The sequence below is a fragment of the Odontesthes bonariensis genome, chromosome 3 (genome assembly GCF_027942865.1).
Source record: "Odontesthes bonariensis isolate fOdoBon6 chromosome 3, fOdoBon6.hap1, whole genome shotgun sequence".
NCBI classification, from domain to species: domain Eukaryota; kingdom Metazoa; phylum Chordata; class Actinopteri; order Atheriniformes; family Atherinopsidae; genus Odontesthes; species Odontesthes bonariensis.
This window is the reverse complement of record NC_134508.1, coordinates 24,378,594-24,489,313: the sequence shown is the minus strand read 5'-3', so window position 1 is coordinate 24,489,313 and position 110,720 is coordinate 24,378,594. Positions and strand designations below refer to the sequence as shown.

At 39.3% G+C, this 110,720-nt stretch overlaps 3 protein-coding genes and 1 long non-coding RNA gene across 5 annotated transcripts; 1 reads left to right on the top strand and 3 right to left on the bottom strand.

Moving 5' to 3' along the window:
* Positions 1-14,755: 14,755 nt before the first annotated feature.
* LOC142377844 (sodium- and chloride-dependent GABA transporter 3-like) lies at positions 14,756-20,751 on the bottom strand. The gene is made up of 10 exons (XM_075462168.1): positions 20,635-20,751; positions 19,150-19,368; positions 18,928-19,060; positions 18,691-18,825; positions 17,819-17,922; positions 17,588-17,712; positions 17,383-17,495; positions 17,150-17,287; positions 14,932-15,032; positions 14,756-14,829 (listed from the first exon to the last, which is right to left on the bottom strand). The coding sequence occupies exons 2-9, from the start codon at positions 19,284-19,286 to the stop codon at positions 15,006-15,008; spliced, it is 912 nt and encodes a 303-aa protein (XP_075318283.1). The 5' UTR covers positions 19,287-19,368; positions 20,635-20,751; the 3' UTR covers positions 14,756-14,829; positions 14,932-15,005.
* Positions 20,752-27,102: 6,351 nt separating this feature from the next.
* On the bottom strand, positions 27,103-37,918 carry LOC142377261 (calcium-dependent secretion activator 1-like). Of its 2 annotated transcripts, XM_075461186.1 has the most exons (6): positions 37,576-37,918; positions 35,981-36,136; positions 35,739-35,886; positions 35,564-35,638; positions 35,383-35,466; positions 27,103-34,964 (listed from the first exon to the last, which is right to left on the bottom strand). In XM_075461186.1, exons 1-6 carry the CDS (start codon positions 37,806-37,808, stop codon positions 34,941-34,943), a joined length of 720 nt encoding a protein of 239 aa, XP_075317301.1. In that variant the 5' UTR covers positions 37,809-37,918; the 3' UTR covers positions 27,103-34,940. The 2 variants fall into 2 exon arrangements, with proteins under 2 accessions (XP_075317301.1, XP_075317300.1); XM_075461185.1 differs by lacking the exon at positions 27,103-34,964 and having other exon boundaries at positions 35,118-35,466.
* On the top strand, positions 31,926-38,097 carry LOC142377262 (uncharacterized). Its single transcript, XR_012769501.1, has 3 exons — positions 31,926-32,147; positions 35,352-35,893; positions 35,993-38,097. It is a non-coding gene; the product is annotated as an uncharacterized LOC142377262 (long non-coding RNA).
* A 1,239-nt stretch (positions 38,098-39,336) lies between these two features.
* LOC142377260 (calcium-dependent secretion activator 1-like) lies at positions 39,337-91,585 on the bottom strand. Its single transcript, XM_075461184.1, has 8 exons — positions 91,010-91,585; positions 64,906-65,019; positions 62,094-62,426; positions 48,225-48,305; positions 47,871-48,104; positions 44,948-45,069; positions 39,813-39,969; positions 39,337-39,715 (listed from the first exon to the last, which is right to left on the bottom strand). Exons 1-7 carry the CDS (start codon positions 91,340-91,342, stop codon positions 39,945-39,947), a joined length of 1,242 nt encoding a protein of 413 aa, XP_075317299.1. The 5' UTR covers positions 91,343-91,585; the 3' UTR covers positions 39,337-39,715; positions 39,813-39,944.
* Positions 91,586-110,720: the final 19,135 nt, after the last annotated feature.

Below are 110,720 nucleotides of genomic sequence, written 5' to 3'. Positions count from 1 at the left end.
ACATTTGAAATATGTACCATGCTGACACTGTACTCCTTAGAATGAGACATGGAGTCTTCAAGTATGTATGCATTCTGTCAGGCATAATGAAAGTATTAGGTTAAGCCCATTTATTGAAGATGTAACTGAGTAACTAATGAAGTTACTAAGTTACTGACTGTGATAAAAGTGCATTACAATATATTTATACAGGATACAACATCTCACAATCTTGTTCAGGCAATTCCTTAGAATTCCTTAGGAGCGACGTTGCATTAGACACAACCCTGGCCATAACTCTATTCTAGTCTTGGTGACCATTCAAGGCACTTTACAAAGCAAGTGAACATTCGCCCCATCCACACTGGCCGAGGCTACCGTATATCAGAATATCCATTCACCCACACTCACACACTGATGGCTATGCCATGGGAGCAATTGGGTTTGGAATTGGGCAACTGGTTCAGTATTTGTATTTGTAGTTTGACTTCCTTGTGGAATACTTGACGATCAGACTTTGCTGTTGCTGATCAAACTGGAGTTTAAGTTGATGAAATGTTTATATTTTGTTGGTTCTGTTCCCCTAACCCAATCACCAACAGTCAAGTAAACTTCAGATAACATACACACCATCCAGAGCAAGGTTGCCACTGCACCAACACCTCGACACAGCCCTTAACAAGACAAAAAGACAAAAGGTAAAATTAGTTACATCTTCTTTCAAAAAGTGAACAATAAATACAACCTGAAGTCCAAGTGATATCAAATAATAAAGTGCAATATGGCTAAAGGCTGCCATCCTCTTTTTAAAGAAAGCACCTAGACTTATTTCTGTTGGGACAATTACAGAGCGTGGTTCCAAAGAGTTATCAGTAGCGCATCAATAATTTCTTATGCTTCTTGAAACAAACCTCCCTGACTCTTTGCCTCAGTATTTTTTTGTAAGGGAAACTGCTTGACCCTTGATGAATGGGGCATTCTGAAAGGAATGAAAAGATGGTAATCATTTGTTAACAGACATTTTCTCATTGTTGCCATGAGGAAAAAGTTCAAAATGATGCTAACACTTCTGATAACAAAAATGACTGGTAACTTTTAACAACTGAACAGGACCATGACTGGATCTTGCCAGATTAAACCACATTGAGGCAGGTCCTGTTCCTTCATCTGAGAAAAGTCTAGAATGAGTCTGATCTAACTAAAAATGATTGGCAAAGTAACTTCAAAGCAGTTTGGATTCACAGATACACACACATACCACTAGTGTCTGCATTCCCTCTTGGTTTTCTTTTCCGTGAGGTGGACACTGGTGGGGCAGTGGGTGTGGCTACTGCAGGGGCAAGAGAGGTGGACACTGGTGGGACAGTGGGTGTGGCTACTGCAGGGGCAAGAGAGGTGGACACTGGTCGGGCAGTGGGTGTGGCTACTGCAGGAGCAAGACAGGTGGACACTGGTGGGGCAGTGGGTGTGGCTACTGCAGGAGCAAGACAGGTGGACACTGGTGGGGCAGTGGGTGTGGCTACTGCAGGAGCAAGACAGGTGGACACTGGTGGGGCAGTGGTGGTGGGCACTGCAGGAGCAAGACAGGTGGACACTGGTGGGGCAGTGGTGGTGGGCACTGCAGGAGCAAGACAGGTGGACACTGGTGGGGCAGTGGGTGTGGGCACTGCAGGAGCAAGACAGGTGGACACTGGTGGGGCAGTGGGTGTGGGCACTGCAGGAGCAAGACAGGTGGACACTGGTGGGGCAGTGGGTGTGGGCACTGAAGGAGCAAGGGAGGTGGACACTGGTGGGGCAGTGGTGGTGGGCACTGCAGGAGCAAGACAGGTGGACACTGGTGGGGCAGTGGTGGTGGGCACTGCAGGAGCAAGACAGGTGGACACTGGTGGGGCAGTGGGTGTGGGCACTGCAGGAGCAAGACAGGTGGACACTGGTGGGGCAGTGGGTGTGGGCACTGAAGGAGCAAGGGAGGTGGACACTGGTGGGGCAGTGGTGGTGGGCACTGCAGGAGCAAGACAGGTGGACACTGGTGGGGCAGTGGTGGTGGGCACTGCAGGAGCAAGACAGGTGGACACTGGTGGGGCAGTGGGTGTGGGCACTGCAGGAGCAAGACAGGTGGACACTGGTGGGGCAGTGGGTGTGGGCACTGAAGGAGCAAGGGAGGTGGACACTGGTGGGGCAGTGGGTGTGGGCCCTGAAGGAGCAAGGGAGGTGGACACTGGAACAGAACAGGGGGTGGACAGTGGAGGAGCAGAGGAGCTGGTGGTAGCAGGATCCTCACTCATCTGTGCTGGAGTCTCCTTTGTCCTGGTTGGTGTTTCTGCCACAGTCACTTTTGGGAAGAAGAAAATGTGTTGTGAATATTGGCATAAGGGTTATTGAGTTATAGAGTTATTGAAAACTTATTGTTTTATTTTTAATCATACTCTTACTAACATCCTAATGAGAACTGTCTGCAAAACTCCGCTAGAGCTATTAAGGAAAATGTTTCACAAGAACAAGCAATGATTTAGACGTAGATCATAAAAATATATTATCCAATAAAAATCTCTTTACATGAATTTATGAGAATGATTCAGAGTGATGGAGACATTGTGTCCTGAGAGATGATGCTTGTGGATGACCTTAAGTATACTGGAGTTTTGTGTAATTTATTCATTGTATTCAGATGTTCATGTTTATTTTACGTTTGTGACATGACCAGGACCTTTATTTTGAAGGGATGTCACCAGAACGGAAAAGGCCAAAAATAATTAGAGGAGTAAAATTAAAGGAAAACCTTTTTTTAGAGTTTTTGCTGATATTAAAAATGAGCATAACGCACATGTTAGCTAGCCCGAGGCTAAGTGTTAGCGCTTGTTGATCGGGCGATCGAGCATTTCTTTAGATTGCTAAGCAATTCTGATTTCTGATGTTAATTATTATGGTTAATGTTGTGTAATAGCATAGACTGTATAAAACTTTAATAGCAGTGCTTTGTTTAGTTAGGGCTATACATGTGTTTGTTTTGTCTGATTTCATATAAGCCTACAAATAGTTATTCAGGTAAAGTCTTAAAACAGGATAAAAAGGAGACATTCGTGATTGGAATGGTTAAAAATTATTTTAGTCATTCATAAATTGGTTAAAATGGTTTAAGATTTATAATGCAAGGAATTTGTGAAAAAGTCATGTTTTTATGTTTCTTGTCCCTTGTAGCTATTATGGTGGAAAAGGTGGAAAGGAAATGTTAACGTATCAAAATTTAAACTCATGTGATCCATCAGTATGAGAGCCCGATTCGCATGGGACTTGTATTACCTATGGACCCCCCGTAATTCGGAATAATTGCGGAGAAGATCTGAGTTCTTAGTCCTGTGCAAATGCGCCATGTCCGTGATTTGTGGGGTAATAATTACGCCGCGAATTACCGTGTAAAGTTAAGTTAAAGACTTAAATAACAGACGTCCTGTGGTAATTTAAGTCCTGTGTGAACGCACACGTGTGTGTTTGTCCTGGAGTAAATATCTGCTCATGATGTCTGTGATTTGAGTAAATTACAGACTTTTGCTTGTCCCGTCCGAATGCGCCACAAAAAAATACAGAGGTGTGGGGGTAGTTGCGAATTACCAGCGATCCATAGGTAATATTTATCCCGTGCGAATCAGGCTTTAGACCATCATTTAACCGGGGATGCTACAATGCTCTTGGTAAAAGTAAAGTAAAGTAAATATTCAATCAATCTGTGAGGACACAGTTAAAGAGTAAAGATTAACTTTACTTGGCTATATAAATGTCTGTCATTTCTTCTTTTTAAATTGATCCTGGATTCACTATGGATTGGGTAGAAATATGACATGAATATTTGTGTACATTACCATTGACGACACTTTCATATATGCTCTTTATTGTCAGAAGGGCATCCTTAGCATCCCCTGTGTCCATTTGCCATGGACAGATGTAGTCCGCCACAAAGCCACCTGTGGTTCTCTTGGCTAGGAGTAGGACTGGATACCGCTCTAAAAGTTCCCATTTGTGGAGCTGAAATCAAGTTGACACAAAATCATAAAACTGAAAATAAGAAACATATCAAGTCAGACTAATGAAGAAAATGTGTGTTTTATGCTTTGGTAGAAAGCTATACATTGAGAGTCAGAGTGAAGTAACTATAGTAGCAATGTCAATAATGTCTTCCTGTAAGCGAAAACAAAACACACACTTAAATGATATTCAAATTCAGTGAGGGACAAGAGAAAGATGCTTGAGTATATCTGTACATGTGAAACTACTACAAACTACAAGATACCAGAAACGGTCAGATGCGGACATGGAAGTGGTTCGACCAAATGGACAGCATTTACGGTCACTGCCCGGCGAACCGGGGCAAGGAGAGTGGGGAAAAAGAGGCCTTTTTACTCAGAGATCACGTAAAAACACTACAACTAAGCCACCTCTTTACACCCCCTGTATTTATTTGCACTGAACTAGGTCAGATCGACATAATGCCACCTCATTTTGTGATTTTAGATGGTGGTGGAATCAAAACAGGTGATGCCGGGCTCAGATAGACAGGAGGCAGGGTGTGAGCAGCGCTACTACTGACCACTCATAGGTGCATTTCTGTGCACCACTTAACAAGTGATTCTGCTCCTCTGCTTTTTTCTAATTCATTGCTCCAAATGACTTAGAATTAACAGCATGCCAGCTAGAGTTCTCAACGGGTCGGGTCGGCCCGAAAAACCCGACGGGACCCGCGGTTCGGGTCGAAAATATAAGCAGATGACTCGGGTCGGGTCGGTCCTGGGGCTTAATCTTTTCCGCCCAGTGAAAGTATCTATCTATCTATCTATCTATCTATCTATCTATCTATCTATCTATCTTAACGAAAGTCTGCATGGAGCGGGGACAGACATGACACCGCTGCGTGCACGCCTTTAGCGGAGAAGAAGATGAATTCACCGTCGCTACAGGAGTGGGAAAATCAGAAGTCTGGAAAGTGTTTGGAGTGGTGCTGGATTCTGATGGAAATTCCACAGGTTATGTGCAATGCTCAAAATGCAAGGTGCTGTTAAAATATGACAGCAAAAAAACAGGGACGTCCAGCCTGAGCCGCCAGCTGTGGGCATTCGCCACTGCACATAAGTGCCGTAACGACCCACAGCCCGTCAGTCTCCACAGGATAACATGAGAAAACTCGACCCCCGGCGTCGGGCCGCGGGCCGGGTTTGGATCGATAGTTCATATTGATGTGTCCGGTTGCATCGGGCTCGGGCTTTGAAAGCCACGGGCCGGGTCGGGTTGGGTTGTAATTTTCAGGCCCATTGAGAACTCTAATCCCAGCTCCATCTTTTACACTGAAGTGACATTCAGAGCGTACTTGTTCGGTTGGTTCTGGTGCCGGCACAGAGGAGGAACTACATTGACCCCATTTAGCGATTGTACCGTTTACACAGAATAATGGTGCAATAGTTTCGCTTTTAACACGCTGTGGAAAAGGGGATTGTGATCAGGGATTCTTTACTTAGTATTCTATGACAACGATCTGAAAGAAAAAAAATCTTACCAATAGATGTGTTGAATCAAAAACTTTGTTCATGCTGCAGTTTTTCTTCTGCCGCTCTTTCCAGTCCTGGGCTATCTTCTCTTTATTTCTCTCCAGCCTGTTTTTGTAAGGCTGCTTGCCACCACAGTGCTGGCAGGTCTTGCTGGCCACCCCAATCTTCTCTTTACAGACCACACATTCTTTTTGTGTAGGCATCTGGGGAAAGAAACATGAATAATAATAAGAACAGCGCAGCCTGTGTATCAGGGTATAAGGAATTAACAATCTCACTCATACTTTGTTGACAGGAGTCAAGGTCGTTTAACTTGTAAAATCTTGTCAAAACAGTACCAAACATGTTATCGTACTGCTATAGTATAATATTGATCTGGATCAAATGAGTTAGTTTTAATTAAATAAGTTTTATCGAGGAAGAGGGCTCTAGAAGAAGTCTGAAATCAAGAATCAACGTCTGTGATCAATCATATTTTAGCTTTATTGCTTTTGGAAAGGTTTTCTTTATCCCTACTGAAGTTTGTCAGGTTTTACATGGGATGATAGATATTGACAGACATTGTCAGAGACACAGTCACACTTAAATGGTCTAATGATCACTCTGACCTGTCACCTCAAATTCTCAGCATGCCTGATTTCTGGCAAAGGGATGTTTTAAATTAATATATTACTTAACTATACACTATCAATACTTATCCATACAAGCTTTGGTCCTGACGTCTTCTAAAAGTAACACTTACATAGCAGTTATAAAAACAACTTCTGGCTAGCTAAATTAACTTTAGCTCTTATATCGTAAACATTATCACCAGTAGTAATTCTAAATACTATACTAGACGGTGAAACAACATTAAAACACGCTGACAACATGTACTTTTGCTAAAATGTTTAATAAACACTATTTACTTTACTTACCTTTATTACTCCGATGAACTCTGTAAGGAGAGAGATATGAAAGGAAGGAGAAAGGAAAGGAATGACGTAGAAGTAGAAAGGCAAAGAGAGAAAGTGAGAAACAAAATCAGACAAAGCAAAAGCTGTGAGAGAAAGGAAATGAGTAAAAGGAGGAATAAGAAAATGGTTCTTAAAAGAGCCGTTGGTTTTTTATAGTGATCGACGAATAAATGCTGGATGTTCAAAAGTTCTGAAAAACAATAACAACAACAAAACAGATAACTAGGATTAGTTTTGCAACCATGTCTTCTATTTGATGCCACTGAAATAAACATTTAGCTTGAACCTGATTCTGTGCAACTGATTGGAGAATCTAGCCAGTGCTGCACCTGCAATTTTCTTTTATATTTTAATTTTTTTTTCTCCTTTTAGCGATGGGTTCACAGAATTTAAGTCAGTCAAAAAACTGTAAAAAATACTGTAGGATAACTCTGTTTCCTGTGGACAGAAATGCCTTCACAGCTGACAGAATTTACTTTAACCCCACTGGCTAAAAGTAATTTCTCTTTGCCATTCATTTAATCTACAGTTAAACAGTCACGTTAGTGTTTTATAGAACAAACAAATTCTGTTTTAAGCAAGGCACCTTCAATTTAGCATGTACAGTTATTTCAGATGAAGGGTCATTAAGTGATTATATGTATAGATGTAAGCTAACTAGCTAGGACATTTGCATGTGAGCTAACGTTATCTTCTTACTGGTAAAATCACATGCCTTTAATATAATTCACTGACCTGATCTGTAGCTAAAACGTCAAACTAAACAAACTTAGCTACATATGAATTGCTGCAATAATCAATTACTATAAAACATAAGCAAATTAACTAAAATATACAAACTTGTTGGACTTACCAATGCTACGACGTTCAATGAAGAAGTGCTCTGAATGAAATTCCTCCCGCGAAAATTAATATACGGTGACGGGTCACGTGAGCCACCGCGGTGTCGATATTTACTCAACCGCTAGAGGTGCTTTGAAACGTACCAGGCAGTCGTAATACGCTGCTTGTACAAACGACCAATGTGGTCGTTTGAGTTGGAGGGCTTGTTGGGTTTTTGTGTATTGATTTTCTGTCCATTGGGTTCTTTGGCTTTGATCTGGTTGAATTATTTTTAGTGCCTTGGTTTACCCTTTGTTCTGTGCTCTTGGCATTTTGATTGAGGTTTATCCTTTATATTCTGTGTTTAGACTTTTGTTTCTTGTCATTACTCCTAGATGTTGGACCTAAAGACCTCGGTTGGTCTTTTCACACCTGTCTCTTGTCAATCGGTCACAGCTGCAGTCACTTTCTCATTAGTTCCATCCACCCATCCATTTTCTATACCCTTAATCCAACTCAGGGTCCCGGGGTGGCTGGAGCCTATCCCAGCTGTGATTGGTTGAGAGGCAGAGTACACCCTGAACAGGTTGCCAGCCCATCACAGGGCCACACAGAGTCAAAAGAGACTAACCATCCACACTCGCTCCAAGGGACAATTTAGAGTTGCCAATTAACCTGACATGCATGTTTTTGTGCAGTGGGAGGAAGTCCCTAGAGAGCACCCACTCATACATAGGGAGAACATGCATCCTCATTAGTTCCCCACAGTATAAATGCTCCTTTGTTAATCTCAGTCTTCGGTCAGTGTCTTGCCGTTACTTTCACCATTGATCTTATCTGTAGATCTGTTCCACTCTTGTCTGGTTATGTCCCTGTCTAGTTGTTCTATTACCTCGTCTTTTGTTTTTCAAAATTAGTTTATGGTTTCCCGGCTTAGCTGCGCTTTTTGGTTTCTTTTAAATAAAGACTTCAGTCAATTATCCAGCTTCCAGACTGCTGTTTCCTGGATTTTTCACTTTCCACCATTGACACTGTAACATTGTTGGGCTTAAAAAAACTAGCAAATCTGAAACTGACTATTAAAGAAATGTTTTATGTCAAAGCTGCAAAATAATAAGATAATTGCTTTTGCCTTTTGATGTTCATCTTTTTTCTAGAGATAGAAAAGGACACCCTCTCCGCACTGGGATTGTCTGTGTGGGAACCTCCGAGGCTCCATGTTGACTGGGATTGAGGGAACTGTTGAAATGTTTGCCACAGCAGCTGAATCGCCCTCTGGTGTTTAGAATATTAATCTGCTCACCACAACTAACTCCTCACTTGAGGTGGAAAACAGGAATATAATATTAAAAAGCATTTTATGATGATCGCTTTTCAGGATGATTGTTTCAGGATCACTTGAGCCACCCCTAACTATAAGCTTTATCAAAAATCAAAATGTTAAGCCTGATCTTAAAGGTGGAGAGGGTGTCTGACATATACAGGCAACTGCAGCAAGAAGCAGGAGTCCTCACAGCAGGGGCTAAAACTCACACTTTCAACGTTGACCTCTACCGCCACTCAGAGGTCAAAACATGGCACTGCATGTGATGCATGTTTCTTTCACTGCTCATGAACAGTAAAACTGTTTGGAAGCAGAACAGCTGGGAGCGTGGAGGTATCTCTGTTATAAGGTAGTGTTGATTGTTGTATGAAGAATAACTATTTAACTAAATGTTCGAAATACTGTGAGATGACACAATTGTAAGCAAAAGAAACAAGTTAGGCCCAATGAATTGTATTTTCAGATATAGAGATCCATGGGTACCAGAGAACAGAACAAGAAGCAAAGGTAAATCATTTTCTCAAGGGAACATAGACATGGTTTATGTTTATCTTAAACGGCCTGTGTAACCTATATGTTTCATAGAATTATAGTTTATTCACAGCCCTGAGAAGAAAAAAAAACATTTACAATTTGCATTATGATAACCAAACATAAATCATTTTGAAAAACATTTCTGTCAAATATACTGTACATATAAACAGATTTACTTCTGGAGTCATTTTGCATAGACAATAATGGACAAAAAAATTTAATTACAAAGCCATTTGATAAAGGTAAGTTTTCAGAAGCTCTGAGGAAATATTTAATTTGTATAAGTCTTAAATCAACAGGAGGATCATTGCTCGGGAGCTGTGATGCCAAAAGATTAGTCTAGCCTATTTCCATCCTGACCACAAAGAAATATAAACCTTTGAGTTTCTTCACATATTAAAGAACAAACAGAAAAAATATTACATTTAATGATTTTGTTAGGTTTTTTGTGCTCATCTCAATAATCTTGAACCTCTTTTTGCTCAGAGACTTTTTACTCTGTATCGTAAACCTTTGAAACATTCTAAAACCTTTGAAAATAAAGTGATAGATTTCATGTTAAATTCTCTCATTTGAATGATTGCATTTCAGTAAAGAGCATGGAAAACAATACGTAGCTGTAAATAGTTATGGTTTAGACTATATTACCTGTGGCCTGGTCTATGTATAGCCCAAATAATAATCATTGTAGAACTGGTTTTATTCATTGGCAGCCAGTTCAGCATGTTTTTCATTTTTGTCGTTTTGGTGTATGTACTAATATCAAAGTTTTTCAAGTTTAGCTGACAAATGAATGTGTCAGATAGGATTTTCGGTGGTATTTCATCAGGGTAACACCACAAGAAACTCCTTCTGAAACAAGAATACTGAAACAGTATCCCCAGTCATTTAATGGTGGATATTCTGCCTTAATGACAGTGTTTAATCCAGGATTTATTTTTACCCGTAAGCCTTACTGAAAACAGAAAACTCAAATGAAACCAAAGCAAAAATACATATGAAAATAATTCTTACAATATACTATGGTTCTAACTTGCGTACTTGCTTAATTATACTTGTATGCGATTTAATTAATTGTGGCAGTACCCTAGCCTGGCTGACGCGTCCACAATCTCGATGAGATGGTGGTCTGGGAACTAGGTGTGCATTTTCTCGTATTTGAGGCGTGGTTTACGAATGCCTAGAGCCGTTTATTGGGCGCTACGAATGTCTATCAAATGACGTCAGGTATTTCCCATGCTGCTTTGCGCGCGATTCATAGCCAATTGTATCACTTATACCAGATGACGACAGAAATTCGACGAGGAAGAAGAAAAAAATGGAAAATAAAAGTAAACTTGCGCTCTAAGCTACTTAAACTGACAACAAAGTAGGCCTATATGCTATATTCTACATGAATTTTTATGTTGTAGAGTTGTGAATTTATTTTAATAATGGAGAAATTGAGCAGCCTTGCTTTGTTGTCTACAGTAGTAGCTCAACCCTCATCTTACTTTGAAGCTCCCAGCTCCCAGAAGTGACGTCGACGTAGCTTTAGCAGCAGAAAAGCTATCAGGCTTGTGTTGATGATAATAATAAACTCCTGGACTATGTACAAACTTCCAAATGCATCGTTTTGTGAGTACAGACCATATTTGTACTACTGTAGAAGTTTGGTGTCATGACATGTGATTCTAGTGTGGTAATTTTGGAGATACTGCCAGGGTCCGTTAGCGCTTGTACTAAGCTATTCGGGATAACTCAGTAACTCAGCTGATGTTCAGCCAATATCGGAAAAACTTCGGGTGGGCTACTTGGCTGGATGTCACGGTTCAAATGACCCTAGGGTGAATCTACTCCGAAACACTTTCTAAGGCTGCATTGAACGGTAACGTTGTGTCCGCTGTCATGTTGAATTAACACTCTACAAGCTTCGGTGTAGCGCATAGACGTCGTCATCGTCTTGCTGCCGCCCCCCCCCCGTTCTGTGATTGGTTCCCAAACTCTGGCAAAAATAAGGGCGGTGGTTTCCAGGCTGACTTTGCAGTGAGAATGAAATCGAGCGCAAAGCAGCATGGGAATTCCCAGGCTAGCAGTACCCTGTAGTTTCAGTCAAACGTGTGATCTTAGGCAATAGTCTAAACTAAAGGGCACTAACTTAAACTGTACCAAAGGTTAAAAATAGCTGAACACTGACGTTTTACATTACACTGTAATCAGTCTGTCACATAGTTGTGAGCATGCATTGTGTAAAATGCTACGGCAGCCTGTGAACCCAGTTTTCCCACAGTTTCAGGTGTTAAAGGTGTGTCAGTGTGGTCTGTTTTACTTCGAACAAACACTACTGTGTTGAAAAGGGCCTCAGAATTCCTCATCTCTTCTGCCTGTTCACATTTCTGTCATCGATTACCCTGTGTTTGAAGGAAGTATTACACTACCTTACACTCATTAATCACCCACAGCAGTGGGTCTGAGATAAAGGAACACTCTGTCATCATTTTAAAATCTGTGTTACCTAATCCTTCCTTCCTCTTGAACACCTCTTCACATTACTGGGCACTGTGATTCATGAAAAACTCAAAGATACCCAAAGACCTCACAAACAACACATGTAATTCTGATTTGAGATGAAGGCAAAGGAGCAACTGATCATATGTTAGATTGTGAGGACACTCTCACAAAGGTTGTAAGGACTATTGAAAGTTATTGTGTACTTTGTTTAAAAATGCCAAATTCTGAGCTGTGATTAGCATGGCCTGCCTGTCAAAAATCCTTCCTGATTCTCCAAACTGCCCTTAAATGAGTCACACAACTCCATAAAAAAAAGTCCACCACTTGTCTGCCTGTTTGCACACAAAACATTTGGAGCGATTTAAATGTAGGACACTTGTGTTTCTGCTCGTGCTGCTGCTGATCTTTTAGCTTTGCCCCGCTGCATGAGAGATAGAAAATGCAGTGAAGTGAAACAAAGGGCTAAAAAAAAAATTAAGACTGCCAAGTGTAGCCATAAACTTAGTATTTGTATGTTCTGTGTTTTACACTTCTTGCCCTTTGTTGTTAACTCTGCAGTCTAGTTTACCTTACTTCCAACCAAATTAGCATATGAAATATGCATTGGATCACCACAGACTTGCCAGTTTTTTTGAGGAATCTTGCATTTAATGGATAGATGCTAAAGAGGGGACAAAAAGATAACCGGTCCTAAATATGTCTTTAACAAACTGATTCAAGTCTTCATGTTGAATACGCTGAGGTTGTGGAGACCAGAGTATTAACTCCTTTTCTCTGCGTAGGACACATCCATCTATCATACCAGTTTCATCCTGTGCAGGTTACCTGTCCATCACGGGGCTAACACACAGAGCCACTCTCAACAGTCCATTGAGAATGACCAATGTACATGGGTTTGAAATTGAGGGGGGGAACCACAGCACCCCAAGGAAATCGTTCTAAATCCCTTATATCACAGGCTAACCAGTATTTCACAGGAACACAGTAAGTGTCCACAGCAGTTCCTGTTAAGACCTGTTGGAACAAAGAAGAATGCAGTAGACATGCAAGGGATATGGCTGAGGAGTAGTACTACCCTCTTTTATGTCTTTTCATCATGTATATCTTTATAAACAAACTTCACGAGAGAATGGGCGGAGAGTAAATTCCTCTGTGCCTTTGAGACACTACTCCTTCATGCTCCAATTAGGTTCAAAACACTTGAACATCATTTATTTAACTGTAGAAAAGTTGTGAAAAGAAGCTCAATGAAGATGTGAATCTGGAGGTAGAAAGGTAACAGAAGCAAGATGCTGCTGTAAAGAGAAGTCTGTGAGAAGTCTGTGAGATCTCCTTTGAACTTGCATGGCCTGAAGCAACTTCACCCTCCCACTGTGAGAGCAACAGCTGAATTATTTCTCATGTGACAATTTATTTATTGGTTTAATTATTTAGTGAATGCAAATTCATTACTTGTTCAGTTATTTAAATACTAGGATTGTTTGACATAAGAATGCTGCCCATTGTTCTACACACGATGAACAGGTCGTTAAATACCTGGTAAGCCCAGGAAAGCCTCATAGGTTCTCTCTAGTCTTTCAGAGTACAACCGTCCTCCCTCTTCATCAAATCTTCTTGTTGGGTCCTGTGGGATGTTTGGATGAAACACTCACTACATCAGAGGAAAGATTTAACATTTCGATAAAATCAGAGCTTTTCCCCTTTGGATTTTGGTGTCTGGGTCATATTTAGTGTTTTTACTGAATGCAGTGGAGATGTGTCCTTGCTTTCTGCTTTGTTTGGGTATTCTCACTTTTGTGCTTGTGTTTCCTTTTTTTTCTTTCTTCAGTTGAAGTTTAAATGACAGATTATCTCTGTTCGGTCATTTCCATCACCTGGACTCTGTCTTGCGCAGTGAGTGCAAGTCTGTGAAAGTCTGAAATGCTTCATGATTTGACACTTTCCTTGATGTTGCTGTGGGTAAGTCCTTTGCTGGAGTGCATTGAAGTTTCAGTCTCTGTGTAGTGAAAGAAAAACATAATTTTTACCTAAGCTAGGTATGATTTTAACCTAGGCCTTCATTCATTCAGTCATAGTTCTGCCTCCACATACCATAAAAAGAGTCTTTTCTGCTATTCTACAACTATTAGTAACTACAAAACTTTGACATTTAATTGATCTGAATACTGGAGATCTGTAAACAGATGCCAACCAAATAGTGAATTTATTTTTAGTGCATATGCCAGAAAAATATATTAGAAAGTCCAGTCATTTGTTATATTTCTGTGTGGTAAACTTTAGACCGCTATGTTCATAGTATTTCTACACGTTTCACAGATGATAGGTCCATATTCATGTTTCTTGTACAGAAAGTAGTTTCCAGTTTAACTGATACACAGTACAGTTACAGTTGTTAAGAGTACATTAATTTACCTGAAGTAGTGTTCCTGGAGTGATGCTTACAGCGTATAACATCCAAAGTGGAACCATTACTGTTGAAGAGAGAGTAAAGAATCCTCCAATGGCATATCCCCACCATGGGTATTCATAGGTATTGTTGAATTTAAGAGGCGTATATTTGATCAGGGAGAACAGAAAAGTGCACTAAAAGAAAAAAAAAACATCAGTGAGAGCAGGAGATAAGGCATATACTAAAAATGATCTAGTTTATGTCAAGTCATTTTTCATAAATGCGTTACTAAAAGGAGTTTTATGTCTAAACTCTGACTGGAGACGCAAGGTAATGCATTTCTACTTATCAAAGCAAAGGAAAGTGACGCAAACTCAAGCTTGCATCATCCAGCTTTTAATATTCCTTCATATTCACGTAGGCCTCTATGCTTATGTTTGCCAGATTCTTTTTCTTGTTTGTCTTCAGAAATAAGTTGCCAAGTCTCATGAGGTAAGGGTATAGATGCAAGTCTTTTTTTCCAAAAGTTTGCACACCTCTCAAAAGATATATGCCTGTACGGGGCTAAATTCTTCACTTCCATCTGGCTGAGATATGGACAATTGTTTTAACAGAGGACTCTGGCATCTGTCAGTTACATTGGCTTGTTAGTTAGTAAACAAAGTTTGCAGGGTGATATATTTACATTTCAAATACTCACTATACAGATAGCTGGCGTAAAGTACTTCCAACAGTATTTCATAAAAGGCCAGGGATAGTATCCAATCATGTCCTTTACATTATCATAGTGGCGATCTGCACCTGAAGAAAATAAGTAGTGTTAAATAATTACTTCAACTTTATTGCCTAACATACTGTAACAGTGGCACTGGAAGATTTTACTATGTTAAAATAATTCCGTACCATAGACCCATCCAATACAAACGGACTGAAGAACCGCAAAAAGCAGAAGTGTCATCCCGCTGCAGGCATAGTAGTCAAACAACTGAAAAACATAGACCTCCCTGCAAATACAAAGACAGAATGTATCACTGAAAATCAACAAAACAAAACAATCCACACAAAGAACACAAATGCCTTTGTTCTGTGTGAATGACCCATTAACACAGCAACAAACTGTGAATCGTTTTATTTTAATTTTCCTTTTTTCTTCTGTTTAATGATACATCAATCACCAGTAAATTAAAACCAACAATCTAAAATTTTGTAGATCTGACTCGTAAAAGCTTAACAGCTTTAAAGGGATAGTTCGCCTCTTTTGACATGAAACTGTATGACATCCCATATTAGCAATATCATTTATGAACATTGACTCACCCCCCGCTGCGTCCTGTGAGCCGAATCCCAGCTGAGTTTTGCGTTCCACGAAGGTAGTCCGGCTAGTTGGCTGGGGTCAAAAAAATAAAGCGTTTTGCTTCTCAAAAAAATATCCGTTCAAAAGAGTAATACATTTGCATCACAAAATGTTGTCCAGGAAAAAGTCAGACCTCGCTTCGCTTGGCGCTATTTTTGCCTCCCTTGATATCAATGCGTCCAATGTAAAACTGTGCAGACCGAAGAGCAGACCCAGCAGTCCCCTGCTTCCGAGCAGTAAACACGGTAACAGGTGCGGCTATCGCTAGGTGGCTAGGGAGTGCTCGGTTTGCTCTTCGGTCTGCACTGTTTTACATTGGACGCATTGATATCAAGGGAGGCAAAAATAGCGCCAAGCGAAGCGAGGTCTGACTTTTTCGTGGACAACATTTTGTGATGCAAATGTATTACTCTTTTGAACGGATATTTTTTTGAGAAGCAAAACGCTTTATTTTTTTGACCCTAGCCAACTAGCCGGACTACCTTCGTGGAACGCAAAACTCAGCTGGGATTCGGCTCACAGGACGCAGCGGGGGGTAAGTCAATGTTCACAAATGATATTGCTATATGGGATGTCATACAGCTTCATGTCAAAAAAGGCGAACTATCCCTTTAACCCACTGGAGCATAAGCATAGGACCTCAGGGGGAGCCATGCAATATTTAGCCATTGGCAGAGGATACTTTAGTATTGGTAGTGAATTGAGCTTGTTCCTGTTTACATGTGGATGTTCTGTCAGAGAAGAATTTGAGGGGTTTGTGAGGGATCAAGGGATTTGGCTATATCCTGAGGAGTTTTCATGGTGTAGTGAATGGCTTTGTCCTGCTGCCATCTGATATGCTCTTGTGATGAAGGATGTGCTTGGTCTGAAACTCTTAGGTGTTAGGTGGATGGTGTGTAAAGTAGCATCTACTGTTAATTTCTGCATGAACCAAAGGTTTTGCCATGCATTGTAATGAGAGAATCAGTCTAATTATCAGAGGTTTTATTGTTGTGGATAAGTATCTCTAAATGATTATACTTTTATTCATCACTCTATCTTTTAGCTGGCTTTACATCTAATTTGGGGGCCAATCAATGAAACTGGTAGTGTTGCTTTCTATAATGATCGAGTCAGCATTCTCACTGGGTTGAATTTCATGGTGCATTCATGTACATACGTTTTCAACCATGTCCTCAATTTCAAAACTGGCCTATGGTTCAAAATTTAGATCCTATAATGACAAATTATATATTGGCTATGTCAGAAAGTTTTAGAATTTCTCTGAGTCTCATTTTCTCAATCTCACTCATTTTCTCCAGACTTCATAGAAAAAAGTTATGAGATGATTTATTTTTTCTCAAAAACTATTTGTTCGTCACACCAATTTGAGATCAGTACCAAAGTACCAAACACAAAAAAGAGCTCATTCATTGCAACTGCATATTTATTCATCAAAACCAAACTTGGAACATAAGACACAGAGCATTCTCCTCAATAATTGTTCATATATTTGTCCTGAACAAATATTTCCTGTGTCTGGTCAAACTGTGGGAAGTTTCTAAGGCCTCTGCATTTTGTTACTCCATTCAAAGGGTTAACATATTTTCACAGAAGGCAAATTTCTTCCCATCCTCACCAACAGTGAGGATGGGAAGACCTTTCCTCACAAAAGTATACAAAAGGTTTTTTTAACTTTTCAATGCTTGCATTTTCTAGGGTTGAAAAGCATTAGATTTTAAACTTAATTGATAGGCCTACTGCTCATCAAAATCCCAAACCACTTACCTCAGTTACCATCACAAGTCCAACTAGGAAACCTCCAGCACAAATGACAAGGAGAAGGAGTTTATGGCGACAGGTGTTTTGAAAGAACGAAGGATACATGTCAGAGATGGTTGTGACCAGAGCCTCCTGGTACACAAACTGGTGATGAGAGACATTATTCTGTATTATTATGGAGGTTTTAAGTCATATGTTATAGGTGTAAAGTACTTTATGGACTTGAATCCTTGACCTACCTCACTGTCTAATCCTAAGAAGATGATCATGACAAAGAAGAAAATTGCCCACAGCTGGGGGAGTGGCATTAAAGCCACCGCTCGAGGATAAGCAATAAATGCTAAGCCTGGACCTGTAAAATTTCATCAAGAAAATATAAATGTAGTCACACTCTTAAGCATCACTCTGGGCTTCTGTCAAACATGAACCATCAACCTTCAATACCTGACTCAGCCACCATCGATATATCCACACCTTGCTCCTTTGCCATGAAACCGAGCACTGAGAAGATGGCAAAGCCAGCTACGAAGCTGGTTAAACTGTTCAACAGGCACAAGGAAATACAGTCCCTGTTGGTGAAATATTCAAACGTGAGAAAAAACATGCTAACTAACAAGATTAATCATAAGTAGTTTGTGAGCTGAATGCAGGTAGTGAAACTTTAAAAATACAGACCTATAGCAGTTGTTGCTGTAATTGTTGTAACTTCCTAATGACGTCAGAACCCCTGTGCAAACTCCATATGAGTAGAATATTTGACTGCCAGCATCCATCCATACCTGAGGGATTGTAGTGTGTTCATGTTCAGCGCAAGTTATAAAATTTGCATGTCTCCTAGATATTATATTTGCAGATTACGAATTGCTGCCAGCTGGGAAGGCTTAAGTTTCATGGTGATAATTCAGTATGCAGCATTATATCAACAGGCTAAAAAAGAGCCACTATCAAGATGTTGAAAAACAGCTGAACTAAGACTTTAGATTTAACATACTTCACTAACCCAGTGCACATCTCTGGTAGACTTTGTTGTGTTTCCTTTTAGCTTGCAAACACCATGAATTTGGTGAACATTACAGCTAAACATGCTAGTATTGTATTCTTAGACATGCTAGCATGGCATTTTCATAATTTAGGTCAAAGCACTGTGCAGAGTGTAAAGTGTTGAGGAATGGAAACATGGTTTTGATAAAGTTTAAGTACTTTATCAAAACCATGTTTCCAAAAGTTACTTAAAGCTTGATACAGGAAATATTTTTTGTTTAATTAACATTTAATCAAAACCAAGCATGAAGTAAAGTGCTGTCATGGCCTAAACTCAGCTATGTGTAGCACAGTAGTATTGTCAACATCACAACTGTTTTGTCTCCCAGATGGATCCCTGCCTGCTGTCAAAAAAGTCTTGCATTGTAAAAACTTTGTAAGTTGGGCATCAGTTAAATTTCCTACAACAAACATATTTTTATATGTTTCTACCAGAGAGTAGTACATGAATGTAATTCTTAGGAGACTAATTTCAATGACAATAATAGCACCATCTGAATCTATACCTCTGGGTCACCAAGGCGTGATGGATCTGGGTAGAGGTAGAACATGATGCCCTCTTTGGCTCCCGGTAATGTAAGACCCCGAACCAGCAACACCACCAGCATCACATATGGAAAAGTGGCAGTGAAGTACACCACCTGGTACACAAAAACACCTAAGCATTAGTGAATCTTTGAGATTAGATACTTTAGAGGAGTTAACATTAAATCAGACATTACGGTTGAACGTTTGTGATGTACCTTTCCTGTGGACTTGACTCCGTTCCAGACACAGAAATAACACAATATCCAGGCAAGAAGTAGGCATAGAGCCAGGTCCCAACGAACATTGCCGATGTTATCAATTCCATCAGACAACCCCAAGATTCTCCTCCTGTAATCAAGTTTATTAAGTAACAAGTTTATTAAGTAACAAACGGCAAACCTAATCCCGTATATGATGCTTTGATTTATGATACCTACTCCCAAAATTCTACAACTGAAGATGTAGTATTTCCATACAGGTGCAGGGGGGATGTTTGATTCTGACTGTGCTCAAAACAAGCATCTTCCATGAACGAGGAACAGAGGTTGTTATTAACAAGGGAAATATAAGACATGGCATATGTGTAATAGATTCAGAATGCAGTCTTGGTACCTGTGTTCCAGTAGTTGTTACAGCTCACCCATGGAAGCTCAGCCCTGAGGGATGAAAACAGGTAGAGAAAAGTCCAAGCCAGTATGATGATGTAATACACCCCAGTGTACAAAACAACCACTTGGCTTCCGTAACCTAAGCCTGTAGAGAGATTGTTATGTCACACTATGACACCATCATGTCAAATATTATGTTTATGAATGCAGCCAAAAGTAACATTCATAGTTGCACTGAATTATGATTTAAAGAGCAAGTAAAATATCAGGTTTATCAATTTTCTAAGCTTATACCTCTTGCCAGCCTTTTCATCTTGGGTACTCAAAAGACAGCTATGTGCCCATGTGGACTGCCCCTCAAAATCAATCCTTATTCCAGTGCAAAACTTTGGGAAATCATTGGACAACTCCTCGACCAATTGATCCACAGCCACCAACAGAACTGACATCTAAACTAAAGACTGATCTTGTCAAGTTAATTCTTTAAATGGGTACAAACGTTGAAGTATTAAGTTGGTTGTACACCTTGGCACAATTTACTTTCAGACATTCTTCCTCATGTATTGTAATAGTTAACCAAATTAAACACATCATTCAAACTACAGCACGAGATGGAAAAAAACATCTAAAAAAAACCAAAAACGTCTAAGCTGTGTAATGTATTGGTCATGTATTGCGGTATATTCCAATTACATTTTAAAATATCTTGAATTTTAATTTTGTGAAATGTTTTACTGTCGATACAAATGTGCCTTTTAAAAGCTGTCATGCCGTCCAATCTAAATTGCCTTGCCTCGGACTATGGTCCGATTGAAGTCCTCAGTGCTGAGTACTCATTAAGACCATCTTGTGAAGAGAGAGGTCACATCTATTGGCCTTTTAACAACATCTATTAACAACCACTATATTATCACATGATTAGATAAGTCCTCAGAAATCATGGGTTGGTCCACATTCATGTGGAGAACATACCAGCCATACTGTGCTGTCACTGTTGATATTTATAACACCTACTGGGGTTGATTGCTAGTTAACAGTTTTTGCCCCTGAAAGGTTTACACTTTGATTTGAGTAAGATTTTGCATGAAAAATCTGTTACCTTTTGTAGCAAAGACAAGAACAAGAGTCAAAGAGTTTTCAGAATAAAAACCAACAGGGTTATTTGGTATTATATCTGCAGTAGTTTTTGGTGTAATGGTGAAAACATTTATTTTTATCACACAGTTTAGAATAAGGCTAAGGTTTGGTGTCAGGTTTTGTAATCATTGTGTGTACTTTTTGTACGTTTCATTAAAGCACTGGGTTAACGCCTACCTTCAAAAAGAGGGCAGATTTTTCTCCAACATGTTATACCACCTTGACTGGTGAACTGGCCCAAAGATGTTTCCAGGAAGAAGAGGGGGATGCCACAGGTGAACAAAAACAAAATGTAGGGGATGAAGAAAACCCCTAAAAGCAAACAAATCAGTGTTCATCATGTTTTTCTCAAAAAAAATTGGGTAGTTTTTAATCATATATAACTTTACAACTGTACCAACAGAGTTTAAAGTTTTATACTACTGCCAATAGCCAAATGTTGGTCAACCAGCCTGTTATTAAACGAACGAAATGTTAAGCCTACAACACAGTAATATACACCCAACCATAACAACAAAGATTTACCTCCTCCGTTTTTGAAGCAAAGGTAGGGAAACCTCCAAACATTTCCCAGACCAACTATGTGTCCGGCCACTGCCAGTATGAACTCCATCTTACTGCCCCACTGGTCCCTCTCCTGAGGTTTGGGCTGAATATGCTGTGATCTGTTTCCATTGACCAGATTTATTTTCATGTGGGAGTTTTGTTTTTGGTCCATGTTAACCTTAGGGATGTAAAATCATCAAATCAGTGAATCGGTGCATAATAAAGGACACAATTAATTGTTACCTACAAAAGATTTACACGTTTGAGATACAAATTGGACTAGACAGTAGTAAAAGAAAAAAAAAAAACTGTAAATCAGTATAATTTTTTTTTTTTTTAAGTTTTTCTTTTTGAGTTACCGTTTTGAAAAAAGTTTTGTTTTTGGTGCACTAATTTCATCTCGCCCGATGAACGCTGCGATAGGCTCCAGCCCCCGGATTAAGCGGATAAAGAAAATGAATGGATGGATGGAGTACTAATTTCAATTACAAGAGGTGGTATCAGTTGACTTAGTTGTCCCTTTTTCTCATTTATTAATTTATCTTTTTTTCTTTTAGAACTGAACTCCACATTATGCCCTTTTTCCAAGTGCCAGAGCCTTTTTTTACAACTGTGTCCAATTAATAAAAATGAGTATTAGTAAAGAGAGAATGCAGCTGCCTTTTCTTAGAGCGCTCCACTGTTTTTGGTGTGGCCGCTCTGAGCTCACAGTTTAAACAGTTTATTTCACCTGTGAAGTCATGAGCATGCAAGAGAAAAAAGTTGGTTCATATGTGGAAAATTGATCAACATCTGTCTTCAAAATTTCCTTCTCAGGGATTCCATAATATTCTAAGGCTCAGACAAAACAAAAATCCCATTTGTCACCTTCAAACTTGGATATCAAAACATCATAAATGAAGAGTCTACGACAACACTGAAGGTTAGACGTGTGTAACCCCAGTGGTGCTTTGAGCTGAATGCCATCTTGAATTTGCCAAAGGGAATAACTTGAAATACTGTGAACTAAAAACAGATATATTTTCCATTACAAGCTAACAGTACCAGCATAAACCTACATGTTTTTGCATCTTTTAAATCACTCCATAGCATACTACCGTGTTCATTTTGTATAGACATGTTTCATCCCTGGATTATTCTTAACAATCAATGACACAATCTACAACATACAGTGAGATAAATATTGTTTCATGAAATTAATTTACTTTTCATTGAAGGAATTGGTATGAAGTGTTAATCTCAAATAGATAAATTAATATTGCAATAGTTCAGTTCAGTTCAGTTTTTATTGTCATTGCACAAGTAGTATAAAAAATATACATTAGACAACGAAATTAAGTTACAAACTCTCACCTCAGTGCCAAGGAATAAATAATAAATAAACAAGACATGTAACTTATCAAATAGACAAACACACAAAAAAGGACACTATACTAATTTACACAAAAGTGACCGTAAACAGATACATATGCGTCAGTATGTCAATAACTGCCAGTTAGCAAAAAAATAATCTATATTTTACCTTGAGCACCTTGAGTGTTTTGTCCTTCGAAAGCTGTCCTCTGAGTTAAGATTTTTGCCTGTTTCGTAGACGTGCAATGGCTTTCTATGAGGAGTGGCCAGTGAGACAAACGCTAGGAGACTTGTCTTGAGAGCCAATAGAAACCAGAGGTGCACACACGGGCACAGTTTGGCGTCAGTGTCTGCTTTGTCTGTTTCAGAAGATAAAACTGATAACCACTTGGGGGGCCCTTAAAAGGGGGGTTCAAATTTATCTTGAGCTACACCCTTAAATGAAGCTTGCTTGTTCCGAAAACAGATTTGAAGAAGTTTGGTTTATTTTGAGAATGAGTTTAGTTACTTGTGAGGCATTCAAATAGCTTTTGTTTTTATTTTGGACTGAACTGCTGCAAAATGATTGCTACTCTATGCTGCATTCTGCGTGTCCAGCTGAATTTGAAGGATTGCTGAGAGACATTGCCTTCTGTTCTTTCATGTTGTACCGTATAACAAGAGCAGTTAAAGTACTATATTTCCCAACTTTATTGTTCTCTCAGAAAATCTAAACAAAAGGAACTCAGTTCAATTTGGTATCAGGTTGTCTCGTATTGTGGGATTATTTTTTTTCACAAACAAAAAGAGTGTATTAGTAGACCTAAATGAAGCTTTAAAGCCCTAAAGTTTTGCATTAGTTACACTCTGATTCGTGCCAAAACAAAACATTGTAACATCTCAAATATTTCACACTTACAAAGTTCCCACAAGGAAGCAGGTAATGAATCTCTAAGAAACCAAGCAAAAAAATGTGAACTGAAACTAAACTCATCTGGACGATAATCAGAAGCAATTCTTTTTAACAATGTCACATGTTAACATGTTTTCATTTTATTATAATCAACTTTTTTAATTACTTTCTAAAAGAAAGGGCATTTGTAACACAGCAACAAAAACACATTAATTCTGCCTTTTAGAAAAGACAGTCCTTCACATGACCACTAGAGGTCACTATTTATGTGAAATTCAGCTGGATTGTTATTCCTGTGTCTCTGTAGTTTGTTACTCAGTGTAAATTATTGGCACGCTGTTTCAGTTGCCTTTGTATGTATACTGCAAGTAATTGTCTAACTCTGGGTGAAAACATTACCTGGGCAGCCCAGACCAGTGTAAGCTTAACAGTTAACATGTTCATTATGTCCTGTAAGCTCCTCGTGGTCGTAAAATATTAATTTCTGTTTCACCCGTCCTTTTCAGGAACCATTAAGAGTAACTGACGTCACATCACGAACACTTTCAAATCTGAGAACACGACAAAGAATTAAGTACCAAGCTGTCTGAGTTTGATTAAGATACTCTGGTGAGCTATTCAACACAACATGTGCTGAATTAATCCGTACAGTGTAACACACAGTTGTGTTGTCATGGAGACTGTTGAAACTCTAAGTGCTGTATTGTCTTAATTGCCCAGAGCCAAAATGTTAAATCTTTATTTAGGTAGTACTGAAGTGATTTGCTATAAAGAAAAATTGAAAGCATCATTGCTGTCTTTTGTAAGCTGTTGTACATTCGCCGAACCATCACTCTGAATTTCATTGTGGGAAGAGAAATAACTGATACAACATGTATACAGTGCATCCATTGACACAAGTGTTTAAGACAGAGTTAAGTGAGTTAAGATAGAAATAACACCATATAGGCATGAAGTAGCATTAGAATGTGTGTTACTCAGTTGTTCAGCATATGACTGGCAAAAGAATGGCTCGCTAACTCAGACAAATGTTTCTTTGAACTCAAGTAATCCTGTTGAGCCTCATTTTGAAGGAAATTGTCAAAGATGATTCATTTACAGCTCGTATAATGATTTGTCCAACATGTATCTACTATGCACGTTGCAAACTCTTCAGCTGGACAAACACAGACAGACGTCAGCCTGGAGGAGACAGCAAGTGTTTTCAAATGGAAAAAGCTAAAACAAAGTCAGAGGGAATCCCAGGACATCGAGAGGCTTCAGTCTCTGGGAATGAGTAAGTCCACAAAATTTTCATGCCAGGGAATTAGCTCTAAGTGGTGTTTGTCAAGCCAATCAACAGTGTTTGGCTCACTTAGGCCATTTTCATACATGCACTGAAGCAATAAAATTGTTTTGATGACCCAAATTATCCATAAGAGCAGGTTGTGAGATTGCAAATTTTCAAATCATTCAGACTAGATAACTCCTTTCTTCTAAATGCAGGGAATGTCTGAACCAAAGTTCTAACAGAACAGGTAACTGGTGCAGAATTGATATTAGCATAGAAGCAGTCATCAGTCTATAAACAAAACACTGATTTCTGCAAGATATTTTTTCATCCTTTCTTCACTCCTCTATACGACTCTCCTCTACTCAGGGATCACATTACAGTATTTCCATTCATGAAGACATGTCTCAAAAGGACAATCTCTTGTTGATTTATGCATGTGTGTAAAAGTGACTATGGAAAATGTCCATGGAGACATTGTGCATAGTTCATGTGTGACCATGGTCTGTAATTCATTTGGTTAAATGAAGGTCTAATATGCTAAAGGATTGAAGCTGCCAGTTTAAAACAAAGAAAGCTTACTGAGGCAACTGATTCAGACATCTCTACATCATGAGCTTTTTATTAAAGCATTTCCTCTGCTCAGAGGATATCTGATTATCTGACTGTCATCACTCATGGGAGTTTATAATAGTTTTTACCAACCCTCTGCTTTTGCAGAGTTTTGCTCAAAGACACATGTGCACCGAATTATTTCTTTTGCAAGTAACATTATGTTACCACTCAGATTCTGAGTGTCTACCCAAGCTTTTTATATATTAAAATTCTCCTGTCACTGTGCAGAGAGATTCAGCTTTGGCATTAAGGCAGCAGCCAACAGCTTGAATTGGTACACCTCGTACCACAATGCTCATCCACTGCCCTAAAATCTACATCTGCGTCACTACATTTTGTTGCACTGAGCGGCTCCTGTCTCATATATCCACTCATGTGCATGCAGCTGGCTGTCCAATTTTTTAGCATTTTTCTATAATTATGCCATGAGTGGAGTTGGACAGAGCCGGGGATCAAGTTACACTTTGATTACGTTTTGTTAGTTTCTGCCAGATGCTCTTAAGGCAAACCACCGTGCTCAGTTCTATCGTCTACGCATTCTTAACTATAAATCACTCCAGGGAGATAATAATAATGATTATATTTAAAAAAAAAAAAATGTAAACTGTTAGGAAATGTAATTTACTAATTTGTTTTCTTGGACTCCACATTCTATTTTTTGTTATGTTTCCAAAAATAGTTGCATATTGGATTTTGTATCAAGCATATTTAGAGGCTGTCCATGTAATTGTGGAGTTGTCTTTTTTCAAATTTATTAAATTTCAAGAGCTTTTGTCTCTCTTGTGAAGAATCAGGGAGATACTTTAACACGAAGCTAAGCTAAGAGCTACTAAGAACAGGACCGCAAAGAAGCCAATTTTCACCATCTAAAACAACTCAAAACTCAAAAATGTAATCACGCTTTGAGTGAACATGATATGTGATGAATTTTACACTGCTCCATTTTTGCAACACAGCTATTTACTTCATAACTATTTTCTTAACCCAAGAACACCTGTGTTTCTCACATCATTTCATACACAGAGATTGGTCAGTGTATCCTTCCACTGATCAGTCAAACTTGTTGCATAGTTTAGTGCTGGGCATTACTTTTGCAAAGATTTGAAAGATGTTGAGTGTTTGTGGTCTTCCAGGCTGTTCACTTATTTCTGCTGTGTTTTGGGACTGGGCCTGTAGAATTGTAAGTCACAGCTGGGACAAAATTAAGACAACTGAGAAGCTGAAGGAGACTATATCCCTGCTAAAGCTAGGTACTGATCTGGACAATGATAAGCCAGTGCTTGTAACTGATAGGTCAGCGATAGGAAATAATTCAGCCACCACTGTTACCAAGTAACGCACTGAACACGTAAATATCAGAAGTGACACTATTAAGATTTTAGGGATCCTACAGACATGTTGTGATCCTGTGAATTGTGACCATGTGAATCAACAAATTACACCCAAAACTCAGATATGTGTGACATGTTCTGATTGTGTAGTGTTTTGAAAATTCCTGCTGAAATGAAAATATAATTTATTTATACAGGTACAATTTATAATTTATTGATTCGTCGTTAATGTAAAGAGAGTGTGTTTTTATGAGTGTCAATCTACCTATTCCTTACCAATATTTCTTTCCTGCCAAATGCCTAGAAACGCACACCTTTTTGTTCTTTTCAGTTCCTCAAACTGTACTCGCAAAGCAGAGCAATGACAAATCAAATTGCCAATGAACAACTTTTCCCCCTCGTGATGACTGAGATGTGAGACCGTTACAGTCCGGTACACAGCGTCAGATTCCTGCTCCTACCAGATGAAAGATGAGCAACCTGAAAGAATGATTAAGGCATCTTTGATCATGGATAAAACAGTTGTCCTACATGGACAATATGTATCAAATCAAATCAAATTTATTTGTATAGCACATGTACAAAGCTCATGTACAAAACAATTCAAAGTGCTTTACAGAAAATAAAAGCATTGCAGCAGGGAGTGGAAGAAGCATTAAAAATACATAAAATAATATAAAGAGAAACAAATAAAATTATTTAAATGAATTTAAAAACAAGCAACAGTCCAGATAAATTAAAAGATATCGTATAGATTTCATGCATAGACACATGAGAAAAGAAATGTTTTTAACCTGGATTTAAAAGGGTCTACATTTGGTGAAAGTTTAATCTCCACTGGTAGTTTGTACCACTTGTCCACTTCTCCATGTTTAGTCTGGACTCTGGACTGGACCAGCTGACCTGAGTCCTTGGATCTAAGAGCTCTGCTAGGTTTATATTCTCTGAATATATCACAGATGTATTTTGGGCCTAAACCGTTCTGGGATTTGTAAACCATCAGCAGGCTTTTAAAATCTATTCTGTGACTGACTGGAAGCCAGTGTAAAGATTTTAAAACCTCTGTGATGTGTTCAGATCTTTTTTTCCTGGTTAAAACTCTAGGAGCAGCGTTCTGGATGAGCTGCAGATGTTTAATGCTCTTTTTGGGAAGTCCAGTTAAAAGAGCATTACAGTAATCGAGTCTACTGGAGATGAATGCATGGATGAGTTTCTCCTGGTCTTTTTGGGAGAGGAAACCTTTAATTCTGTTGATGTTTCTGAGATGGTAAAAAGCTGCCTTGGTGACAGCTTTGATGTGGCTGCTGAAAGTCAGATCTGAGTCTATCAACACTCCGAGGTTACGAACTTGGTCAGTGATTGTAAGGTCCCGAGTCTCAAGATATTTACCAACGCTCACCCTCTTCTCTTTGCTACCAAACAGAATGATCTCAGTTTTGTCTTCATTTAATTGTAGAAAATTCTCTCTCATCCAGGTGTTTACTTCCTCCAGACACTGACACAGTACGTCTGCTGGACTGCAGTCGTCTGGTGACAGAGACACATAAAGTTGTGTATCGTCTGCATAACTGTGATAATTGATGTTAAAGTTCTGCAATATCTGACCCAAAGGGAGCATATACGTTAAACAGAAGAGGTCCAAGAATTGACCCCTGGGGGACTCCACAAGTCATGATCACTCGCTCAGATTCATAGCTGCCAATTGTAACAAAACAACTCCGGCCTTCTAAATAGGACCTGAACCAGTTAAGGACCGCTCCAGAAAGTCCAACCCAGTTTTTCAGCCTGTGTAACAGGATTCTGTGATCTACAGTATCAAACGCAGCGCTGAGATCCAACAGAACCAGGACTGAAACATTACCAGAATCAGTATTCAACCTGATGTCGTTTAACACTTTGACCAGAGCTGTTTCAGTGCTGTGATGACGTCTGAAGCCTGATTGAAAGTTATCAAGACTTCCACTTTCATTCAGAAAGTCGTTGAGCTGGTTAAATACAACTTTCTCAATAATCTTAGATATAAAAGAGAGGTTAGAGACAGGTCTGTAGTTGTTCATCATAGAGGCGTCTAGAGTTCTCTTCTTTAGGAGTGGCTTAATGGCAGCCGTCTTTAGACCAAAGACTTGCACCCAGACTTTTCATAAACTTTTTGTAATTTGGTCTGAATGCTGCTTCAACCTTTACTTTCAAACCATTCAATAGGAACGTAGCACGGAGTGATATGTTAAGTCAAAGCTGGAGCCACTGTGCGAGGACAAAAAAAAAAAAAAATTTTTTTTTAATTTTTTAAAATCAAACGAAGAAGCAAATGTGATTGATCTGGAGCAGCAGAAGCCTTGTCTGTGCAATGTGTCCTCCAGCTCAGGCCATGACCACACCAAGAATGATACAGCATGCAAAGAAATAGTGGAGTTATATCTACAGCTAAGAGAGACCCAAACCTGTGAACACAGTAAAACAAACCAAAGTAAAAACAGCAGTAATTTTTCAGTACAGTAGTTCATAAAACCTACTTTACGTCAGCATGACGCTTACAATCCATGTTGCTTTTCACAGTTGATTCAGCAGATATCATCATCACACAGCCTACAAACATCAAACATGATGTTTCAGCCAAGTTCATCAGATTCCTGTCGTAGAGTTGAGTTGAGTCATCATACAGTGTGGCTTAAACTTCTAAGAACACTCTAATCGTACAGTGTAGGTGGCTTTAATCAAGCCTTAGCATAAACAATAAAGATAAAAGATTATGTACAGGAGAATTGGTAATAAGATGGATGCAAAATGCTTGAGAGCCATAGTGCATTATATGCCCGTTAATATTCAATTGAATCTTGTGTTTTCCTTAAAGATATTTCCGGAATAGACAGATATAGTTTCAATTGGGTATATAGTAGAAATGCAGCAGTGCAGAATCCTTCCTTGGCTTTGAGAAGCAGCTTGTGTCTCTACTTGCAACTGGCTCATTGGCATGATCTGGAACACCTGTGGCACTCAGTGTGATTCCAGACAGATTGCATAAGTCTTAGCTGCAGTCCAATCACTCTGCTCCTCTCAAGAGGCACCCTGCTTTATGGTTTAGTTATGTTGCCTCAGTTTATCTCATTTTGTCCTGAACCCTATAAGACACCCAAACACGTCCCCAATAACAATGTAGTTCATCACCATGTAGTTAGGCACTTGTTATTTTTGGCACATCATTTTTATGATTAGTATTATGATTATTATTAATATGATTCTTATTCTTATAATTTGTATTATTACTATTAAGAAGGTGAATGTTCTGATTGTGCGAGTGCAATAAATATTTAATGATAATGTTTGGATATATACTGCAAAATGGCCATTTGTCACACTGAGGTGAGCAGTTTAACAATAGCAGGAAGAACTTCCTTAAGTGCAGAGTGAGTCTGTTAGAGGAAGAAAATCATGCAGATGGATCAGTTTTTCAAAATGAAGCCTGGGTTCATCACAACTGTCAAGCACTGACTGATCAGAGAAAGAATCTCTCTGTTGAGCCCTTGCACTTCAGCAATATACCCTAAAAAAACGACCTTTAGAAATCACTACAGCCTCTCTGTTCATTACATTGACTCATTGTTGAAGCAGATGGTTACTCAGAGACTCTGGTGCAAAAAACTGTGGTGTGACTATTGCACTATTATTCCTCCTGACTGGCCACCCCATGACTTTGAGGACAGAGTGTCACTTTTCTGATCTGGCACCAACAGCGCAAGAATGGACTTCCCTCTGAAGTCTGGTCAGCACGGTCACAGCCCTGCTGGTCAGCTGAAAACAAGGTTGTCAACTGAAAATCCCCTGCAGCTGAAAACCATGTTTTCAAATTACACAAAGTCTTCAACATTATGTAGCAAGAAATGTTGTCCATTAACTTTATAGCAACAAAGTTTCTTATCTTTTCCATGTCATGCACCCTATTATGCTATCAGGTGCCCAGGATGGCCTTGTCTACACATTATTTTTATTGTACTTATTATGAATCCATTTCAAGAGAAGTATGTAGAATATAAAGATGAGCAACATAGTAGAAAAACAATTACTGAAGGTTTATAGGAATATGCTCACATGTTTTTGTTCTTTTATACTTTTGTAACCTGTTGGAAAAAAAAGAGAAATCTGTTAGTTGTGCAATCTGAGACAGAAAAAAAAAAAGAACCTACCTGTTGTTCCATAAGTAAGCAGCGGAGCAGCCGGATTGCGATAGGAGAAAGCCAGCTCGTGCCCGCCTTCTCGGCGCAACTTAGTGGGATGCACAGAGATACGCACGCAGAGCGCGGTGGCATGAAGAGAGCAGAGACACGGATGTCTGGAATGATAAAAAAGTTCGGAAAAAACACATATCCAGCAAGAGGAGCTGTTGGAGCTGGCACCTGAGCGTCCGGTAACCACCACAAGCGACCCTGGGAACCCTACCTTTGTTTATTCCTTTCTTTGCCCGGCTGGGTTTTTTGGACACCCTTGGATTTTGGAGTGAGATTCTCTTCCTGACGAGGGAGAGTGGCGAGCCAACCCGTGAGACCACTTGGATTAAATAGGACATCTCTTTGTCAACCAACGTCCTATCGGTTTGAAAGACACTAAGAACGACTCAAACAATAAAGGAACACTATTTTCTACTCTTGGAAAAGAGACATTTTATTTTATTTTATTTTAAGGGTGCACCCGATTCAGAGACATTTAAAGTGTGATTAAAGGCCGGCCGAAATTGTAACAGTGTTTTATGATGTCTGTTAATACATTCAAATATTGCTAAAACTACCTCTGCGTGTTCCCTCTTGCTTATTTGGTGTCCAGTTCATTACTCTACCATTTCTCCCTCACGTGTCTAGGAAATTCTGGTCCGTGTTACTTACCTTCCAGGTGGATTACACTTTGATCGCCACAACAATTAAACCTGAAATGCTTGCAGGACTACCTGAACTCTTCAGCAGTTGGGTCAGTAATTTGGATTTGATTAGATCTGTAAAGCTGAAAATGCACGGAGAAAGTCTGATTTGAAGGTCACCCAGTGATGGCTTTGCATAGAAAATGCGCCACATCATGACACTCACAGAGGAGAAAAAAAATCAAATAACAGTCTAGTTTGGACGCTCCTACCCATTCATTTGGAATTAGTACGTGTGTCCCAATATTAACTGGCACCGTTTGTCTTGTCTGCTACGTTTTGAAACTTGAGGGATTCACTTCCCTTGATGTTCCCTTTGGTAATCTTGTGGTGATGCTGAGGGGAAAGTCAAATTATCTTTAAAGTCACTGGGATTCATTCAGAGCGGACGCAGAGTGATGAATGTATTCACAATCTACTGTACAGAGGCGCATTTACAGTCACTCAGCAAGCATGACTAATGTGCAGATCCCCTCCTTCTTTACTCTGAGACCATGTGGTCTGGTAGAACAGTCCCGCCTTAAGTTGATCGTTTAGAAAAACCCCACCCCCTCCTCCCTCTGCCCTTGCTCTTTCGTTCTCCCCTCATTGTCACACCGCTCAGCTCTCTCAAACCTCCACTCATGGACTCGTTCGTGATCAGAGCTGGCATTAACACATGTCCTGGTGAGACTAGAGGATCTAGATTTGTATTTCACTCTAAAGGCACCAGATAAATTCACTTGGAATGGATGCGTAAAACAACCAAAGACTACTGTCGTGAGGCATCTCTCTCAGGTACTCTTCCTCTTTCCTTATTGTCATGGAGGGTTTTTTTTTCTATCGATGTGTTCTTTCTATACTTTTCAAGTTGACTCTTCAGTTGTTTAATTTTCTAAAAAAGGAAACAAATCCAGTTAAGAGCTGCACACTGGCTTGGCGCTTGTTGCTGTATAATGTAGGGCAAAGGTTACTGGCTACGCTGCAGTGAGAGCAGCTATTTCCCTTGTTTAGTGTAACACCTCAGGCCACTCTGATTGTGTTTGCAAAAAGCAAACATTCTAAACAAATACATTGCTCTGGTGCAAATATTTGAATAAACTTATTAATAAGTTCATTTACTTTTTTTCTCAATTTGCTTATTTGCAACATTTGCACATACGTGGTCTGAAACTGTTGAAGAAAAAAAAAAATTCAAGATTAGTGAGTCAAGCTTTACTGCAAGTGATGGGCTGAGATTAGACATGTAGACCAGTCCTGCTGCATTTATAAAACTATTATTATAACTATTATAAAATATTATGAGTGGTATTTTAGAAATACGGCCAGTAGTGGTAAGAAGTTAGTCTCATCACCTGCTCCCCAACATCGTTCCTGTATGTTCAACTTGTTACTCGTCACTTGGTCACTGACAGAGCATTAGTCCATCAAAGCTGACTGACTGATATTGTAGTTCTGGTAAAAGGAACCTCTTCTTCACATTACTCTGTCCCTTGTAGGATAGAATAACTCTGTTATGACTTTAAACAACTTTAATTCAACTTTGACCTTAACACTAAGTTTGTCAGAGATTTTGTCGTTGATAAAACAGGACCAAAAAAAATGGACGGATTGATGAGATTAACCCTGTTGCCCTATTCTTACAGCCTTTCCATTTGTAAGAAAAACTCTGCGCCACTCTATTTGCTCAACCTGATCCCCCATCATAAAAGTCTTGTGGCCGTGTATGGGAATATTTCGGAGGAATTTATTCGTTTGATTCCAGGAGAATGTTGCCTCGGGACCTGCTTCAGGATCATGAAAGAGAAACATGTGACTATTAATTTATGATTCATCTCCAATGAATCTACCTTGAAGGAAAAACAAATACAAACCCCATTTTCTGAAAAGTTTAGGAGTTTTCTAAAAAATGCACACATATGTATGTGGTTAACTTTTTTTAACAGACACCAACATTTTTTTAATAGTTTTCAGTGTTTTCATCATTGTATTAAGAAACTATTAACAAATCTAAAATTTTATGTTAGCTGCACACGCACAAAAAGTTGGAGGAGAGGCAAAAAAACAATATACAAGTAACACTTTTCTGGAAGATATTACAATCAGCAGATTCACTGATGACAGGTTAGGGTTTCCAGATTGGGTCAAAAAAGCATCCACTTATGATCTGAGGTCCGTTTCACGTAGCAGGTTTAGTGAAAACTCTGAGTTGGTTAACCCTGAAATGAGGGAAACTGAGTTTTCCGTTTCACAAAGGGAGGTAACTCAACCCCGAGAAAGAGGGGTAACTCTAGCCTGTTTCACAAAGAGAGGTAACTTAACCTCTCGGTCAGTTACCGTAGTAACAGACTCTCTGAACCTAACCTGGTCGGGACCAGGTTTTATTCAAGAAACCTCGAGTTTATCTCTGTCTCCGCCCTCTTTCAGCCACACACGCCATTTGATTTCCTCATTCATTCAGTCAGCAGAGCGAGTTCTTCTACTTCTAGAAGTCCTTTAGGCACAGAAGGAGGTGACTTTTTTCAGTAACATGTCCTTTTGACAACGATCCCGTGGATGAAGGTGCAGCATTACTGCGCAGAGAAATAAATATTCGTCGGAGATGGTTATCAGACCGCACATAGATTTTTGCATTTACAGACAATTATCTTTTTGAGCGGCACCATAAGAATTGTGTTGGGACAAAAGAAAAAAAAGACATAAAAGACAAATAAATATTTGTATGAATAGGCTTAAAAAATACATATAGGCCTATTATATTTTATAAAGACACTTGTCTCTTGGGGGTGGATTCCCTCCGTTAGAGGTGGCGGTGCTGGACCACCACCCGTTTTACGGGCATCTGCCTTCTTTCTGTTGGCTCAGAAGTCTGTGTTAGTTTAAAAGGGCTTAATTATTTAACAGAACATGATATAGATGAGAAGACATAGTTTATGTGTGTGAAAACAGCCTTATGTTGGGAATAAAATAACTGCACAGTCAAATAGCCACTTAATATTTATTTTACAGTGTAAAACATGATCAAAATGAGCCTCCATGCTGAGGTCTCACCTGTTTGAACAATGTTTTTATATTTCATCTTAAACTGCTGCCAAGTGCGCTTCTCCCCCGCGAGATTGCACCTAAATGAAATAAATGAATGGGCTACCATTCAAGCAGTTTCCCTGTAATATTATTGTGATTGCAAAGGACTACATTTAAATGTACACTTTTGCTGCTGCAACGATGTTGCACTTATTTCTAAAAACGTATTGAAACTCGCCGTATGAGCGCATTAAGATTTCCAATTCGAGGTTGGTGAAAAACGTAGCCCCTCCTCTTCCCCGTTGCCATGGTGACTCGTCGAATCGGGGCTCCATTGATGCTGGCTTTTTAAAGTTGTGGTGCACACGCAAAACTCAAGGTGAACCTACTCAGAGTTGATTAAACTCACTCAAATCAGCGTTTCTGGAACCTCAGAGTAGATCAACTCAGAGATCAGGAATAGACTCAGAGTTGGTTGAACCTGCTTTGTGAAACGGACCCCAGCTTTGTGACGCTGAAAATCCAGAGGTGAAGCTGAAGTTATCTCCATAAACCACATATCCTGCTTCATAGTACTGGCCCCTGGACTCCCTTGTGAAAGACAGGGATTGTTTGATCAAATAAAGGCAAAAAATATTTGAAACAGAAATAAAGAAACATGATTCCACAAAACAGAAATTAATTTCAGAAAACACAAATTCATTTTTGGAAGTAGAACCAAAAAACAAACAAAAAACCCCAAAACCTTCAGATTTAGTCATCTTTTTCGAAATGTAATGTTTTTGTGAATTCATTATATTTGAAATGTTTTTTTGTGTTTGATTTTGTTGTGTGTTTGGCTTTAAACCTCAGAGCTGAGAGAATCTCATGTGAACAAGATGGATTTAAAATCTTGTGGGCACGAATCAATGTGCTTATTTTGTCTTGCGAATCAAAATTAGGCTAATCACCAGTTGGAGGTACCCAACTGTTTTTCAGAATATATGTCTGGGGAACTGAAGAATCTCACCGTGAAAGAGAGGAAGGAGGAGAAGAGAGTTCCTTCATCGTATCTGGAAATCTTAGCCAACACTCCCTCCAGAATGACAACAAACTAAGAAATAAGGAAAACAGAGGAAACATCACCCTATGGTTTGTATCAGTTTTGCTTTTGACAGTGTAGTAATGCAACAGCTGAGATACCGTCCCACCTTTGCAATCAGAAGCTGGATCATGTCCTTCACACTCTCCTCAATCAGTTCATCTATTTTGGAGTGGAACTGTTTCTACAAGAAATAAAGCAGACATTTCATCAAAACTATTCATGTGAGCAGATTCTAAACTCCAAGTAACATCATAAAACATTGTCTCAGATGATGCTTTTACCTCTTGTCCCATCTCCATGGCGCACAATTTAGCTGATTGGTCCTTGGCATCGACCATCACATTGAACATGGTGCATAGTGATGGAGAGACACGGAAATCTGTGGACTTACTGCTCTTTGTCAGCTTGGACTCAAATGCCATCCTGGTGCTGAAAGGTCAGAGAAAGAAATTATACACACTAAAATTTAAAATATGCAAGTATAATATTAATTCTGTGTTCTGCTTCACACTTGGCTACATACCGCTTGACACAGTTCTCGATCATGTTGCTTGACATGAGCTGGATGCGACTCTCAAGCTGTTTGGCAAACTCCTCCTCAGGCCAGTGAAGGTCTCTGATGAAAGTCTGAAGGGCGTCCAGCTTCCAGAAGAGGTCCTCTGATGTCCCAAAACCATTACTGCCATCGATCCAAACACATACACACACACAGTTAAAAAAAAAAGGTCAACTTACTGAAGAAGCCTCAAACTCTGAGGGGGGGTGGGGCTTGTTGTGGCAAGTGCAGAGGATAATGCAGTTCCTCTACACCCAAACACAGTAAGATTTTACTCTCACCATACACTGATTGCTCTGTCCAAATGTTTTTTTTCACTTCCTATTTACTCTTATCTGTCTGGACAGTCAGTGTATGGGTGAAAAGGAGCGGGTAGGGTCTACTGTAACAAATCAATAACCATACTGCAGAGCATGATTATTGACTGGTATGTGAAGTGGCCACATGCAGGTAAAGTCACTGCAGAAACAGCAGCAGCTCACACTGTGTCAAGACAAAGGTGAAGGGAATGGAGATGTGAGGGAGGGCATGTAAAAAAAAAGGAAAAAAAGGGCTTCTCTGATCAGTGTCAAAGAGCAAAAACAAAAACTAACTTCATGTATCACAGGCCCTCTCTCAACATCCATGTCCCTAGGCTGGTGGGGCCCCTCAAAGATTTGCCAAAAAAAATCATGCAGACCTTTTCTTTATCATCCTGAGTAGAGCTGATTGGGAAACATGATTGGGAAAGATGAGGAGGCGGGAGGGAGATTTGATAAAACAGAGAAGTTTGAACTCTTTCCTCCAAAGTTCCCCACTTTATCATCTCCAGTGAATGACACTGTCCTCCCTCCCAATCAGACTACTAGCAGGTGGGAAAGGTCAGGGATGAACCTATGGCCAAGTTGCTAAGCATCACTGTTATCCCCTTCTGCATCCCGGACAAGCCCCCATATCTGTTACGACCTGTCTTAACTGGCCCCATCTCTAAAGATGTGGATGAAAAAACATATTGGGTGAGGCTGACAGGGGTTCATGGCTCTTGCTGTTGGGGCTCATCATACTCATTTTTGTGATGTATACCCCTGCCTTTAACCTTTGTAACTTTTTTAAGTCGATAAAAGTCTTAATTTCATGTTGCGGCCCATTAAACAGGTTGTAACAGTAACTAAAGCAAATGTCTGCGGATGTCAACTTTAGAACATAGAATGGAGATCTCGACTTGCAAATCCTTGCTGTATACATAGATGTACACTTTTTTTTTTTTTTTTGTTCCTGTATCTCCAGACCTCAGCTCAACAGCATGCATGTTGAGACAAATGAGAATGTTTCAGCCTCTCATTTTAGAAAGCAGTACTGCATCTACTCTAAAATATCTCAGAGTGACCTTGGCATGAACATGAACATCAGTGTAAAGTATTAACACTAGAGAAAACCCGGTCAAAATCAACTTTATTTGCAATTAAAAGGCCGTACACACTATACTTCTTTAAATTTTTTTTAATCTTTACCCAAAAGCATCTTCATACCAAGTTACTCTCTACTTGCTCAGTAAATCTAAAGTAAACTAGTTGAATACACACTCAGAGTCATAAATAGCAGCCATCCATGACGGGGTAGAAAAGCTAGGCATTTGTGGAAGGTTAACTGATAGTCCTGCTACTGGCACTGGCAGATTTGGTACTTTGGGAATTTGGAGATTCACATTTGGTAGATTCACATTGGGCAGATTACTTGTTAAACTCCTGCAGAAAAGACAGACAAAAAGAAAAAAAAAATAATCCATAACAGTGGTGTGGAAGCTGCAGAAAGCCATGTAACACTCATCATAAAAGTAAAATCTAAAACAGGTGAAGACAGGAATGTACAGTAGCACACATAAACAAGACAGTAATCGTCAAAGACACACATTATTCAATTCAATTCAATTCATTTTTATTTATATAGCGCCAAATACAACAAATGTCATCTCAAGGCACTTAGATACTAAGTCCAATTCAAGCCAATTGGAATTCAATTAATTAATAATAATCATAATTCATAAAATAATCCAATTCGTTCATATAGAGCCAATTCAAAAACAATTTCCTAGCTAAGAAAACCAACAGATTGCACTGAAAACATTTTGTTTTTCGGTCCAATCTCCCGGCCTGAGCGTGCCTGAGGCGACTGTGGAGAGAAACGACTCCCTTTTAACAGGAAGAAACCTCTGGCAGAACCAGACTCAGGAAGGGTGGCCATCCGCCTCGACCAGCTGGGGTTTGAGAAGACAGAAAGGGGGGAGGGGGGGAGGGGGCCGCGGCGGCGGCGGCACTGTAACACCATTCAAAGGATATCTGTTAGAACAGGGAAACACGAGTTAATGACCACAATAATGTCACATATACATAAAGAGAGTAAAGTGAGGAAAGGTGTGACAGATGAGGCCCCCCAACAGTCTAGGCCTATAGCAGCTTAACTATGGGATGTTTCAGGATCACCTGAGCCATCCCTAACTATAAGCTTTATCAAAAAGGAAAGTTTTAAGCCTGGTTTTAAAAGTGGAAAGGGTGTCTGCTTCCTGGAGAAGCAGACACCCTTTACACAACTGGAGAAATATGATCTCTCCTGTTAGTTCTCATCAGAACTCTGGCTGCAGCATTTTGGATCAGCTGGAGGCTTTTCAGAGAATATGTGGGACAGCCCAATAATAAAGAATTACAGTAGTCCAATCTTGAAGTAACAAATGCATGAATTAGTTTTTCTGCATCACTCTGAGACAAGATGTTCCTGATTTTAACAATATTACGAAGGTGAAAGAAGGCAGTCCTAGAAACCTGTTTTATATGCGAGTCAAATGATAAGTTCTGGTCAAAAATAACTCCAAGGTTCCTCACTGTAGAACTAGAAGCCAAGGAAATACCATCTAGAGTAACTATATAGCTAGACAATATCTCCCTGAAACGCTCAGGTCCAAAGATAACGACTTCAGTTTTGTCTGAATTTAGCAGCAGACAGTTCTGAGTCATCCAGGTCTTTATGTCTTTAAGACATGCTTGTAGTCTGACCAACCTATTGGGTTCATCTGGTTTTATAGATAAGTACAGCTGAGTATCATCAGCATAGCAATGGAAATTTATGCCATGCTGTCTAATAATGTTACCTAATGGAAGCATGTATAAAGTAAAAAGAATCGGTCCAAGCACAGAACCCTGGGGAACTCCATGACTTACTCTGGTGTGTGAGGAAGATTCTTCATTTACAAGAACAAACTGAAATCTATCAGATAAATATGACTTAAACCAGCCTAATGCAGTTCCTTTAATCCCAATAACATGTTCAAGTCTGTGTAATAAGATACTGTGATCGACCGTATCAAATGCGGCACTGAGATCCAACAGGACAAGCACAGACACAAGTCCGCTATCAGAGGCTAAGAGGAGATCATTGGTAACTTTCAGCAGTGCAGTTTCTGTTCACTTGGAATGGATGCTGCTCTTCCAGATTTTTCATCCTCCACACACTCCGTTTGTCATCTGAATAGAAAAGCCTTGCAACTCCAAGCATCCTACAGCCTTGCTATAAAGACAGAGATTCCTTACTTTACAGGCTCCCAGGACTCTCTGTCAAAGCCCTTGTGAATTGACTGTGCGATGGAGGACTCCATCAGATCCACATATCTAACAACCAGAGGAGCATACAGATCCTGAAGGTGTTTGTGGAACTTTCCATTGCACAGATGATCTACGGATGAAAAGAGGCATCAAAGCACAAAAATTAGCATAATAGTTTTTGGGTGAAAATATCCAAACATAAACATGGAACAAGCGATCAAGCTTACAGTCTGCCCGGAGGAAATCATTAAGCAGCTGGAAAAGTGGGAAGCTGTCCCAGCTCTCAGGGGACTGGATCTCTAGAGCAGCATCCATGTCGATGGCGTAGAGGGCCAGGAAGTTTTCTGCATGCTCCACCATCAGATCTGTCCACCATGCAAATGCCTATAGACAGCATGAGGGAGAGCAAAAAGGTTAACAAAGCCTCCTGATTGTAGATGACAGGGCATGAGGATGAAAAGACAAGCGAGGAGGGAAGTCGCTTTTTGAATGGAAATACCACAGGATTTCTTTTACATGTGTGTGTGTGTACTGTGAAATTCCATTTGATATTTCAGAAAATGCGCTAGCTGAGACTTGATACCACTTTCATGTCGTCCCTCAAACATGACGCCAGAATCAGCAGCTTGTTAGCTCAGCATAGAAGTTGACGAATCCCAACTTCAACTCTCCCAGTTCATTTAATTTATTTATTACGTTCATGGGACTAAAGCTTTACAAATGCAATGGATTTGATTAGAATTTCTGCTCAATCATCCACTAAAACCAACAGATAATTTGCAATTCAACAATTTTAGCCGAATGTTTATTCATTTATTTTCCCTTTAACCAAGCAGGTAGTGTCATTATTAAATATAAATGTATGCCCAGATGACAGCCACACAAACTAACATATCAGAATCCAAAACATTTAAAATGTCGCCATCTGCATAGATCAAAATATTCTAAATCCACATGTAAAAGAAAATATTTTTGTTCAAATCTCCATTTGTTTTCACTCTCTGACAAACAAACATTGATTTTTTTTTTTTGTGCTAATAACACAATTCTAAACTAAATATAAAATGCCTGTGAAATATTTTTATCTGAATATATCTTCAGTTTTTTAAAGTTTTTGCTGTACATTTTTTTTAAGTAGGATCATTTATGATTAACTTGAAAATATCTCAGGGGCTGTAATACATTACATTCAGAGATTTTATTTTCAGCTTCTGAACTGCAATCAGTCTACTGGCAAACAAGTGGCCTATATTTATCTGGTGTGACCCAAGTGTGTTGCTTTAACCTCGTCCTGAAACTACAAGATGTATTTACTTGTGAGCACTAAAAAAAGCACATTACAAATCAAGTTCGCAATGATTTGATATTTTAAAACTGTACATTTATTTTTCTGCAATGCACATTTCATCTTTTTCCCTGGCATTAAAGGGAGACAAAGTTATTGAAACAATCAGTATTGGTCTAATTACAATCTCTTACAGTGGGATCAGCCCAGAGTTTTACAATGGGTGCAACAATGCTGACAGTGCTCCTAACACACCTCAACAATGAACATTAAGAAGAAAAATCCTCCTCATGCATCATCAACAGAAACTGAAAATGTAGAAGAAGGCAACTTTAGCATTTTGTGAGGTCCCATGAACTTAACAGAAACTGTCAAAACACCATCCATAACGTGAACTAAGAGGTTCAGGTGAGGTGGCAAAAGATGACCCTTAGCATAGAAACTTCAGGGAGTTAAATGTCTTGTATTTACTTTCTTTTCATCCAAAAAAAAATAAAACAAAAAGATAAACTCTCACAAGCTTTCATGTACTGTAACTATTTTAAGGAAGTTATTGGCCTCACCCCTGCCTGAGGCCGATTCTCTTGTTTCCAGTCTTCTATGCTAAGCTAAGCTTTTCTGGCTCCATTCTTATGTTCAGTGTACAGACAAGAGAGGGGTATCAGTTCCCATGGTACATTTCCTACCATTTCTATAGTCCTTCAAGTAACCACAAGGTGTTGTCTGTGGGTTCTGAAATTGTTAGGTTTTTGTATGTGTGTGAGTGTATTTTTTCTTCCCATTACATATAAACTACACATGTTCATTATGCTTTCTATCACCTCGCAGTTTATGGTGGCAACAATGATGCAATATGGCACTTTTTTTTAGTTTTCAAGTAAAGGGAATTTATTTGAACTTTTCTTGACCATTTCGATGGGAAGTCTTTTATTTTATTTACTCCACTGTGTTTTTTGACAACTATATTTGCTTGTCAGATTAAGATTTCCCATGAAAATATATTAGACGCTTATGCAATACAATGCTTTGTATAAGGGAGATCTATTATGTTCTTCGCTATTTTCTATCATATTTGTTACAATGCTGAGGGCTTATATTAAACAGGACAAAGTTTAACATGATAATGAGGTAAATTTGCTGCAGGTAAACCAAGCCCTCAAACACAAACTATAGTCTTCATTAACTTTCATTGGGACTTTCATAGGTTCATTTTATATAAAGCTTGTGATTTCAAAGTTTGAATCTACCATTATGTCACCTTAAGAGGATATTTCATTCATACATTCTCTTGAGACAATTCTTCCTTCTCCGGGGGCTTGAATCTATCACAGCTGCCTAAAATGTATGTTTTTGCACTGTTGGAGAAAACCAGAGTACCCGGTGAAAACCCACACAGCCTTGGGGAGAACATACAAATTCCACGTAAAAAAGGCTGGAGTCATCATTTCTCTGGGTGTTAATGCTGTCCATTCATATTTATATATTCAAGTTTGTTCTAAGTCTCACTTTGAATTAGATTTGAGTTTGAGCATGCATGAATGACTTCGAGGTTGCCCCTGTAATTTCAGAACCTTCACACTGACAAAGACAGGCAAAGGTTTCTTCAAAACCTGGGCCTTAAAGAGACGGGGACGAAAAAGGAATTTAAGAAAGTAGACGAACTGCGTGCCAAGTTACCGTTAACCCCCAACGCTACTTTTGTGATATCTAAGAATAAAATACCGAAGAGCATAATAGGTCCCCTTTAATATCAAACCATTGGTTTTTAACCTGTGTGGCTTGCAAACCCTTGTTATGATTTAGTGATAGAGAGCAATTTATGATATAAACAATCCTCTGCGTCATTTAAATAACTATTTCATCCCAAAATAGGTTAAAAAAAATCAACTGTTTCACGAAAAGCTAACAACCACAAACATGTCCAAGACACGGATATAAATCTGTGACGCAGATCTTTTCTTCATTATTACACCTCGTGACATTAGTGTGTTAGAATTAAGGATCTAATGTTGTAGACTATCATCACAAGGACCAATTTCCTGGTGAATAGAAAAAAGGTTTTGCTTTTCGTCTGTAAAATATATTTTGCAAATATACCTTATTATCTTCTGCTTGAGTGTGATTCCATGCAGGACTACTAATGATGTCTGTCTTCATCGTTGTTTTGCTGTTTCACCTCGACCTAATAGGCCTATGAAACTGTTTATTTTGATTTTGGCAAAAAATAAACTATAATAATAATAACATACAAAATCCATATAACATTATTATTTCTTCTGTTTATCTTCTGACTCTATACTTATCTTGGACTGTACAATAATATTTCAGTGCTATCAATGATTTATGTCATACTCGATCTGAGTCTGACCAGAAAACATGTATTTGTATGCTTGTCCACAGCTCCAAAACCTTCAAGTGTAACAATCCATGGTTAGAAACCATAAGATGGCAACGTGTCCCAAGTCTGTTGTTTTGTTTAGGGCAGCAACCACTTGACATGAAAGGGACTTGGACCCATGAATGTTAAAATGTGTTAACTCTAATCCTGCCTATATTTCTCTCATATATGTTTATATTTCTATTTAATTCAATTCAATTCAGTATTATTTATATAGCGCCAAATTACAACAAATGTCATCTCAAGGCACTTAACCCTTTAGGCGCCAAGATTGTTTTTTGAAAATACTGGATTTTGACATTAATATTTCAAAAGCTGGTGGCTGAAAGGGGGTTAAAGATAGATGCCTACTGTACATTAGAAAAATGTTGCCCATGATCCATAGTTTATGTGGGGTATGAAATTATTGATCTAATTTGCATATTATGACGTCATCAGGTGGCAGCCATTTTGAATCTCATTATGTTCAGGAAATATTGGAATTGAGTGATTATGAACTTGTTTTTTTAAAACTTTTTTTTTCTTTTTGTCTATTTATCATCATCTATAATGATCAGGGAACAGGAAAGCAACAATAAAACAGAATAATGTAGTAAAATATTACTATATCATCATTACCATATAGTAGGAAAACACATGCGAAAAGTTGCCTATATTTTTTCAGGAAATGGTGGATATTGACTTGATGTTTGAACTTATTTTCATTTTTCTGTCTTTTACCATCATTCATAAGGAGGAAACCAACAATAAAACAGGAGAAAGTGGTAAAATACTGTCATCATTAGGCTACCATAGGGTAGGAAAACACATGCAAGAAGTGGAAGACATTGAATTGATTTTTTTTTTTTTTAACCTGTTCAACCTTATTCATAATGATCAGGAATGAGGAATACAATAATAAAACAAGTGGTAAAATGTCAGGATCATTGCGCTGGCGGATAGGCGCGCCGCGGCACCGGGGGCTGGATGGAGAGAGCGCATGCTAAAGATACCAGACTCACTTCTCCCACCCCTGATTCCTCGACCAACACCTCTACGGGCACTGCGACCGCGTTCCCCACTACCACCCACTCCATTGAGGTTGGATAACGGCAGAGAATGAGTTGGAGTGTGTGTGTGTGCTTGGAGAACAGCCTGGTGAACTGCACACACCCAGTTTCTTTAAATTTAGTCATTCACATAAAAAGTGCTTTTGAGAAGAAATGAGGCAAGTGCGAGCAGCCGCTGGAGCACCGGAAGTAACTTCCCAGCAACAGAGAAAACACTAACCGCACAGTTTGGATTTTTTGAAGTAAGCGACGCACCTCCACGTTATCAGTGCTAGTGTACAGTAATTAATAAATTATAAACAGCATAGTTTGTGCCTGTATAACGTTGCCCATAGGAAACCGTTTCATGGCCGAATATCTCAAGAGAGCAGCCAGACGCCTCTCGAATATCTTCGGAACAGCTCCAAATTACCAACAACAAGCAGGGGTGAGTAGAACATCATGTTATAATGTGAAATCAAGGGCCCAATGTCAAAAAAACGGTCTTGTCCTTTAAAGGGCGGCTTGTTTTCAGTCCGACAAACATGTGGAAGCTGTGTTTGATTTAAAATGTGGCAGATCATGACTTTACGAACAACAATGTTTAGAAAGATGTGAAGAAAAAAAAAATGTGCCTGTGTGCACACTTACGTTGGCTTGGATGCCTCTGCTTGGTCGGTCTGGAGTTTCTCGCCTCCCTCCACCTCCATGGTGCAGTAAACAATCCTATTCGGAGCCAGAGATTTCAGCCCCTGCACTTCCATGATCACCACCTGGTAAACACAGAAAGGTTGCCGACGAGTAGTGATTCATCTCTTGAGAGTGGGTTAGAGAGCCAAAGATTCAAAAGCAGATGAGAAAGCAGCAAATCCAGATATACTATCCCAGCTATTCACTATTTACACTTAAGCTGGTGTTTTTACTTTATAATAGATTCTGGCTGATTTTCTACTGCCAGAGTCTGTAAAGATTGAATCCATCCTCCCTGGACACTACAACTCTATCCTTGAAACTGCTTGAAGGCTTAATCTGCCCTATAAAGTCTTATACCCAGTCTTTAACAGCTCAGAGAATATTATGTCGCACTGCTATTGCCCTGGGTAACTGTTAGATTGCAAAAGTGAATTTCAATGGGACAACCTGAGGCAAAAAAAATGCACAGTCTGGATAAGAGTTCATTTTCAATATAAGCTTTTACTCAATCCAGTGTCCTCATGGCGCCAGTATATTTTATTCACTGTCTGTAAACTGTTTATCAGTCCAGTCATCCTATAGTAACATTTGGGATTTGGTCAAATAAATATCCATATAAGGTCAACAAACATGAAAATATGCGCAAGTTTAATGTTTTAAACAGTTTTATGCGCATATGGGCTATTACGCGGGTTACGAGATTTTAAATATTCATCCTTAACATATGTTAAGAACAATTCGTGACAAACGGTTGTGAACTGTTCGAGGAGTATTTCTAAAAGCTCTGGGAATAAATGCAAGTAATAAAATGTGTTAAGATGTTGAACAGCATTAACATTGGCAGGCCTTCATAATGTGAAATTGAAAAAAAAACACAAAAACAAAGTGCGCCACAGACATAATAATTATTAGCAGTCTTTGTTAATGTTGAATTGTTGGACAACAATGACATCCTAAACTTTTCTTGCAGCCATCTCGAAGTCTCTTTCTACTGTCTGCTGGTAGTTTTTTCGCCTCAAACCATGTTTTTTTTTTTTAATTCCTTTGTGATCCTGTGATCACTCTGTTTCCTCTGTCTACAGAACAGTAGCCCTGATAAACTGTTGCTTATCTATCAATATTTTTGTAAACAATAGGTCCTCTGTTATGACACCTTTCTTTCAATGGTGGTGTAGCCCCACGTAGGTGTCCCCCCATGAAGCCTAAACTAATGGAAGTGAGCAGCCCGTGGCACAGGCGGAACCCTCCCCACCACATTGCTGCCGGTCAGCCTGAACCTCATTAAATAACTTGTGTTTTTTTGTGTCCCTCAATTTGCAACACAACCTTTGCATACGTCCGCTAATGACTTGCTTTCTGCAGTGGCTCAAAATTTTAATGAATGTGAAACTTCTTCATAATATTACAAACTGATGAAACAACGATTTCATGACCTTTTGGCAATTGCCTTGCAGTCTTTGGCATTATTATATATTTTGATAATCACATCTGAGACTTCCTTGTCTTAACTACCAAGGGAAAGAAGCTGGTAACAATCAATTCCCATAATCAACTAAAACAATCCTTTAGTGACCAAGGGAGCTTCAGTAAAGGTGAATAATTAGTTTTATTTTGTCTGAGGAATTGCTTTAAATTATCCAGAGAGTGTCAACAATTGCGTCTGTGATACATTTTCACAATGATTGAATAATTTTCTTTTTCCATTTAAAGCTGTTACATCTTCTTTTGTTGTTGAATGGTGTAAAAAATATTAATGAGGTTGTTTAATGGCATGAAATTGGTTTATTTGCTTTTATTTCTGAAGATATTCTAAATTTGGAGCATAACAATGAGATGTGACAATAATTCTGACCTGGACTATAAGACTTAAAAAGATTTCTGTTCAATTTATCACACCAGCATCATCATACTGATATTTCTGGACGGCTTTTACAGGTATAAACTGCTAAGAGGCATCTATATGATTCCAAATGAAGATTTCCCAGTTGTTGCAGAGATAATTCTCAAAAATATCGAATATCCCATTCTTTACTAATAATTGAATTTGAATAAATCAAAAACTGTTTTTTGTTCTAATTCTAAATTTTGCCAGGCATCGAATGAACAAACAGAAAATCAGGGTCACTTTCTTTGTGCATTCTGCACTTCCTGATTCTAAAATAGCACAGCATCACAAGAAGAGGTGTGACTGCTCTCTGTGCTGTGGCGAGAGCTCGTCTCAGACAAGCTGATAACAAGATGAGTCATGTTTCCCGTTAAGGAGCAGGTAAGAGGTTTTTTTTTTCTTGTATGTGTGTATGTGTCAGTCTGTTCTTCACACAGCATCTGCTCAGTGCCCTGAACAGGTTTACTGTCTGTTTCTATTCTTAGTCTGGAGCAGAGAAGTAGTTGAGAAAATTTTGGATTTATAAGTACTGATTCAGAAGTAGTTTTGTACAAGATGTAGATATCATTACAGTATTTTTTAATTTTTTTGCCTTTTGGTTAGATTTAGAAATCTAAAGAAAAATAGACGTTGAAAAGCTAATTGACAGAAAATTCCTGGACCCATGCCCAGATGTTAAGGCTCTAGGAGCCATGATCTCAGTATCGCTTAAGCAGCCTAAGATTTCATGCCGAAGAAACTGAGACAGCTTAAATCCAAAGAGAAGATTTGTCCAGTTCTGCATATTATTTGGCACAACCTTCTATATCATTTGCACTTAGTGTCAGTTTAATTAATCTTAAAAAGTATTCATACCGTCTTTTAACAAAAATTCTTCACTGTACTTTTAGCTCATAAAATGTTTGCACTGCACTGCAAATCAAAACGACCAAACCTTCGTAATGCCGGATCATTTTCACACTCACACATATCCAGCCTCCTAAAGCTTCACAGTACCTCCAAAGTGAAGGACAGGACCACATCCGACTTGGACAGCGTGTTCTCATCCTCCTGACCCATGTCAATGATGGAGGTGTTGTGGCCTCGTTTCAGCTTCTGGAGTTTAAACTCCCCACCCTTGGACACGGGCATGCTCTCCAGATTGGCCATCAGCTGATTCACTGATGACTTGAGCTCTTCGATATACATGGCCTCCATCTCTTTAGACACAAATTTGGGGAACTTACCTCCCTGCTGACAAAAAGAGGGAAGACTCAGCAAAAAAGCGCACTCGGGTTAATATTTAAAAAATGACTGCATAACAAAGCATATTAAAAAAAATCTGAGTCACCCCTGCAGACTCTGACTCACCCTGGCAATCTGGTCTGCCATCTGAAGACGACCATCCAACTCTCGTCTGATCTGTGCAGCCTGCTCATCCAGGTTGTCCAACTATTGATAAATAGAGAGGAGAAGGTCAGTTAGATTACTTTATGGACCATGCAATTCTCAAAAGATACAGAAGTCACCATCCAATATACCAAGTTAGTCAGCTCGCAAAAGACTGGAATTGTATCTGAACAAAATTCAGTCTATTCATTGACATGGAAGCCGACTCAAACATAACTCGATTTCATTCCTTTATCTCTGAGGTCATGAAAGACTCTGTTGTGTAAAATCATTGGATTTCGCCATTAATGCTAACTGTTAAAGGCATCATTGTAGACTTAAGACTTGAGCCTGAAGTTGAAATTTAAAAAAAAAAAAAAAAGGATTTACAAAAAGATTTGCAACTTGAAAAGTTTTCAGACTTGAAGGCAAGAAGCTGAGAAGACGAGTATATCTTAGAAAAAAAAGGCTCTAGTGAACTTAGTTTTGTCTTTGGGAGCTCTGTGAAACTGTTGTAAATAATTAATGATATAACCTTGATGTGGGCAATGTCTCGATAACTTCACGCATGCTTTCAGCTAAAGCTGCCGGCACAAGAGCAAAATGAAGAAACTTCTCAACTCAGACGGGAGAAAGAGGCCTTTCATTACAAAAGCAATTAGTTCATTCGTGAGTAACTCAATAGTTTCTCCCCTCATATTCAACTTATTGCCTATCTTCCTTCTATCAGCATTGTAAATAATTCTGAAGCATAAATCCCGAACATTCATATGTTGGCTAATTATCAAAATTACTTTTTTTTCCCAGTACACATCCAGTATTACTTCATTTACTTGTTGTATTTATTATGGATTTATTTATCATTCTTGAAGACAAATTACCTAAAAACTGTGTGTTTGACTTGTAAACACTGGCAAGACACTGATACAGTTTAGTCTTGATAGTTTATTTGAAAACGGCATGTGACCGTGCATTTATCTAATCACAACAGCATGACAAAGCTTTAGGTTTAAGATTTATGTCCAGAGCTACACAAGCCTTGTGCTCCTTCGTCAGACCAATCCTTGAGATGTTAATAAGAAAAAAACTAAGTCAGTTACTTTCTATTCTGCCTCCTTCTGACACATGACATTAAAAACATGCCTTTGGGTAATTGGTTTAATTAAAGGCTTTCAGCGCCACTACAATCACAGACACAGAGCAGTAAAACATCTAAGGCAACCTCAAAAAAAAAGACTTAACCAAACAAACACTGAATAACATATACTAAAACAAGGCAGTTTTAAGTGAACTGATCAATTACACATTTTGTTTAAATGCTTCGCATCAGGCCAACACTGATCTTTGTTTGGTGTGTAGATTTCAATGTTAAACCGAACCTATAGCAGTTATTTACATAACTAATTCAATCTTTTTCAAACAGACTCCAGTTCTCCTGAATTTGCTCATAAAGCTACGTCCCACTTAAATACCAAAGCAAGGATTCAAACTTGCAACCAAACATTGCCAGCGCTGTATAAAAAAAAAAAAAAAAGTTTAGGTGCTGGTATTTTCAGATAGGAACGTTTGCTTTTTGACCTGGATATTACGCTTATATTACACTTATATATAAGACATATGAGACGACTTTGGACTTAGAATAACAGTCACCAAAGATACTGATAGGTAGCAGTTTGAGGTACATGTGACGTTCAGTCCAAAAGGCGGTCATGCAGATTGGTGGCTACGAGAAATGGTAGAGCAGGGCGTAAAAAGGCTAATCAGAGCTCCAGTTTGTTCTGCCTGGCTGCAATCACGGATGCCTCGAGTGGAAGCACACATGAATAGATGGAAATCAAAAGAAAATTCCTCTTTCTCTCACAGGAAACATGTCGCCATCACCACAGAGATCATGAATGGACCAGCGGGTTCTTTGGAAGTGTAAAGTGTTTGGAATGATCCCTTTTCTTGCTGATTTCAATCAGCAGAATAAAATATTCAGCTTTCTGAAACGGCCAAGCCGAGAGGGCACTAAAAATGCGGCAGATATCAATGTCAATTATTTTTGACTTGAATAAGGCATCAGAAACTGTTTTGGCACCCTGTGACAAAACTAGAGGTTATGTAGCTTCCTAATAATTACAAAATCCTGCCTGTATTTAAGCCGAACATTTGACCCACAGTTATGAAAAGTAGAGATATTTGTGAGTCTCTTACGTCTATAATAAATACGATTTTTATATTAGCTGACACAAGGAAATAGTGGAGAAGCCTGATCTCTTTTTCTTGCTCTCTGCTTATGTTTGCTTCACATTCCTTCTGTTTTTCTCTCCGAAACATCTCATTCTTGTCAAATTGGATGTTGTGACTCACCAGTCAGCTCCTTTAACTCTGTGAGGCCTGCGGCACATTTGCACCTAGCAGCCTGGTCCAAGTTAATTTTGAAAAAAACCCAAACATGGTTCGTTGTTATTTTGCTTTCTACGTGGTTTCTAAAATAGTAGAAAATGGGATGCTTCACTTTTTATTCTGATGGGTGCCAAATTAAAGAAAACAAACTCTGTAGTGAGGATGATGATTATGGTGTTTTATTAGGTGCACATGCTCTGGGTCCATGTGTCCCCTCAGATGGAAAAGTCACGACAAATCAATACAAAGTCCTTTTGAGAAATCACATATCCCATGAGGAAAAATGTGTATCTGAAGGAAAAGAAGGAGTCCCCTAAAGAGGATTACAACGCTTCCTTCTGCCAGGTATGAGGGGGTCACTTAATAGTTTGATGAGACTGGAAATGATCTGATACATGTTATTTCCTCAACAGCCACCATCTCTCAGTCCAGTTAACAGTAATGTTAAAAAAAAAAAAATTGAATCTACATTATAGGGAATAACTACTGGAAAAATGATGTTCCATCCCTCCGATCCCTCCAAATCTTTCCAAATCATCTGATGGAGTTTCATTACCCATCATCAAACTACGGCCTTATCCAACTTTCTCCCTTTGGCCGCTCCCCTGTGACTGGCAGGAACAAAGTGCTGCTATTTGGGGGGTCGGACAAATAGTTTCAAGTGCACAGAAGGGCTACATGATCACTATTCTTCCATCTCCAAAAGAAAAGAGGCTACTTCTTCCAGCAAAATGTAGGGGTAGGGCTGAAAGGGGAGAACTAGAACCTCGTGCCGGCTTTCTCAAGTTTTCCCTTTAATTTGTCGACTGTTTGTGTCAACAAGTCCGAGCTCATCATACTGGATTTCAACTCAATCATACCATTCATTACTGCATGTAGAAATGCATTTGGTATTGTTCTTCGCATGTGATATTCATGGGATCTGTCAACTGACTGTCTGTTAGGAACAACTAGAGATACCCAAAAATATCTGGTGAATGAAGTATGGTGTTTTAGAAAAAGGTAACAGATTTTAAGGAAGTTTGTTTCACTTAAAAGAATATCACTTCTACACAAGTGCATGGTCCCAGCAGCTGAGCACCTAATTCGATTTGTCATAAGGTGTGCCAAACTCCTTTGGTCTCCTGCTGCTGGGATGCATGCCAGAGCTGACCTCTCTGTGCCTTATGGCATTTCAACCACACTTATTACATTAAAAGACCTCATCTCTCAAGCTTTACCATATTGATTCTCTGCCCCTTCCAGCAATCCTTTTTAAGAGAGGATGAGCTGATGTCCCAGTTCAGCCATTAACAGAAGGGGAGGGCCTTAGTAAGTAGCACACAGTGGGGAAACGAGTGACACAGTTACAGTGGCGAGTATAATGAAAATCAGCCCTTTTACAGGAATGAATTTTGCACATACTTGTCATGTAATCAGTAGAAAAGCCATTTCATGATTGGAACGTCTTATCTACCAGTTTTTATTTGATTGTGTTCACTCATGTGTACATTATGAATTGATGTCAGCCAGATGCGTCTTAAATGGAGGACAGTATGCATGAGCTGTTAAGTCTGGTGTGCTACCAGTGTTGGCCACTGAACAGCCACCCTTCTGCATAACCCAGAGTCCCTGTTTAGTAGAGCACAAAATCAGACTTTCCCACCAGCTGCAGCAGAGTGTCTGCATAAGAAGCACAGTTGTACTCAGAGCAGATTTGCCACAGAGTGACTTTTAAACAGTTGAGAGCATCTTGTCATAGAAAAAAAAATCACAATGGTGAGCTTTATGTCCAACAGCAAAAATTCATCCACCATCATTCATAACGGTGACTTATAGTGATTGTTGTGCTTCGGCAGCTCCTTTCCCCCCTGCTGCTGGCAATCTTGTGTCAAAACACTCTGAGTTACGGGCACTACTGGACGGTGGTTCAGGCGACATCTGACACATGCAATCCCATAAGAAATGTCAATGTCATGCCTGGAAATCAATTCAATTCAATTCATTTTTATTTATATAGCGCCAAATACAACAAATGTCATCTCAAGGCACTTAGATAGTAAGTCCAATTCAAGCCAATTGGAATTCAATTAATTAATAATAATCATAATTCATAAAATGATCCAATTCGTTCATATAGAGCCAATTCAAAAACAATTTCCTAGCTAAGAAAACCAACAGATTGCACTGAAAACTTTTTGTTTTTCGGTCCAATCTCCCGGCCTGAGCGGCGTGCCTGAGGCGACTGTGGAGAGAAACGACTCCCTTTTAACAGGAAGAAACCTCTGGCAGAACCAGACTCAGGAAGGGTGGCCATCCGCCTCGACCAGCTGGGGTTTGAGAAGACAGAAAGGGGGGGGGGGGGGGGGGGGGGGGGGGGCAGGGGGCCACCGCGACGGCGGCACTGTAACACCATTCAAAGGATATCTGTTGGAACAGGGAAACACGAGTTAATGACCATAATAATATCACATATACATAAAGAGAGTAAAGTGAGGAAAGGTGTGACAGATGAGGCCCCCCAGCAGTCTAGGCCTATAGCAGCTTAACTATGGGATGTTTCAGGATCACCTGAGCCATCCCTAACTATAAGCTTTATCAAAAAGGAAAGTTTTAAGCCTGGTCTTAAAAGTGGAAAGGGTGTCTGCTTCCCGGACATTTACTGGCAGCTTATTCCACAATAGAGGGGCCTGATAACTGAAGGCTCTGCCTCCCATTCTACTTTTAGAAACTCTGGGAACCTCAAGTAAACCTGCAGTTTGGGAACGAAGTGCTCTGTTAGGAAAATATCTTACAATGAGATCTTTAAGATATGATGGAGCTCGGTCATTAAGAGCTTTATATGTAAGGAGAAGAATCTTAAATTCTATTCTGGATTTAACAGGGAGCCAATGAAGAGAAGCTAAAACTGGAGAAATATGATCTCTCCTGTTAGTTCTCATCAAAACTCTGGCTGCAGCATTTTGGATCAACTGAAGGCTTTTCAGAGAATATGTGGGACAGCCCAATAATAAAGAATTACAGTAGTCCAATCTTGAAGTAACAAATGCATGAATTAGTTTTTCTGCATCACTCTGAGACAAGATGTTCCTGATTTTAACAATATTACGAAGATGAAAGAAGGCAGTCCTAGAAACCTGTTTTATATGCGAGTCAAATGATAAGTTCTGGTCAAAAATAACTCCAAGGTTCCTCACTGTAGAACTAGAAGCCAAGGAAATACCATCTAGAGTAACTATATAGCTAGACAATTTCTCCCTGAAACGCTCAGATCCAAAGATAACGACTTCAGTTTTGTCTGAATTTAGCAGCAGACAGTTCTGAGTCATCCAGGTCTTTATGTCTTTAAGACATGCTTGTAGTCTGACCAACCTATTGGGTTCATCTGGTTTTATAGATAAGTACAGCTGAGTATCATCAGCATAGCAATGGAAATTTATGCCATGCTGTCTAATAATGTTACCTAATGGAAGCATGTATAAAGTAAAAAGAATCGGTCCAAGCACAGAACCCTGGGGAACTCCATGACTTACTCTGGTGTGTGAGGAAGATTCTTCATTTACAAGAACAAACTGAAATCTATCAGATAAATATGACTTAAACCAGCCTAATGCAGTTCCTTTAATCCCAATAACATGTTCAAGTCTGTGTAATAAGATACTGTGATCGACCGTATCAAATGCAGCACTGAGATCCAACAGGACAAGCACAGACACAAGTCCGCTATCAGAGGCTAAGAGGAGATCATTGGTAACTTTCAGCAGTGCAGTTTCTGTGCTATGATGCACTCTGAATCCTGACTGAAACTCTTCAAACAGATTATTTCTGTGTAAGTGATCACAAAGCTGAGCTGCAACTATTTTTTCAAGAACTTTAGACATAAAAGGGAGATTGGATATAGGTCTATAATGAGCCAACACTTCTGAATCAAGAGTAGGTTTTTTAAGTAAAGGTTTAATTACAGCAACCTTAAAAGTCTGAGGTACATATCCTGTCAACAAAGACAGATTGATCAAATCCAATATGGAAGTGTCAATTAATGGGAAAACCTCCTTGAACAGTCTGGTTGGGATTGGGTCTAAAACACAAGTTGATGGTTTAGAAGAGATTATTGCTGTTGTTAGTTCAGAGAGATCAACTGGGCAGAAGCCGTCTAAATACAAATCAGGTTCTAAAGATACTTCTAAAGCTGCTGTACTTGATGATACATCACTAATAATAGTGGGAAGGACTCCATCAATCTTCTCTCTGATAGAAACAATTTTATTAATAAAGAAGCTCATGAAATCATCACTGCTGAGAGTTAAAGGAATAACTGGCTCAGCAGAGCTCGGACTCTTAGTCAGACTGGCTACAGTGCTGAAAGGAAACCTGGGATTATTCTTATTCTCTTCTATCAATGATGAATAATAAGCAGTTCTAGCTTTACGAAGGGCTTTCTTATACATTGTTAAACTATCTTTCCAGACTAACTGAGACTCTTCTAAATTAGAGGAACGCCACTGTCTCTCCAGCTTTCTTGCAGTCTGCTTTAAAGCACGCAGCTGTGAATTATACCAAGGAGCCAACCTCTTCTGACTGATTACCTTCCTTTTCAGAGGGGCAACATTGTCCAGTGCTGTACGCATTGAAACTATAGTGCTGTCAACAAGAGAGTCAAGTGTTGCTGGAGTAAAGTCTAGGTAGTCGTCCTCTGTCATATCTGCACATGGCAGTGAAGAAAAGGATGATGGAATTAATTCTTTAAATCTGGTTACAGCATCCTCTGATAGACACCTTCTATACGTAAATTTCTTCTCAGAAACTGTATAGTCAAGTAATGTAAACTCAAAGGTTATCAGAAAATGGTCAGATAAGACAGGGTTATGAGGGAACACTGTTAACTGTTCACTCTCAATGCCATAAGTCAGCACAAGATCAAGGGTGTGATTAAAGCTGCAGTCTGCAACTCTTTTTCAAGCATAATGCCTGGAACTGTCCGGGGATTCTGAAAGTAGTACATTAAATACCCCAATACAAAAAAAAAATGAGTTCTCTAGGTCCCCTATATGTCCCGCTAGGTCCCTCCAAAGCCAGCAGGTTTGTTTACAAAATTGCAGACCGGACCGGTAAAAGGTAACCAATCAGGTTTACGAGCTGGGCTCTGCTGCCTGTCAATCACCGATTGTGCACGCGCGATACAAGGTAGGCTCGTCCCCACGCTTATTTATCTGGACTATTGAACTTCATTTCGGGCTTGTCTACTTACTGTGTCTTCCATGATCGCAAATGACAGGTGAGTTGATGAATGAGGAGTCGTGTAGGCGCATCTGGCGTGCACGTAGACGTGCACGAGTTCTCATGTGTTTTGAAGGGGCGGGACAGGAAATTGAATAACTTTTTATTTTTCGGTTAAAAAATAAGCATTTCTTGCATTTTGCGACTACGGAGGTCACCGTTTTCAACTTCAAGCGTTCTGATAGATCATGTAAACTCTTAAAATGCCAAAAAGTAGGACTTTACATATGACAACAACAAATCCTGCAGACTGCAGCTTTAAGGCAGTGAGTCGGTCTGTGAACACTCTGAGAAAATCCAATAGAGTCCAATATAGAATTAAAGTTCACTCCTCCTCCTCTGCCTGTGGTTCGAGGAATGTGAACATTTAAACAGTCAGAGGGAGTTGCTTCATTAATGCTAACATGATCCTCCTGCTGCAGCCAGGTTTCTGTAAGACAAAATATATCAATATGATGATCACAAATCAACTCATTCACTAACAGAGACTTCGAAAGGAGAGATCTGATATTCAGCAAACCACATTTAATAGTTTGATGTTTTTGTTTAGTTAAAGTTTTTGTTTTAATAATTTCTTTTTGCACAAGAGGATTTGCTCCTTTTGTGTTAATCGATTGGGTGGGTAGCAGCAGGTGGGAAGCTGCAGAGAAGTGTGTAAGACTACAACTCTGCATCCTGGTCTGAGCCCTGGGTTGTCATGTTTTAGGGTGGCAAATAAATTCATCCATATTTCTAGAAATGAGAGCTGCTCCTTCCAAAGTGGGATGGATGCCGTCTCTCCTCATCAGACCAGGTTTTCTCCAGAAAGATTGCCAATTATCTATGTAGCCCACGTTGTTTGCTGGACACCATCTAGACAACCAGCGATTGTAGGACGACATGCGGCTAAACATGTCATCGCTGGTCAGATTTGGCAGGGGTCCAGAGAAAACTACGGAGTCCGACATTGTTTTGGCAAAATCACACACCGATGCAACATTAATTTTAGTGACCTCCGATTGGCGTAACCGGGTGTCATTAACGCCGACGTGAATAACTATTTTACCATATTTACGTTTATCCTTAGCCAGCAGTTTTAAATAGGATTCTATGTCGCCCGCTCTGTCGCAGCTTGGACAGTCTGTGTCTGAGATTGCATTTTTACCTTCATATGTGTTTGCTTCCCCCCTCCCACAAAAAAACCCCACAGAACTCACAAAACACAAACACAAAAGACGTTAATCCATATGTCCAGAAAAATTTCCACAAACAAACAAAAAAAAATCCTTCCTGTGGAAGGGGAACAAAGATGATGGCGATCTCTGTGAACTAATAGCCACCACCTACTGTGCCGCACAGAGCCCTAACAAACAACTACTAAAAGGTCATTGTTGTCAATGACCCACAGGCACAATACAGGTGGACAAGCAAACACATATGAAATTAAGACTGGAAAAAGGTATATTTCTCACTCTATTATGGAAGCTGACAGCAGAGCTGCTAAATGAAGGCGACACTGCCTTAGCCAAGTTGACAGCAGGTTAAATGGACGGAACAGAGGCGGGTGGGAATTTAACAGCCCAGCTGAAAACAGCTTCCCAGGTGGCTGCTGGGACATTAGCAGCAGACACCAAACACGGTCACAGAGGGGATTCTTGTGAAGAACAAAGAACTGGGCAGCAGGGCTTGCTTGGACCGGGAGGAGTTGCAGCAGCTGGTCTATATTTAGGCTTGTTGATGTTAAAATGTGCAGAGTGAGATCAAGCTTATCCTTTGAGAATGTAGCATCATTTCCTAATTAGGAAATCTTATCAGTACATTTTTAAAGATTCTTCTCAAACTCTAAAGGGGTCTAAAGGGGTCAACTGGGGAATTGTTAACTGCCAAAGTGTAGATAGTCTAAATGTTGGTTAACATGTCAGTGTTTAGCATCAAAAGAGACAGATGTCAAACCAATCCTAAATCAAATGAAAAGGAAAGATTCAGGAAAAATTCAGCACTTTAAACAACCCATCTTAAATGCTCATGTTACTTTGCCTGATGTGAAAACAACAATAAAACATTTTGAAAATAAAATGAGTTTTTCATGTGAGATCTTTTTGCAAAGATGGGTTTTTTTGTCAAGGACAAATTTAATCTTTCATTTTTGTTCCCCTGTAATAAACATTGTCCAGATTCTATGAAGTGGGTGCAGTCATTTCAGCACCACTGCTCTTTCAGCTAAGAGGTGGCTCGGCAGGCATGGCAAATGCTCTCATCCTCTCCCACCCCTTTGTGCAGTGAAGAGGTTCCATTATGCAATTATATCAGCTACAGGCTAAACCAGGAAGAGCTCTTGCCACATTTCCTAACTAACAGTTGCTGACAAGACAAATTAAAGAGGAACAGGAAGAGCCTCCTTCAAAGTCTGTCACAGGCAGAGCTGATCTGAGTATGGTCTGCAGGTCTGGGTTGGGGGGCATACAATGATTTATGGCTCTGTTGGGAGAAAACTCTCCTCCTGATGGGCCCGGGCTTAACTTTGACTCCCAGGCTTCGGTAATTCAATCAGCCACTTGATATTAGGGAATCATTTTATGTGAGTAAGAGTGCAATGGTCTGAATAAATATCTAGTTTAAAAATCCCAGAATAAAAATCTGTAAGGAGCGTCAGCATTAATCTTGCTCAAACAATTTAGTAGTCAACAGAAAATATATCTATAGTCATAACAACCAATGAATTACAAGTAGCTTTTTGATAGGTTGTAAGAATGTTATCTGTACGTCTTTATGTATGGAAGTTACCTGAATATAAACAGGATTTAGGCCAAAAAATGCAGACATTATATGATCAGTTTGAATGTGTTATTCCCATACTTTTATACGTCAACCACAATTATTCATTCATTCATCAAGTAAACAACTGAGGAATTGTTGCAGCATTCAACATAGCTAGCAGCTACCTTTATAATAAAAATGAAAGCTGTCAATGATAATATAACTATCACTTTTACCTTTTTTCAATGTGTACTAATCAATACTTTATATATCAACACACTTTACTCAGTAAAATGTTGACTTATGAGGCAATAAGCACAGAGACTGCACACCAAGTCTGTAGGAAGCATTTTAGCATAATTAGCTTATTGTTTTGGTCTTATTTAGCCAGTTTACCTCGAATTGGGCTGCTGCTCAAAGCAAACGGTAAGCATGGAAAACTAGCTTGGTACCCTTTCCCACTTCACTCAAGAGCCAGATATTAGCTGGTATTTGCAGGTCAAACTGGAGAGAAACAACTTGCTAACATTTGTGACATTTCCTAGCTTCCATCTATGGAAATATTAAAACATTACATTCTGCTGGTCAACCAGCATAATACTCTTCTGTAGGAGGGGGAGACACACTAGCTCAAATGATCAGATTTATGCTTGATGGATCAGAGGACCAGTTTAACAATATCATACCACAGTTGTTAAGTAACTGTATGTACCTTGTGAGCTACACACTGGGATACTTTTGTAAAGAACTGGCTCTGAATTGTTAGCCTGGGTGCCAGCCGAACTTAGCCCCGCCCATAAAAGTTTTGGTCGGGAAGTTCGGTCTGGCTCTGCTCAGTTGGGAAATCATTATGCCCGACCAAGAATTGGTCGGACCAATCAGATTGCCAGGGCGGGCTTTATACGATGATGGACAGATGATCAACAGGGACATTATCGAGTACGTCACTAAAGAGCTGAACATGGCTGCCGCTGGAGAGCTAGGGTGTGTAGATTCTGCCATCGAGTCTGTTCTACAGGATCTCCACATTGCATTCATTTTGAAAGACGAACAGAGGAACGTGATAAAGGCTTTTATCGATAGAAAATATGTTTTTGCCGTCCTTCCTACAACAAGTGTGTGTTGCTTAATCTACGTCACATACTACGTTGCTCTGATTGGTTGTAGGTCTATCCAATTGAGCGAAGAGGCATTTTTTCTCCTGGTTCGGTTGAAACACGCCACATACTCAAATCTCTATTGAGCAGTATCAGACTCACATTCTGACTAGAATCGTGAGTATGACGTAGTCAGGCTACTGAATTGTACCACAGAGGTTCAAAACTGTCTGCAGAGTTTTGCAGACTTAAGATCATTGCTAATTAGTCTTTTTGACTTTGAAACATAATTTCATCTTCTCTGTGATTTTAAAATCTTTATGTTTGGCTGAGTGGTTAATAAGATATTTTTCTGTGATGAGATCAACTCAGAATGCATTTTTATTTCTGCTGTACTCTTAAACTAGAAACGAAGTCTAGAAAATAATGTCAAATCTTTTTTCTTTCCATTTTTGGAAAATGCTACTAAAGGAAGAATTATAAGTGAACATAACACTAAACCAATTTTTTTTTTGCTGTGTTGACACCAAACATTTTTTTACATTAATCTGGTTATGTTTGGTGTCGCCGCAGATTAATAACTGGGCAGCCATCAGGAAGCAGAGCACACTCAAAATCTGGTTTGCACAGCAGCTATATCGGTCCGATCCGTCCGTTAGTCATTTCCAGGGGCTGCTCTTACTTTAGTGTGAGACAGAAATAAACCAGCGCTTTCTTTTGACTATTTGGATGTGGCTGCAAAAAATGGAAATCCCTTGTGATAACAGCTAAAACATGATAGCATTAAAATCCCAGCCAATCCATGAGAAGCTGTCATTAGATGCCAGCAGCCCTACGCCATACTGACTGGATTGCCACATCTCCTTTCCAGAGAATATTCTATCCTTCAGGAAAGGGCAATATATGACGGCTGATAGTTTCCTGAGAGATGCTCAAAGTCACCATGAGTATTATTCATTACTGCAGCAAACATAGATGAAACGATGCCAAGAACAGCTGGAAAAACAGTTAATGCAAAAAGACAAACAGAAATGTACATTTTGTTCTGTTCCCTCATATCAATATGAATTTAAAACTAATCAGAGCTATGATCTGTTTCTATTTCCCATTCCCCATGTGTCATATGACACATCACAGTTCAAATACATCTCTACACCATCTACAAAGTGCTCACGATAGTGCGTTGTTTATGGCTTACCAGGATGTCTCCATTGTTCATAGCAGAGTATTATATTCCGCATGCAGATTTCTGAGCAAACACTAGCATCTCTACTGCCAGCATAAATAAATGAATAAACAAAAGAACGAAATAAAAAACTAGGTTAGCCATCTTCAAAGGATTGGGAGGAGAAATACACACAGGATATGAGGGCTGTGATGATGTATTGCACCTCTGCATTATGAGGTTCACACTAATGAGCGCTCATGCAGAACAGACCTCGTATTGATTTTTTTTCCAGCTGAGACATTCAAACAATACTGAACAATCTAATTTGTTTAACAGTAACTCTTGCCATCTCCTTAGATCTATAGGTTAGCAGTTGCTAAAAGGGGGCTGACACCTGAGCCAAAGAAATTCAGCAATTTAAAAACAAGTTGGCCTCAAAGAGGCATATCCATTAGGTCTAAATAAAATGAAGAGGAACTTTGGACATTAAATGCTAAGCAGATGTATAGGTGTCAGAGGTTTCCTCCAAATCCTGTTGGGGTAAGACTTTTAATCAATCTCCAGTAGAAGGACAACATTAGTGCTGCTTCCAGCAATCCAACCGAGAGCAGTAAAGACGGCAAAGGGAGGAGAGTTATGTCTGACACAAGCACTCCAGAGTCCACTATTATCCACCAGAAATCTCAACATATGTCCCTGACAATGAAGTATCAGGGGATTTATCTCAAGGATATTTTTTTGATTTTATAGTATTTCAATGATTTAACATGTTTAATATCACTGTTAACAATTACATATCTGAGAAAACTGCGTTCCAAGTTAATTAATTAGTTTTTATTTTCATTAATGTAAATGTATGTATAAGCATTCTGGTTGATATGCCATCAATAGATGGCAGGCTCATAGTACAATAAGGTAAAAGGCTTCCAGTGTTTTAAAAAGGAAAAAAAAGGAAATTGTGCGAACGTATATATGGTCACGAAGCCATGCATCTTCAAAACGGAAGATCTAATACTGGAGATTTTTGGACAATAAGACATAACTGTGATAGTGCATAATGCTGGAGAGTCCATGCTCTGAAAGGAGGTTATATGTGAAACTGATGTCTTCAGCAAACCAATCAATTAATACTGAATTTAACCAGCACTGAAGTATTTCAATTTGCAAACCCTAGAAGACTGGTCACAAGCTGGTTTGATAACTCACCTGACAGACCTGATAAAGCAGTTGGTGCTCAAACTTTTTGATGCAGAGGATATTCTGGAACATCTCATACAGCTGGTCCTTGCTGAGGATCAGCTCAGAGGCCGCGCTGGCTGTCATGCGTTGCTGAGCTTTTCGTGGATCCTCATCACCACGGGAGATAGTGTCAAATTTGGCCATCCAGGAGCTGAGCACTGTCTCCTTGCTCAGGCCATCAATCTCCGGAAGGCTTCGCACACGCTTTTCGATGTGCCTCTTGAACACTTCCCTGAAATCACCGGCTGAGAAGCCGCCACTCTGGACCATCTTAGCCACACGGTCACTCTTCAGGAAAACCTATGTTGTGAGAGACCCGTGTCAATAGTTGTAGTAAACAAACCATTTCATTGTCTCATCAGTTTCGAGATCTTAGGCTTTTGTGCTTCCATACCTTCTTCTTTCAGGAAAAAAAATATCCAAGAAAAGTATTTAGCGTTAACTGTTTGGACAATACAATTTAGACATAAGATAGAAAATAGAAGATTGTCCAAATGAAAGTAGTCAACTATGAAATTGTAAAAGAAAAACAAAGCAGTCAACATTTTGTGTTGAATAATCACAGGATTGTATGTGTTGCTGTCATTTTACAAGAGGCAGAATGCCTGTGTTAGCAAGCTAACAGGGACAGAGACAGGCAAGATTTCATTGTCACTGCAGGAAGTGAAGTAACCATCCGAGCTGATGGCTTTGTCACTTTGACGGTCACATTTTGTTCTTAGCATCATGGCGACACAGCAGCAGCCCCTGAAACATCATGTTACTTAGAGTAAGTTTCATTGAGAAACAAGGTCTGCAGGATGAAACTGATGTTTAATCAGTCTTCTTGGATTCCTATAGACCTGAGGAACATTTTTACCACGAAAAAAAATACACACAGCAACCTGTTACAATCTGTAGTCTATTATGCTAATCTTACAATAAAAATGTCACATGAAACATGGACATGATTGGACAACAATTATTGTCTAGCACACTTTTGCTTTAGAAACTTTTATTGTAAAACATATCCTTACAAAGACCATGAAATCTAATAGATTCATAAAGCTGTTTCAACAGATGATGTCTCTTTTTATGGTAAACACGGCCTTTTTACACCAAACCAACACCAAGAACTAGTGGCGACAGCGGAACCCCTGCTGTGTCTCCTAACATTGAACGCTTCAGAAAAAAAATTGCTTTCTAAACACATCACAAAGGCAAAAAACCTGCAGACTGCGACGAACAATATACAGTACCTTCCACACAAAGACACTGTCAGTGAAGAGTGAAGCAGGAGTCAGAAAACTGTTTAAGTAAGGTTAACAAAGCACCATATGGTGTAAAAGGGCCTTTATACACTATGCTGATAAACCCTGTCGAGAAAGTCTGTAGCATCTGTGACCGTCTGTCTCACTTGTCTTTTCTGTAAGTAACGCACCATTGCCTCTGTCAGGCTCCGTCAGGGCTTTTTTTCAGACATTTCTACATGTTGCATCGCTGTCAGGTCAGACAGACGAGAGAGATCCTTGACTGGCTGTTGAACGCAGTAAAGGACCCCTGTAGTACGTTTGTGCGACTTTAACCATGGTATCTTTCAGACCATAAACCTTAAAGTCTTAAAAAGACCTACATGTACAAAACAATCCATATGATGTGTTACTTTCAATCGAAACACATGTTTATACACGTCAGAACAGCTGATACCAGAGCTAGGCCCATGTTGGATGATAAGTAATGAATCAACAGTGACCTGACTTTATACAAACATTTTGTTCATGTTTTTTTACCCGACTGAATCATTTATTGACTCCTGCTCGAGTTCGTCAGAGTTGGAGGTTGTCTTTGCGGTGCTTTCAAGAGCAAAATTTTTTTTCCCTGACACCGCTGACATGAGGAGACACAGCAGGAGGGTCTGCAGTCACCGCTTGCTTTGGATGTCAGTTTGGTGCATAGGAGCCCTAAAACATCTCAGGACCATACTTTACAGAGCATACTTTGTGCACACTTTCTTTTGTGGGGTTTTTTTCAGCATTTTTGCAGATGTAAATTATCTTCAGCAGGAGTCATATCTTATGTTATAATCCTCATTTAAAAATAACATGTTTGTTTTTAAGTCTGATCTGATAGATAGGAAAGCCTATACAGTACGTGAGCAGGCAAAGAGAGGTATCTCATTTCAAACTTCCGATTGTCAATTTAGAAAATTAATACTTTAGATTTCAGTCATTATTTACACAATTCTGAGGAATCAAATCCCATTAAATTAATTTCCTGGTTTTATTGTCTAGTTTGTTTTTCTATCACGCATTCAGTTTTTAACATATCCTCTTTAATGTCTTTTACACTGTATGCATCATAATAATGACTTTTCCCTCCGCAGATTGAATAGTGAGGCTGTATAAGATGGCTGTGTCAACCACATGCTCTGACTCATAATCTGTGCAGGGAAAAGCTTCAGCCACCATTTTACCACTTAGTCTTTTGAATTCAGGCATTTTGACATACAATAACAAACAGCACTATGTCATGTTTTTTTACTTTTCAGACCGAATGCTGGTTTGAAATTTTATAAAGAATCAAAAAGGTTATATAAATATATACAAAAACAAAAACAAATACTATACATTATTTGAATAAAATATGCAGCTGCATTTTTATGTTAAAAATCAGACAGAAAAACATATCTATGAACAAGCTACGCAAGAATAATAGATCAAATGATTTCAAAGCATCAATCTCTCATGTATGCATAAAAAGTGGATGTGACTGTGAATGTGCTGCTATGGTGTGTTATTACCTCGTAGTAACTCTGCACAGCATTGATGAATGCCTCATCAGCTACAATTTGTGTGTCTCCATTGAGGAAAGCCTGGAAGCGATCCTTGGTCTGCTGAAGCTGTTGCTTGGTTATCTTTGGAGGCAAGGACAAACAGTACAGAAAAATTGTCAAAACAAGCACATACAGTTTAAACTACATACTCAACCATTTTCTAACAGCAAACATTCTCTTTCTCAGATATTTTTTTCAGCTCCTCTTGAAGGAAACATAAGCAAACGTTACACACGGGTGTTATTACCCACGGTTTTCTATGAATTGACTTTTGTCATCCAACTTTAGACAGGCATCATCTAGCAGTTGACTAAAAATGTAATAGTATTATAATATTAATAATAAGGTACTCTAAAATCATCTGTTACCTCAAGCTATAATATAAAGTTCCAGAACTTTATTGCAGGGGATTTCAGCTACAAACTCGTTCTTTTAGTAATTTCGGGGCAATTTTGACAGCTTGTGAGAGCATGAATTTAGATTAAACTGGGAGCTTCACTTTACTTTTTACCTACTGAGCAGAATCACTACCTCTAGTCTAGTCCCCCTCTATTGTGTCCAGTTTGACATCTCTTTTTTTTTTTTATCGTCCCTCATGAGTGAAACCCCACTTTGTCTGAAATCTTCCATCTGGATAACCTCCATAGCCTGAGCTGACGAATCCACCATCACATACACATGCACTCACAGACAGCTGAAAACTGCTCTTGTGGGCATTGTAAATCATGGTCCATTGAAGCTGAAAGGACCCACAAATAGAAGAAATTCCACCCCAATATCACCCAACTGAGTACCTCCAGGCTTCACCTGTGCTTTGTCTTCCTGCCCATGAATACTACAAACAACAGCAGCCAACACATACTCAGCAATATCAAAGAAAAAAAGCACAGTGTTACGTTTTCTTTTTGCCATGCCAGCTTCATAACTTATCGTTCTTGGTTACAATTTGAATCACTTCAGCTCAAACTATCAATGAGCAGATATCCTTGAAATTTGGCCAATCTAGGTCATTTTTTCACTTAGTTAACTCTTGACTCATCATGGTCACAATTAGGTCAGGTTTTTGTACAGTTGGTGTCAGTGACTAAAAATCCAAAACATAAAGACCCTCTTGTTAGTCTAAAGGCCTTTTTACATCAGCCTTTTAAACTGGAACTGATGATCCTTTATTACACATTGGTGCTCGGTGTGAAAGTTCTGAGGCACATGGGCAGTTAAAGTCGATCTGTAACTTATGCACCTCTAAACTGGCAAGGGAAGTAGTGACAGAAGCGAAATGCACTATGTGTGTGAGGGCAAGCTGGGACTGTGGAAATTGTCACTCTAACGGACGCCGCTGTCATCAGTCAGTTGATCCTGCAACACCAGCTTTGCTGTGTGTAAGCCCAAACCAATGCGGTGCTGAGCTGCCTCTGCTTGTCCTCCATTACTAAAGAGAAACAGCCAAGGGTCAACAAGTATGTCTTCTTTTTGCACCAATATGGTAGAACTGTCATGTGAAAATGGGCGTCAGTCTATTGTTTTAAAATTGCAGATAATGCTAACATGCTAAGCTAAAGTAGTCAACATGTGATAAAACCTGTTCTAAAGCAACATGTTAAAATAGTTCTTTTAAGAATTTTAAAGGCTAAGTTGAACTTTTTTGCAGCATCGCAGAGCTGCTGTAAACATTTGAGAGCTGGTTTTTCATCATCAGAGATATGTTTTCAGTGCTGTTTGTCTCTCTGCTTGTCATTAAGGCACAATAGGAACGTCATTCAACCAAAAACAATGTTTTGCACGAATCCACATCTTTAATATAATAAAGCTGGATTTATAGTTGACGCGTTGCTCACGGCGCTGGCGGCTCGTGACGTCAAAATGACCTTGAAAAGACGGCGCAGCGCGTTGTCGTGCACCAGCCGAATTTTGTAACTTTGCGCGCGCTGAGAAGGACAAACTGGATGGACCAACTCAAAAATAGGCTCATGGCTGTATCACGTAAAATATTTTTATTTATAAATAAATTATGTCGTTAGGGATTTGCTGTTGTTTCATTCACTGGCAGCGGCGTTGAGTATTAGCACTATATAAAACCGATCTATTTTTATTATTATTATTATTGTTGCATGCTGAAAGGCAACAATAATTCCCAAGTGTGTCCATTGAAGCACACTAACAAACAAACAAACAAACAAAGGGTAACACAATACACTTAATCCTATAGCAATATTCTAAGTACTATATCAGTCTATAATGGTGAGAACACACCTATTGAACTTTCAACTTCTGCAGACTCATCAGCTATTATGTCAGGAATCTTTCTCTTTTGTCGCCTTTTTTACTAAGCAGCAGTATCATTGATGACAGTGACATCGTTTTCTTCTCGACTTTTGTCGTTGTAGAGTAGCAACCTTTACGGAGCAGCGACACCTCTGTGACGGAGAAGATTGCAACTACTGGCGCATCGAATCGAGCCTTAGACAGTGACAACCCAGACTGTTAGGCGACAAAACTGTGACACACCTTGATATATAGTATATTAAAAAAAGAAAAACAAGGGGAAAAAAATTTTTTTAATCAAATTTAGATCTAAGAATAACAAATTCCTTAAAATAGTCAAATTTAAGTTGAATTAGTATAAGTGAAACGAATGCATTTTGCACTGTGGACCTGCATTATACTTTTAAAATTAGGTTTGATGAAAGAGTGAGTAGGCAGAACTGCTCTACTGGAATTTGTTAGAACTACCATTTGCCACATAAAAGGCAGACATGAGGCGTTTATATCCAATCAGACATAATACTTACGATGCGTCAAATTATATACTTTTAGCCTTTAAATTCTTTAGACGTACCAGTTTCACATGTGTGCTGTGTTTCCATCTCTTCATTTGTTTCAGTTTTGAACTTCACATAGGGGTGGATGTCCTCTGATTGATATCATGCGTTGTTACTGAGTCAGTGACTTATAATCTCCCCCTGACAACTGGCTTTATTCTACAAATTGAAGTTGTTGTATGTATCAAAGAAGCACAGAGACCTGCTGTTACTGAGTGTGGCTGTGCATTCAGTACATCGCAAATGACAGGCACTTGCGTAGGAGTGAGATGCAAAAGTACCACATATAATGTGTCTGTGAGGCAATCTCATCACCATCTGTGTGTCTGTCTTACTACCATAACCCCTCTTTGATAATAAGAAAATAAGGACGATATAATGTCAGAATTCACATCTAGTTTCATCTAGTATGTAGGCAGGAGTGAACATTTAAAATATCATAAATAGACTCGAAGAGGTCAGTCATGACATGACCTCTTCATTGTTTGTTGTAAAAGTGTTATTGATCTAAACACAAAGTATCACAAATCATTTCACCAAGACGTCACTCCTTCTTCTACGTTTTCACAGCGTGAATGTGGATGATATACCACTCAATGCCTAAACATAAAAGTCCCACTCACAACATCAAGCAACTCATCAACATCATCAGAGATCAATACTAGTACTTCTGCTTAAAGGTTTTCGGGTTTATTTATCTTCATAAGAGCAGGATGTGAAAGTAGTGTGGACCCTTCCTGCTATGCTTTGATAGATCTTGGTGTTCAAGGAACATCCTGAGGCAACAAATGCAAATATGAACACCAGTATGAAAATCAGCTGGTCCAGGGGGACATGTTTGTCTTTGCTTGCTTGTCCATTATTTGAAAAATGAGGTGGAGGATAAATAAATCATACAGCATGTCTCTCCTTATACTATACTACACAATATAATGAATAGAATAGCATACAGATGAAGTGTATTTTATTTTTCATTAAAAGATTTGTCACAAATATGATCTTTACTAATCCTGTTTCCTCTCTAGAAATAATGGAAAGACAGAGTGTGTTTTAAACGAGCCTGTACTTCCATGCTCAGAGCATGCTAATGATCTAATATATCAATTAACATCTTTTATATATGGGAAACAATAAATACAAATATTCAAATGTTATATAAATAACATGTAGAAAATAGACGAAAATATTGCCAACTATACCAAATGTTGAGCTGTTAGGCTGCCACCAAAGATGTGCCCAATGCGACAATAAACAATTAAAAAAAATAATTATTATTATTATTTGAGCCAAACAAACTTAAAAGTCTGGGGACAAAGCTAAAGTGACACTTCAAGAACTGATTATTAACACCAACTTTAGAATGATCAAAAACACCAAGAAACACTAGTGCACATACACATTGTATACGCCTAACACCTTCAAAGTACACGTTTCAGAAAGCAGTATTAGTGGTGTTTAGACCAAATGGATTTAGGACCATGTTAATTGCATATTAATGAGCTGTGATTAGAACTGAAACAATTCATCAAGAATCAACTGACACAAAATAATTAAAGCAGTTTTTCTCAATAATCAAACAATGCCTTTGGCCATTTTCAGGCAAAATACCAATTTACTGCTTCTGACCTCAATCATAATATAAATAAAATAACTTTTTGTTTTGTTGTGTTTTTTTCCTTATTTTCTGACGCCAATTTGATAAATAAGAAAATATCAGACATAGTTATCAGTCACGTCAACAATGAAAACTGTTGTAAGTTGCAGCCTTAGCTGTAACAAATGCAGACAGTAGAAGAATGGTCTTCAGTACCCTCACACATCATCAACTTGCATGTAGCCTCAGAATAATTACACAGATACCTGGGTAAAATAAAAAAAAGATGGAATACTATGTTCCAACAGTGACAGAACACATTTGTCCTTTATCTGAAGGTATTAAAATGAAAGGTCAATGCTAATAATACTTTGGCTTCTACTAACAGTTTCTCTTGGCCGATTTGACTTCATGTGACAACACAGCAAGCTGCTAACAATGTGTTTTGCTGCATCTCTGATACAGAGGCACGCAGCAGTAAACTAGGTAAATAGTGTGCACCTCCTCACCAAAGCACACTTCAAACGCATTAAGTATTTATAACTTACAGCTTCAATGCTTTTCATTTCATAGCTGATTAGAGAACTGTGCTGATTAGCAACGAAGCTGATAGATGAGAGAAAATGCCTCCATTTTCATCAGTAAAGCCAGACTCCCAAGACATATTTTCCTGCTTTGCTCATATCGATTCTCTCTCTGTAGCTCTTATCAAGATTGCAGTGTTACAAAGTGATTCATTTGCCTTCAATGAAGTAGGCAGCGGCAACAATCACACGTCACGTATCAATAGGGCACCAATGCCCATGTACAGTAACTTCATTACAGTTTAAACAGAGGATTTGAATTTTAAGTTGAATAATACTCATTGCGGAACATTTATTAGTTTCAATGTGTCTGTAATTTAGGTCCATTAAACATGATCAGATTTTTATTATACGTAATATCACTTATTGGAAATGTGTCTGGCTATAATGGAACATAATTTCAAAGTGTATGACTTGAGCCTCCAACAGAGGTTCATGCTGAGTCTCAACAGGGACACATTTGTTAACACTAATGGTTCTTTAGAAAATTGAAAAAGGATTTTTCTGAATATTGCTATATGCAACGATTTTTTCACAATTTCAGTGCAAAGGGAAAGTACATGAGTTTGCCATGAAATTATTGTCATTTTCTTATTAATTAAAAGGTACATTTTTGGTTATCTAATCTATCTGCAACCCAGTCTCACCAGAAATTGCGAAATAGGACTGTTTGTGTACACGTCCAATATGTAGTACTTTCACAATCCGGGACTTGAAAATTACAAGGTGACATTTTTTTGTATTGTACTCGTTCTGTGTTGCGTGACTGGACTGGTGGTATGACCAGTGTAGCAGTCACAGTGCCGTGTGGATTAAGAGTTTTTCAAACTTTGACAAAACCAACATTCCTGTGGGGGATGTTTACGTATGTGGATATAAACCAGATCTTCATTTTCTTTCCACAAAGGAAAAAGAGACAGAAACTGCCTAATTTACGTTGATCTTCTACCCTCTTTAGAGTTTTTGGGGAGTCGAACTCGCAACAGACACTTGCCATAAAAATTGGAAAACTCAAATGAACAAAGGATCTTTCTGTTGGAGACCTCACTATCTTATCTTCACCATGAATCGAATTGACATTTTAACACCCTCTCCCACCAGAGAAAGAGACCAGATATACACATGAACTGAGAAGACTCACTTTTAGTTAAATCTTAAACTATATTAAATGTGTTTGATAACCGTGTACAATTTCTTTCAGGTTTCCAGCTTGATCACAAGACGCATATAGAGACAATTTGTACGATTCTGGCTTAAATATTGACAAAGAACTGATTTTGGTGGAAAATGCCCAACCTGCCTGATGGAACCACATTGCCCCCTAGTGGTCTGCAGTGTTGATTAGTTGAACATATAAAGGACTCAGTAAAATGGATATGGAATGGACAATATATGCAACTAGTAACTTCTAACGATGTCCCTTCGGTATCTATTTGGTATTTGTTTAGTGCCCCCATTGTTAACACAGAAATTAGCATTGTGTAATTCACAATTCATATGTCACGATTTCATAGATATTCACCTGAATTTTGAAAGTCATAATTGTCTTTATCATGTGTGTTATTTTGATGTCTTTGTATTACAAGTCTATGTTATATCTTTAATCTGCATATCTTAACAAGATGTGGTGTTTTCAGAATCACCGAGACAAATGTTCTATGAGATGGGAGTAATGGAGAAACACAGAGTTCTTTTGTCTCATCCAGAAAGCCCCCTATAGCACAGATCACCTTACAGAGACATGCACACAGTTCAAGCATGTCATTGGCTGAAAAAGTAGTGTAAGCCCCGCCTCCGAGAGTCAAAACCCGGAACCGCGGAAAACACAGTCTCTCTTGCCTTCTCCCCTTCTTGCGGCTCGTGTGCTCTGGCTCTTGTTCCAGAAGGGTTCCAACCCAGAGTTTCAGAAGTAGATTTGAGCAGAAAACAGCTGCTCATAGACTTTTAGAAATGGTTTAAGCAGAAGAGAAGAGCTCGCCGGAGTTTGGGAGTTTTCCCATAATCTCAGGAGAGAGCGGAAGGACGTGTGGATAACGATGCAGCGGACGACCGGAGGAGACCCTCCAGAACCCAGTGAGACCCCGGAGACGAGAAAGAAAGACCCGAACAAAGAAACAGATTGAAATACTCTGAAGATGCACGTTTTACGTGTTTTTGTTCGTCCCTCGCCATCCACGTCCTTCTACGTCGCACGTCCTAACCTCCGCTGTTTCACGCCATCATCACCTTTTCCTACCAAGAAAGCCAACTCCAAGCAACCTTTTATTAATCTTCTGTGAACTTAAGTTCACTTCATCAGAGAAAGCAGCAACGGACCAACTCTGACACAACGATGGATTTGATCATCCCACAGTAAAGCCCTCGACATCATCGTCCCCGTTTCCCGGTGAAAGAAGCAACTGAGAAGTCCGCTAAAGTCAGCCACCACAGCCAGGAAGGCCCAGAGAGCGGAAGAGAAATCCCCTCGGACCCGCGTGGCCGCTACCATTGGTCCGAAACGACTGAACAGAACTTCAGCACAGTAAGACCGACCCGTTTTCACCTTAAAGTGGGTTTGATGGATGTCTCGAGGCTTTCACAGAATGATAAATTAATCCGAAATGTCAGTATTTAGCGTCAAATAGTCAGCCAACCCAAACTATTTGAATACATCCAGTATCTCCCCATTCCCCATATTTTATTTTATATTCACTAAGTGTTTTATATAATCACCCATATTCAATGCATCTCCTGTTTGTTTAAAGGTTCATGTCTAAGATCATATCATTGTAATAAACAGTTCATATATCTATATATATGTTATAATCACAGATTGTGTCGTATGCTTTCTTTACGTAATGTCTGTCCAACCAAACGAGAACTTCACGAAAGTAGCGAGATATGAGACTGAATATTAATTGAATATTAATTTAACACCAGGATCGTAAGATTTCGAACAGTTTTCCGACCTGACTGTGACTTAAAATTAAGTCAAAACCTAGGTTGGTGGTGCCCCCTAAATTCGAGGTAAGGTTTATTTGAGACTGTAAGAACATCTCATAAATCCTTATATTTAATAGGTATATAAATACCCGGTAACGCTACATATTTTTGGTGCGCCGTGCGAGGCGTTTTACGGTAGACTGACTTACGTGAAGGAAAGCATAAACATGATATTGGCTGGTTCATTATCTGTGTGTGAGCAATGCAAGCAGTGGCTGTGTCTGTCTTTATAAACTTAGAATGACTAAAAGCACTTTATCAGAGTAATCGTGGACGCATGATAACTCTCCAAATCCGTGGGTGCGCAATATTAATTGCACACCGCAGAAGAGCAGCCAGCTGTCGCTGTCTCGACCCAGAATAAAGATTGCATGCACAGCGTAAGAACGCTGAATTTAAAGGCCTGGCCGTAGTTGCGAGTTTCCAACACGGTTGATTTTATTTTTATGAGTATCACAAATTCAGCCGCGAGTCCCGGTGAATTTAGTCAACTCAGAGCCTCCTCAAACACAGGAGTTTTGATCTGCTGTAATCTTGCAGCCGGACATAAAAAAAAAAAGCATCAAGGTGCTATATTGAAACCCCATGAAGTGGGGGAGCGAGTTTAAACGTTGTTCAACGGAGCGTTGTGACGCCTAAAATAAAGTAATACAGATTACTTATTGAAAGTTAAAGCTGCTGAGCTTAACTGAATGAGTCAGAGCCGTCGCTCCTGATAAAATAAATGAATAAAATAAGTAAATAAAATACACACGGTCACAAAACGTGATCGCATGAATGACTTAAACAGTCAATTGTTTTTGTATTATTAAATAAACGACCGGAACGCCGTGTCTGTTGAACCCAGTTGAAAGAAAAAAACTGAGGGTGTGTTTATTTTTAAAATGCTTACAAGCCCTAACTAAAATAATATACGGCAGTAGTGGACAGACCAATTTTGCTGCAGAAAAATTGAGTTGGTGACTCTATTCGTTGTTATTATCAAAGTTGGTGACTTTTAGAAGCATTCTGAACTGAGGCCGCCGTGTCAAGCATTGTGAATGTTGCAAATCTGTGTTCAAAAAGTTTGTGAGCAAACTACAACATCGCTTGTGCACTGTCTGTGAGAGACGTTAACCCTTTCATTCCCCAGTTGAAATGAGGCAAATTCACTGGGTACTTGAAGGACTATTGGTGGGCGGTGCTAGAAATCGTCACCAGTGACGTCAACTCCTCACTCCCTTCTCTCAAACCCGCCCACTTGAAGCTTTTTGGACATGTGAGCGCTCAGGATCACATTAAATAGGATCACGAAGAAAGCTGATCATTTTGCTTGGTACTAACGAATACCAGCTTTATTTGAATATTCTTTACTGCATTTGAATTAATTGTTTGACACAAACAATACCGACTTTGTTATTTGGAAACATTAATTGAAGCTAATTTATCTCAAATGTGTGTCTTTCACCAAATCAGATTACCTTAACAGGAACTGATTATAAGACACTAAGGCTTAAAGAAAACAACAGCCCAGAGCTTGTATGTTCCCTTTTGTGTTAGCATTAATGTTTTCCCTCTTTTTACCATAACGGTTAATGATAAGCTTCTAAATTAAATGCATTTCTTCCAGTTTTGAGTAAAATAACACAGTCGTGTTTATTTTAACATCCTTCCTTATTTGTTTCTCAAGTAAACAAATTCAAAAGGAAGAAATTAATTTCAGGAGAACAATCCTTATTCCCAACTACCTTCACATTAACCCAACTATTTTCCCTTGTTCCAAACTCAAACCTATTTTCAGAAAGAACCCTTTCTGAGACAAGTGAAAAACAAGATGATGGACTTAACAAAAAGGTTGATACTGGGTTATGCCTTAAAGAAAAGATGCATTAAAACACCTGAAACAGAGCAAATCAGTTTAAAGCCATCGGCTGAGACAAAAGCTAAAAAGCCCAAAGAAGAATCTCTGACCAAAATGTTAAGTAGTCTAGCTGTGGTGTTCGTTAAACATGCACACCAAGTGATGGAACAAGCCGCTGACAAACTTAAAACTCGGTCACAGAAAAAGCCACAGTTTCAGGAGGAAACCAAATTCCTCCAACACCAACTTGAAGCCACTGAGAGGGCATCCAGCCAAGCTAATGCCCAAGTAACAGAGTTAACAACACAGGTTGAAAACTCAAACCAACAAATTATTCAACTCAATGAAAACAACAAAAAGCTTGAACAGCTACTTCAAAACTGCCAACAAGAGTTGATTTCAACCCAAGTCCAACTGAAGAAGGTGGACCAAGCACAAAAACAGTCCCAGCAATCTCTACATGTGGTTCTGCAGAAAGTGCAGGATTTAACAGCCAAAGTGCCAACTGATGACAAGCATCTTAATGTTGAGCAGGAACAAATGCAGCTGTTGACAGAACAGCCAAGCAAAGCTAAGGATGAGCAAACCGCCGCTCATCCACAGCAGGAACACCTATCAGATAAACCAGAAGGTGTTGAGATAGACCTACGTCAGTCTTTGGAGACTGGACATGAACAGGAAACACATGGCTTCCCCCAGGAAGACACAGGGAACCCTTTTCCTGAAGTGAAAACAGCCTACAAGAGCTCAATTATTTCACCCCCGTCTTCAACGACAACGAATTCTTTCAGATCTGAAAAGATCGTTTATGATCCAGGTAAACCGGATCAATCATTTCCTACTCTAGGACCCCACGTTCCACAAGCTCCTTCTGACGAAGAGCTTGACAAAATTGCTCGCCATGTGCCCAGATTCGAGCCGACTCTCGGGACGCCACATGACACCCGAGCATATTTGGACGACATTGATTTCTTCCTGCGAAGGTTTCCAAACGCATCAGTTAACAACAAATTCTACTTGATTAAGGTTACATCTAGCCGCGAAGTCAGTAGATTCATTGAACGTCAACCCGATTACATCCGGAACGACTATACACTCCTCTGCCAAACACTCGAACGCGAGTTTTCAGATGAGCTGACCCCATCTGGCTTAACCGCTGCCATGATGGTTAAACAGGGACGGAATGAGCTGCCTCAGCAGTATTATTACCGCCTCCTCAAAGCTTATTTTGGTTTCAGCAACAAGGTAGGAATGGAAGAAGACATGAGTTTCAAAACTCTTTTCCTTCAAAACCTCCATCCAACTACCAGCTATCACTTAGGAGTTATAGCTAACCCTCACACTGCTACCATTCAGCAGCTACGTGAATGGGCCAGTCTAGGTTTCCAAAAACATAGACAAGCTAAACAGCCAGAACCCATCACCACACAGACCCAGAACCCTGGTTCTTGGTCCCCAGAGTTAGAAGTGGGACAAAGTGGCAGACCTCCAGCAGAGGTCCCCCACTGGCCACATTCTCAACGGCCTAAGAAAGGCTCCAAACACAACTATTCCAAATCCTCATGGCCCAGCCATGAACCAACTCACTGCCACAGTGAAAACCACAGTGTTCATTCAAACCCGCAAAAAGACATGTCTTTTCAAAATCGACATGACCAGCAATCCGCTCGAAACCGCAACCGCAATTATAGACTTCGGTCTCGCTATAAACCATCACACACTGCATGGTCACAACCATCACCAGATCAGAAAACAACAGAGATGAGCAGAGTCATCGACAAGGACCACATCAAATCTCAGCAATGGTCTAGTGAAATAAGTGCCATCAGTCAAGATGATATTGATAGCCTGAAAAGTCTGCTACTAAAAGAAAAGAAAAAGTTCAGAACCCTGTAATGGCCAACCGTGCTAACAGAGACTTAGAAATGCTAGCCTGTTCCTGGAGGTAGGACCATACACTCCAACAAACATTCTAGTAACCCCGAATACCAAACCTTTAACCATAGCTAACTCTTAAAGGAAGCAAAGAAGCTTACCCTCAAAATATCACTTACCCAATCACGATAAAACTACTCCGTAGTATCATGATGCCTCAAGATTGAATCCAGGACACCTCAGTGTTCAAAACTTCAATTTTCAAGTCTATCATCATCTGGTGACACACTCAACTTACCTTATTTCACCCATGTGACATCTACAAATGGGGGAAACTGGTCTACAACTAAATTAAAAGCCAAATTAGCAGTGAAACACTGACAACAGCTTTCACCATGGATCCTTTTAGTTAGAATATCACTCGTTGCTACTGTACAGTGAAGCCCTGTCCAGGACCGCCGCCGCGACAAATATGTTACACATTATTGTTCGTATAAAGTCCTGCGAATATTGCTCACACTCAGGTAGTAAACGTTCTCATTTCCTAACTATTAAGAAATACCACATCCTAGATCATGACTCTAACATGAGCAAAATTCTCCCCTAACATTGATCTTTTTCCAAAAGAAATCTGCATGCTTTTACTAGGATTTTCCATTTGAAATTATATAGGCTTAGAAACCTTTACTTATGAACATTATCTTTAGCTATTAGACATTTACTACGTAGGTTAAGTAAGCTTAACAAAATTACGTTTATAGCCATTGTACGTTTATAGCCATTGTTGTTTCGGAATTGTATTAGGCTGTCTCGAGACACCCACCATAACCCTCTTGAGAGTCCTAGCAACCACCAGACTCGGACACACTGGACTTCTTCACCTGCGATTCGGATCAGCCACGAGTTCAGATCCGATTCGAATGGGGGAATGTAACAGTCACAGTGCCGTGTGGATTAAGAGTTTTTCAAACTTTGACAAAACCAACATTCCTGTGGGGGATGTTTACGTATGTGGATATAAACCAGATCTTCATTTTCTTTCCACAAAGGAAAAAGAGACAGAAACTGCCTAATTTACGTTGATCTTCTACCCTCTTTAGAGTTTTTGGGGAGTCGAACTCGCAACAGACACTTGCCATAAAAATTGGAAAACTCAAATGAACAAAGGATCTTTCTGTTGGAGACCTCACTATCTTATCTTCACCATGAATCGAATTGACATTTTAACACCCTCTCCCACCAGAGAAAGAGACCAGATATACACATGAACTGAGAAGACTCACTTTTAGTTAAATCTTAAACTATATTAAATGTGTTTGATAACCGTGTACAATTTCTTTCAGGTTTCCAGCTTGATCACAAGACGCATATAGAGACAATTTGTACGATTCTGGCTTAAATATTGACAAAGAACTGATTTTGGTGGAAAATGCCCAACCTGCCTGATGGAACCACATTGCCCCCTAGTGGTCTGCAGTGTTGATTAGTTGAACATATAAAGGACTCAGTAAAATGGATATGGAATGGACAATATATGCAACTAGTGACTTCTAACGATGTCCCTTCGGTATCTATTTGGTATTTGTTTAGTGCCCCCATTGTTAACACAGAAATTAGCATTGTGTAATTCACAATTCATATGTCACGATTTCATAGATATTCACCTGAATTTTGAAAGTCATAATTGTCTTTATCATGTGTGTTATTTTGATGTCTTTGTATTACAAGTCTATGTTATATCTTTAATCTGCATATCTTAACAAGATGTGGTGTTTTCAGAATCACCGAGACAAATGTTCTATGAGATGGGAGTAATGGAGAAACACAGAGTTCTTTTGTCTCATCCAGAAAGCCCCCTATAGCACAGATCACCTTACAGAGACATGCACACAGTTCAAGCATGTCATTGGCTGAAAAAGTAGTGTAAGCCCCGCCTCCGAGAGTCAAAACCCGGAACCGCGGAAAACACAGTCTCTCTTGCCTTCTCCCCTTCTTGCGGCTCGTGTGCTCTGGCTCTTGTTCCAGAAGGGTTCCAACCCAGAGTTTCAGAAGTAGATTTGAGCAGAAAACAGCTGCTCATAGACTTTTAGAAATGGTTTAAGCAGAAGAGAAGAGCTCGCCGGAGTTTGGGAGTTTTCCCATAATCTCAGGAGAGAGCGGAAGGACGTGTGGATAACGATGCAGCGGACGACCGGAGGAGACCCTCCAGAACCCAGTGAGACCCCGGAGACGAGAAAGAAAGACCCGAACAAAGAAACAGATTGAAATACTCTGAAGATGCACGTTTTACGTGTTTTTGTTCGTCCCTCGCCATCCACGTCCTTCTACGTCGCACGTCCCAACCTCCGCTGTTTCACGCCATCATCACCTTTTCCTACCAAGAAAGCCAACTCCAAGCAACCTTTTATTAATCTTCTGTGAACTTAAGTTCACTTCATCAGAGAAAGCAGCCACGGACCAACTCTGACACAACGATGGATTTGATCATCCCACAGTAAAGCCCTCGACATCATCGTCCCCGTTTCCCGGTGAAAGAAGCAACTGAGAAGTCCGCTAAAGTCAGCCACCACAGCCAGGAAGGCCCAGAGAGCGGAAGAGAAATCCCCTCGGACCCGCGTGGCCGCTACCATTGGTCCGAACCGACTGAACAGAACTTCAGCACAGTAAGACCGACCCGTTTTCACCTTAAAGTGGGTTTGATGGATGTCTCGAGGCTTTCACAGAATGATAAATTAATCCGAAATGTCAGTATTTAGCGTCAAATAGTCAGCCAACCCAAACTATTTGAATACATCCAGTATCTCCCCATTCCCCATATTTTATTTTATATTCACTAAGTGTTTTATATAATCACCCATATTCAATGCATCTCCTGTTTGTTTAAAGGTTCATGTCTAAGATCATATCATTGTAATAAACAGCTCATATATCTATATATATGTTATAATCACAGATTGTGTCGTATGCTTTCTTTACGTAATGTCTGTCCAACCAAACGAGAACTTCACGAAAGTAGCGAGATATGAGACTGAATATTAATTGAATATTAATTTAACACCAGGATCGTAAGATTTCGAACAGTTTTCCGACCTGACTGTGACTTAAAATTAAGTCAAAACCTAGGTTGGTGGTGCCCCCTAAATTCGAGGTAAGGTTTATTTGAGACTGTAAGAACATCTCATAAATCCTTATATTTAATAGGTATATAAATACCCGGTAACGCTACACCAGTAAGTTTTAACCATCTACTTATGAATATCTAAACCTAACTTGTGAGCCAGCAACTTCATGCTTTAAAGCCAAGGGGTTTAACATCACCCACAAACTCCTTCCTTCCCCCTCAGAAGACATTTTTGTCTGACTCAAGAGCAGCAGCTATCTACATTATTACATTACAAGCATCAACATTGTCACAGGAGTGGAGACATCAGAAGCGCAATGTGTTTATTGTGTTGGAATTGATAACTGAACAAGTAAAATACATCTGTATATGTCTGTATATGTATATGCATGTAATTGAGATCTGTCACAAGATCACTTTGCTATATCTCACAAGACATTCCAAATTTTCTTCACAGTCGGCAAACAGTAGATGTTTGGTATTGATATTTTCAATGTGATAAAATGTGATAAAATTCACAATAATTGAATTTATATCAAACAACTTTTACAAAGAGTTTCCTGGGTGCACTGTAATTTGCGGTTGATACGGATTAAAATTTTATTTTTTTAATTATAATAACTCTGATTCTGGTTGATATATTTCTATGTGGGACGTGTTTGGGTTTTTTTGTTTGTCTTTAAGAACCGTGACCAAAATTAACACTAAGCAGTGCTAGAATATACAAACATTTGTGCCATATAGTGGATAAATAATCTGATTAAAATATAGTATAGCTACATCTCTATTGTTACACTATTGTTACTCATCGACAGACTCGTAGAGAAACATATAGAACTGCTATACTGTAGCTTCATCAGCATTAGGCTAATATTAGTGAACATATTGGTCCAGCAAATTTAAGTTTCGTGGTAATTTGACACATTCTGAACATGACTCATGATTGATGTTTCTGTCTGACTGAAGCACGTCTGCCACTGAGTGACTGTGTGCATGAATAGAGGGTTTGATTTTATTGTGTTTTTAGTGTTTAAGGCCTTAAAGGTAGGGTAGGAGATCCTGGATTTTGAGTCCAGCGAAGCTGCATTTTGAAAATACCCAGGTCAAAAGTCCCAACCCTTTTCTTCACTTTCCCCCCAAAGCCACGCCTCTAGAGTACATTAATGCGCACGAGCACAAAGGTGCACGAGCGCTGTTCTGACAGCAAGCATCGATCGTTGCCGTATTTAGTATTTAGTATATGCTAACTATACGTTTAATAATGCTAGGTGCTAGCCAAGCTGGCTCTAGTTTAGCTTCCTACCAAGCTTCTGGACGCGTAATTCGTTCACAGAGCAGGGTACGCGCACAGGGAGAAGGAGGGGGAGGGAGGAGCAGATTGCAGTTTGATAGACGGCATCAGAATCCAATCATTGTTAACGGTCCGTTCAGTATGATTGCATAGTGTTTTTCCTAGATTGTACGTTCTAGAGGCCACTAAAACTTTTCATATTTGTGTCAAAACTTTTAATTAATTGGTTGCAATGAGGGTGTGAAGAGTATTTCAAGCAATATGTAAAAAAATGTTCCAGAAAAAGATCCCCTACCCCGCCTTTAAGAACAAAAAGATATGTTTGAAGTGTCTGCCTGTCATGAACATTACTTGAACTTTTTGCCACAGGCCATGGTGGGCTCACGAGTGACAAAGGGTAAAAACCCAGTGGTTCAACTCAATCTCACAACAAAACCTCAAATAGTCACAAAAAGGACTTTTTTTCCGCTAATGCAGTTTTTTGCTGTTTTGTTGTTGTTTTTTTAGGAAAATAACTTCATAGAGAAACACTGTTTCCCCACATTTAGTAATGAGTCATGAAATTATGTTTGCATCCCATTTGTTTTCAAAGTCTGAGGGGTTGTGGAGGGGTGAGGCTAAAAAAAACTAACTTTCGGGCTAAACAATTGAGTCCAGTTTGGATTCAGCCACTGTTTCCTTTTGCCTTTAGTCACCATTCAACTGCTACACATTACAAGCTACTTGAAAACCATTATAGGCATTAAAAAACTACATGGATGAGGTAAGGAAAACATCATGGCTTGTCCTAAAACAAAAGCTGCCATAACGTATAACATTAAGAAATCATTTTTCCCAATGCTGAGTACCACCACCCAGCTACACACACAAAACACAACTATTGCCAACTAAAATTACCTAAAATGTCATGCGTTGTGTCACATAAAATGCACACACACACACACACACACACACAGGTATATATATATTTATTTATTTACACTGCATATTTTGTGTTCATCAATGTGAATCCAAATCTCTGTATCTTCTGACTACTCTTTGTTTTTCATGTGAAACAGGCCTGCTTAGTTATGTTTCAGGCCATCTTCCTGGCATTGATTCTATGAATCTATCTTTCAAAAGACATTTCCTCAATTGATAATGTGAGGATGACTGTGGAGAGCAATATCTGACATGTAAGTCCAAAATCTCACAGGTGTTTATCTGGGCTGTTATGTGGTGACAATGTAGACCACTCTCACTTCAGATGTCTCCTTTACTTTGTCACCTTTCTGTATGTTTTTCACTGTGCTTAAGTGACATCTATATTTCATGCGGAACTGATGTGTGCTCAGTGATGCTTCCAATGCAATTTTAAGCCAGTGTTAGAGATCAAAGCAGTTATCCTGAGCAAAAATAAATAGTGCCTTTGAAACCCAATTAAGTTTCGTGTCTGTCAGAGGGAAGGTGACTCACTTGTAGTGACTCTATTCAAAGGAATGGTGACAAACATATGTGACAACATCTGAAACTCAAACTAAGCATCTACCTGACACGCAGCCTCGTGCCTGCTTGATGCTGCTTTTTGTGTTGGAGCCATCAGAGTGAGAAGCAGAGGGGACCGCTGAAATGGTCCTGCCTTAACTCCTCTGTCTTTAATGTGGAAAATCAGCATAACTAATCTTCCTCAGACTCTCCTCTTTGTCCTTTTGTATTCATGTCTTAGAAATTCTGCCTTTAATCAATGTTTAATAACAGCACACATTTGTACAAACAAATATTGTGCTCTAAAAGCTGCCTGCCCAAATTCCCTTGGAAGACAAAAATTTACAAAAGCATGATGACTTGCAGCCACATGTGGTATTAATTTGCAAAAGTTTTCTTCATCTGTGCTAAAACGGATTTTTACATCTCTGTTAAAACCTCTTAATTAGAATCTCACAATTATCAGCAAACGATCTTGTAATTATCTGGAAAAAGAAATACAATATAAGAAGAGAGCATGTAAATACAACAGCTCAAGGACATAAAAACACGCGACAGTAGCTGATCCATTCAACCTTCTTCTGTACCCGCTTAATCCTACACAAGATTGGGGGGGGCTGGGAGCGGGGTATATCCTGGATGGGTCGCCAGTCCATCACAGAGCCAACACAGAAGCAAACAACCATACACACTTAATCCAACAGTAAATTTCTAAATACCAATTAATATAGCATGCATGGTTTGGACTGTGGGAGGAAGCCTGTGTACCTGAAGGGGGAAAACATGGAAACTCCACACAGGAAGACCTCAGCCAGGAATGTTCTTGCTGTGAGGTGACAGTGCTAACCACCACACCACCCTGCAGCCCACACACCAGCTGATGTAACTTTGGTTTGCTTTCATTTCATATTCTTGGTTTGACAAATGCTGATGTTGCAAGGAAACTGACATGATTTGTTTTTCAGTGCCTTGATCTGTTTATTAAAAGAGATGCTTTCCCTCACTGTAAATTTCATATTAAATATTGGTCCAGAATACGTCAGCCTGGTTTAAGTCAGGTTAGGAAGTGACCAGGTTGCTACATTATCATCTTTGAGGCTTTTGCTGGCGTGCTATACAGTCTAATACTTGGTTGCATCCATTGACCAGCAATGGAAATACTGGCCTTATTGATTGCTGCTGATTTCCTCCAAAGGTACAGGCAGCACAGAAACTGTCTACTAGTTTAGGAATAAATTTTCAAACTGTCTTCAACCCTAGAAGGTAAAACAATTTAACATTCTTAATGACAGCTGCTCATATCAGTGCCCCCAGTCCATCCTTTTTCAGTTAATTTTCTTTTTTTGGCCTATTATACCTAAGCTTATGAAACTGCCTTATACATATGTAAATGTAAATGTAAATTATGAATCCCTAGGGCCACAACCTTCCTATTACACAAATTATATATATCACCTGAAAATGATCAAAATCCAATAGGATTTCAGGTTTATTTGGTTTGGAGTTGTAACGTATGCATGGAAACATTAATAAGGTCAAAACAGTCATGTGTCTAATAATTTTGCATGCAGTATCATAAGTGTAAAGGTGATAAATGTAACATGACTACAGTGTGTGCTGCTTTAAGTGCTGTTAATGTTTAATGTCCAGTTTCAATGAACCAGCCTTCATTTTGCAATTCTTGAGAAGGACTAATGTGCAGCATTTTCAATAGGGATTATACGGTATCTTATGCAGTGATCTAACAAGGAATCACATGACTCTGCAGATCTATCTCTCTCCATCCTCGGAGGCAGTGTGAGAACATAGCAACTGTTCTCAACCAGACAAATCTGATTTCCATCCCAAGAGCTGTGACCTTCAGAAAACAGCAATATTTCTTTAAGTGTGGTTGTATGGACATCAGTGTTTCGGTTTTCATTAAATCTGGGAAAATATAAATACAGTCATTAGCAGCAGAAAAATGTTCAGAAACCTTGATCTGCAATTTCAATATGCATAATACAATGACAATAAATGGCTTCTAATTATAATTCAAATGAGGTGTATTGATGTTACAGCAAGGTTCAGCAGGTAATATTTTTTCTCAAGACTAAGATAAGACCTTGTCCAGATCTCTGATCCATATGAGAAACAGGCAACAGTAGCGGATTATTAACAAGGCAAGCATTGGTCAATTTGACCCTTTCTCCATTTTGTCTGATGTTCTGGAAAAGACATTTTTACAAATGAAATCTTAGCTTTCCGTCTTGGCTATGCCCTAACAGAAAAAGAAATCTGTAATTTGTGAAGCTGCGATATGTTACACGAGGCTGCTCAGATTGTGGGTGAGGGGGTATTTCACCTGCTGCTTTTCAGCTGTCGCCCTTTCTAAATCCACCTCCATGTCTGTACTATCAATGAACTCCTTTACTCTTGAGTACTACTATTGCTAAAACGTGCAAGAGAATTTTTTTTTTAAAATCTGGAGATAAAACTTCTCATCACCAAAGAAATCCCTAAATCACATTATCTTTATTTGAACTGACATGTCCTAAATTGGACTGTTTAAAAGAGCTCAGTCCACAAATATCGGCAAGCGTTTGCTTCAGGCCATTACACATAAAAACTAGAAGAAAGAGAAGACAAAGGCATGAAGATAAAGATATTTATATATATCTATATCTATCTATAGATATATTTATTATAGATACTGTCATTTGATTCAGATGTTTACATTTCATAAAAGGAAGGGTGAAGTACATTAATAAAGGCAATTCAAACCATGCCGCAGAATCTGTTGCTTAACAAAAGAGAATAACTTCTTCAAGCATCAGCTTTCAAACTCTGATTGACATGTTTCATTGTTAACTAAAAGCTTGACTTTTACACTGCCTGCACAGTGTCTTTCATTACTAAAGGATGATTTTTTTTTCAGGCAGAACACCATTTAGACATCTTACATAATAATGCAAATTATTTCAGTGTCATACTTGTGCTCTCATTTACTGCTGCTGTCTTTTATCTACATTGATCTACATGTGTTTCATGAGCATCATGAGAGCGAGCATTTAACCTAAGATATTTGTACATGTATGCCCACAATTTCAGTGTTATCTTGTAAAATTATTTCTCATTTACTTGAAAAAATAGATGAGAAATAAGGAAATACACACTAGTGAAACAGCAGATGCCAATACACGGTACACTCTATAAAATCATGCAGTGCAAACTGATGTCAGTTTCATCTTTCTCTTCGTCTTCTTGTTTCCTTTTGCATACCACTTCGTCATTTGAACTGATGGATGTGTATTTTTCTGTTATCGACAAAGATTAGATAATTACGTCCATGTATGACCTTTCATATGCTGGCTTATCTGTGCAAACATCTTGCTGAGCTCTGCCAAAGTACTTCAATGATTCTTATCTCTTTTTGTGTCAAAGCTGATGAACCAAAAGCTTCATCACTAACATTTGTTCACATGATAATTTAAGTTTTTTTCATTTGTATGATTATCTTCCCAGAGTCCTTTGTTCTTACTCCAGCTTCTTTTTCACAAACACAAACGGCAATATAGAGGTGAGAAAATGATTCATATGGACAGGTCAGTTCAAAATACAGCAAGTTGTCGATGAGTGCATTAAAAAGCTGTTATCCAGTTTTAACATATTGGAACATAAAAAAAACAAAGCACCCTGAAAAGCTGGAGCTCCCAAATTAATTTGACAACTGTGCTAAACACCAAAGATGCGTTTTAAATTCACATCACAAACCCTTCTACACAACTCACAACTCCTCTCCCTCAGAGTACCATTGACCTACTGTATGTTAAAATGCTGAGCCAAAAGGTACACTATTACTTAGACCTGCTGGAAGATTAGCTTATTGGGTCAGATTATCTTAAGGGCATCTAACCTTTTACTAAAAATGAAAAATCCTTAAAGGACAAGACCGTTTTTTTTACATTGGGCCCTTGATTTCACATTATAACATGATGTTCTACTCACCCCTGCTTGTTGTTGGTAATTTGGAGCTGTTCCGAAGATATTCGAGAGGCGTCTGGCTGCTCTCTTGAGATATTCGGCCATGAAACGGTTTCCTATGGGCAACGTTATACAGGCACAAACTATGCTGTTTATAATTTATTAATTACTGTACACTAGCACTGATAACGTGGAGGTGCGTCGCTTACTTCAAAAAATCCTGGTTACTGTAATTTAGAATTTTTGTCGTAAAATGGGTGTTACTGACGTCATCATCGTGCTACTACCACAGACAGCCCACAGACAAACACACACAGACTTTACGACAAAAATTCAAAATGACAGTAACCCGGATTTTTTTAAGTAAGCGACGCACCTCCATGTTATCCGTGCTAGTGTACAGTAATTAATAAATTATAACAGCATAGTTTGTGCCTGTATAACATTGCCCATAGGAAACCGTTTCATGGCCGAATATCTCAAGAGAGCAGCCAGACGCCTCTCGAATATCTTCGGAACAGCTCCAAATTACCAACAACAAGCAGGGGTGAGTAGAACATCATGTTATAATGTGAAATCAAGGGCCCAATGTAAAAAAAACGGTCTTGTCCTTTAACGCGAGCAGTTACTCAGTTTGGAAATATATAAATGGATTCTGACATATTAAAATATGCTAATTTGATTGATCAGCTTTAATTCATACTGTTTCTTTAATGTCTACTCCGTGCTCTGTGACAGTCGGCTAACTTCACACAGAGTTTGCTACTGCTAGTTTTGTGCAACATGGCAGGATATTTATCAGATTTTGATGACTTTGAATACGATGGACGTCCTTACCGGAGTGAATGAGCTGTTCTGCAGTGGTGCGCGTCTATGAAGTCATCCCACTAGACGCATGTGTAGAAAGCTCCCATAAGCCCCCCGATAGCCCCGGATAACAACAACACGGCAGCTATGAACTAACAGTGCAATAGTACGCGTTCATTCATTCCTTCGTCCTAAAGTATTGGTGAAATACAGACAGATGTAATGCCTTATTTAGAGGCTGTATGGTCTAGCTCTGTTCTCTCCCATTATATGGATATACACGGATCTCGAGTAATCTAAATATCCCCTGAAGGAGACCGAAATTCACCAAACTGTTATCGTGAGTAGATGAACGTATTTTATTCCAGAAATAAGGTCCAGGTTTTAAAAAAAAAAATGAACTTCCCCTTTAAATAAGAATTTCATAACTTTTGGTTGCCATTGATTTCTTGAGAAAAATGTTCTAATTACTCGAGAGGGGGAAATTCTTGTGACTTTGTGAGGCCTTAAGCACAGTAATGCTTTGAGCTGTATAGATCATCATAGTTTTTATCTCACTAGTATGATGATGTTGGGCAAGGATATGATATCTGATATTCTTGGGTTTGAAAAGGCAACCAAATGACAGATAAGCTGGGTAACAGACAGAGCAACCATCAAACCAACACCACAAGCATTAAGAATGCCAGACAAATTTTACACACAACATCTTTACAAGACATAATAAACACTCGAGAAATGTAAATTAATCATTTAACTTTACAGCCTCCATGCCCTAGTTTAACTCCTCTATTCATGCAATTTAAACTGATTATTGTGATTAAATAAAGGGAGATTTTGCCCTCCGGGACAATCATGATGATTGCATGAAAACAATCTATATATCTGCAAATAATCTCAATAATTTACTCAGTCTGTGCAAAGGGGCTATTAGTGTAAGTGTGCTCAAAGATTGTTAGCCTTGTATGCAAACTAGAGATGCGCGGATGACGTATTTTCCCATCCGCAACCGCTGCAAAAAATATATATCCGCCCGCTATCCATTTGCACAAACATTTTTTCACCGATTTTCAAAACCGAACCCGCCCGCCATCCGCCGATAGGTGTCTATTGAAGGTGCCTTGGCTATTTGTATCGGCTTTTTCAAACAGCGTAGTTCATTATATCTTGCCAATAAGTCCGCCTACTACTATGTAGTGGATAACATACGCATTCACAAGTTTTGCAAATCACATACTGGTGTCATCCGAATTGATCATCTCGTGGAATTTTTCCCAAACGGCACTTTTAGCACCTTCTTTAGGTTTCGTTTTAAGATCACCCGTCTTAAGCCTCTCTCGCACTAACTTTGCTGCCGCTGCCATCTTTGATCTTTGTCATACTGTTTGTAATGTATGTTTTCGTTCGTTACCTTTGGAAAATTATGTGTTTTTTTTTTGTTTGTTTTTTTCAGTGCTTCAACCGCAACCCGCCCGAATTTAATTAAAATCCGATTTTTCGGCGTGTCATCCGCCCGATCCGCGGTTAATCCGCGGGCTCCGCGGATTCAACCGCCAACCGCGCATCTCTGATGCAAACATATGTGCCACCTGTTAATTATGCATGAACACTGATACAACAAGTGAAAAACAGCAGAACAACAAACATTACCCATGGCCATCAAAGAGAGACAACTGTCTGTTACTGCTTTATCCTTTCACAAGGTTATGGCAATGCATTTGAAGAAACAGCAGCATAGCTTGAAAAGTCTGCAGTCTCGTCTGTTTCTCTGTGATAGCCCATCACTGCCGTTTGTGTGCCAGAGCTTCTAATAACGGATTATCATGAAGCTGCCCCACATGTTTTTCTGAGGCGTTTGGGTCTTAAAATCATATTTCTGTGTCTAATCTTAAATAACCAACATGGTGAAAGGCTGCATATTAGACTGCGCATCCAACATAGTGAGGAATTTTCTTAATAGAAAATGACTGAATTACAATTTTGTTTATAACAATGTGTTTATATGGATATCCGTGAGGCAAACACTCACTGGAGGGAGAGGAATCTACAGAGACATTATTGGACGAGCAATGAATTAGTAAAATTATGACTTAGATGCAGTTCCTTGACGTTATAAATGCACACAGCTGTTGTAACATAATACACCCTGACTTCAGTGATTTATGTTAAATATTTCTGTGCAATGAATTATACTCATTACCTGGTTAAATGAAACTAACTCACTTTCATACAAAGACCAACACTTTTCGATTGCCTGGATTGACAGCAAGCATTGGATTATGTGTCCAGATTTTCACTCAACCACAGCATACTGTTGCTCCCTGAGGTACCAGATTTGAAAGTGCTTTACAAAGCCTGTATTAGACTACCAGTAAGCTATGCTCAACAGGACCACAAACAAACAAATAGATGGTAAACACTGTGGTTTCTGCCACCCACATGCACTTCCTCATTAGTCAGCAGATTTCAGACCATATGGCTTAGCGGTGTCCAGAGAAAAACGAGTAGTCTGCATGTCAAACCAAACCGTTTTTTTAAAGAGCAGTTACCATACTATTGTTAACAATGATTCAAATGAATGAGAGAGGTATGACTAGCCTTTAGTGCCCTGAGTGAAACATCTGTGGGCTCACCAAGCACAATAAACTAAATTCTGCCTTTGTGAAAAGAAGTACAAGAAACTCATAGCACACCACAATCCACTCAAGTGATTGTAGCCATACTCATAACATGCAGTGATGTATTTTAATCAATAACAGCCTTGCACGACCAGATGATAAACTATGGCAATACAATGCAAAAAAAAGAACAATAAACTAGGGACGTTGTCAGACAATAAGGTGAGTATTCCTTCAGTATAGTAAGGCCTGCGTGATGACTTTGACAGTAAGGACAGCGTGACCCAAAACTGGCTTCAGCATCAATTGAAGAACCCAGCAGTGGTGTGAAACCAGGATGGGGATCTTTTCCCTTACAGTAACTTATCTAAACCTCATAAACTGGACATTTTTAAAGACAATGGCTTTACAATCAATTGTGAAGAGGCAGAAAATGTTGTTTAATGCAATTTTTTTACAGTTTACTGCCAGAAGTCAAGCTCATCTGGAAAGAAAAAAGGCAATTAAGATACACTCAAGAGGTCTGTGACTAAAAGTCACCTTGGGAGGCCAAACTGACTGGATAAGTGATGGCGCAAACGGCTCGGAATTGAGAATCCATCAAAAAGACGGGACATAAAACCATATAGTCTGCATATTTAACGGGTGATCTCGACTTTGATAAGATGTAGACCAACTAGATAATGACACCGTCCTGTTGCAAATCGACATCCACCATCTCCTGAATGTCCCTTCAATTAATTGATTTTCTGGTCTGTAGGACTGATCTCACTTACGAGCTTGTGTATTGGAGGAACATGAACTGCACTCAGTCTGCAGCTCTGCAGCACCACCAGTCCCTTCACTTTCCTGGGTGATACCTATACCCGCTTCTGTCATGCTCTGAGGATTGCAACATTTTGCGTCAAAAAACAAACTGTGCATTCACTGGAGCTGTGATGTATCTGTTCGCAATCGGATAGGCCTAGTGGTCCAACCCCCCAACACACACACACACACACACACCCGTGTTCTGGCTTATGTAGGTCATCAATGACAACATCTGCGAAATGAAAGGAGTCATTTCGTCATCATGTGGTTATTAATTATGCGTTTGCACTGAGTGGCCCTTACCTTCTGCTGTCGCCTTGCCATATCTGTTGGCTGCTTTGCATTGAATGGGTATGCGACGCACCGCATCACAAAAACATACAACTGCAGCTTCTTTTTGCGCTCTTCTTCCTCTCTGTGCATCTTCTCCAGGTCCTCTTTCTCCTCGCTGGCGGCCGACGGGCTCGGGCTGGTCGGACGGGCACTGCTGCGGCTGCTGCTGGGCGCTAGTCCACCTGAGCTTTCGCTGGTCCTGCTTGGAGAGATGCGGGATCCGGCCTGAGGTGCCATCGCCTCTTTGCTTTCCTCTTCCACTATCCCATCAGATTCCTCTTCGCTGGACGACGGATCTAACATCTTGCTCTAGAAGTGATGCTTCCCTACGGATATCCTAGCCTGCCAATTGAGTTTTTAATACCCCCAGATGTTAGCTGTGCCGTTGTCTTAACCGTGCCTAGATATAGTGTATATTGTACCCGAAGTCAAGACAGGGATAGGCCCCGGTTATACTCGCTCACTGAGAGATGTCAGCGGTACGAGTGGTGCTGGAGGAGGTGTAGTCTGCTTCACACCGAGTATTCTCCGCCTGCGCCGAGCACTCGTCGATGCTTACGTATTTTCTGTATTTTATTGGTCGGTCGGTGCTGCGGATGTGAGAGGGGGAGGTGAGAAGGAAGCCGAGGGGAGGGGCAGAGGGGGGTGTAGTGTAGCTACAGATGAGGGAACGAGAGATGCTTTTTTTGTGTGACAGCAGGAGATGGCTTCTCCTTTCCTGCCAGGCGGGGGTTCAGGGGGGCAGAGCTGTCCGTGGTGCTGAACACAGAATCAGAGCAGAGACTGAATGATGGTCGTCCTTTACTGTAGCTCCTCGTAACATCCTGCAGTGCTACACCTAAGATGGCTGCCACAGGATTTCTCCCATATTGTCACTGACTGAACTGAGCAACACAGTTAATGGGCACCGCATGGGAAGCAGATCAGTGGGTGTACATTTTCAGAATGATTGTGTGCAGCTTCATACTGTGTGTTGCTGAAGGGTGGGGTAACCATAAGGGCTGAATAGCTTGCTCTTCCTCTGTGTGAATCAGGGTGTGTGTGTGTGTGTGTGTGTGTGTATGAGTGTGTGCATGCAGGCTTCTAGTCGAGAGAAATTAATTGTTGCAGCATGTGCTGGTATCTCTTGTCAGGAATTTGCACCACACTGCAGCCAAACAGGCGATATTTATTATTCAAGCTGAGTAGAAACCTTCCAGCAAAAACTCAGATAGTTACTGGCCAATAGTAAATCTCCAACATAATGAGTTGCAGAATGAGTTGATCTTCAGGCCAAATATCACACACCTTGTTGTGATGTTTTACTATATGAAGCAACGTTCAAAGATTTACTGTTCACTTAAATAGAAATATCATGTGACCCTTCAAATTCCTCCAGCATTTGAAAATAAGGGTCCTTCCTTAAAAGTCAAAGACATTGAGTATACATGACACATCATTTGAGTAACACATATTTCTTCATTAAAGCTTTTGGCAGATTTCTTTATTCTAAATACTACAAGGTCCTGAAATGTTGGCTATTTTTTCATTTGTATGATTTACCAGAAACTTCAGTCCTCGTGTCATAATTTGTATTTATTTTCTTACGTTGATTTTGGTTAATACAGATTAATGGCACCCCGCACAATAATAGAGATTTGGCAAATGATGAAGATCTAGTATAGATAGATAATATCATATACATTTCAGTTCTGCGGTTTTACATATCAGGATATTTCATAAAATCATCTGGTCCATATCGGTTCTTAAAATTGGGAAAAGTACAACCTCAGATGAACAAAAGCACATGACATATTACTCAGTGTCATTTTTCCATTTAGCAAAAACCAAGACAAAGGTAGAACCTGTTCGTGAGAAACTAAGTCCACACTTACTGCTTTCATAGGAATGAAGAGGGTAAGTAGCAGCCAGGTGCTGCTAAAAAAAAAACAGAGCTTGATTCTTTGATGATTATCAAGTGTGAGCAACTGGGCTGCATGGTGGTATGGTTTGCACCGTCACTTCACAGCAAGCGGGTTCTAGGTTCAATACCCGGCTGGGGCCTTTCTGTGTGGAGTTTGCATGTTCTTCCCATGTATGCATGGGTTCTCTCTGGGTACTCCAGCTTCCTCTCAACCCCCCAACCCATGCATGTTAGGTTAATTGGTGACGCTGAAGTGTGCCTTGGTGTGAGTGTGAGCGTACAGCCACTGTTAGCTCAAGCCAGTGTATTTCTAGTGCCCATCCCAAGTCTGGATAATTGGTGAGGGTTGCGGTATCTGGCGTAAAACATGTACAAAATCAATGACGCGAGATCGACTTGCTGTGGTGACCAGAGATGCGCGGTTGGCGGTTGAATCCGCGGAGCCCGCGGATTAACCGCGGATCGGGCGGATGACACGCCGAAAAATTGTATTTTAATTCAATTCGGGCGGGTTGCGGTTGAAGCACTGAAAAAAACAAAAAAAAAAAACACATAATTTTCCAAAGGTAACGAACGAAAACATACATTACAAACAGTATGACAAAGATCAAAGATGGCAGCGGCAGCAAAGTTAGTGCGAGAGAGGCTTAAAGGATAAGACCGGTTTTTTGACATTGGGCCCTTGATTTCACATTATAACATGATGTTCTACTCACCCCTGCTTGTTGTTGGTCATTTGGAGCTGTTCCGAAGATATTCGCGAGGCGTCTGGCTGCTCTCTTGAGATATTCGGCCATGAAACGGTTTCCTATGGGCAAGCTTATACAGGCACAAACTACGCTGTTTATAATTTATTAATTACTGTACATTAGCACTGATAACGTGGAGGTGCGTCGCTTACTTAAAAAAATCTGGGTTATTGTAATTTTGATTTTATTGTCGTAAAGTGGGTGTTACTGACGTCATCGTCGTGCTACTACCACAGACAGCCCACAGACCTGCTGCCTGTTTATTCATTCGGCTAAAATTCAAAATTAGTAACCCGGATTTTTTTAAGTAAGCGACGCACCTCCACGTTATCAGTGCTGGTGTAGAGTCATTAATAAATTATAAACAGCATAGTTTGTGCTTGTATAAGCTTGCCCATAGGAAACCGTTTCATGGCCGAATATCTCAAGAGAGCAGCCGGACGCCTCGCGAATATCTTCGGAACAGCTCCGAATGACCAACAACAAGCAGGGGTGAGTAGAACATCATGTTATAATGTGAAATCAAGGGCCCAATGTCAAAAAACCGGTCTTATCCTTTAAGACGGGTGATCTTAAAACGAAACCTAAAGAAGGTGCTAAAAGTGCCGTTTGGGAAAAATTCCACGAGATGATCAATTCGGATGACACCAGTATGTGATTTGCAAAACTTGTGAATGCGTATATGTTATCCACTACATAGTAGTAGGCGGACTTATTGGCAAGATATAATGAACTACGCTGTTTGAAAAAGCCGATACAAATAGCCAAGGCACCTTCAATAGACACCTATCGGCGGATGGCGGGCGGGTTCGGTTTTGAAAATCGGTGAAAAAATGTTTGTGCAAATGGATAGCGGGCGGATATATATTTTTTGCAGCGGTTGCGGATGGGAAAATACGTCATCCGCGCATCTCTAGTGGTGACCCCTGATGAAAGGAGAGACCGAAAGAAGATCAAGAGCATTCAGGTGTGTGTTAATACAGTGACAAGGAGGAAAGACACAGGCAATGATCTTTGTTGCTGCCATCAATCTGGAGAGGGTTATAAGGTCATTTCCAAACATTCTGTAGTCTATCACTCCACAGTGAGAAGGTTATTCACAAGTAGAAAATGCTCAGGACAGCTGTTAATCTTTCGAGGAGTGGGCGTCTGAGCAAGTTCACCCAAAGGTCAGAGCATGCAATGTTCAGAAAAAACCCAAAGAGCTACATCTCAGACTATCCAGGTCTCAGTTAGCATATTAAATTTAGTTTAGAAAAAAAACTAAACAAGTATGGCTTGTTTGTGAAGGTTGCCAAGAGAAAGAATCGCTATAAAGAATTTGCCAGCACAGCTTAGGGTTGGAGATTATCCAACTTGCCATTGGGTAAGAGGCAGGCTACAACCTGAACAGGCCACGAGTATATCAAAGGACTATTCTGACCTAAATGCAAAATTAGCTAAAATAAAAATAATAATTCTAAGACCTTGCATGTTGTCTTTATTCTATTTCAAATTACAAATGGGGTTTTATAAGATTTTGAAATCATAGATAGCATATACCCCCAGCTGAACCCTCTTTGTGTTTAGTGTCTCAGCTTTCATTCATTCTGCTCCTGCTCACTATTACATCTCATATCAACATTGTCTGCTCCATGTACTGTGTTTTTGTCTGAGTATTTGTAAGTAAAGTTTACATTCATAACTTGCCTCCTGTGTCCTGCCTTCAGGTCCCCTGAACAATTCTCTGACATATTTGCCTTTATTGCAGCAGCTTCAGCAGTTTGTGTGGGAAGTAATTTCTTATCACAACACTTCTTGTTCTGTATAGGTTTCTAGCAGCTCAACATACATATTGTTTCTTTTGTAGAGTTTAAATAGGTTTTATGGGTCTGAATGGGCGTAATTAAAACTAGCCAAAAACCTGGAAACAATATTTACTGCATCCCTGCTGCCATTATTTTACTGTAATTTTACGGTGAAATTACTGAACAGTGTGTGTCAAAATGTCATGAAAATGTTTATTGTTTTTTTTTATTGTAAAAAGAAATGTAACTGTGTTTTTTCTTTGTTTATCTTTTGAACAACTGCATCTGTTATGAAAATAATTGCATAATCAAAATCACATACATTATTACTATCAATCAACTAATTCTCAGAGGGCCTAAGAATATAATGTATCAAAACTATGACTTCAGTGACGAAAAAACAGTTTCAATGAACGGGTTATTCTTTTCCTTTAGACTATCTTTTATTGTCTTTCATCACCCTACTGACCTCACATTGTTTACTTACTACATCAACCCTTATAATACTTAAAGTCACAGCGCTCCATTGCAACCTTCATATTGTGAACTCAGCATGCACAGAAGATAAGCAGGCCTGCATTCATCACCGCTAAGATTAAATTGACTCTGACAGCTGGACTGTCTAGCTGCTCCTCCAGATGTTCTTTTCCCTGCAGTTAACCATGCTTTCAAGGACTTATCTCCAGCTTTGCTCCAAAGGATCTCCTGATGCCCTGACTTGATACTTAATGGTCTTTTAGTTTTTTTACACCCACTGCCTGCCCAAGTGGATACAAACACCTTTGATACAAATATGCCATGCATAGTGCTTCACTTACTGAAGGAAGATCAAATCATCTCTATATAGCAAAAATAAATTCAATTCAATTCAATTCAATTAAAAAATACTTTATTTATCCCAGAGGGAAATTAAATGTTGATGTAGCTCAATTAAATCAAGGAGTTATTATAGATGCTGATGGCTGTGGGCAGGAAAGATTTCCTGTAGCGGTCCGTTTTGCATCCAAACTGAAGGTTCTGATGCTGCTGCCCCAACAGATGACACAAGAGGAAATGACGCTCTCAACAACAGACTTGTAGAAGATCTGCAACATCTTGTTGCAAACCTTGAAGGACCTTGGCTTCCTCAAGAAGTACAGTCTGCTCTGTCCTTTCTTGTAGATGGCTTCACTGTTGTGTCTCCAGTCCAGTCTGTTGTCCACATGAACACCAAGGTATTTATATTCCTCAACCACCTCCACTTCTTCTCCCATGATGGAAACAGGGTTTGATCTGACCCTGTTTCTCCTGAAATCTACAATCATCTCCTTTGTTTTGTTAACATTCAAGATGAGATGATTGTTCCCACACCATGCCACAAAGCGGTCCACCAGCTCTCTGTACTCAGCTTCTTGTCCATCTCTGATACACCCGACAACTGCAGAGTCATCTGAATATTTCTGTAGATGACAGGAGTCTGACTTGTACTGGAAGTCTGAAGTGTACAGAGTGAAAAGGAATGGTGAGAGTACAGTCCCCTGTGGTGCTCCTGTGCTGCTGATCACCTGGTTAGACACACAATTCTTCAGTCTGACAAACTGTGGTCTGTTTGTCAGGTAGTCATTAATCCAGGTGATTGTTGAGGCCTCCACCTGAGTCTTCTGGAGTTTCAGACGAAGCAGATCAGGCTGGATTGTGTTAAATGCACTGGAGAAATCAAAGAACATGATCCTCACAGTGCTGCCTGCTTTGTCCAGATGACAGTGGGTTTGTTGAAGCAGGTGTATGATAGCGTCTTCAACTCCAACTCCATGGCGATAAGCAAACTGCAGGGGGTCCTGATATGTGCTGGTTTGCTTACACAGGTGGCTCAACAGGAGTCTCTCCAGGACCTTCATGATGTGGGATGTCAGGGCAACAGGTCTGCATTGATGTCTGAAGGGTAATCAGAGCATCACAGTTTAAAATAAATATATGGATATTGAATAAGCATTAAGTTTCTCTGTGTGTTCCGTAAAGTCATCAACAGGCCATTGTCCTTTTCTGTTAGGTGAGGCGGTATGTTAGCTGACACCCCTCAGTTCTTTGGGACTGCACACTCTATAAATCCCTTGGAGAGGTCCAGTACTAACCTCAGCAACAGAACTCTCCAAACCTTTTAAACATTAATAATTGACTGATGTTCTTTGCCCCTGCTTTTCTACTTCGACTTGAGTGTGTACACATTAAATGTTGATGTCCTTCAGGATACTACAACACAATTGCCAATGTGGGAAAAAAAAATACTTTCATCTGCAAGCAGAGATAAATTTGTTTGTATTTTTTTTTAAAGAAAACATTTATGGCCTCATTCTAAGATTTCCTCCATCAATTTAGGAAAACAAACTATACCACAACATAATATTCATTAGCTGTTCTACGAAGTTAAATTTATAGCAATGATTAATACATTTTGAAGATCTGACATCCATTTTAACTCAAAGTCGTTAATTTCTTTCTTGACATTGTAAACATACAACAACTAATCATTTGTTAAAGAAGAACTTTCCCTTCTGTTAAAATGACTGTATCAATAGAGTTGTTTGCCATTTTGTCATAAACAAATGTTTTTTGGAAACACTAAATTTGTTTTTCTTGTGAGGAGAGTCTTTAGACATGCTTACTTGATGTCAACAGTTTCCAAATGAGAGCAGTGAGAGTAAACCCAGCAGTGAGGTTGTGAGCTGTAAACTAACACAAAGTGCTGAAAGTTGAAAATAATGCAGCTTGACCATGAATATCTATGTTTCACGCAGTTCTGTGTTGCAGTTGTGGAAAGGATCCAAAAGCAGACTGACTACTTTAATGTGCTTTTTAGACATCAGGAAAACCTCCATCTGGTGTTGAAAATCATGTTGCATGACTGAGAGGTTCAGAACTACAACTGAACTGAACTTGTGGTGAGACCATTTTCTGAGCTCCTGTTTCAGAATTCATTAACTCTGACCAAAGTAATTATGAAGTTTTAAGATCACATATTGCAATTTCAGTCATTTGCAATCAGTTGAACTCTACAAGGATAAGAATTGCAAAAACAAAAGCACATTATTTTCTCATAATCTGAATTGCTGCTTCACCTTTTGTCACCTTCTACCCCAAAACACAATTTTCTTTTTTTTGCTTTTTGCTTCTGTCTCATCACAAACATTATTTGTCATTTAAAGTCAATACTACAGAAGGGGATTAACAACAAAGAACTGGCCAATGATAAGATAGTGTTAGTATAGGCTGGGTACCCAGTGCATCAACTGGTCACTACTCTAAAGCCCAAACGCTATAGCTAAGCTCCTAGAAAGGGCTGAAAAGTCCCAATTACCATCCCTGAAAAAACAGTTTGCTTGCATGCAGGTTTAATGACTAAATTTAATAATTTACATTTGTTGAAAAGAGACACTTGAGGCAGCAGCATAGCAAAGGATTTTGTGTCTCCTGAAGAGAAGCTACAAAAAACATTGAAACTGCAGGAGACAGCATATAATTATGTTGGATTTGGCCAAGTTAGCACAATTATACAAATATGACTGTCACTGGAGTAAAATTGAATTATTCTTGAGCTACTACAATGCATTTACCACTCCAAATATAGCAGTGACTGGTTTGGCCACAGAGATGGGAACAACCAGTGAGTTGCCAGCCTTGGTGTGCTCATTACCAGTTGAACCAGTGGACTGATTTTGTGTTCTTTGTCCTTGCTTTGATATTTCAACTGACACATTCTTTTTTGTTTTACTTTACTTTTCCAATACCAAGTCCGGAGCCTCAAACAGCTGCAGCTCATTCAGAACGCTGCAGCCCGAGTTTTAATCACAACAAAAAGATCACATCACATCACACCAGTTCTCAAGTCTTTACATCGGCTCCCGGTCAGATACAGAATAGATTTTAAAGTTCTGCTACTCGTCTACAAATCACGGAATGGTTTAGGTCCAGAATACATGAATGACATGCTAGCAGAGTATAAACCCAGTAGAGCTCTGAGATCTGCTGACTCAGGTCAGATAGTGGAGCCCAGAGTTCAAACTAGACACGGTGAAGCAGCTTTTAGCTGTTGTGCTGCACACAACTGGAACAAACTACCAGCAGAACTGAAATCAGCCCCAACTGTAAGCACTTTTAAATCCAGGTTAAAAACATTTCTCTTTCGGTGTGCTTATGGTTGAGTTCCTTTAAATAATTTAAAAGCATAATGCTATAAATCCTCTTAATTGTTTTATATTTTTCTTTTTTCCCCTCTTTTTCAATGGCTTTTAACTGTGTGTTTTCATTTTTATTCTATTTTTTTATTCTCTTTAAATTGCTTGTTTTTATGCTGCTTTATGCTGTTCTTTTAAATGCCTTGTCTTTATGTAAAGCACATTGAGTTGCCTGTGGAATGAAATGTGCTATATAAAGATGCCTTGCCTTGCCTTGCTTTGCCTTGCCTTGCCTTGCCTTGCCTTGCCTTGCCTTGCCTTGCCTTGCCTTGCCTTGCCTTGCCTTGCCTTGCCTTGCCTTGCCTTGCCTTGCCTTGCCTTGCCTTGCCTTGCCTTGGCCTTCTACTTCACTCTTGCGTTTGAATTATTAAGTTACTAATTTTCTTCCTGATATTCTTTTTTGATTTGGGGTTGTAATGTGCACGGCCAGGATTAAACATTACAAAAAACACACGGAGAAGATTAAAATATACATGGTTCAGGGTTTCCCATTTTACTGTCTATGTCACGGATGCTGCCCTGCACAAAACAACAGCCGTGGGAAACATTTCCATCTCACGATTTCAAACCATGGATTGTGACAATACCAAATTTCGCAGATATGGGCAAACAACCTATAGGCTACCACATTCTCCGGTGCAACTGCACTCACAAATCAAATGTTGATTTACTTTAGGGTAAAACAACACTGCCAGTGAGGAAAACTTTCTTTGTGTTTTTAAGGAAAACACTTATGTCTTCATTTCAAGAGTTCCACTGTTCAGACTAGCATTAAGTTGTTTAATTTCTCTGGTAGCCTCTGCATGCTGATGTCATGTTTGTGCAGTGACTGATAACAGCCGGTTGCTGTGTTGAACATATGGGGATTCACTTTCACATTTTCCAGCACCAACATTAGTTTCTAGTACTGACTGATCAATAGTTTTGATTGGCAAGAATAAAGCCTCCACCAGCTTCTCTATATTTTCAAATTTTGAAAATGGAAGGACTACAAACAAGGTGTATCTAGGTGTTCAGGAGCAGTGACCTCTGTGGGAGAAATGAACTCTCCCTGGTGTGGATGTCAGACTTTGATACTTTGCAGGCTTATTACATGCAGAGAAAGTATATATACAATATTCAGGAATATGTAACACTATGGAGGAAAGGGAAAACCACAAAGCATGATGACGTGCTTGTCATAACAAAACACATGGACAATAATAACACATTTTAAGCTGTTCCCACAAATATAGACATAACTGTCAAATGCATCTCAAAGGGGAATAAAACTGTAGAAAATCCAGTTCAGCCAGGATAAAATAAACTGACTTAAGCAGTGTGACTGTGATCAGTGGAGATAAGATGAATCGTTTGAACTTTTCTTGACCCCACACAGAATTTCATTATTAATCACAGTTCTACTCAAAAGGGACCAGCTTGTCTTTATCATCACACCCTGTGCCAGTCTAGGTATTTCTGATTTAATCTTAAATGCTAAAATACATCAAATGGTGAAAAATAAACAAAGTAGACAAAAAAATGTGACATTATAGTGTTTGAACACATGTCTCTGAGCCTTTTGTTTGCAAACATGCAAAATGACAAGGGCTGTGTTTACAGGGCTGATACAGGCAGCATGTGCAAATCACAGAGTGATGCACTAAACACTGCAGCACAGCTGAAAAATCACAGATTAACTGCATGATATTGTCTAACTATTCTTTCTATTTACAAAGATAATGTATTTGACTCAGGATATACTCAGTCTGACAAAGGGCAAATAAGAGGATGATACAGGGAAAGTTTGAATATTTATTTATTCTTTTTGCAATGAGACATTTATCTTGTTTTCTTGAGACATCAGCTTGGTGTTTGGTCATCATCAATGAGCTCTAAGGTAAATTGCTTCTTTTTTAAAAGTGTTTGTCAGAGGAACACAGAGGCTCAGCTTCTCTGGAGTTAACTGAGGAGCTCTTTGAAATATTTAGCTGCTGGAAGCCTTTTAATGTGAGATTGATGGAATAGGGTCAGTGTCAGCAATGCAGCTATTATAGCAGTCTTAGAAAGGGCTTCCCACCCGGCTTTAGATGAGGCTCAACATTCTCAAAAGGAATGTGTTTACACTCAAAGAAATTGTCATTTTAAAATATTTGCAATAAAGCTGTCATGTGAAATTGCCAAGATGTATGGAGGACAAGGAAGGGAGATGCTCAACAATTTAACATAGTGATGGGTTGTATATGACTTTCAGGAGAAACCTGTCTTGATGAAATTATAATCTACAAATGCTTTTACATAATGCAGTCTTACACCCCCATCCCCAACCCACCATGGTAAAAAATAGAACATGATATTTTAATGTGTTCATGTTTCCTTCTTGACATTAATCACGTAGTCAATTTGAGGTGGCACCCCCCCTCCCAAAGCACATTCAGTCTCTTTTTTAAGCAGGCTTTCTTTTTCTTCGTTTACTGCATAATTGACAAAATTCTAAGAATTCTGATTATATGTGAAACATGCACGTATGATCTTTGTTATAATTTCAAGTTGGACACAACTGATATCTTAAAATGTGTACAGAGTTGCATCTACATATCTGTGCTTCTAAATTCAGTTGGGTTTGCATGTTTGTATCTTCCATGGACAATGTGTGTGCATTGTATGTCATTCTGTTGGACCTCATGACAACCACCTGATTTATGCTCATCTCTTCCCCGAACAGTTATCATGGTAGAGAGGAGAGATGATGCCAGAAAAAGACTCATTAATAATGAATGCAGCGAAAGGCTGGAACTTCACCACTTTAACATGACAAAAAAAAAACACAGCTGTCAGACAAGCAGAGTCTTCTCAGCAACTACAGTATAGAATTCATCCAGAGTGCTGGCAACATGAGATAACTTGCAGGATATTTATCTTACTGTGCATACAGCAGACACACTTGAATGCTGTTTTTTTGCAGAGAGAAGAAAGATGAAATGCTGTGAGAGAGAAGGAAGAGCTCATCACTGCAGGTTGATGGATTTTCATCTCAATCACAACAGCTAAGTATTGCCCTCTGCTGGCTGAATGAGTATAAGGCCTCCACTATGTTGGGTTTAAATAACCGATGATAGAAACTCAAGAAAATGATATATCACTGCCCTTTTCTTTTTATTTCTTTGAAAGATAATTCAAAGATAATTTGATAATAATTAAAACTACAACAAGACTTGTTTTTTTTGTGAAATATGTCATCACTTACTGGATGTAAAGTAAATATATTGATTTAACAACAGGAGGCAAAGCGTAAATCTTACAGTATCACTGTCACACATACTGTAACTTTTGAAGGCTCCGCCCTTGCTATCATACGCATGTAGATGGCCTGCTGTGCACTCAACAAAACACATCTGTAAGAATACTTCAAGACAGCTGGCCATTAGAATTACTAGATGCAAAGCCTGAAGGCATCATTGAACTCTTCGCTCTTAGTTTGATAATTACTGCCCAGCTATGGATGAGAGAGGAGAAGTCACCTGCATACTGTTTCCCCACTGCAGTAACAAATGTTAAACAGGCACATGGTGTTCTCATTACTTTATGACCTCACTCAAAGCCCTGAATGTCAGTTAGAATTTATCTGCACTTTCTGACAAGAGTGACAAATAGCTCAGTCTGGGCCAAAATGTGGACTGACCAAGCTGTTCTATTCACAACACATTAGTTGCAGACTGCAACCTCTGTAGTATAAAAGTGACTGTCCATTTTCAAAGGCTTTAATTTAACCTGTCATAACAAGGGTGTTAATAGTTTTTTTCAATCGCTAACAAGCGCTTACCCATACTTCAGATACTTTTTCTAAACTCTTAACATAGACTCACACCTACAAAACACAATTGGCCAAATGGATCATTTTCTTCTCAAAAACACATTTTGTTAAATATATAATAACTTTTCATTTCAAAATAGAACACATCTTTCTCTGCACACATGAACTTTACCAAAACACTGGAAATCTGACTCAAAATGAAATTATTCTGTCAAAGAATAACACTTGTTTACACTTCACAAGGTACATGCAGTCAATCAAAGTACACCAGGTTTCAAAATACTGGCTATTGTTGACATTACAAAAACTGCATAGACTTTTATGTTTCAGTTTTACAGGTATTTGCATGCAAAACATGAAATCCACCGTTTTTTCACTAAATTTCTTGGTTGGGAACTGTATATCCACATGTAATGTTCACATTCAAAGGCATTCCAGTAAAAAGCATGTTTTTTTTTTTCCTTTACTGTTTACTACAGGAGGTACAGTAGAAATGCTGTTTACAATATGATAGAACAGAAAACAGTTCACTTACAGTGAACAAAATATCCATGAAATACACAAAAGCATTCTGAACAAAAAAACAACAACAAAAAGCCCAGATAAAAAGGGGGGAACTAAAAAAAGCACAAAATTACTGATTACTGATCTCTGCGATCTTCAGGGTTAGGCCACATGTTTTCATCAACATCGCATCTGATATTATCCAAGGCGATGCACCTGGGATAAAACCGCTTGGTATGTCGGATCCACCCTTGGCAATCATCAACTGTGATGTCCCTGCAACCAGCATCCATGGCTTCAGGGAGGGACATCTGGTCATGTGGCTGATGGTCATAAACCTTCCACCTCCATGCAGAAAAGAACTCCTCTATGGGGTTGAGAGAAAGGTTGAGGAAAGGTGAATAGGGTGGAAGGAAGAGACGTACCAGTCTTGGGTGGACTTCAAACCATGTAGTTATGGCTTGTGAATGGTGGAAAGCCACATTCTCCCAGGTGATTACAAAGGTCCTCATGTTTTCACCCTGCTGATCCTGCTCTGGAACCAGGCGCTGGTGGAGATCATTGAGAAAGGCAAGGAGGCGCTCGGTATTGTAGGGTCCAACCTGACATCTGTGAAGGAGTAATCCTGCATTTGCAATTGCTGCACACATGGTGATGTTTGCCCCTCTCTGACCTGGCACATCAACTGTGGCCCTTTTTCCACTTACATTTCGTCCACGTCGACACCTTTTGTCCAGATTTAATCCTGCCTCATCTATGTATATGAATTCATGAGGGGCCTGGTTGGCCTCCAATTCCATAACTCTGAAACAAAGTTTATGTAAGTCTCATTACTGTATACCATACTGTACTGTAACCTATTACTGTGTAGGTTACCTATTTGCAAAGTGCAAAGCTTATAGAACTGGACATTGAATTGAATATACAGTACTATACCTGGATACATTGTCGTTGTAGCGCCTTGACTCTCTCACTGTTCCTCTCAAAGGGAACAGTGTAGAGCTGCTTCATCCGCACTCTGTGTTTGGACAATGTCCGTGTAATGGTTGTGAGGCTGATGCTATCGATATTGTCAAATATCTCATGCTCCTCCACAATTCTAGTTTGAACTTCATGTAGTTTTATTGCATTATTTGTAGCAACCATTTCTACAATGGCAAGCTCTTGATCATTATTGAGGAGCTTTCCTCTTCCCCCAGAGGGAGGAAGACGTTGTATTCTTTAGAGCAGCGGTCCCCAACCACCGGGTCAAAGAAAAAAAATGCACCAAAAAAAAAAAAAATCAACATATGCATTACTATATGCCCTTATTGACATGTCAAGTGGGAATAGAAACAATTATTCAATTGTTTGTTTATTATCAGCTGAGATATATTGATTTTGAACTGATATCACTGCAGAACCAGAGGTTTTTATACTGTATCTAAAGTTTTGAATATTGTTTTTGCTATTGTGGGATGTTGTGTGTTAACATTCGTAAATAATACAAAAACAATCCATAATTTTGTTGGGGGGTATAGCTTGTCTGTTAAGAAAATGTGTTTGACTGCATATTGTGTGGAAACGACATGAAATGTGTGAATGGTGTGACCACAAAATACCGATGATGTGCTGTGTTAAGAGTTTAGAAAAAGTATCTGAAGTATGGGTAAGCGCTTGTTAGCGATTGAAAAAAACTGTACTGTGTAGGTTACCTACTTGCAAAGTGCAAAGCTTATAGAACTGGACATTGAATTGAATATACAGTACTATACCTGGATATATTGTCGTTGTAGCGTTTAGAGTTTTGAAAATGTGACGACTGTTTGGACAGACGTTTGTTAGCGAATGAAAAAAACTGTAATACCACTGATGGTGTTCTATTGTCTCAGCAAGATTCAACATTCAGTTTATTCAATATTACATAATACACCTCCACAAAAAGACAAGTCTCACACCACTGAACACTCCATCAAACCACAAAGTCAAAACATTTTGACACAAATAAACTGCAGCATGATGTTCAGAAAGCCATGACAGTGTTGTAATCAGCAAAACACCTGGGAACTAACATTGATGCAGCTAAATGTTTAGTTTAGTTTATTAGTTTATTTGACAGGGGCCATGTACAAGATAGTTCTAGTACCAGAGTTAGCTAAAAAGCTAATTTACATCTGTGGTCCCTGGGCAGGGAACTAAAACACACATACACACACACGTTAAAAACATAGACAATACATGCCCTACTGTTGCTACTACAAGGCACACACTAGAAGCAGCAACAACATCATACTAAAACATAAAACCATATACAATCACATTGTCACATGACAAGCAATACACACACAAAATGATACACATACCATGTGGCAGTGCTTACTGCAACACAGCACATTGATTAATGGTCACATCTTTGATCAGCCTTTAGCCATGTCTTTAGTGATCGTTTAAATTGGTTAAAACTTGTACTGTTCCTGATATGAACTGGAATTACATTCCATTTTTTAACTGCACTAACAGAGAAAGCTGATTGACCAAAATACAGTTTTTTTCAATTGCTAACAAGTGCTTATCCATACGGTGGATACTTTTGCTAAACTCTTAACACAGACTGACACCTACCTAACACAATTGGCCAAATAGTTAATTTTCTTCTCAAAAACACATACTTTTAAATAAACACCAAGTATTCAATTCAAAATAGAATACACCTTTCTCTGCACATACTAATGTTACCAAAACACTGGATATATGACTCAAAATGAAACACTTCTGTCAGAGAATAACACTTGTTTTCACTTCACAAGGTATATGAAGTCAGTCAAAGTACACCAGGGCTCAAAATATTGAGTACTTTTCACATTTAATAACTACATCGACTTCTGTTTCAATTTCACATTTATTTGCATGCAAAACATGCAATCCACTGGTTTACCCCAAATATCTTGGTTGTATTTTGACATGTAAAATTCACATAGAAAAGTAAAAAAATAAAAAGCAAAGAGTTTTACAAACAGTTTATTTTACTGTTGTAAGTATATTTGAAATACACAGAACACAAAGGTTTTACAGTTTGAAAAAAAACAAAAACACAAAAGAGTAATGCTTCCCAATAAACAAAATACTGCAAAATACAGCAACAAAATACCCAGATAAAGAGGGGAAACCAACAACAACAACAAAAAAGTGTATCTAATCTCTACGGGCATCTGGGTTTGGCCACATGTTTTCATCCACATCGCACCTTATGGCCTCCAAGGCAATGCACCTGGGGTAGAAGCGCTTTGAGTGGCGGATCCAGCCTTGACAATCTTCGACTGAAATGTCCCTACAGCCTGCTTCCATGGCATCTAGAAGGGTCATTTGATCGCGTGGCCGATGGTCAAACACCTTCCACCTCCATGCCGAAAAGAATTCCTCGATTGGATTCAGGAAGGGGGAATATGGTGAAAGGAAGAGGGGTAACAGTCTTGGGTGGTCCCTGAACCAGGCTGTCACCACCTGTGAGTGATGGAAAGCAACGTTGTCCCAAGTGATGACGAAGGTCCTCATGTTGCCATCCTCATCATCTTCTGGAACCAGGCGCTGGTGCAGGTCATTTAGGAATGCCAGGAGGCGCTCTGAGTTATAAGGCCCCACCTGACACCTCTGCAGGAGTACACCTGTATGTCCAATGGCTGCGCACATAGTGATGTTGGCCCCCCGCTGCCCTGGGACATCAACTGTAGCCCGTTTTCCAATGATGTTTCTACCACGGCGACGCTTTTTGGCCAAATTGAAGCCGACCTCGTCAACGAAAATGAATTCATGAGGAACCTGTTTGGTCTCCAATTCCATTACTCTCTGAAACAAAGTTCATGCAAATCAAATCATTACTGTATACCATACTGTATAGCAATCTACTGTATTGTTCACAAAGTGCTCAGCAAACAGAACTGGACATAGAAAAGAATATACTTCATACCTGCACATACTGCCTTCGCAGCTCCTTTACTCTATCATTGTTCCTGTCAAATGGGACAGTATAGAGCTGCTTCATGCTCACTCTGTGTTTTGTCATTGTCCTGGTAATGGTGGTCAGGCTGATGCTGTTGATGTTCTGGAAAACGTCCTGGTCATCAACAATTCTGGCCTGAATTTCACGCAACCTGATTTCATTGTTGGCCACAACCATTGCCACAATGGCCAGCTCTTGCTCGTTGTTGAGGAGTTTTCCTCTTCCCCCAGAGCGAGGAAGGCGTTGCACCCTTTAGAGGGATGATAAAAAACACCAAATTACTATATGACATTACTGTATTTACCATTGAGAATAGAAGCAATCCATGTAAAATCACATGTAAATTCCTACCTGTTGGTTTGCTGGAATACACGAACAATGCTGGCGACTGTTGATCGTGGCAAATTGGGCTGCACCCTGTCACCTGCCTGCCTCAGTGATAAACCATGGTTTATGACATGGTCAATTACAGTGGCACGGATTTCATCAGTCACCACTGTTCTTGCAGCTCTTTGAATGCCTCCACACATCCGTACGCCTCTACCATGCCCTCTCCTCTGACCTGCTCTTCTTCCTGGGCCTGCACCTCTCCCTGGGCCCCTCACTCTCAGTCTTCCTCGTCCAGACATTCTCTTTCTACTTCCAAAAACTTCACTCCACAAAGGCCTCCTGTTGTAAGTGTCTAAATTTAAGCCATATGATCAGCTGTGGTTGGTCCCATTTACCCAATAGAAATCAGCTGTCAATTATTTAATTATTTGTCAATCAGCAGAGATGTATTGTTTTTGAAATTATACCATTGCTGAAGGAGGTGCATATATGCTGTATCTGTGGTTTGGCACATGGTTTTTGCTATTGTGGGATGTTGTGTGTTAACAATTGTAAATAATACAAAAATAATCTATAATTTTGTTAAAAGGCATATATTGTCTGTTATGAAAATGTAAGCATTGTGGAAATGTGTTTACTGACTGCAAATTGTGTGAAAATGTCATGAAATGTTTGAAGGGTATGGCCACAAAAGTGTGATGCATTGGCAATTGTGTGAAGAGTTTTGAAAATGTGTCAAATGGCCGGACGCACGCTTGTTAGCAACTGAAAAAAACTGTAAGTCTTCCTGTAACCCCCATAACAATCACCTCTCACAGAGGACCTTGAGACTCTTAATTTATCTCTGCAGAGTGATATACATTGCTTAAGAGGTGGTGGTGCAAGATCATTAATAATTTTATACATTAAACACATATCAGCAAAACAGATAAAACTATCAAAGGACAGTAGGTTGTACTTTGAAATTATAATACAGTGATGATACCTTCTTGGCTTTTTGTCCAGAACCTTAAGAGCCATTTTGTAGAGTATGGCTAATGGTTGTATGGTGGTCACACCTGCCTGTGACCAACTAGTAGAACAGTAGGACAGATGTGAAAAAATCATTGAATGTAAGAACAGTTTAGCCGCAGGAAGTGGCAACTGGTGTCTAATATGCCTAAAGTTCACTAAACTAGCCCTGACACATTTTGATGTCTTCTTAATGTGCTTTTTAAATGATAAATTAGAGTCAATGATAACACCCAGATACTTAAAATTGTCCACAGTTTTTATGCCCTCCCCCTTAACAAAGATGTCAGGTTGCTGGTTTACATCACACCTCTTGATGGAGAAATACATGGCTACTGTCTTGCTAACATTCAGAGTAAGACAGTTGTATGTTAGCCAATCTGACACTTTGTTTAGGGCTGATGTAAGTTTTAACGCAGCTTGTTGTCTTGTTTTGGCATGGACATAAAGAACTGTATCATCTGCATACATTTGCATACTAACGTCTGGGCAAATCAAGGGTAAATCATTAATATATAGACTAAATAAAATTGGTCCTAAAATCGATCCCTGGGGCACTCCAGTTGTGCTATTAGACAGGGTGGAGCATGTGTCAATAATTCTTGTACACTGCTTTCTTGAAACTAAATAAGATTCCATCCATGACAAAGCATCAGTAGAGAAATCAAGCTGTGAGAGTTTAGACAACAAAACATTGTGATTTACTGTGTCAAATGCCTTCCTAAAATCCAGGAAGACAGCACCAACTACACCACCTCCATCAAGCTTAGATTTAATTTGCTCTATAAAGTAACAAAGGGCCGTTTCCATTGAGTGATTTTTCCTAAATCCAAACTGCATAGGGTGTAGTAGGGAGTGGCCTTCCAAGTAGGCTATCAACTGGTCACATACAACCCTTTCAGTAACTTTAGAGATGGTTGGGAGGATGCTGATTGGCCTATAATTTGCAACATTGGTTGCATCCCCAGATTTGAAGATAGGGGTTATTACTGCTGTCTTCCAGGCAGTAGGAAAGTAACTTTGTGTAATGGATAGGTTGACCAAACGAGTAATAGGAGAACAGAGAATATTAATATAATATAATAAATGTGACTAACATGACAATAAATCAAGGATGTCACATTACTGTTTTTGTTTTTTGTCTTTGTGATTTTCCTCCTGGGAAACATAAACATGTCTAACAATGAAAGGGCCTGTTGCTAACCTGATTAGATATGAAGGGATCATGGGGAAGCTTATTTAAAGGCCTGGCCAATCTATTCCAATTGCAGCAGCCCTATGAAACCCACTAAAAGAAATACACTGCAAAGCATGTTGTCAGTTGTACTACTTTCCATTTCAAAGCAACAAAACCTAACACACCCACTTCTCTCTTGTTCGCTATTTAAAAAGTATTACATATTTCCCCTATAGACAG

Bases quoted from the DNA above. Each gene is read 5' to 3' on its own strand.
- LOC142377844 (XM_075462168.1), bottom strand. From the start codon at position 19,286: ATGTCTTATATTTCCCTTGTTAATAACAACCTCTGTTCCTCGTTCATG. The intron at 17,496-17,587 runs GTATTGAAGGTT...GAAATTTTACAG, and splicing joins ATCGATGGTGGCTGAGTCAG to GTCCAGGCTTAGCATTTATT. The intron at 17,288-17,382 runs GTAGGTCAAGGA...TCTCATCACCAG, and splicing joins TCTTAGGATTAGACAGTGAG to TTTGTGTACCAGGAGGCTCT.
- LOC142377261 (XM_075461185.1), bottom strand. From the start codon at position 37,808: ATGGCTTTCTGCAGCTTCCACACCACTGTTATGGATTATTTTTTTTTT. The intron at 35,639-35,738 runs GTAAAAGCATCA...TATTTCTTGTAG, and splicing joins CCATGGAGATGGGACAAGAG to AAACAGTTCCACTCCAAAAT. The intron at 35,467-35,563 runs GTGGGACGGTAT...CTTATTTCTTAG, and splicing joins TCCAGCTTCTGATTGCAAAG to TTTGTTGTCATTCTGGAGGG.
- LOC142377260 (XM_075461184.1), bottom strand. From the start codon at position 91,342: ATGTTAGATCCGTCGTCCAGCGAAGAGGAATCTGATGGGATAGTGGAA. The intron at 65,020-91,009 runs GTAAGGGCCACT...TTGCCTCCAAAG, and splicing joins TGGCAAGGCGACAGCAGAAG to ATAACCAAGCAACAGCTTCA. The intron at 48,105-48,224 runs GTGAGTCAGAGT...TTTTGTCAGCAG, and splicing joins TGGCAGACCAGATTGCCAGG to GGAGGTAAGTTCCCCAAATT.